General features: G+C 40.4%; 3 protein-coding genes and 1 long non-coding RNA gene across 5 annotated transcripts; 1 reads left to right on the top strand and 3 right to left on the bottom strand.

Moving 5' to 3' along the window:
- Positions 1 to 12,589: 12,589 nt before the first annotated feature.
- Positions 12,590 to 56,784, top strand: syndig1l (synapse differentiation inducing 1-like). Of its 2 annotated transcripts, XM_037751384.1 has the most exons (5): positions 12,590 to 12,722; positions 12,911 to 12,999; positions 20,508 to 21,173; positions 43,154 to 43,291; positions 53,607 to 56,784. In XM_037751384.1, the coding sequence occupies exons 3-5, from the start codon at positions 20,661 to 20,663 to the stop codon at positions 53,763 to 53,765; spliced, it is 810 nt and encodes a 269-aa protein (XP_037607312.1). In that variant the 5' UTR covers positions 12,590 to 12,722; positions 12,911 to 12,999; positions 20,508 to 20,660; the 3' UTR covers positions 53,766 to 56,784. The 2 variants fall into 2 exon arrangements, with proteins under 2 accessions (XP_037607312.1, XP_037607311.1); XM_037751383.1 differs by having other exon boundaries at positions 12,603 to 12,999.
- On the bottom strand, positions 56,128 to 78,872 carry LOC119477337. The gene is made up of 4 exons (XR_005204225.1): positions 78,862 to 78,872; positions 69,941 to 69,954; positions 66,618 to 66,622; positions 56,128 to 56,246 (listed from the first exon to the last, which is right to left on the bottom strand). It is a non-coding gene; the product is annotated as an uncharacterized LOC119477337 (long non-coding RNA).
- A 24,015-nt stretch (positions 78,873 to 102,887) lies between these two features.
- On the bottom strand, positions 102,888 to 107,333 carry vrtn (vertebrae development associated). Its single transcript, XM_037750910.1, has 3 exons — positions 107,044 to 107,333; positions 105,875 to 106,206; positions 102,888 to 105,771 (listed from the first exon to the last, which is right to left on the bottom strand). The coding sequence occupies exons 2-3, from the start codon at positions 106,184 to 106,186 to the stop codon at positions 104,011 to 104,013; spliced, it is 2,073 nt and encodes a 690-aa protein (XP_037606838.1). The 5' UTR covers positions 106,187 to 106,206; positions 107,044 to 107,333; the 3' UTR covers positions 102,888 to 104,010.
- Positions 107,334 to 110,711: 3,378 nt separating this feature from the next.
- LOC119477068 lies at positions 110,712 to 114,074 on the bottom strand. Its single transcript, XM_037750912.1, has 6 exons — positions 113,763 to 114,074; positions 113,396 to 113,662; positions 112,981 to 113,265; positions 111,680 to 111,778; positions 111,291 to 111,337; positions 110,712 to 111,202 (listed from the first exon to the last, which is right to left on the bottom strand). The coding sequence occupies exons 1-6, from the start codon at positions 113,821 to 113,823 to the stop codon at positions 111,083 to 111,085; spliced, it is 879 nt and encodes a 292-aa protein (XP_037606840.1). The 5' UTR covers positions 113,824 to 114,074; the 3' UTR covers positions 110,712 to 111,082.
- Positions 114,075 to 117,614: the final 3,540 nt, after the last annotated feature.

The following is a 117,614-nucleotide window of genomic DNA, read 5'->3' on the forward strand; positions in this document are numbered from 1 at the left end:
AAGCAGAGTTTATTTTTTTACTGTATGTTTAATATCACAATTAACTCATTGCTTTCAGTCCTTACTGAAGTTCCCCAATATATACTCAGATTTTTAAAAAATATCTAATTTGTTTAAGCCAAATTTCATGTGTATCTTATGTATTCATGCTTTTGTTTAATGCTGCATAGGGAGACTTTTTTGACCATAAATTTCAACAATCAAAATATTGATAGCCCAAACATGCATATGTGCAACCCTTTCTCATACAAAATGATGTTCCCATACAACTAAACTGCATTCTCAATTATATTTCATGGGAACCATATTTTCTCTTTGATTACGGTCGCAGTTTTAAATAGTTCTAAACACTTGGATAAGGTAAATTTAAACAAATCAAAACAAAAACGCAACAAAACTACTTGGTTAGGTTTAGTAAAAATCCTCACGGTATAGCTTAAAATGACAAAATTTGTCACGTTATTTAAGCTGCAGATGTCAACTAAAATAAGTTAATGTACACTTTTCGTTTCACACGGACATCTGTGGATTATCATTAGAAACGTATTTATGATATGTCAAAAACAAACGTAATTCACAATGTAATTTCATTGTTTGGGAAGGAGACAGGGCTGTTATGTGGTAATAGAAAGGAAAAAGAACAATCGGGGAAGTAATGCAAATGAGTAGATGACTATGAAGTATTTCCCTCTGAGTAAATAAATAAATAAATTTAAACATAAATAAAAAATAAACTATAATAACCTGGTTAACCCACGGGGTGTGTATTACATTGCAGAGGTTGTTAAAATCTTGAAAATCAAAATGTGAGCTTGAAAGCCTAAGAAAGAAGATAAGTACTAGATCCTGGAAGCAGAGACAACCGACCCCTGTGAGGGGAAAGCCAACAGATCACACAGCTCTGAGCGATCATTTGGACTAAGGCAACATACAGCTGAGTGTCATCTGCATACAAGCAGAATTTTATGCCTAAAATGTAAATGCAATCACTGAGAATTTACATGAGCATTGAGGAATACTATATCTAACAATATGGCGACTAATTGCTACTTTATTTTTTTTTTTTTAGGTAGGACTGAAATCATTAAAGTGCTGACGCTAATTTGATATTCAATTCCAAGTTAATTTAGTAAATGTTATAACTGATGGTACAAACCCTGTGCTTGGATCAAGGAGAACTAAAACTGAGGTTTCCAAGGAGTTGGTGGTGAGAAATGCATCGTCTGCTATCACTCCTCATCAAGGCCATTTCAGGCAGTTTCAGTGCGTCCATGAGTCAAATCTGACTGAAAATACTCAAAAAGGTTATTCGAAGCATGGTAATCTAGCAATTATAGCAACATTCAAAGATTTTTAGGATGAATGTTAGCTGAGAATTTGATCTGATGTTATTCATACCTGCTGAGGTTAGATTTTTTTAAAAGAAAGGTTTAATAAGAGACGTTTTAGAGGCAGAAAGCACCTTGAATTTAATAGCCAATATACTCAGGAAGAATATGTGTTATCTTCCAAAATATAGGTGCAAAGCTTGACAACCTTCATTCAGCATCTGCCTTCATTCCTTTCCATAGTGACCTGGATATAACCCTGACTACTTAATAAGACTACTGTCCTTCATGACTCCCTGTAAAGGAATGATGTTCCAAATTCTGCAAGAGCTGCAGTCTTTCCATTTTCCAACGCAAGCTAGAATATCTCTGTATGTCACTCCTGATTTGAGAAAAGAAAAGAAAAAAAAACATAAAGTCAGCAAGGTTGTTGAAGTATGTGATAAATATCGGGAGGGAATCAGTAACTACAACCATGTTATCACAGTGTTAAAATCAGTTCCAGCCACTTATGACAGAGCAGATGACATCACCACAGAGAAATATTATCTAAAAGACCGAACTGATGATTAGGATTTTCCACAGGGAGTCGCATAAAATATCAATTGTGCCCTTTTGACTGGCATTTGGACACGCTGCTCTACTGATTACCCAGGGTAGCCAGCACTGTATCCTCTGCTAATAGGGCAAAACTGACACGCTGTTCATTAGTGGGGTCTAGTAATCAAAGGTACACAGGTCCTCATTAAACAGTTGCCAATCATGTATCCAGGATCAAGTCAGAGACAGCCGCAGGAGGCTTTGCTGAGCAGCACTAGGGGACGGCAAAATTAGGCCCGGTATTCTGACAGGCACCCTTCTTGTAAGATACCATGCCAACTGAAATATGCAACTATGTGTTTGATTTGGACTCTGCTTCCATGCTGATTCTTAGAAGCAGGTTTTCCTTCCCTGAAAATAAGGATAAAAGGGATACAAATAGACTATTAAGACTCTTAATAATAGAGGCACACTCTATCCAGCTGCGCTACCATTTCAGCAATATATTTCAATTAAGATAATTCAATTTACAGTTTAATTAGTTGCCAAGGAGATTGTGCTGCCGCAGTCATTAGAATGCACGCTGAGGCGTTTGTTGGTGAGACTGAAACATCGATGGCTCAGTTTGTTGTTCAATATTCACTGGTGGGCGGGTTTGTGTGCTTGTAAAGCAGTCTCTTGGGGTTATCTGTGGTCACACATGCTGAGGTGCTGCCTGGTTGGTGGCTGAAACAGTCACAACAAACGCAGGCAGGTGGTGGAATCAAAGAGCCAGAGAGAGTGAGATGCTTAATAGGACACCCAAAGGCTGGCAGTGATGCAACAGAGATGGAGAGGGTCCTGATCAAAGAGGAGGATGAGTTGAGAGCAGCCATCCGTGGGATATAGTCCGAAAGAACTGATGTAGTGTCTTTGCAATGTATCTGGTATATGGCCTAATATGCTTAAAGCAGCAGTGGGTAGAATTTGAGCAAATATGATTAAGTTATTGCTATAAAAGGGTCACTATATCCTGACAGGAGTGCATGAGAAATCATGTGCCACTGTGTCCTCCGGTGCTCCTAATGGCATCTGCAAGATTTCACAGACCGGAGGAAAACGATCAATCAGAGCCGAGCTGGAGTCCTGCCGTCTCTGAGCAGCTGTCAATACAGTACACTACAAGATGTTTTTGAAAACATTTTACGTGAGAAATAGGCATTACAGTAACAGAATATTTATTCATATTTGATCAGCGCTGCCTAGTTTGACCATTTGGTCGGAGTTCGCAAGTGATTATCAGCTGCCTCTGTTGAATGAACAGCCAATAGGAACGCTCTCTCTGAAATTACCTGCGATTGGCCAAAGTCTTCCGTCACAGGCTAGATTTTTTAAAGCCTGAAAACAGAGACATGAGGAGGTGGAGAAGTCTAGTTTTCTCTCACAACACTTGAATTACAATATGCTGAGGGGTTATTTTTGCTCAATGATGCCAAAAACATTCTGCCTACTGTCACTTTAATGCAGGCAAAATACCATCCAGACTGATACGTACATTAACATTGTCCATTTTACACACCCAGGAAAAGAATGCAGGCTTAATGGTCAGTGCTTTGCATGCATTGACATGTATTATAGGTCTTAGATTTATGTGAAAACACACACATACACACGCACACATTGTCAGATCAAGGGTTGAGCCTTGAGCCATGCCGGGAGCTTCACAGGTTCACCTTCATGCCAACTCCGCCCTATTCTCCCTCTCTTTCTCTATCATTAAAGGGATCTCCTTCATGCCAGCACTTCATTGTATGATCATCTTGCTGAGCAGCATAATGACCGTAATTTCCCCGGCTACTTTACCCTTATCTGTCATAACGCATGAGCCTGTCCTGCCAGTTACACACTGGAAAAGGTTTATTCCATTTGTGGCTGAACTAATCTGTGATTATTTAATTCTCTTATCTTCAAAAGTATTCATTAAAACAACTGACAGTGAAAAATTACTATGCACAGTTGAACCACCAAACCATGTTCAGTTTGCTCTGACAAGAGATTTTGTGGTAAAGGATTAATCTCAGTCTGATTAGGTCTATGTGCCTGAATTAACTCTACTCCTACTTCCACTTTCATGCGGCAGAATTCATTCATCTGAACAGTTTTGAAAGAGATATGAAAATTTGAATAACTTACTTATATGTCTGTGTGGTTAACAGGAGAATATGTCCTCCATATAGGGCAATTTTAGAAGTGAAAATAAAGAAGCAATCTGAAAACTATGTTGGTATTAGCAATTAAAACTTACTTTTAATTGCACAAGTGAGTAGTTACCCTTCTTTAATGAGAACACTAAATACCCAGAGGTGTGATGGTACTCAGACTAGAGATAGTATATTGAAGAGTTATTTTTAGCAATCTAATAGACAAAAAATAAATGGACCTCTGGTGGAAAATGGAAATTGCTGCATGGTTTTTAAAGGCAATAAGTGGGCAAAATGTCACTCTCAACAAAGAGGCGAGAAACTTAAAATGAGAGGCTTCATGGATTCCAATAAAGCTCATTAGTGAAAGGCCAGTTACTATAAACAGAAAATGAGCGTAAAAACAGTTAATATCTGACATGCGGGCGGGCAAAGAAAGAAAGCATTATTGAGGACTCGCCACGAATGTACGTTAAAGACATAGCTGGAGTGGAGAGATATGTTTAGACACACTTTGTCTTGACAGCCTCAGTGCTTTTTCCAATAATCTGCTATGACTGCTCCCTTCATATTCAAATGACAACACAATTCATGAAAGACTTTCAAAGTCATCTTTTAGAGCAGTGTGTGTTCAGCACCAAGGATGGGTCCACGTCTAGCTTGATTATTTTCAGACCCTTTTTTGTTCTCTATTTCGTTTGGTGGTGAGAACACAAAGCGCCGTTTGAAAAGCCTCTGTGATCTGCTCTCATTCATTGTAGAATCCCATGAATGTACAAACAAAGTTAGAGTAACCTCTAAAAATGAATGGGTTTCCATTTAAATTATAGAGGCAAGTGTCTTGCATTCAAACGAATTTCAAGTCAAAGAAGATGAGAGAGCAATTAAAACATACTGGTTTGGTTTGTGCCAAGTTCAGAGGGACGACAATGGTGTTGTAGATAGCACGCAGGCAACAATTCTGTCTCTATTCACAGCTAGAAATTCTCTTAGAAACTGCAGCACTGGTGTGTAGGTGCTATGCTATAGAGGGCTCTTACCTACTGATCTTACCAGCAGAGAGTTTAAAGCCCACAAAATCTTTTTTTTTGTTTACCTCGAGGTGCTTGTTGTTAGTATGCTGCATACAAACCTTCAGCTCTTTCTGCAACATGAAGCGAAGGTTAGACTCTACCCACCTTGCAGCTATTACCATGAGACAACACTTTAGCCTGAGAGTTGTGAATATCTTGTGGTGAATTTAACATGAAGCATAGTCTATGCAACTTGTAGAATATTATACACATAGTTTACTTTCATATTTGAAACTTTCATTACCATAAAGTAACTTTTCTCTATTCATATATTGCAGGGCAGCTAATTGAATTAATCACAGACAAATAGCAGCTGTTGTGTATTATTGGTATAATTGTTTGTGTTTTTAGTGCTCCCCTAAGTTCTCCTTTAAAGAGATAGTTAAACATTTAGGGAAATACATTTATTTGTTTTCTTGTAGAGAGTTAGATGAGAACATTGCACTCTCATATCTGTGCAGTAAATATGTAGCTGTACAGACATACAGAAGCAGGGGGGAAGAGCTGGTCTGGAAAGGTCTAGGTAAAGATATCCTCCTAAAGCTAATTAAGCAAATTAGTACATAATATCCTTTTTGTTTAATCCGTACAAAAGACAAAAAATGACAATTATTCAATTTATGGGAGACTATTTCATGGCAGCCTGGTCTCACTCCCAGGGTGTCAAATACCAATAATTGTGCAGTGGCCCTCAGCTTCTTGATGCCGATGCACAAGACACCCTTTAGGGTCTGTTTGAGACACACCGAGCTTTCAACTAACTCCACTGTAAACCCATCCGCATCATTATTAGACACTCAGAGCAACTGACTTAGTATTAAAAGTGAGAAGTACACTAAGGGTGGTTGAGAGGGTCATGTCTAGAAGTTAGCCCCCAAGTTGCGAAACACTCGCGAGATGGTTAAGGTTTGGATTGGTCGTCAGGCAGCGAGAGTTTTTCGGACATTTTCGCAACTTGGGGGTTACCTTCTAGATACGACCGGTTGGGAGGGGAGGTTGATGGGTCAAACAAACAAAGGACTTTTACTCCGGGGGCCGACATTGTTGCCCCGTGTGAAACCAAAAGTTGAGTGATTTTTTACTGCCGACTGTACATGCATATTTTTTTTTAAGCCAAACCATGATGTTTTTCTAGCCCTAACCAAGTAGTTTTGTCCCCTAAACCTTACCGACACATCTTACTCTCGGCAAGAAAGCGAAAACATTTCCCAAACTATCGTCAAACTATTTCTAAAATGTAGTATAATATATGAAACTAAATTCCTATATATACACACCACAAAGCAACAGCCATATAACAGTCCTTATAGTAAATACAAGCACCTTAAGTTAAGAAGCATAATCAATGTTTAGGTTTAAGGGCAGATGGCGTTCCTCGCCAGTATTGCCAGCAGCACATTTCTCCTGTTGTGACTTAACTAAATTATGGCATATATAATACATCTATGATTTAATATCCTTTACCATGTGTCAACACAAATGTGTTTTGCAATGAAGAAACAAGAAAAATGAACGCAACATGTCGTATACACACATTAAAACACTTAATACATGCAATGTAAACACTGCATAATGTATGATGATATACGTTGGTGATTACCATCCAGCATCTGTAAACATCCCCATCATGTGGCTCAGCTGTATCGAAGTTAGGGCTTCTCAAAACTTTATTTTCACATTATTGCTCATTTGTATTCCCCCCCTACTCTTCCAAGTGAATGTCTGCTGAGAGGTAAGAGTGACTCTAGATGTTGTAACTCTGAGCACGACACTGTAGATGAGGCCTCTACCTTCTAAACTCATTTGGGAGAAGGCCTCTAAAGGCGACAGATGAAACCATGAGGGGAAAGCAAGAAAAAGGAAAAAGGTGGTGGGCGGGGGAGTACAGGGGGGTTTATAAAGACGAGGTGCTTCGGTTCTTAAAGAATTCTCTCCATGCGTCTGCCATTATCCCAGTGTGCCTGTCTCCTGTCGCGAAACAGACCTGTGAGCCGCTGAGCCCAGGGATATTAATTTGCAGCCCTAATGTTCTGTGGCAAAGGAATTGGAGTCATCTCAACACAAACAAATTGGATCTCGCAGCTCATCTGTAATGCAAGTCATGCTTGCAGGTATGGTGGCGAGCAGAGGAGGAGGATACGGCTAAATTCTCCGGCGTGACTGCGTGTTCAGTGGTCAAGCTGGTTCAAAATAAAAGGAGGGAAGGAAGAAAGGGAAGCTGTGTGTGATATATGTGATTGATAGGTTTCTGATGGGGTCCTGAGTGCAGCTGGCCAGTGCATCAGGATCTATTTGTCAGATATGATTGCAGTGATATTGAGTTATGGAATAAAAAAGAAGACAGTAGATGACAATATAGGAAAGAAACTGACATACTGAATGAGTGAGACAGAAATGACAGACACTGCAGGGTAAGAACAGAGGGTGGTTTTGGAAAAATGTTGAAATGGAGGTGTGATCAGTGTTTCAGAACGCTATTAAACAGCCCGTCTGAGCCACCTCCCTATGTTCTTGCCCTCGTCTTTACTCCCCTGTTGTCCATCCCTCTGGTCAAACCTCGGTGATGATCAGTGCAGTTACAAGACTATATTTGATCCTCTCACTTTCTGGCTGACGTTCAAATGCCAAACACACAATGCAATGCACTTAAAAGGAAAGGAAGTGTCAATAACGCAGATCCCTCGCCGCAAACGTAGGAGAGGTTTTCTTTAAAAGATCAACAATGCCAAGATTGTGATCAGGACTTCACTTGAAGAGCATTTAGATCCCAGATAATGATACAGGATTTCAGACCTGGTGCAATGCTACCTTTGAAGTTCATTCATTTAAATGAGCTACTTGAACTGCGCAATAACCCCGCGGAGGATGTCTTAAACTTACAATGAATGACCTTCATTTAAGAGTAGGAACATAAACCGCAGTTAAGAGTTATAGCCTATAAATCAGAAAGTATTTATATTTCTACAAATTTGAACATCTACATTAAATCAGAGCACAGCGGTGATGTCTTTTATAATCGCATCACATTTCTAAATAGAAAAACACCAGTCAAAACGACACTGCATTTATGGAGTAGAGTCCTTCGGCACAACAGAAGCAAACAGCTGCACTCTTCAGTTTTTCACAGCGTTAATAGGACTCCCCATCACTCCAAATTCTTTTGGAGATATTTGTTGAATTTTCTTCTCTTCAAATGCACTCGTGCAATAATGTCTTGCCCTTTTTTGAACTCCAAAACATGGTCAAAACATCTCTCGTGCACTAAAAAGAAGCAAACTATGTGCACACAGAACATGAAGTCGGACAGAATTTGGATTTGTCAGATCAAAAAAAATGTTTTTTTACTCACATCCTATGATGTGTGTGTTTGATTTTTGTTCTTTTTTATTAAACCAACAACAAGAAGACATTCAAGACGAGAAGACAGCTAGCCATAGGCTATAGAAAATATTGATGTGTGAGTGCATGTGTGCATTAACTCTGGAGCACGGATGGCCAAAACAATAATCTTATTAATACCGGTTAAAGGGCAGGATGATCACTTGTCAGCTCTACCTAGAGAGTTGAATATATAGTATATAATATATTTATGTTTCCAATTAAAGGACCAGTGGGTAGCAATTACGGGGATCTATTGGCAGAAATGGAAAATAATATTAATAAGTATGTTTTCTTCAGTGTATAATCACCTGAAGATAAGAATATTCTCTCCACGGAGTACGCCATGTTTCTACTGTAGTCCAGGACGGCTTGGCCCGGATCAATAAAGTTCCTCGCTCCCGTTGCTGCCACTTTCTCTCTTGCTTCACCACTCACTTCCCTCCCACACACACACTTTAAATACTGACTCTGCACCAAATGACCTATGCTACTCTTACAACAGCTCTAGAGAGGGCCCTTTGTGTTTTTGTGTCGGCCACCGTAGCTCTCCTACACACATGACACACAGGAGAAGCTTCAGTTGGTTGAAATGGAATATGATATAGCTACAGTTAATGAGAGTCAAATTTGTTTACTAGCATGTTTGGAAGTTTGAAGCTTGCTGAGATCACTGACATTGTAGGGGTGGTGTCAAGGGGACCACTCTGACCAATAACGGTGGATGGAGTTGATATGATTTGTGTCTAAAATTAGGATGCAGGGGGACAATCTATAATGGTCAGGTTGTATGGTGCAGTGTTGTCGGTTTTCATCAGTTTTTACCAATCAGGCTCTGCAGTGCTGCTAAAAGAGTGGATCTGAGGGTTAGTTTCATAGGAGATGATAGCTTTGATTTAAAGAATTCATTTGGCGGAATGATTGGTTTGGAAGGAGGGAATAGTTTTCATTTAATTGCTTAAAGTGTTCTGAATAATATGTCCAAGCCGGGTAGCTTGCCAAGTTCAACTCTGATCTTGAGTTGTGTTAGTGAATGTTGATATTGGTAGCAGATATTTAATTATGATTATTATGGTGATGATGATTATTATGTATAGTTGGTTTCATTTCTTAATTTTGTCTTGATAACATTACATATTTATGGATAAGTAAGCAATATGTCTCTAAAATAAAACATTCTTAGTTAAAATGTATTAAAGGGACAGTGTGTGGGATTTGGCGGCATCTATAGTGGTGTGGTTGCAGATTGCAACCATCTGAGTACCCCTTCGCTCACTCCTACCTTTCCAAGATGGCGGTAACGTGAGCTGCCGAGTGCAAAACCGTGGTAACGCCGTTTCGCCTCGCTCAGAGGCCGTCCTTACCATAATAACACTACTTGAGGAGCAACGGAAGTCAGATGGCGGCTGCGGCGGTACCACAGTTTTGCACTCTGCGGCTCACGTTACCGCAGTTTCACAAGCGTGTTGGAGAACTACGGTGGCCGTCAGGTAACGTAAAAACATGAGAGGCTCTCTCTAAAGCCAGTGTTTGGTTTGTCCGTTCTGGGAGCAACATGGCGGACTCTCTGAAGAGGACCTGCTCCGTATGTAGATATGAAGCGATCATTCTAAGCTATAACAAAAACACAACAATTGTTAGTTTCAGGTGATTATACACTAATGAAAACATAGTTATGAATATCATATTCCATTTCTGCTAATAGATCCCCCGAAATGTTACACACTGCTCCTTTAAGAGTTTTTACATTCAAATCTCAACTGATCTGCGTCATCAGGACTGTGTTGGTGTGGTTTGATCCAAGTCGATCCAGACAGACAGGAGGCCTGGCAACATAAGCAGACAACCTCACAACTGTCGTCAGACTTTGGATTAAAATGTTGCTGTAACCCGATTGGCGCACGGACGGTGACATCACCTTTATCAAACTCAGCCCCGCCCACTTCAAACCAGTGAGAACAACACAAAACAGGAATCAGGAGTCCTGTAAAATAAACAAAGCTGTTCTGACTTTGGCAGAAAATGTTGTGATCCAATCATGCGGGACGTCATTGCTCATAACAAAAAGCCGGTTGAGAAAATAGGTCCTCCTGGCCTTTAAAGTCTCTCCGAGGTCTATTTTAAAACCGAAGAAAGTTAAAGTGACTAATTTGAGTGCTACAAAAATGACAGAGAGTGCTTTCTCTGACATTATTGCCGTCCACTTGATCTAATCAAATCAGCTGCCCCCTGCAGACATCACTGGTCCACTCAGAGTAATTGTAGTGGCTGTTTAAGATAGGTGCTATTGTGGCTGCTATCTAGTCCTGAGAGACATGCGAGATGAAAATGCACCCAATCATATCCTGCTCAAGTGTAATGACGACTATGTGTACTTTACTATCACTTGTATAATTGAGCTTGCAGGCTTGCCATCTGCTTCTCCTACTGTTGGGTTTCTATATTAAACAGGTCTCTTCATACAAATACCTGGGAGTTATGATAGACTCCACCCTATCATGGACCCCTCACATTGAATTTACTTGTAAGAATATACAGCAGCGCATTTACTTTCTTCGCAGACTCAGATCATTTGGAGCCAGTAGCCAGATTATTTTTCTATTTTTCAGTTCAGTGATTCAGAGTGTGTCCTGAAGTACTGCATCACAGCCTGGCTCAGTAGTCTATCTGTAAAACTTAAAACTAAACTTTATAGCCAAATCAAAATCTGCGCAAAGATCATTGGCCAACCTGTGACAGCCTCGTTTCAAGCAGCTCACAACAAGAGTATGCTCAGACTTGCCAACAACATCTCTTATCTGATCCCTTACATGTTTTAAATGGGGAATATCAACTTCTGCCCTCCAAGAGCCCAATTCAGAGTCCCTACATTTAACTGCATCAGGCTAAAGAACGCTTTTGTCCATCAGCCCATCTTGTTGCTAAATAATAATTAATGTGCTGCTAAAGACATGTAAATCCAGAGGACAGATGGTCATTTTTTAATGGGTTATGTATGAATAATTGTGATGTGTTTTGTTTTTTTGTCTGATGGGTCTCACTTGTCTGTCTGTCTATGGTAACAATAGGTCTATTGTATGTGTACTTTTTCTCAAACTGAGCTGCAAAATGAATTTCAGTGCAAACTGACAATAAAGTATCGTATCGTATTTTATTTAAAGGGACTGTTTGTAACTTTTTACACGTATAAATCTACCGGGTCGGGATCCCATGCGTGCTCGCATATGCGTGCTCGCAGCATATGCGCGCTTGCGTGTGGCTGGAATCTCTGCTCCGCTGCCTGCCTGCCTTCAGTCACACACCGCGCGCTCTCTCGCTCCACCTCTAGACGTGCATGCGCGCTTACTACACACTGCAGAAGAGTTAGTTTAGCTCTGAGAATATCTAGTGAATGTGCAGTGGACATTTGTGCAGAAATAAATGCTGCAGCTCCTCCAGACCAACAGAGGTTTTCCGTGTCTTGTGAAGTGACGGGGCTCCGCAGCGAGAAACGTTATCGTCTCCGACCGGGTGCCGGTGTCTTCCCTGCTGGCGCAGTCGGGAGACGATAACGTTTCTCTTCCTGCTTCAGCCTCCGGGGCCAACACTAGGATTCAGCATCGATTCATGGAGAGACCTTCGTCTGGTCATCTAACATTACTGCCAAGCAGGTGAAATATAGAGTGATATTGTGGTTTTAGCTGACGTGTGTCGCCTCACTGTTTTGAGCGATGCTCGTTCATGTCTATGTAGAGCGAGCACAAGCGCGAACCTGACGCTGACTTTCGTTGACTTAACGGCCACAGGTGTCGCTGTTAACAAGCATTTCTGAAAGTTACAAACAGTCCCTTTAAGTTTGCAGGCTTGCCATCTGCTTCTCCTACTGTAGGGTTTCTATATTTTATTTAAATGAAAATAGCACTGTAAATATCCAGTGCTTTAATGCTGCTGTGTGGTGATGATTTACAGGAGAGAAAAAAAACATCCTCACTAAGTTAACATGAAGCTCCTTCACACACTGGAAGTACTCAGTGAAAGTAAGCTCATGCACGCAGTGAGGGTGGACGCTGTTTGCGCTCTTTACGCGCATTGCGAAGCGCGTCGGACTCTCCGCCTCTCTCCAACCGCGCCTGAACCTCCCATCTCCATCCCTCTCTCTCTCTCCTCCTCCTCTCTCTCTCTCTCTCTCTCACAGAAGGTGTTTTAACTTTCCGAAGGCGACAACATTTCAGTCGACTCTCAAGGTAAAAGGCTTTTTATTGATGGAGGGAGACCTTCATATTTATAGAGGAGAGAGATAATAACGAGGCTGTGACTGCGGTTCGTTTCGCCGAGCGGAGAAACTGTTCAAGCCCGAAATGATTGGCTATTTCTACAAATGAGAAAGTCTGAGAAATGTGTTTTTTTTTTCCTCCCTGGGCGACACCGTCAGCATCCCAGCAGCCATAATGCACGGGCGGAAACAAGCGAGTGTTCAATCGCATCCTCCAAACAATATTTGGATTGTGAAGAACTCAAAAGGTAGGAAATTAATTCATCAATTAAAGCTAAAAAAAAAAACTGCCAGAGTTTTGCTTTTTAACAGCGCGCATTGTGCTCAGTTTTAAAGCTCGAAAAGGTGCGAGGATAATTATCCAATGATGGGTATTAAATTGTTTTTACGCACAATATGTTTAGGACATTTACGCACGTGTGTGCCAATGTTTAATAGAAAGAAGTGGTGAAGTGTCGCATCAATGTGTGTTGTGATGGAGATGGAGATGGAGGATGTTGTTGTTGATGATAAATAACTCTGCACACAGTTCCCACCTGCGACTGCTGGAGCATAAAAAAAATCCCATCCTCTTGTCTTTGTGTTGTGATGTGTGATATATTATGCGTTTAACATGAAGTCATCAAGTCACTCTGTGTCTGGCTCTGAGATGTAATAGTGCCTTTTTTTTCTCTGTGTGGACATCAAGTGGTCAGAACACTTGGTCAGAGAGTGTGTTCAAGAATATTTTTCACCCCTGTTAACAAAGACAGCCAAGTAAAAAAAATAACAAAGAGCAGTGAAGAGGAGTGGTTCAGTGATATTCAGGATGTTTTCACCACTATTATTATTATAATTTTTTTTGTGCATGGAGTAAGTTGTTGACGAAGCCGGAGATAACAGTGGGATAAATGTTGCAGCCGAGATTTAGCAGCTTGGGCAAAATAAAGAGGCATGCAGCAAGGAGCTTATGCCCCCTCTCTCTCTCTAACACACACACACACACACAGACACAGACAGCCATCCATCCCCACTTTTTCCCTCTGATCTACCCCTCCTGGTGCCTGCAACAATTGGGACGCCACAAGTGATGTCAGGTCTGATCGCTGCTTGAACTGCAGTCCTAATAGATTGGAAAACCACTCACAGCTTCAAAAACAAGATGTTTCTAAAAATTAATTTCAGACTGATTGTGTAAGTGTTTTGTTTGTTAGTGTACTGAAATTAGCTTTGGAACTCTCTGTCCGTCTGTCTTGTCTGTCCACAAACAGAGGAAACAAGCACTTTCAGAAATGGATGCTGGAGACAAAACACAATCTAGATATCCCGGTGTCTCGCCGTCAGCTACTGGAGACGGTGATCACTTGGCAATGAAGACAACTTAGCCGGAGCCTGCCTCTTGCCAACAACAAGCCACTCTAGCAACAGTGTACATGGCTGCTATTGACAGCAGCTTCCCATTGAATTATTCAAACGCATGTGGCTGAGATTGCCAATGGAGGATTTACACATCAAGGAACACTTTAAATCGTCTGTCGGAGGTATGGAAAACACTAAGCCGAGTGATAAGAGTGTACACGGGAGGAGACAAAAGGTCCAGAGGAGTCCTGGGTTTACTGTTTTATCCGCTCCACAGATGGACAGTGTAGACAGAAGGGATGGACCAGCAGTGCTGCTGACACAGGAGTAGGAGTCAGATTAATTTCAAATGGATTATGACATTTTACACAGTCTCCTTTGATGATAATAGTTCATAAAAGGATCAGTCAACACGGTTTTAAGCCCGTTACTCACTGTTGCTTAATCTGTCGGTGGACTTTCATATGTGCTGAGGTGCCAGGGGGTGAGGTTCACTGACTAATGTGCTCCGGAATGCATTTGCATTTTCTGCAATGAGCTCCCATGCATTATCCCGATCATCAATAACTACCTGGCGTTACCTTATTATACACATTACACGCCAGCCATGGCTCCTGAAATTAAATTACAGAAAGATGGAGTTGTTGTTGTCGAACACAGCGAGCAGATCACGAAATCCAGAAAAAAAAAAAAAAAAAGGGCTGTGAGAGACACAGGCCGGATGAAATGGGTTGGTAAACATGGCCGACAGATAAGACACATTGGTATTCAGCTGCGTTTCGCCGCGCTGGCCTCGAGGCCTGGCTGATAATACCCGCTCTCGGCTTCAGGGTCAGAGGTCTGGGGTTGATTGGCAACAGGCTGACACAGGGAAATCGAGTGTGCTGACTGGAATCTAATGGGGTTGAAGCGCACAGGCGTATCAGCGTGGCTGGCATGTCAGCGGTGCCACGCTCTTACCCTCGCGCACCTGGATGCTTACAAGTTGTTCACTAATCTGTTAGCCCCGTTGTCAGACACCTCTGGGCTCTCTTACACTGCAGCATACAGGCCTGGGCTCGTGCCATCTCTGTCATGCTGGATTGTTTTTCCTCGCAACAGCGTTTGCTCTGCCTCATTCGCTTTCAGCTGCACCTCCCAGCTCTTTATACCTTCCAGCCGCTGCTGTCTACCAACATGCCCGAATGCACTCAGCCAGAGAATCACACATAAGTGTGATCTCTCTCTTCCTTTTCCCCTCTTCTCTCCATCTCTTTTGTCATTCTCTCTCTCTCTCTCTCTGTCTCCCACCCACTCATACACACATATATTTACTCACAGCCATCCATGCACAAAACACAAACGCCCACAAACAAATGTGCGCACACATAAACACGATTATTTCTATGACTCTCCACTGATTCAGAGGTGTCCTACATTGCTCAGCTCTCACCGAAATAGCTTATTCACACTTAAATTCTCATTTGCCGAAAAAAAAAAGAAGCCCCTTTCTGCACCAACAGCACGGCGGCGAAGTATTTGGAAGCATGACAACGCCAAAAAGATTTCTCAGAGCATCCCTAAGTAGTGACACGAACAGTAATCCGCTGTCAGCTTGTAGCCTTTAAGCAGAGCCGAAGTGTTGCAGTGGCAGAAACAGGGAAGTAATTGGAAGAGTACTTATTATGGCTATATGCACAACAGCCACTGGATCTAGTTCCACGTCAGAGCGAGTGGGTTCATTAGCATTGATCTGTTTGCAATAGCTGATGCCCTTCGCTCACTGAAGAGAAAACAAAATGGTTAGTTTTGTCTCAAGCTCCATCGTGTGCCGTTTCGAAAAACTCTGAAATCTTTAGCTCCTTTCGGAACAGCAACATCCTGTCTTGTGTTGTCATTTCCAATTTCTGTTAAAGCTGCAAAAAATTCCACCCTGAAGTCTAAACTGTGGCATATAGAAGCCAGTAGAAGTAGCTTGTCCTCTTGCAGGCTGTCTCTTTTGATTATGGTAATCACAGCGGAGCTTCAGTATTAATGCAGCGGTGATTTATTGATGTTAAAATGCTATTTGTAGCCCCTTCAACTTAAGTCGTAGTCCTCGGATTTGAAAAATATGCTTTCTGACATTCTAAAAACTCACAAGGGTGCGTTATGTAAAAGTTGTCTTTTACACTCAGTTGGAACCAATGAACAGAAAGCAGTACAAATTAAAATAAATGTAGTTCATGTCCACAAAATCTGTTTTGATTTATTTGTCATGTCCATTCAGGAGGTCACAGCAAACAAATCATCAGTACTTTAAGGACACTTCACAAGCAGCCGATTAGACTTGTCAGGTTATTAAAAAGGCATTATCAGTCACTATAAGTCCCATAGATGTGTATCAGTAGGGGCCTACTACACCCATTAGTAGGTTTTATCGTCCATTCACCTGGTACATAACTGAAAGAAGGTAAAAAAAGAACACGACAGCAACCTCTTGTGACCGTAGTAATTATGACAGGAGCATAAGTGGAAGTCAGGCACTGTCGTAAAGACAGTGTGGGACATAAGATGGGACACAAAACACAGAGGGTTTTCACCAGGAGACCGGAGTTTGCATCCCATGTGAAACCAACAACGTGTAGTTGTCTTAAACCAAAACACAATATTATTCCCTAAACTTAGTAAAGTGTTTTTTTTTGCCTAAACCTAAAATAGTTTTTTTTTTTTGCCTAAACCTAAAGAATTTTTTTTTACCTACACCTAAAGAAGTTGTAGTTTTTTCTGCGTAAACCTAAATAAGTTGTAGTTTTGTTGACTAAACCTAAAGAAGTTGTAGTTTTTTTGCCTAAACCTAAAGAAGCCTTTTTGTTTGTGTTCAAAACGTGACGTTTCATTCAGTTTTACATGTTAGACTGTCTTGTTTTTGAGTTTCACTTTCACTTTTACAATGCAGTGGGTGTAGTAGGCCCCTATTGACCCACATCTATGGTGCTTATAGTGACCGATAACGCCTATTTAATGGTCTGATAACCGTCAAATCGGGTGCCATAAGGTAGATGCCACCATGTGGCTTGAACTTGGATCAGAGCCATGCCCCAGAAAAGCAGCAGTGTGTGCAGTAATAGCATCCTAAGTAGATAGCAACCTCAGCACCTGCTCATCTTTAGTTTTTCATGAGAAGTTCTTCATAACGTAAAGTACTCACACTTTCACTCTACCGACTCAAGGACTGCATGAGTCAGTGTGCGATCCCTGGAGCTATACATGGTACCAAAGTGCACTGGTGTGGAACTACAATGTCAGCACATCCAGACGCAGGAGGTCCAACAGGGAGGAACCGTGAAAACTTTGTTGTCTGTCCGGTGCTTACTGAGCTTTAGGAAGCCTCAGAGCGCAGGGCTTGTGTTTTATTCATGGGGCAGAAAACATGAAAAGTACGGCAAACAGAAAGATCCCACGTTGGGGGAAATGGGGAAGAGAAAGAGATTTAGAGAGAATGAAAGAGCTATAACATTAATTTGTAAGGGAATCTGAGAAGCAACTGTAAACTAGAAAAGTGCACTCACTAGTGCAGATCTCCTCCAGCAGGTGTGTCTCTCTCTTCCCTCCCAAACAAAGAAGAGTTGAATTTCACTCAGGGCTGCACAACTTTAAAATAAATGTCTAATAGTGATTATTTTGATTGATATTGCAATTGCAATATGATTTGCGATATAAGAGGGAATGATAATTTTCATCAATATTCTCATTTTCATTGTAAAAACATATTACATGGATTATGGTGTGATTTTTGCTGGGATCTGTACCAAACAAAGATGTTTTCTTAAGCCTGTAGAATATGATGTGTAGGCCAGTACATCTCTTCAGCACCACAATATTTGATTCAAAATGGTATTTTGACACACATTGCGATTTTAACAAATACTGCAATTTCAAATTGCAGTAGGCCATATTGCGATTTTGATACAATTTTGCTTAATTGGGCAGCTCTAATCGAATTCACCCGCAGATGCTCCGGTTCAAAATGAGACCAAACTTTTCTATGGATGTCAGTTTTTGAGCCAAGACAAAGACCAAAACGCGGCCTGTGACAGACAAGGTTAAGGCTTGTTTTTAGCCTAGCCAATTGCCGGAAATGCCTTTTGATACTGAAGCAGTTGTTGATCACTTGCGGCCCCTACCAGCCAGTTAAGATGAGTGAGGAGTCAGCAGTCAATGATGGTATGAAATAGTCAATAAAATAGGTTTTTCAAAAATTGTGAATTACTGCAACCATGAGAATGCCTTGCACACACAGTCATGAATGAGCACAAAAAATATTAGGCGGATGGGTCCAGTAGTATGTGAGATTAGCCGTGGACAGACAGACAGGTACACATACACACACACACGACTGAGCACATGATCTCCCCACAGATTTATGCCTGGCAGGGATAATGAAGGATTAAAACAAGAGTGAAACTGTTTAATGACAGAGGATGCTGCATAAAGGAAGACTGGGAATGAGCCACACTGCAGGTTATTAGCCAGTCAGTCTCTTTCTTCTGTCCGATGGGAGACTATTTTAGAGTATAGTTCCATAACATCCAATAACATGGAGCTTAAGAAGTTGAAATAGGGAGGAGAGCTCTGTATATTTTCATTACTTGTCCTGAACCTCTCGTGGAAAGCCACCTATATTGGATGTCCGTTCTTTTCAACACAGAATGTAAAGGTTAAAATAAAGATGAATATTTTTATTGCGTAATATGAATCAGTAGAGGTTCCAGACCATGATTAACCAAAGGATAAAGAACATGTATGAATCGCCCCCGAGACAATGAATGTACAAGTCATTAACCTGTGCACCAACAAGCTATTATCCAGATCCCATCACCACAATGCTATTTGGCATTATATGTAATCTTGTTGTCTTCAATTGGAAATACCCTATCTTGAAGCATTTGGAAACAGTGCAGTAAGCCAGACATGCACGATTGGGGTCAGGACCCCAAAAAATAATCTGCTTTTGGCATTTCTATTTTAAATGCAGATTAATCAGACAAAGGTTAAGGGTGACAGCTGAGAAGCAGGGAACTCTGGGTTATTTTTTGCAGCGTGGAAAAAAGATGGTAGGGAATTAAGTTTATAAGTTTTGATTCTTGGGATAGTTAAATGCAGAGTAAATGCATCATAGGGTGCAAATATTACCATTCCGTTGTATTGTTTGCATCAGTATAATAAAGATCGATCAATGATTGCTTATTTATGCACACTTATGCTGTAACCGTCTATTTGTGTGGTTGTGCTTCTTTACATTTACATTTATGGTGAAAAGTGAGAACATCTAGGGCCCTAATCTCATCAGCTTTGTGGCAAACAGCCCCATTTCTTTTTTACTAATTTTACTTTAGAAACAGGAAAACGTTTGGAAGCAAATAATGACCATAAAGATGTGAATCCTTTCAGCAACTGAAAATGCTACTGTTGTGGAAAACTGGTACTTCTGTTCAATCTTCAACTTCAACGAATAACGGAACAAACTCGATGAGCCTCAGTTGTCCTTACTGGAATATAAATTACATTATAAGATAAAGAACATCATCAAGGTCCTCATCTGATCTTAACCTCCTCCAGACACCCAGAGCCTCCTCACATAAACTAGACACACACACACACACACACACACACTAGATAATTCTCCCATGAACATAATTTTCTACCCACAACTACTGAATACTTGATGTTGAAATTTATAGCACTGAAGTATTTCATTTTGAAAACCATTTTTCTGAACTTGTGTGGTCTGAATTTCCTTCTTTGAAATTTTCAATAGCTCGTGACCTTATTTAAGGCATCTAACTAAAAACCCATTAAAAAAAAACATTGATTTCGAGACGAGGAAACAGGAAGTGCTCAACTCAGCTAACTAATTTCCGGGTTTTAGGACTCATTCCTGCACCACTCTGTAGATATGCTCCCAATCTCGCATTTTGGACCTTTTACTCATCATTAGTGATTACAGTACAAATAACATTTATTTTAAGCCCTGCCAACTTTTTTGATGCTCATCTTCAACCTTGTGTAGAAGGCCTCAACTGATCCGTATCGGAAAGTCAGGCTGATGACACCATGATGACACCTAATAAGCAATAACCGTCCATTTGTGTTATAGTAGATGGCAACGGTTTGATGTATTGCTGTTCCTACTCTGGTATGTGTATGTGTGTTGCTTTATGTGTCTAGAGTGGGGAAGCAAATTAAACTTAATTGAATCATCTGCAGGGTGCAGCTCTTGACAGGCGGGATGCTGTAAAAGTTGTTGCCGCTGAGGGAACGACAGCTAAACTTTGATCTAATGTGAGCAAGTGTTTGGTAAACTGTTACCTGCTGGTGGATGTCAGATAAAATCACCCTTCCAGTTTTTTAAATTGAGTCTAAAGACTCTCCCTCTCTCTGTCTGGTTCCTCTCTAGATCTCAGAGTGCTGAATGCTGAATGCCATTAACATCTTTGCTGACATCGACACACGCCATTGAGGAGCACATCCTGTCTTATTTCACCTGTCACTTTCCGATCTTCTTGCAACGCCGCTGAGAAGCTCCAACCGCTTTTGATCCCCCGTTGCTATGGAGAATCTCAGCGAGCTCCAGAACCCGTTGTTGGACAAGAACAGTAAGCACATGGTCAACGGTTACGGGGGCGACTTCCCTAATAACCAGTACCAGGAAAACATTATTAATTACTTTGCCGGAGGTGGAGGTGGCGGAGAGGGAGGAGGAAAGGTGAGTAACGGCAACGTAGTGAGCGGAGGTAGTTACAATACCAACGGGAAGATGAAATCCCAGCAGCTTTTGGACGCCACCTCGCTGCATCTGGCGGTGGAGGCGTTCTACAGGCCCAACTTCATCCTGTACAAGGAGGACAGTGGCAGCATCAAGGCTAAGGAATATAAAAGCGAGTGCTGCGAGACCACATTCACGGAGAAGAAGGCGAAGGAGGCGTCCAACACGGCGGGGGCGGACACGCCGGGCACGCCGGGCACCGAGGATCCCCAGGCAAAGCTGCTGGAAGACGGAGAACACGTCAAGATACAGACCGTCTCCTACGAGGTTGAGGAGGAGGAGTACGTGGAGTACGAGGTAAGGGACAAGATGCATGAGTGGAATAAAGAATGAGCAGAATTGATTTTTTTTAGCTGTGGATAGCCAGTTTTGGTGATATTCATTCAATAAAATGTAAAGTCTGTAGCGCTTAACCTTGAGTTTTATGCTTGTGCCATCATCCAAAGCAGTGTAAAGACCATCAAGGACGCTTAAAATCTCCAAAGAGATGAATGTTATTTTAGTAAGAGATTTTAAAGCAGGTGAGGTTGCCTAGATTTCTCTGGGGGTCAGTGTGATCTTAGTGTTTTCAATGAAAGGCTCAAATCAGGCCTGTACATCCATCCAGTGCAGGCTCGGATACCTGTAGTGTTAAATGAGAGAAAGAGCGAGCGCGCTTGTATCCCCGTGGTATTTGTACACTTGTATCATCACATGATTGGGCTCCACGCCTGGATCAGACTGACATTTTACTAACCACAAATCCCATTTGATCCACTGACCTTGGCCTCAATTCCCAACTCTAGTAAAATTCACCGTCAGATAATAATAAATCACCCGTGCCTCCTGCATGCCTCACCACAGGGATATGAGGTGCTACAGTTACTACAGCATTAGCCACAGCCTTTTCACTCTCAACTGGCGCGGCCAATAAGCACAAAGCACTCCAAAGGATTTAGGGGATTGGACAGTGGGGAATAGGGTGTTGAGTTCGACCAGTGGACTGCCACACACCCGCGGGTCTCTTGGAATTAACCGGGATTGCTGTGATGAACATGTAGCTGCTGAAATGCAACGTGACATGGGTGCATATAGCTTAGGGGCTTTGCAGAGAGACATCATGAATAAAGAAAAAAAACATGGTTCTCCACTAACTTCCCTCAGAGAGAGAGAGATAGGAAATCATTGATGTGCAGATGCCAAAGAGCAAATAGCCTAAATAAATTAATAAAACAAAAGAAAATGCATTATCTGATGTGATTAAGTTCCTTCAGTTGTACTTTTTGCACTCGTAAACGTAGGTGGACGCACCAACTGGAGGATCCTCTTATCCGTTCAAAGGCTAAATTGACACCTTACCATATTGTATATATATTCCACACGCTTCCTGTTCCCAAGCGCATAAAAGAAGCACCGTCAGACCCCTCAGCCAGTGTCGACATGCAAAGAGGAAAATACACAGTGGGACTTATTACGCAGTAAACCACTGACACCACAATGGGCAGAGTGTCTCCGCTATCCTGCCCTCAGTCTGACACAATGCAAAGACCGCAGACAAGAAAGACCCTCCGCTGACGGACTAGCTAGCGCTCTAAATGTTCAGCACTGTACATTATGCAACCTGCAGTCTGAATTGCACGTTGGCAAACACAGAGCAGTTTATCTCTCAACCATTTATATTATTCAGTATTTATTTGCTCTTCTCTCCTAAGGGGTTGTACCTACCACATTGAGGGCAAATATAACATTTTGTGGGTTTGTTTTGCAATAATAATAATTAGCTTAAAGGTGCCCTGCGGAGTTTTCTTGTAAACAAACAAAGGTGATGTTAACATACACATTTTTTATATCCTTGAGCTCTAACAAATGTGTTGGATGCGTTTCCTTCCTCATAAAACATAAACAAAGATGTTCTGAATATTTCAATTTGTGCAATATTTACATTAGGGCTGTTAACGCGATAATAATGCATTAACCCAAATTGATTTTAATACCACTAATTTCTTTAATGCATTAATGCAACTTGCGATTTTTGGGCATCTTCCTTGAAGGTACATTTTGAATGCATAAAAAATGTGTGATTCATTTGCGATTAATCAGGACTATTATGGACAATCACGCGATTGATCGAGATTACTACGGACAATCCTGCAATTAATTGCGATTCAATATTTTAATCGATTGACAGCCCTAATTTACATACATTTTTGCTATTGTCGCTTTTTAGTGTTGCTCTTCACTGCCTATGCTTTGCACATTACTGCCACCAAGTGTTGATCAGCAGAACAGCGTGACCCTCGCAAGAGGAATGTGTATTGCGTTGCCCACATAATCGTGCATGCATGATACTAATAAAAGAAATTGCTCCATAGCACTCCTAGTGGTCAAAAATGCCACAGGGTTCCTTTAAAAACCCACTCCAAAATTACAGTCTGACGACAACTGTTTAAAAAACGGGTCCCCCACTGTGTGCAGAGGTACGGAGGTATTTGTTTGCTTCATTCTCAATTTTATTCTCTGAGCTTTTGATATAAGGAGGCTTTTTTCGGCAGTGCGGAAAACACGTGACAACCGTCACTACAAAACACGTGACAAATGTCATTAACGTAATTTATAAAACAATACATCGGTCTCGAATACGGGTCTCCCGGATGAAAGTCTTGTGTTTGTTGGACCCATCCATCTAATCTCCCGCCCACCATAAATGGTCTTTCTCACTTTATATACTACGTAACTAGCTTTGAAGTTAGACTTCCATCTCTACACAACACGTGACAAATGTCATGTGACAGCCGTCACTACGAAGCACTGCACCTTCATGCGGGCATGGAATATTCACGTCTCTGCGATGCAAAACTTGACAGTGACACGCTTTCTTCCGATGGACAGGCGGGTCTATTACACTGGGCTGCAATGTTATGTGATTCACATTTGGGGCACTTCTACAGCTTGGATGGGCATGAAACTCTCCCGGTCAGAACTGCATTATAAAATATCTGTTTCTTTGATAAAAAAAAGTCAGGTAAGCCTGTGTACATAAAAAAAGAATCAAAGTACACTAACTATGACTCCCAGGGTGCATGTCAGCAACAAACCTACATTGATAGCCATTTACTAAAATCACAATTTGTTCACTCTTTCACCTCTTCTCAAAGGCAGCAGCGACTGAGACATGGGTATTAGTAGTATTTAGACCCGTCCGAAGAAACAAAGTTAAAATGATTAAAACTGGCACCCATAACATAAATCTATAGGATTATTACATTGTGCAGGAGAGTCTCATGTTTCTATGTCATGCAACATTGAAGATATCGTTTAAAGAAAAAAATTGAAATGGGAATACATAACGGGGAAAAACAACAACCTCTCCCACTTCCAAAACTATTGGTTATGAATTAAATGGAGAGATTGTATGAACTGATACAGAACAGTTTATTTTTATTAAGTGACAAAGTTCACATGGACTTTTTCTGCACTGTATGACTAATTATTGTTGCTCAAGTTTTGTTTTAATTTAATTTACACCCGTTGGTTCAAGTAAAGGTGTAGTGTGGGTGTTCATTTGTCAGTGTGTTTGTGTTTAATTAATTTAACACATACCGCACATTCACCATATCAGTCTATGTGCAGTGTTTTTGACAAGCGAGTGCAGAGTACTGAATTTATCTCCTAAAAACCTTTGCTTGAAAACTCTGTGGCACAATTGAACTGAAATAGGATCCAATCTCATTTTCTCTTTATGAGGGAGGCACAAAGAAGAAGAAAGGTTTAGGTGGTGGAGGCTTTCTCTGAGGAGGGTGGGAGTGGAACATGACGCCTTTATATCCAGGCAATTTTCTGGTATAATCTAAACTGTTCAGTTCTTCGTAGTTACACAGCGGTGGTGTGTGTCTGTGTCGGTGGATGGAGGTATTTTAGGGAGCTCTCTCTTTGAGGAAAAGATGGTGGTTGCACAGCATGATTTCTTGTTTTTATTTTGATTATGGGTACAGTGTGTCGGTGAGGTGGCTTGGTGCAACATCATAAGGCCCTGACAGCTCGAGAGCAATGATACATGATGAGAGGGCAACATTTGCTACTATTATATGATGGCAGTAAAAAGAACATCTTTAAAGGTGTTCCTGATCATTATGTCCCTCGACAGGGCTGGGTTTCTCCTCAGTTGAAACTACCACACAAAAATGACGCAGTTTACAGACAGTTATGAGACAGGAGTCCACGGTAAAATATGTAGCGCCTTTTGAATAAACTGTGTGAAATTGGTCACCAAATTTATAGCTGTACTGGGCCTATAGGGACATTTTTCAGGGATTGAACCGCTGCTCCTTTTTCACGCTCCACATGTCAACTGTGTCTTTAAATCTTTTAAATCCTTCTCTATCTTGTCTGTTTCTCTTTATATGCAGCTCATCCTTAGTGAGTCATATTGATTCAATAAAGGAATCAGTCAGGTGTGATGGCTTTTGCCTGATTCAGCTCAAAAGTGCTCAGCAAGAAAAGAGTTTGTGTCCCTAAAATTATGTTTTTCACCAATCATGTTGCCTAACTGAATCTGGTTCTTGTACGATGGCTAATCCATAATCATCATAATCCTGTGGAGAGATACAGGCATTACAAATGCATTGGCATATTTCATGTTTTCTGAAAAGTTTTCGTCAGCATTTTTTAGATGAGACAAAATAGTGACAATGACGGAAAGCTGATTTACCTACTGTAGCTTTCTTTGAGATCAGTGGGCAACTCTGGGGTGAAGTCAGTGCAGAAGTGCCTTAAACTTGTATTCTTTCTAACAGCCAGCAGGGGGCGACTCCTCTGGTTGCAAAAAGAAGTCTGATTGTATAGAAGTCTATGAGAAAATGACGCTACTTCTCACTTGATTTATTACCTTAGTAAACATTGTAAACATGAGTTTATGGTCTCAATCGCTAGTTTCAAGTCTTCTTCAATACAGCATGATGTTCATTTAGTAAATTATGGTCCCATTTAGAGTCAAATAGACCTTAAAGCAGGGGATGCTTTAGGGTGTGGCTACCTTGTGATTGACAGGTCACTACCACGGCGTTGTCGGATCTGGGATTGTCTGTGTTTTCGTCTTCCAACTTTAACCCTTTCACAGTGTGTTTTCAGTTCATAAAAGTAAATTATAACCTTTTTGTCGCCTAAAAAGGTCTTATTCAGTGTTCAGCTTAGCTCCACCCTCTCGTGTCACTTCTGGTTGCAAAAGATCAACATTGCGACGGCCAAGATGCCGAAGTCAAGGCTTCGAACCAGCAGTCTAGAAACCAATGGTTGACGTCACAGTGACTACGTCCACTTCTTATATACAGTCAAAGTTTGAGATTAGATAACATTTATTATCGCAAACTAAAAACACCTCCCTCAAAGGTCGATACAGCAGCAAATATGTCAACACAGTTCAATTTGTAACCTGCTATATTAGAAGATTTACGGCGATCAGAGTTATTATTGTCAGCTTAGTTAAGAATTGAAGGAAGACTTGGCTTCAGGAAGTGACAGAAGGGTTTTAAGAGGTACAGACTGCCACTGCACACCAGGTGTTGCACACAATACGGGAAACTATGTAAAATAATAAGCTCTAAATCCTCACCAATTCATTAAAGGTCATTAACTACAGGCGGTACAAGATGTGCTCGTTCTGCTTTCCCTTTAACTTGCAGATATTAAACGCCTGCTGTTTTTAGAACCCATCCAAAAAATTAAAAAAAGGGGAAACTGCTGCAGCGGAATAGAGCATTTTATATTTAAATGGATTTATTAAACGTAGCACAAATTCTCCAATTATCAAAGTACATGAGTAAATTAGAGATAGCCTCTGAGGAGGATCAGTAAAGTAGAAGAGAAATTTCATCAAGGAGATTTAAATTTGTCTGTTTTCAAACTTGAAAATGCATTATAAGAAACTGCTGGGAGCTTTTAATGGTATGACTTAATAAATTTGCAATCCTCCCATGATTTTAACTTCTCGTTCTCAATTTACAGTCCATCTGCAGAGGGCAAACCTTTTATTCAAGCACCAAAAACACCCAATTATCGGTTCTTGGTAAGATTCACTGAAAGTGTTTCTACAAAATGTATTCTCTTTGTCAAAAACCTTTTCATGCCTCACATCTCCACATAACAATTCCCTTTATTACTTTTAAATCAAAAGAGACTTATCTGTTTGAATATCCTCAAGTAACACCACTTTCTCTTCCTCCTTTTTCCATTTATTCTTTTTGAGCAGAATATTGGAACACGATGGTGCAGTTAATAAGTTCAACGTCTGATAAACCAACGTGTCCTCATGCAACGGTTCGTATGTTAACTTACGAAAAGTTATTTTGCGTTTTTCATGTCCAGCAACACGTGTCAATTTCCGCTCGTTACATGCATACAGTCTTTTCAAAATAAACTTCCGTCTTCACAAGAAACAACTTGGTTAAACTTAGGCAACAAAAGTACATGGTTAGGTTTAGGAAAAGATTGGGTTCTGGGTTCAAATATCTATGGAAGAGGCGAAAGTTACGTGACAATTCAAAATTGACTTTTGGTTTCACATTGGACGTGAACAACGGTCTCCTGGCGAAGGTCCGGTGTTTTGGGACCCACCCATCAACCCCGACCTCCTCCCTATGTGGAGTTTGTCGCTCTTTATACTTCCTCGGTCATGATTATGTAGATTATTATTGATTTCGTGGGATGTATAGGAAATACACTGCATTACTTTTCGTAGGCATAGCTACGCAACATATCCTCATATAGCGGTTCATATGATATCTTACAAAAAGTTAGTCCTCCTTTTTTGTGCATTTTCCTATAACTGTCGAGTAACACGTGTCAGTTTCCTCTCGGTACTTGCATACAGTCTTTTCAAAATAAACTCTTCACAAGAAACAAGTTGGTTACTTACAGTGGTTAGGTTTAGGAAAAGATTGAAGCTTTGGAAGTGGCGTAACTTAAGTACGGAAGTTAAATGACAAATACATCAAGTTTACTTCTGGTTTCACACCAGTGTCCAGTGTGAAAGTCCAGTGTTTTTTGACCCGCCCTGCCCTCCTCCCTACGCGGCGTTTGGCGCTCTTTATACTGGTTTACGATTACACGGACTATACACAAAATGATTTTGTAGGATATATACGAATAACAGTGCCTTACTTTTCATGGGTATATATACGAACAGTGTATGAGAACAGCCTGATTACTTTCAGCTGCAATGTCACAGTCTAGCACTCATGCCCTCCGTGTAGAAGATTAAAGCCAAGAGAATTTTCCCTTCAGAGGCCGACAAGCGTAACACAGAGCTAAAGTCCTTCCATGTTAGAGGCTTCTGTGCCGGACAACCAGGACAATCTCATCTGTCTCCTTTTATCAGCTCCAGCCTTAACAAGTATACAGTAAGCACTGGAGGTCTGCCAAGTGAACCTCCTATATGTCTCTTCCTCCCTGTGAGTCTCATTGCTCACTGGCAGGTGAGATCATGTCCACACTCAGCCAGCTAGAAAAACCTCCGCATCTATACCCCAAAAAACACATATGACATACTATACGCCTGGCTGCTCACATCACTGCTGTAAAAAAACAAAAATAATAACTAATAATAAAAACAAATTGGATGCCAAAACAGCAGATAGAAGAAAATAGAAGAGAAGCAAACCTGTATTTATATCTAAAGCATGAAACAGGGATTTGATCGATGTTGTCAGTGCCGCAGTGCCCAAATTGCTGACAGTTAATGGGTAGCATTCATGAGCCATGGACAAATTGCAGCTTTAGTTTATACTAAACAGAATCAGAAAAATGTCAATGACAACAACTAAATTGTGTGTATTGCTTAAAAATTAAAGTGATCATGTATCGTAGGAGGCGATAGAAATGAGGTTTTGTTCTTCAAACAACATCAGTTATTCCAGAGAAGATGCTTCTAACTTTTCCCAATTTTGTGCCTCCTCATCTCCTTGCTCCTCTGGCTTGTGATCTGGAAATCAATCTCAGCGCTCCATCTTAAAGGAAGTCACAATTCCTAAAACTCATCGCGAGGAGCCTTGTTGGAAGAGCTATACGTAAGTGAGGATACACAGGTGTATCCTTTGCGGAAGTGTTTTTGGCACCTGCAACGTATAAAAGAGGCGTAACACACAGCTGCAATAATCCTAAACCATGACGGGACTCTACAAAATGTAACCGTTCCTTTTGTATTCATAAGTTGTAGTTATTTAAAGGTGCAGTGTGTAGTATCTGGTGGCATCTAGTGGTGAGGTTGCAGATTGCAACCAATTGAAACTCCTGTGTGCCAAGCATGTAGGAGAACTATGGTACGAGAATGGCCCTCTCTAGAGCCAGAGTTTGGTTTGTCCATTCTGGGATACCGTAGTAACATGGCGGCTGGCCCCCTGAAGAAGACCCACGCGCTATGTAGATATAAACGAGTCATTCTAAGGCAACGAAAACGCAACAATTCTCATTTTCAGGTGATTATACACTAAAGAAAACACACTTATTAATAATATATTATTATGTCTGCCAATAGATCCCCCTAAATGTTACACACTGTTCCTTTAATACGATCAAATGCGATCCAATTTTCTGCCATTCACCATTTGTGTAGTGCCAATAAGAACATTCTCTTGCATTCAGCACTAAATATATATATATATATATATATATATTGTATATATATATATATAGACAGGACTGTGTTTGTTTGTATATAATACGTATCATTCAATCAATGTAATATTTGTCATATGATGAAATGATGTATGACATCCGTACATTCCTGTCACATTATGCCACATTGTGAATTGAATTCAAAGTAAATATATAAGTTGTCACGAACACTGTACTGTTCATCTGACAGATCATAAAATACAGCTGTATAACAAAACAATGGACAGCTGATGCAGCTGTGCCACAAGTCATATTTAATTGATGTTGCTTTAAAATGGCAGACGGCTCCGAGGCAAGGATGTTGTATTTATGAGACATCCTTCCATTCGAGCTGTCTGCTGCCTCGACTTCTCTCTCCTCACGTCTCTTCCTCGCCTCATCCGCTTGCATGTCCCGTGACCGGGACTAAGACACGTGGAGAGGAGGCGAGGAAAGGAATCGAGGATGTACAAACTGGGAAATGAAAGCCCTGGTGTTACAGTGTTTTTAGATTTATCCGACATTGTGAGATGCAGTGACACAGTCCTGGCTGAGGTGAGACAGCATACTGTTGCTCCTTGCTAAACCCTAATATACCAGAAGGCTTGTCACTGTGGACCTGTGAGTTGTGTCAGGTAGATCTTCTATACTCTATATGTGGACACAAAGTTAGTACATGTAACAATTCCAGGGAGAATAAGGTGGTTTAACAAGACAAGCCAAGGTCTAGGCATCAGTTTAAAGCACTCATCCCTGTGAATATTGCTGGTAGCCTAAGATTGAGGAGCTGACTGGAGTTACTGAACCAGCAGGAATCGATTTACCTCGATCTTAACAGGATCCCATTGCTGCACTTCTTCCCCAGTAGTGTCTGGGTTTGCAGACCACACATTTTTCATTACCATGAAGACTTTTTTGTTATTGGTAACTCCTTTGAATCCTTAAGATTTCTGTTCTAGAAGATTTAGACAGAAGAAGAAAACACAGGGTTTTGACCCAGGAAACCGGAGTTTGCATCCTGTGGGAAACCAACAATGTGTAGTTGTCTGTGTGTTCGAAGTTATTTGAACCCAAAACACAGCGTTTTTTTTCCTTAAACTTAAGTGTTTTTTTTGCCTAAACCTAAAGAAGTTGGAGTTTTGTTGCCCAAACCTAAAGCTTTTTGTTTTGTTCAAAACGTGATGTTTCATTCAGTTTTATAACATGTTAGAATGTGTAACTTTTAAGTTTCACTTTCACAAAGCAGTAGTAAATCTATGGTGCTCATTGTGACGGATGTCTATTTAGTGGCCTGATAATCAGGTGGTACGATGATTAACGTCTTTTGTTCCCTTATGGCTGGGTTTTACAGCTCTGGATCACCGGTTACGTGATTGGTCACCGCAGCGTGACGTCGGGTTGCGTTTCTCCAAAAGTTTGATTCTGTTTCAACTTTTCGTTGAAGGCCACTGCGTTTTTTTGTTTTTTTTCAGCAGCCCCTGCCATCCCAAATTTCGCGACAATTTCTGATTTGGTGTGAATGCAGCATAAGTCCCAGAGTTCCTTTTGAAATTACACGTTTATCGATCATTTGGGGCAGGAAACATACTTTGAGCTGCTAGAAATACAACAGAAGATGAGCAACTGATGCAACTTGTGTTATTTATACTGTAAATCACTACTTGTACAGACCTGAATATGCTTCCTCTTGAAAACGACCAGATGTACTAGAATAGAAACTGTTGTATAGAGAGGTAGCTAATGAATGGAAAGACATTTAATGGCTATAGTGGAATAAATACTAGTACAGTTCTCCCCAGCTAACATGATCCTGGATTTCTTTCATCTTGCAGTAAAGCATTCGGTCCATTAAAATGGAAAATGTTTCACCTGCATAAGAAATAGCACTTGAGCCAGGGATAAGACTTGCCATTTCCATTTGTCTGCCATCTGTTACACCGTCTACAGCGCATTAAATTTGCATTTATCAGTCCATTTCATATTCCCATAATAATTTGAACATGTGGTAGTCCTGCCCCTTTGCAACATTTCAATAAAAATGGCCTCTACTCAGCTTTTCTGATTGAGCCTTTTTTTTCAGGCACCGGAGAGCTAAAATCATGGGCGTGGGTGTGAAATCAATAGATCAGTTTTAAAATAAATATATTTCTAGCTGCCCTCCGCCTCACCTCTGCAGCATGTTAAATCAGACCAGGTTCGATTAGAGGGGTTATTCGTTCTCACTAAATCTGATAGCACACGAGCGCTTTCGCCTTCATTAAATCTGAAATGTAGTCACGCTGCAGTTCAGTGCACACATATTGTTCCTATCCTGAAGGGTCCAGCACCCAATATGAGCCAGTGTCATATAATCTTTCAGAGATATCCCATTTCTCATTTAGCAGTTAATGACAAACCGATCTCTTGGATCATTTCAATTCAGCAGTCTGTCCATTGGATTTTAAAGCTTGCGCTCCTCTGCCAACTGGGGATATTTATCCCATAGTTTGGTGTGTCTCTCTCTCTCTGAGCTATAGAAACGATAAACTGCACCCTGTGACTCCAGAGAAGAAAATTGTGTCATGTCAAAGAATATAACCTTATTGCTGAATAACTTCTGTAACTGTACAGAGAAGAAATAAGTCCCTTATCCTCGTTTCCAAATCCCATAAATCCAAGGTTTTACATGGGGTCAACTCAAAAAAATCTAATAATCCCAACATTTCACTTGTACTTTTTGGTGTTTTGTCCCATACTGTCATGTCATCATTAGCTGAATAGTCAACCATCCAGTCAGGCATCTCAGAAAAATCTTGTTTTGATTCAACTCTTAGACCTTAAATCATTCAGCCTTGATGATGAATTCCACACAAAATTACATATTACTTTCTACATTTTAATTTCTGTTTGGTGCAGGATAAGAGATACAAGTTAAATAACATTTTTAAAATGTCTCTCTGCCTTTTCACATAACTTGCAGATGTGACAAGTCAAATCTCACGGTTCAACTAGTACAGAAAGAGAGCTAGGTTCAATACCTCGATGAGGTCTCTAATTATTGATAATTATGATTAAAATTACTCAAAGTGATAGAAATAAGCATTGAAGATGGAGTATGTTCATTAAAAAGGCCTCAAACCTTATATGCTGTTTGCGTACATTGTTTAGTTACACTTAAAGGTACAGTACACTGTGTAGGATTTGGTGACATGTAGCGTCGTGGTTGCAGATCGCAACCAACTGAGTACCACTCCCCTCACTCCTCCCTTTCTAAGACTGCGGTAGCGTGAGCAGAGTGCAAAACCGTGATAATGCCGTTCACCTCGCTCAGAGGTCATCCTTACCATAATAACACTACTTTAGGAACAACGGAAGTCAGACGGCAGCTGGTGGTACCACGGTTTTGCACTCTTCGGCTCACGTTACCGCAGTTTCACAAGCGTGTTGGAGAACTACGGTGGCCTTTAGGTAACTTAAAACGTGAAAGACTCTCTCTAGAGCCAGTGTTTGGGTTGAGCAACATGGTGGACTCCGTGAAGAGGACCCGCTCCCTATGTAGATATGAAGGGCTCATTCTAAGCTAACGAAAACACATTCTTAGTTTCAGGTGATTATACACTAATGAAAACATAGTTCTGAATATTATATAAGATTTTATCCATAATAAAAGGTGCACAGGACAGTTTAAGGTCCAAATTTGTGCACAGAATGACTGTGCCACATAATAAAAACAGCATAAGGGCCGGGGTGTAATCGATCAGAACTAGTTCATGAGACGTGTTGTCCAATGTCTTCAAAAAATCAGAAGAGTTAACAGTTGTTCCGATTGGCCACACTTGAGGGTGGGGTGAAAAGCCGACCATAGAGAGTTGGGAGACGTGATATTGTTGAAAATATGGGGACAACGGTGCACATTTTCAGTCGCTACGGGAAGACATTCATAGAGCAAAGAAATAGTTAAAGAGAAAAGTTCAAACCCTCGCTTGTTCTACGTTTGAACATGTTGAATAATACGTTTTGAATTTGAAATGTAAAACTGAATGCCAAAATGGCTGGTCTAACAGTAAAGAAAATAAAATGTGAGGAATGTGAGGTGGTTAGAACAGTTAAATAAAAGATTCTCCTCATTCTTTGTTTCGAATGAAGTTCCTGAAAATAAAGTAGCACGGCATTGTCTGTCTGCCAAACTTCGCTGGTGCTTCCTTAATCCTTGCCTGAACAGCAGCTCAGAGTATTAAAAAGTAAACAATGAGAGAGATGCTTCTGTAATGCAATGAGTTTTGAGTAATGTCAGCCCTTCGGGGATGATTACATGTTATAAATCTGAGCAGTTTGGTGGGGACGGTCGTGTAGTGATTGTCCATCAGTCTGATGGATTCAGATGGATTTAGATGTTTCATTCAAAAAGAAACTAAAGGGAGATGAGGCTCTTTTTGCAATGTACGATTAGACCTTGCTTTTCAGCCTTACTGTATATACACTCGCCATTACTCTGGCTGGACACCTTCTCATTGGTTGTGAATACATAATACAGCCTATTAAACGGCCATATGCTCAGGTTAATCGATTACCTCTATAGATGCTAGCTGCTTCACTCTAATGCTGCGATCTCAGTCAGAGTTGCACTTATCTCTACATGTAGTTTTAGTTATACTGTAGCTGAAATCTTTGGTTTGTTGTGTGGAAGGATGAGTGCATGTATTCACTTACAGTTTTAAAGCTAATATTTAGATGGTTTAATCCAGTCCCATCTGCAGCTTTTGGGTCAACAGTGAGAGTTTCATTTGTACATATTGTGGTTCTGCTCGTTGAAACAATATTGCTGTGTTTGCTTGTTCTTTTAGTTGCTAATGTTTCTACCTCCTATCTGAGTTTGCCTGATTATGAAAGTTTAACCCTTCTTTTTTCCCTCACATTTTGCTGTAAATAAATATTTTTTTACATGGATAGATTATCAACTATCATTAGTCTCGCTTTAGCATTTCTTATTTGTACATACAGCTATTTAGAAAGTTGCCGTTGCTGCAGCTTGATGTTTGAATTTTTTGAAATTGTTACGCCCCCTCATCCTAACCCTCTTGTTCTGCATCGCAGGTCTTCCTAGCATGCTTTGTGCAGTGAATCGCTTCCCATACTCAAAGAATGGGAGCGTATTTTGTTGCCAGTCTGGTCGCGTACAATGGGGCTGCACCGTGAGAGATACACATTAGAGAGTTGAGAGGAAATGAGAGTATAGAGAGAGGTGGAGAACAACATGCAAGAAAGGTCTCAGGCCGGACTCAAACCAGGCATGTTGCGGATCATGACAGGCACCTTAGACCTATAACGCTCAAGGGCTGTTTTTTTTTTAATAAACATGGAATATACAAGAGGCATTCTGATTTCATAGGTCAATAGTCTCTTGTTATTTTTGTCAAATTTAATCACAGAATTCTTCACAACACAACCTGTTTACAGAGCACGGTGAGAATACCAAGCGTGATGTGTAGTGTTCCCCCGTTGCAGCCTCATTACATCGTCTTAAATTGCGCACCTGTCAACAAGAGGCCACAGGGCAATGGAGAGAAAGAAATATTTTGTTCATTAATTCACCGCAGGTACACACCGACTGTGATACATGTTTGAGAGGACTGCATCATGACGAGGCTCTTATCATTGTGATCACACACATTCGGTGACTGAGTGTCCCTCTGAGGTTCCTGAGTGCGGTGGTGGTGGTGGACCTCAGAGCGCTGCTGAGCCAAGGCACTGTGTAAATCACAAGGTCCTATTAACCTCGCGGTAAAGCTTGTATTTCTTTTTACCAGCCGCCCCCCTTTTGTAGCACTCAATCACACCGCCTGATAAATTACAAGCCCTTAAGACAACACCCTAGTCACATCTGGGGGCATGGGCTCCTGCCCCGGAATAACTTAACACGGCCGTCTGGAGCCGAGTGTACGTTGCACTGATGCTGCATTAGGATGCAAAGGGTGCGACTGATTATTGTCTTGGCTAGGACTGCCTCGCCACAGACAGCGAGGTCAGATGACCTGCAGGTGACTCTCGTTATGCAAAGCGAACATGAACCATCTTTAGTAGAAGCATAATTACATGAGAGGGGACTATTAGGAGGGCACAGATCCCGATGACTGCTCCTTTTAAAAAGGGCATGTTTTCTCACGGACATAGGACACAGTTGCAATCACAAGATATCATTTTTGTGATTTCCCAAAGAATGCTTATTCTCCTTCAGGACTGTAAATGTGCTGAACATGTCATTTTTTGCCGTAGGTATTGCATCTTTAATGGCACTCGCTCATTAACTTTGCTTATGCATTCAGCCAGGTAATTGAATTCCCTTTGGTTGCGATACTTCTAGCTTAGCTGCACTGTAACACAATTAATTTTTGTAATCTCAACCGCTGTTTTTTTTGCTCCATAAAATGGTTGGAAAGGCAATATTAATTTCTGCGGGTGCTTTAATTTGATTCAATGTGCTCAGTAATTTGTGTTTGTGGTATGTGGTTTCCTTTTTTCCTCTCTTATACAGTCAGACAAGTATTGCTCAGATCCAAAGGTTGTTTCTTTTCCCAGCATAAGACCTTTAATTGTACAGTTGCTATGGACTCACTGACTGTGTTGGATGTATCATGGGAAGGGGAAATGATATTCACGTTTTTCCCTATAGAGGCCTGTGGGGTCTAATTTAAGAAGTCAGCTCTCAAAACATGAATCAGCATTCAAAAGCATATCAAAGAAAGGCAAATAGAAAGCTGTAGGGATGCACCGAACCGATACTGGAATGGATATTGGGCGTATACTGACTCAAAAATAGTTGAATCGATATCGGTGACAATGGGGCCGATCTATTCAACCCAACTCTATGTTTATATACTATATACATTATATACTGTAATTTTAGTTCCTGTTTAAGTTTTGACGAATTTGTTGCTGCATTAAAAAAGGTTTACACCTGAATTGTAATTCCTGTTAATTTTGAAGAGTTTTTTGTTGTTGATGTACAATTTATTATTTTAATAATAAAAAACAATTCACTAAATTTATGTCACATTATCTATGAATTTATTTGTTACATTTTGTTTTACAAAGTTAGGTAAGAAATGTTTGAGTCAGGCCTGATGTTGCCTTACACATAAAAGAGTGATCCCAGTCACACAGTGAGGCATACAGCTTATTAATTAAAAGCTGGTATCGGATCGGTACTAGGTATCGGCCGATATCAAAAGCTTACTGTAGGTATCGCTATCGGATCGGTGCATCCCTAGAAAGCTCTGACTGTTTGATTTTTATACATCCTCAAGGACAATAAGCTTCAGACACATTTATTATTAATATTTTATCTGAAGGAGTACATAAAAAATAATAGTGACGGGTAGGGCTGGGCAATATGACGATATATATATCGTAAAAACAATCTAAAATGTCTATCGTATATTTTTCTATATATCTTTTCTATCATGATATCGGCTTGGCCTATATTTATTTCTTTTTCTCTATAATTTCGCTTAAAACTTTTCGTTGTGTTTATTTTGCACTCATGTTGTTAAAATGAGAAAATACTCAGTCCTTTTCATTTGTCTTTCAAGTGTTTATTTCACACAGGAGTAAACAAAATACCATGTGATTATTTCATTTAGACTATTATTATTGAATTACCAAAAAAACTGCTATATCGTGATATATATCGTTATCGAGATATAAAATGACCTATATCGCTATAGAAGATTTTGGCCATATCGCCCAGCCCTAGTTACTTTTACTAAAATAGCCTAAATATGTGGTAACAAATGTAGTATAATGATGCTTTTACAGCACTCCAGCCACATTTACTGAGCTTTTTTGCAGTCACAACATGTGCACCGGGCACAAACACCGGTATTTATTTATTTATTTTGTTGTCATGAACAGGGATCATCTCCATCGTGCTTAGTTTGAATATGTGGACATGTTAGCACATCACAAATGAAAAGGAAATCAAATGAATGTGACATGCTGTGAGATGCCTTGTGCGCAGTGGAGAGGATCAATTCAAAGAGATACATTCAAATTTATGTTCACCCTCATGCTATCTTCATATGATTACCTGCCTCCCACACAGCAGCTATGCTACGAGACATTCACTTGACACCGGGACAAAAGAATAAAGGTACAAAGACAAATCTCCGGGGAGGATGGAGAGCAGGGGGTGGAAAAGAAAAAAGAAAAAAGTGGACAGGGGCAGATTTCCGGTATGTTGTGGAGGCAATTTGACAACACATAAATTACACGAGCCCTCCTCTTGGTTATGCTGTCATGGCAGAGTGGTGAAACCATCCATTAGTTCTTCATTACCTGTCAGCCTGTTGCCACATGTTGACAGGATTTACGCCCCACAAGACATATCTGAGCGCAGCAAGCAGCGCCGGCATGCATAGTCATTAGGACTTTTCTGGTGTAGGGGGGGTGGTGAACGGATGTCAACGCATGCACACACACATGCTCATTAAAAGTCAGGTGGGAAAGTGGTAAACAAAATCCTGTTTACTTTAAATCAAAACACAGCTTCTCAGTAAATCCTGGCAGTCTGACCTGTAGCTTCTGGTTTGCACAGATTTGAATTCTCCGATGAAGGGAAAATAAAAGATAGCGGTGTGATCGTACTCTAATAATTGCTCCAGCTTTGCTGAAGGATCGGTGGCCCGTTTTTTCATCTGCTTTGGATCTCCTGCAACCATTTGAAAGTTTCATGATAAATCACCTTCCTGTACATCCAGACAGGTGTGCATGTAGCTTCCTGTACAGTACATGCAGCCCTGTCTGCAGGACTGCACCGGCCGACCTCATTGTTCGCTTGCTTGACTGACTTCCTCTGCTTCTTTAACCTCTCTCTCTCTCTCTCTCACTCTTTCCCTGGGAGCCAAACAGCTAGCATCCCTGGATGATGTATGTTTTCGTTCTCCAAACAGCCAGAAGGCTGTGCAGATATTGTCAGTGAGCTCTGAGGCGCAGAGCAGAGCAGAGCAGAGCAGGGCTTGGGCTCGCTCTGGAGAGATTGCGCTATAGCGCTTGCTTAAGGCCATGAAAGCAGAATGACATTATGCAGAATGTCGGCTGCATTATGCTCATGTGTTATGACCCTTTTCTTGCCTCCGCATCGCATTATGAAGAGGATGAAAGCATGTATCGATCATCACGGCAGGAGTCTGTGTTCACAGCTTTTAACAGATTCTTGACAACACAGAGTGGCATCGTGTGAGGCTGCAGAGACAGATTAGACAAGTTTTGCTTGCTCAGTCACTTTTGGAGTTTTGTCCTCTAGGATGTCTATTTTTGGATTAAATTAGCGTGTGTGTGTGTTTTTCCTACCATCAGTGGGCAGGGCCCCCACACGTTTTAACCGCCCACCCACTAATCCCCACCATCAATCAGGCAACATGACTACAAGGGCCACGTTATTAAAACTAATTGGAAATTGTTCCACCACTCAAAGCAAAATAATTCCCAACACTCTCGCCCGGTTACAGTAATTTGACTTTTAATACAAACACCACTACACTGCACTTTTGCTTACATGTTTTTAAAATGAGTAGTGTGTTCATTAAAATTATTCATCCACAGAAATGTACCTTTGTATTAATCTGGCTCTAGTTTTTTTTTCACCCTAAAATATAGCTTTAAATTTAACAAAATAAAAGTAGAAGTAAAAGACCTGGTGCCTCCGTTCCTTTCACCTCTTAACTGTCCACTCTGGTTTTAAAGAATAACATGTCCAAAAAAACAATTCATATGCTGCTGGGATTTTAAAGCATTCACTTAACCCTGAAGAAGTCCGAAAATCCAGGAGTAAAAGGGAGTCAAGAGCCTGATGCAAGCCAGGCAAAAGTGTCTTTTAGAGCAACAACACCTGCCACAGAAAAAAAACAACAACTCTATCCAACATTGACGCAGGCAACCCCAGTCCAGGCCTGAGGCAAGCACACATCAGGGTAGACTACAGCTCAGGATGCTTGGCTTCTATATCTAAGGTATCAAAAGCCCCGTTTCCACCGCAGGAACTTTCCCCCCGGAACTAAGAGGAACTCATTGTGTATCGACCGCAGGGACCCAGTGTCTAAATTAACTTCCTAGTTTTTACCCCCCAAAAAAGGCCCTGATCGGGGGGTAGTACTTTCTGAGAGTACCAGAACTTTCATGGTAGAGTTTGCAGGGATGACCGTCGCTGATTGGTCAAACACAGCACTGCTGCTTCAACTGTACCGCTTCATTCATAAAACAAGGAAGTACCCTAGTATCGATTTAGGACCATTTTAGGACGAGGGGAGAGCATTTCTTTTTGTTTAATACCATAAAAAGTAAAGTTAGGCATTTAAAAAAGGAGAGAGACATAGCGCGGCGGTGCTGTGAATGAGAGAAAGAAAAGTTATTTTCTGATGTTTCACGGCGTTAACGTCCTAAAGCACAAATAAATAACACTCAACAGATGATTTACTGTGGAGACAGAGGCTCTTAGTTTCATTTTCCTCGGCTGTATTTCATTCATTACATTCAAAGTGCATCAGTAAATACTATGCAGCAGTAAATGTCGTCGCAGTGAGACAGAACCTAACGTGTTTTTTCCAGCATGTTTTTTAGATGAACCCAGGCGGGCAGACTGAACTGCAGGCTGCAGAGCGTGTTTACTGCTGCGACCACCAGCAGCCTTCGTCACATGTCATGTTGCTTTTTCATACTGTACGTCAACGGATTAATTTGCCTAATCTTTGCAGATCTTTAGACCGCGGTGGAAATGCAGACAACAATGAGCTAAAGGAACCTTTTAGTCCCCTGAAAGTAGTTCCAGGGACTAAAAGTCAGATAATCTGTGGTCGAGGGGGAAACACTGTAATCTTAATGTTTGAAATTAAAAAACAAATTCATTAGGTACACCACAACCACAAAAAAACACATGCAGGGATTAAGAAATATAAACCCACTGAAAATACTTACAAAAATAAGGATTACATAGCGACAACATGTCAGATTACTCAATGACAATAAAGGACAAGCATTTCCTTTGTCAGATTGCCATCTTAAACGGGATGATTTGACTGCACGTCCCCACCATTTCCCCCATCTCTGATTGAAATATTCAGCTTCATATTGAACTCAATTTCTTTGACACAACAGTATATTGTTGGCCTTGATTTCTTTCATTCATTTCCCGTGTTCCACCCTCATGCTGGATCATCCTTCAAACAGGATGATGTGTGAAGGATGCAGCTTAATGGCTCGTATAGAAACCGTGGCCTCAATCTGCAATTTCTTTTCATTACAGGCACCGTGGAAAATAAATCTCTATTCTTAGTTTTTCCTTTGTTGTGGGGGAAAAAAATACACTTTATGTGTACGTTAAAGGTTGTTTGGCCAATTGTGGTCATAAAAAACAAACTTTGAAATTGTAACTGATATTTTCTGCTGTGAATAAGGAGGACTGAGAACCCCCTCAACAGTATGCAGATGTACGAGCGTCTATTCTCTTTCTCTGAAGGCATTTCAGTTTCATGTGAGGAATGTTGCGTGGAGCGTGAAATAGTTTCATAAAGCTTTAGGGAGGAGGTGTGTTTGATTCATAACTATTTCACATTTGAAATGAAGTGTACTTTCAACCGTGGCTTTTTTTTTCAATGCCATCTGTTGTTTAGATGCCGAAATGTAGGAATCTGCATATCTCAAAACTAATGAGAAACTAATGGGCCATCACAAAAAGTCCATGAATACGAGCAGTGACATTACGCGGAAGGAAATGATCCGGCATGCAGAGGCTCGTCTATGTTTTGTTTCCCATTACACAAATGGCTTTGTTCTTTTTCAGTGAATGCAGATTCTTTTTCCTCCCAGTCGACTTAAAAATCACCTCTACCTGTGCACACATAAAGGGAAACTTTTTCTTTCATCTGTTACAGTGAAATCGGAAGTCTGTCTGCACATCTACATCACCGATGATCAAACCTTTTCAAAACTTCACAGGAAGTGGATGCACTGACCACGTTGAGATGTTGAAAGAGGGCGCTACAACTTGTTTACTTATTCTGATTGGCCCGAAGGGGTGCCGCAAATATTGTGGGGCTATGACACAGCTAGCCAGGCTCTGTCCAACGGTAACCAAATCAGCACTTCTAAAGCTTACTAATTAACATGTATCATGTTATTTAATCCACATAAAAAACAGGATTTAAAAAAAAAAAAAACGTCTTTACAGGGGATTATGTGTCGTGTGCCAAACAATTTCAGGTTGCCACTTCCGCACATAACCTCCCTGTGATACCAAAACGTGTCGTTTCCACACTTTTGTAAGGACTAAACAAACAACATATGAATATAATGTTAATTAATTAGCTTTAGAGATGCTTATAGGTGGATTTTGTCTCCTTTGAACAGCCGTTACCCCTTGTTTCAGTCTTTATGCCAAGCTAATTTAAGCTAACAGACTGCTGGCTGAAGCCCTAACGTGACATGAGTGAACTACTTCTTTAAAGGATCAGTGTGTAACATTTAGGGGGATCTATTGTGCAGAAATGGAATATAATATTAATAAGTATGTTTTCTTTAGTGTATAATCACCTGATTGATCCGTCGCCGCCGCTCTCTCTCTCTTGCTTCACCACTCGCTTCCCACATACAAATACACTCTATGCACTGGCTCTTCTCCAAATGACCTAAGCTACTCTTACAACAGCTGGCTCTAGAGACGTTTTTCGCGTCGGCCACCGCAGCTCTCAACACGCTTGGCACACGGGAGAGACTTCAGTTGGTTGCAATCTCCTCACCTCACCACTGCATACCGCCAGATCCTACACACTGGACCTTTAAGATAGTTGTATGAATGTCAGAGTTATCTGGACCCACCTGTTTGTTTACTGCTACATCACCACTCATGAATTGTAACATGCGGTGTGCAATTTGTTAGCAAATCAATACACATCACATTTAAATACATAAACAATGAATCAATCTTTTTTTCTCAATCAATACCCAGCCACTTCTGGCGGAATTACAAGCATTGTCTAGCTACATAAGGGAGCCTGGATGTTTGTATTGTTCTGATAATTGTAGCCTCCTTATAACATTGAATATAATGTGAAAGGTTAGCATACATTCTGTTTGTTTTACTGATGAGAGGAAAAAATGAGGGTCTGTTAACTCTATCTGAATGCATTTATTAGGTCTCATTTATAAAGTATTTAACATGTGTTTATGTTTTCAATAACACATGCATAAAGCAAAGTTGTGAGTTATCAAACATATATCCCTTCGAAATGCCCGGTTTACCTATTCAAGGAAATATAAAGGTGATAAGGTAATAGCGGTAAAAATGGTCAAGAATGTTCATTTACGCATAAATGATCAGCTCCGGTGGCCAAGGCGCAACCGGAACGCGGTGCAGAATCTACTAAGTTGCACAAACCTCGGTCAGATAAAGGATCAATGAGTCAGGCAGACTGGACAACGAAACAACCCCTCTGCCCTTGCACTCTCTCAGCTACTAGTGGATGGTGAGGAGGGCTGGCAGGTTAACAAAGAGGGATGCATTTTGATCATTTTGAACAACGGGGATGGCATCCCCCCCTCATATTGCCTTCTGATAACATTTGTACATGTACATGGCACAAAACGTGTGTGTGTTTTGACCCAAGTTGTTGTTCTCTGTGCAGACGGACTGCTCCAGTGACAGCGAGAGCGAGGACAACTTCATAGTCGTCCCTCCACGAGACCACCTCGGCTTGGCCATCTTCTCCATGCTCTGCTGTTTCTGGCCTCTGGGGATCGCAGCGTTTTACTTCTCACAGGGGGTGAGGTCACACACACACACACACACCCACATACACACTTATGAACACATGCATTCCATGCAGACGCCTACAAAGCTGTGGTCTGTAACACATGCTGTTGAAGGATAAGCATCTGTCTGTAGAGGTCTAAAACAGGTGCATCCTCCCACGCATACATCCTTATGAATCTGTATACATGCGAGCACACATGCTCGGCTCTATGACTCATCACCAAAGGATGAAGGCCTATCACACATAAAAAAGGACCCTCTTACTGCCAATGCAAGGGCACTTTTTTACTGGGCAATTCATCAATAACTCAAGGCCAATAATAGCCGACTTTAGGGATAAGAGTATATAAATCACTTTCAAGGCTCTATCTGTAAACTCCAGGAAATACTACGAAGAGAGACAGCCTTTGAACTTGAGGAGTGAACGTGAACCAAATTACAGGTGTGACGATAACGCATTAAACAGCCTTGTTTAAGCTGTAGTTTGGAAAGCAGTATTTGGGGGAAGAAATGCATGAAAAACGCACTAAAATACAGTTTTGTTTAGTCCTTTAGACACAAATATACCGTTTTCTGAATTATAACTGTCAAGCAATTAAATCGAAGGAGTGTCTTTACGGTTAAAATATCAGATCTTATATGCAGAGCTTGAGTGTTAAAGCAGCAGTAGGCAAGATTGAAGCAAATATGATGACCAAAAAGTTTTTTTTTTATAAAACGGTCACTATATACTGACATAGTAGTACATGAAACAAGTAATCTGAAAAAAAATCATGTGCCTCTGTGTCCTCCGGTGCTGTAAAATGAGAAAGCTTGTGACCCGGCAGTCATGTTGAGATCAGCTGAGGAAATACCAAGTACCGCCGACCAGCCGTAGCAAACTTTCTCATTTTACTGCTAAACAGTACACTACAAGATGTTTCTGAAAACATTTGAGGCGAGAAATAGGCATTACAGTAACAGAATATTGATTCAGATGTGATCAGCGCTGCCTAGTTTGACCGTTTGATCGGAGTTCGCGAGTGATTAACAGCTGTCTCTATTGATTTTTTAAAGCCTGAAAATAGAGCCATGAGGAGGTGCAGAGGTCTAGTTATCTCTCAAAACCCGATGATTTTTTCCCAATGCCAAAATCTTCCTGCCTACTGCCACTTTAAATACCTTAATGGGTAATAGATAAGACAATATTGCCTTGCCAGAGATGTTTACCTTGATGGAAAGATAAAGCCACATTATTATGAACTGTGGAGACAGCCGTGAACACGCCCGTGTGATTTTAGAGTACGACCTGTCACGATGTGACAAGGCAACACTGTTCATTTCGAAGCTTGCGCATAATGGTTGTCAAATGGATTCCAACTGGACTTCCTCCCTCTTTTCAGTTCTGTGGGAAACAGCTCCGATGATGATGATGTGTCAGTCAAACACAGAGCATAGAGGTCTCTACTTGTCTTGTCGCTAATCAATTCTGTCTCTCTTATGTGTGCACGATCGACGTTAAAAGGCCATCACACACATGCAGGCTACGTTTAAAAGCACATGTGAACACACATACCACACACACACACAGAGAAAGATGGGCTTCTCAGTAAATTGTTCTGTCTTTGACTATAAATTCTTATCAAAAGCTCGAGCATTTAGCCGACTTATCTGCGGGGGCGAGCAGTCCGAGGCAGATGAAGGCAGTAAGTGAATTATCTTGTCAGGAGCTAATTTGATTCTTCCTGGGTAATTATGGGGAAGTGATGGCTGTGTTTAGGGATGGATGGCTTTTCTGCCAATCTCCCTCCTTTAGAAGGTGCCGTCCAAGAGAGCTGTCAGGAAAAAATATGGTAGGAGTCTGGGATCGCTTCATTTTATAGCTCAATAACCCACTTCACTGGTCTTCATTTCATTCAATCGTTCAGGGAGCCCCCCCACCCGTTACTAACTAAATCAATTAACTCCGTAGGATCTAATGCGAGGATATTGCAAGTTTTTAGCAGAACATGGCCTGGAATGGGATTATCTGTGTGAACTTCTGCACCATCTGTACATCTTTAGAGGAGTGTGTAGGGATCTGTACCTGCCAACAAAGTCAGAGTGCAATATCTAGATTTTCTAAAAAGACATAGAATTAAGGTATAACACCATATCTGAACAGTTTGGCTAACTGTAATAAAAAAGTTGCTTTGACTGTTATCAGTCCATTAAATAGGCGTCATCAGTCGCTATAAGCACCATAGATGTGGGTCATTAGGGGCCTACTACTGTACGTTGTAAAAGTGAAAGCAAAACTTAAATAGGGCTCTAAATTGATTAAAATATTTAATCACAATTAATCGCATGATTGTCCATAGTTAATTGTGATTAATTGCAAATAAATCATAAATTTTTTATCTGTTCAAAATGTACCTTAAAGAGAGATTTGTCTAGTATAAGTACTCTTATCAACATGGGAGTGGGCAAATATGCTTGCTTTATGCAAATGTTTATATTTATTACAGGAAATTAATTAACAACACAAAACAATGACAAATCCAGAAACCCTCTACTGCCTGATTTGAGCATAACAAATATGCTCAAATCATAACATGGCAAACTCAAGCCCAACAGGCAACAACAGCTGTCAGTGTGTCAGTGTGCTGACTTGATGACTTGCTCCAAACTGCATGGGATTATCATAAAGTGGGCATGTCTGTAAAGGGGAGACTCGTGGGTACCCATAGAACCCATTTTCATTCACACATCTTGAGGTCAGAGGTCAAGGGAAACCTTTGAAAATGGCCATGCCAGTTTTTCCTCGACAAAACTTAGTGTAAGTTTGGAGCGTTTAGTATGACATGGTTGGTAACAATGGAATCCTTAAGTTTTTTCTAGTTTCATATGATGCAGTATCTTCTCTCTAGCGACAACCTAAAAATTGCAAGTTCCGTTAATGCGTTAAAGAAATTAGTGGCATTAAAATGAATTTGCAGTTAACGCATTATTATAACGTTAGCTTTGACAGCCCTAGTTTTGAACAAAAATAAAATGCCTTTTTTAGGCTTAGGCAACACAACTACAACTTTGTTTTGGTTTCAGTTTCGGGAAAAACATTGTGTTTTGGCTTAAAATAACTTCATTTCAGAAGTGAAAGCGAAACTTAACGCTTGTGAACACAAAGACAACTGTATGTTGTTGGTTTGACATGCGTTGCAAACCCTGCCTCCTGGGCGAAAGACCCTGTGTTTTGTTTCCCATCCGTCGCCCCCGACCTCCACCCCATATAGTGACTGACTTCCGCTTCTGCTCCGGTCATAATTACTACACTCGCTAGAGGTCGCAGTCGTGTTCCTTCAGTGATTTACCATGTAAATAGATGATAAAACCTACTATTGGGTGTAGTAGGCACCTACTGACCCAGATTTATGGTGCTTATAGTGACGATAACTCCTATTTAATGACCTGACAACAGTCCAATCTAATCTAAATGTTGTTTTTCTCAACTTTACTGTTCTTATTGTTAATGCTCTCTGCCTTCGTATAGGGCAGTGTAAGCAGATGCATTATGGGATTAGACAAGGGCAGCAGAATGAGCCGAGACGAAAAGTTTAGAATTGATAGCACATCAGCTTCGTCACTTACTCCCGAGGACATTTACAAACAAACAGCTTAGCGACTATAATAGAGTCTGTGGACAGCAGATCAATAGTGTTTTTGTCCCACTGGAAGGTCAGACCCGGTCAAACAGAGAGAGCCGCTGCATTGGGAATTTGAGTGAGGGCATTGACAAACACACAGAAACAGACGTGCATTCATATTATGCTTCATATCCTATTCGCCAACGACTACATCTTTAATTCCGTGTAAACGTCTTTATGGTTTACCGTTTCAGGATTTAGCGTTAACCGCCCACCCAACCAACTGATAATGACTAAAACGCCGTGATTATCTGCCGGGAAATTAGCTCGGAGCGTTTGATTGGGAAGCGGAATTGAGTTTCAATTATTGCCGCTAATAGGGTGAGTGTTTTGTTTGGAGTTGCTGGTGAATGTTTCTCTCCGCTCGGAGACATCTGTGCTGGAGAGTGCAGAGTTGAGGAGTCGCAGCGACTCCTTACACGATTACACAAATAAGACTCCCCTGAAGTTATCTTACAGCATACAAGTCATCATCATGGAGGAAAATGAATGAGCTAATTATGGCGAAACAGTTCATGCATTTGCATGGCCGCCTATGCGGGGGGAGGTCGAGAGACCAACAGAGAGAGGGAGAGAGAAAGAGAGGGGTTTTATGTGTTGTTTATGGAAGGAAAACCTGTTAAGGGTGCTGAATTGACTTCCGAGAGCGCGTCGCATTGCGAGTCTCCACGCGGCTAAGTCTGAGATGTTATCTTTTTTTCTATGACACCACATTTCAATCATTTTGTCAAGGTTGTGGAGATAAAGCCTTAATGCTTCTAACCGCTTTCCTCTCAAGGGGATTCAAGGAAACGTCCTCACAGCGACATACTGTATACGGTACATTATACAAGGCCGATGCTCACAGAGAAGACAGCATACACACGTTCAACCTACTTCATCCGTTTTGTCCACATTCTAGATATATTACATTTAGTCTTTCAGACTTATGTCCCTCAGGAAGAGCCACAACATGCTTTTATTACATTATTTGAGTTAGGTGGAGAAAAAGATTGATAAATCAATTACAGTGTTTAATAAATGGGATCAGTGGAGAAATGAAATAACAAGCATGTGCCCTTCAACTCCGCTTCCTGCCAGTGATGCAGACTATTAAACTGTCCACCGTCACATTATGTCTCTTTTTTAGGATTCTCTCTTCCTAAAGACCTTGCTGGGGGCGGGGGAGCGTATCATCAAAAGGAGAATGTGCTCAGTCTCATTTTGAAAGCAAACTCCATCCTAATTTCCCATAAGGCCTCCATAATAGTGCTTTTGTTTCAATAATTACAGTATTGACACGGAAGCTAAAGGCTCTGCCTTGAATACATGTCCTTTGTCTAGATTTGCTTCTTGACCTTTTCGAGGCATTTGTCTATAGAGTCTCTCACTGGCTCTCTTTGTCTTGGACTATTAGGCATTGTCTTCTAAAACCATCCTGGCACTAATGAAGCATTTGGTGCACAGTGGGAAAGACCCCATGCGTAGTGTTTTTCAGTATGTAACAACCACTGAAAATGGGAAATTTTACATTCATTATTTATTTATTATTCTGTCGTCAAAACTGCTGTGCTTAAAGATGAGAGCTGGCTGCCACAGAAAGCATTTTGGCTATAACAGACTGCCTAACCAGTCAGACAAATCTGATCCCGTTTCAATAAATGCCTCAAAAAAAGTCTCCCTACCCTAGAGACAACCCTAACATGGTGACACGCAACGTTGCATTCAGGAACTCATTCCATTAAAACAAACCACTTGAAATGAGTAAGTAGCCATTATGCAGTTAGAGAGGTATCGGTCCTTTCTGCATTTGCTTTACTTAGCAGCAGAGGTGTGGATCGCAAATTAATCACACATTTTTTTACCGGTTCAAAATGTACCTTAAATTGGAAATTTGTCAAGTATTTTATACTCGTGGGAGTGGAAAAATATGCTTGCTTTATGCAAATGTATGTATGTATTTATTATTTGAAATCAATTAACACAAAACAATGACAAATATTGTCCAGAAACCCTCACGGGTACTGCATTTAGTATAAAACATATGCTCAAATCATAACATGACAAACTCAAGCCCAACAGCTGTCAGTGTGTCAGTGTGCTGACTTGGCTATGACTTGCCCAAAACTGCATATGATTATCATACAGTGGGCATGTCTGTAAAGGGGAGACTCGTGGGTAGCCATAGAACCCATTTTCATTCACCTATCTTGAGGTCAAAGGTCAAGGGACCCCTTTGAAAATGGCCATGACATTTTTTCCTCGCCAAAATTTAGCATTAGTTTTGAGCATTATTCAGCCTCCTGCGCGACAAGCTAGTATGACACGGTTGGTACCAATGGATTCATTAGGTTTTCTAGTTTCATATGATGCCAGTATCTTCACGCTAGCTTTAGAAATGAGCCCGCTTCATCCTCCGAAAGATCGATTGTGTGAATGTGTAAAAGAAATTAGTGGCTTTAAAACGAATTTGCGTTAATGCGTTATTATTGCGTTAACTTTGACAGCCCTACTTGATACCTTCCCCCAAGCCCAAAGATCAAAAAGCATGGTATTTTAAAAGTGTCTGCACGAAGACGATCAACTACCTGGTGCCGGCAATATTATGTTCCTGCAGTAGAGGAGGCTGCAAATTTCAGGACCATATTTCTAAGACCTAAATACTGCTTTTGGTCCGCTGCAACATGATCTCACAGAAAAAGCCTACGTGTAATAACCACGACCACATTACGTATGCCACCACCATGGAAACAATTTTGGTTAAGGTAACAAAATTAGTTTGTTATAGGTTTAGGAAAGAAAAGAACGTTGCGTTGGTTACGTAACTTAACCTTTGCAAACTGTTTGTACAGCGGATGATGACAGAGCTGCTAAAGGTCTCAACGACTCCTGAGAGAGAGAGAGATGCAAGATAACCGAGTGGAAATAACATGTATTGTGGAGGTAAACAGGGGGGCAGCACAGTTTCATTGGTAAGATTATTTAAACTTAATTAAAATGGTAAAACATCGAGTATTAAACAAGCATTTACACTGTAGACAGTAGGCTTCGTGAAAAACTAGGGCCCCAGACATGTGGTACTGAAACTGCAGCCTCCTCTACAGCAGGAACATGCTACTCTGTACCCGGTTTATTTACTTTTACAGAGATCCTTATTGATTTGTTTAGGAAGAGGGGAAATAACTGAACAAACTGAACAGAGATCCTTTATTTGTTTGGGGAGAGGATTTACTCGTGGGAGGAAAAACTGAACTGAACAAATGTAATTTCTATCTTTTGTTATGTATTGCTGAATCCCTGAAAAATTGTGTTTTTTGTTGAACTCTGGACTCTTTATTTTTGGTGAATTGGGACTTGCATTTGATCATCTTACACTTGATTCACCAGATCAGCTTTGTTCGAACCAATCCGACAGCATCCAATCAAGAGAAAACCATGAAGAACTAACATTACGTTACTGAGCGCCATGTTACTCTGTTGTTAAAATGGAATTGCATTTGGTGAAGAGCGCATTATGACTTCTTTAGGACTTGAAAGTCAAAGTTTAGGACTCGAAACTCAAAGTTTAATACTTGGGACTTGAGTGCAAAGATTTGACTTATATGTGACTTGCAAAACAATGAATTGGTCCCACCTCCTCTTAGCAGTATTTTGCTGTGATACATGTGCCATCTCTGTCTTATTATTCTAATGTTGTAGGCTAAACCCAGGCCAAATCGCACTTTAAGTCAAATGTAATTTGCATCTGTCTTACTTAATTAACTTGCTACAAAAGTGCAGCCAGAAAGATCCAGACTGCCGAGCCAAACGGGGAATAGTAGAGTTTAGATGGGAGTTCACAGTCTGCGCTGCTCTGGCCCTGTCTGCATGACTGTAGTGCAAATGGGCAGAGGCTATGAATAATAGAGTATTTTTTTTATTATTCTAGGTACATTGTACAGATGAAAAGGCATCAGTAAATATTAAATATTCATAACAAATGAGAAAAAATCATCTTTATAGATAAAAAACTGGCACATGAATTAAAAAATAAATTTGACATGTAGCCTGTGTGAGCTGTTTGTTATTACTGTTTTCAAATTGGTTTAATAATGGAAGTCGTGATTTTTTTCAGAAACTATTCATCTCTCCAGCGTGTGTTACATTTACCTCAGGCTCTCCCTTCAGTTCGCCACGCAGAGCACACCTAAAAATAAAGGAGGCACCGGGTCAGGTGCCCGAACCAGCTGGCTCCTCTCAATGAGGAAAAAGCAGTGGCTCCATTCCAAAGTCCTCACTCCGTTACAAAGAGCAAGGTTAGGCATCCTGCAAAGAAACCTCATTTGAGCCACTTCTATCCGCAGTCTGCGAGCTTGTGAGCAAAAACCAAAGGTCAAAATAAGGATTTGTGTAGAGGCTTGCTTTGGTGTTTATTTTTCTATTCACTGCCATCGGCAGATACAAAATCAACACCACCTGCAGACTGCATCCAGCTAGCTGTCACAGTCCCTCTTAACCTCAGCTGTGAATAAGAAACATAACCTTGTCTTCTATTGGAGGCTCCGCTTCCAAAATAAATGGGACAGATTTTTCTAAGAGATGACTTTGGCTCACACCAGCTTAATCACACTCACTCACATCAGCTACATTATCATTAGAATGAATTCAAAGTGTTCTGGCATGGAGATGGATATACAATACAAAGTCCAAACAAAACCACTGTGTAACAATTCCCACTGTTGTCTCTGTGTGTATTTTCTGATCTACAGCTGCCCTCTATTCAGCTATATGAATGAAAACAACAAATCAAAGCAGGCGTCGCTCTTCCCTCCATTTCCCTCCTGGCAAGCGAGTTCATTCAAATAATAAGATAGCCAGAGGATACCCAGCACCAGCAGCAGTGTAAACACATCAACAATGGGCAGAATATACAAGAGAAACCACTATTCATTGTTGTATTTTCAAACACTCATATCCAGTTACATAGCTGACGTTTCCTATTTGGCTAAATAATAAAGGGCTCAGTAGTTTATTATCTCTCTCATTAACAGGGACTCCCAGTGATTTTTTTCTATTGTATTAAAGAGGACCTATTATGCTTTTGTACTTTTTCTCTTTCCTTTAGTACGTGTTTTTTTGTGCATTTAAAAGGTCTACAAAGTTACGAAGTCCAAAGTCCACGCCAAAGGGAGTTACTCTCCCCCACAGAAACACCGCTCCCGAACTGCCTGAAACGCCTGGCTTGAAGTCCCGCCTTTTTTTCGTAACGTAGTGATGTCACCAATTAACACCTTTGTATAATACCTGCCTAGCGGCTAGTTTGGCACACCTCAAACCAAGCTAGTTAGAGCAGAGCTGTAGCGGAGTCTGAACAGTTTGGTTTGGTTGACCAATCAAAACAGTGGGACAGCTGACCAATCAGAGCAGACTATGTCTTCATTAGTGTATAATCACCTGATAATAAGAATCATTTTGTTCCCTTAGAATGAGCTGTTTATATCTACATAAGGAACGGGTCCTCTCCACGGAGTACACAATGTTGCACCGCCACGTTTCTAAAGTAGCCCAGAACGGACAAACCAGACTCGGTTAACTTTCTCCTGTTTGGGCCAAAGTCGAAGCCGCTCCTGTCGCCGCCGCTTTCTCTCTCTTGCTTCACCACTCACTTCCCATGTACACACACACTCTACGTACTGGCTCTGCTCTAAATGACCTACGCTACTCTTACAACAACAGGTTCTAGAGAGGGCCATTCGCGTCGGCCACGGTAGCTCTGCAACACGCTTGGCACATGGGAGAGGCTTTAGTTAGTTGCAATCTCCTCACCTCACCACTAGATCCTACACACAGGACCTTTATATACTAAAAATATTGTTTACAAGAAAAACTCCACGGGGCACCTTTGAGTTTTTACCTTAAGTAACAAATGATTTAAAGTTGCTGCAATATATATTTTGCAATGTATCAAAAGACTATATATATAATGTGAAAGGGGACTGTGTAAAACACCTGTAATTTAAGCAGAATGGTTAACACAACACCACACAGAGGATATATGGGTTGTAAAAATGCACTATAACCTTAAGTACTTGGTAACTGGGTCATGCTGATGGGGGTTGTTGTCTGGGAAAATAGGTGGTAAAAACCATCCAAGCACACAAAGAACCTGCTTTTTAATGACCGTTTTCAAAAGATTTTACAATGTTTAGTTTTCACCTTTTAGTGCGAGGTATTGATGAAGTCCTTTCTTAATGTTTTCCCAAACAATGGCAGCGCTGTCTAAAATGTACTCTTCAGATTTTTGGTTTGCCAGAGCCTTGAAAGACGTTGTTAATCTCTGCTGCTCTTTGTCAAGGTTTTTTTTTTTTCCTTTAATTATTGAAATTATGATAAATCTGTTTTCCTCATATGTCATTTCTCATGCAGTGCTAGCAGCCGATATGACCACCACCTCCACTCCGTGACATTTTCACACTAATTGCCATTTTTTAGTCCTGCCATGCATGATGAGCTCTCCCGGGCGACGCCAAGTCGCTCGGTCAATGGGCCCATCCTCCGGTTGCATGTTTTTCTTCACACCGCCTCAGAAATAATAGACAGCTTCTGTAATTACGGCTCTTTTGAAAAATAGGTCACCCTTTCTCTTGAGGTTCCCTCCAAACTGTATCTGACTTTCTTCTTCTCTTGCATTTCCTCCTTCCCCAGACCACCAAGGCGGTGAACAAAGGTGACTTCCCACTGGCCAACATTGCCTCCAGACGTGCTTTGTTCCTCGCCGCCCTCTCCATCACTATAGGCACCGGCGTGTACGTGGGGGTGGTGGTAGCTCTCATTGCCTACCTTTCTAAACCAGGACACATATAGCAGCCGCACCTCCCGTCCGACGCACCTCCAGGGAGCCCGGGAAGAGAACGACCCCTCTCATGGGAATGGCATTGCTCCTGCAGACTTGGAGGAAAAGTTTTTTCGGGGATGTACAGTTTTTCCCCTCCGCCTTTCCAGCTTTCTCTCCCTACAGGCCCTCTGTCAGCCAAGATTAGCCACAGTGACTGGAGAGAGGTCAAGCTGGAGGGTGAGAAGAGGGGGATTTGGGGATAGACAAAGTTTTTTTTTTCATTTTGTTGAGACAGGGAGAGGATTTGAGTAATGGAAGTATTCCACGTTGGAGTCCAGTTTGCATCCCATTGACTTAAACCCCCGTTGGCTTCATCCTCTTTTTGGCTGGTTCTTAACTTCCAAGACCCCTGCAGACACATTGAGGAGGAAACACTGAGCTGCACACTTAAGCAATTATTCGAGAGTTTGAGGAGGGTTAGAAATCATCTCAAAATCACCCCTAATCCAACTCTGTGTCGCTGTTATTTGAGCTGCAGTTAAAATCGGAGCCTTTCCGCAGATTCCTGTCTCCTGTCATCTCAGTTTGCCACCCAGGACTGTCTTTAATAGACCGTGAGCTGCTCTCATCGACTCAAAAACACCACGGCTGCAATAGATGGCCATGCTCACATTTTCTTAAAATCATGACAAAGGATGGCTTTCATTTCCGGAGAAACTTCAGAAAAAAAACACCTGATTATAATTTCAATCAAAGAAGAATAAAGCTCCGAGAGGAAGAAAAAAAAGATCAAACACGATTAGAGGCTGTTTCTGTCTCATTGAACAATACACACTGGCATGAATTACAAGAATCTAAGGAGCCTCAGGCCTGTATTTTACCTCCGAGAAGGTGTCCATCCATCAAAGACATGCCCGAAATCTAACAAAATCTGTTCATACCAGATATGGTTTGCCTACGTACATGCAAATGTGCTTTGTTTTTTTTTTGTGTTTGTCTTTTTGTGTTCCCCGCTGTCTAAAAGGCACCTTGATTAATCTCGCTTTAAGGAATGTTTCATTTATAGCCTTTGAAGCAAAGCGCCGTATGCGAGGTTGGCCAGATGGTCAGAAATTCAGGGGAAACCGGTGCACAGCGTCTCCCAAAAAACACTGCATCTGTTACGGCAATGTGAAAAGAAACATCAGCCGTTCACAATGGGGCGAGGAAGTTGTAATAAATCAGGTAGATAATGTCGTTAAAAGGCAGGCCTTACGTTTCCTCCGGGGCTGCGCATACAAACAAAGCGTCGCAGCCTGACAGCTTTCGAATTTAGCTGTGATCAATTATTCTTTGCATGACTCTAGCTATGCCGGCAGTGCACCGCTACGCATGATTGATTGGATGCAGAACTTGTTTTTGTCAGGTCATAAAAAAAGCTTAAATTAAAATTGATCAGGCTGTGAAGGGGCTCATATTTTGTGCAATGCTTAAACTCACATTCCCCCAATTCAGCTATTAAAACAGAGGACATTTCATAGTGATAAAGCACTCAGACGCTTCAATGTGTTCCCTCACAATTTCAAGAATTATCACTCAAGTTGAAAAAGCAGACACGCGACAGGCAAATTCACTGATTCTCTTTGTATGAAGGGCTTATTAATGACAGTTTGTGCTTTTTATTTCGCAGGCAGATGATGGCTCAAGCCTCAAGAGGTGACATTACACACTTAGTTTCCCTGCACAGGTCTTGCATTAGTCATACCTGACATTTATGGCGCACAATTAGCTCCCCGTAATGACTTTTTCTGAAGGAATGTGTACTCTCTGGAGCATTGCCCCAAAATAGCACAACCACATTAATTTCACTAATAAGCCACTTTTGGCGTCGGCTGGTTGCTGTCAAACCCTGCAAGTAAACAATCCATTTACACATCCTCGGCTCTGTGAACATTTGAAAGTAACCGTGTAAGTCGGTTCTGCAGTGCTAATGAAGAGTGTATGTTACCCGTAGTTCTCCAGTTTCCAGTGCGCTTTGCTGAAATAAAACTGCAGCTCCAAGACTCTTCTTTGAATTTTATTCTTGGCTGCCCGTATGAATAAACGTAAAGGAAGTAAGATAATGATCGGCTGAATGCCAACTGATTTCTAGGTCTTTGTTTGGGCGCCCTAAGATTCACCTCGTTGAGTTTCTGGTCATCTGAAAAGCTGGTCATTACACACGTAAGGGATAATGTACAGTGAGCCGGTCATTGTTGTGAAATAAACCCCGGTCTTGCGTCACCCTGAAGGAGTTTATTTCACAACAATGACCCGCCAGCTGTACATTATCCTGCTTATTACACGGCTACTTACTTAAGAAATCAATAATTTGACACAAAAATGGTTCTTCAGAGTCCAACATCAGAACTGCGCCCATAGCAACAGTCTGTTATACATAGCAACGGTCTGCTATAAAGAAATAACAGACTGTAGAACGCCGTGATTGACCAATCAGAATTGAGTATTCAGAAAATGCCGTGTAATAAAGCCTTATAACCTCTGACCCCTTTCGGGCCACACGTTCCAGTGGTAACTCACGATTCCACGTCAGTGCACGCACACGTCATGACCATCACTGTAACTATACCAAAAGACTCTGTACGTCCGCTCTCATCCTTCGGAGAAAGTTTTATTGCTGATAACGATGAAGATGCTTTGTGTTATGTAGCGTGTCATTCAAAATGATGTTTTCTTATCTGGCTTCTTTGGCAACCTGGTATTGTGCAATGTGTCACAACAGCACGCGGGTTTCAATGCTGTTGTTATTTCCTTCTCATTGTGACGAGTTAATGTACACATCACCGCAACAAAGACTGAATGCATTTCCTCGATGGCCGGGTGATCTCTTTGTGTCGTGCCATTAAGCCGAATGAAAGAAGATGGCGTTTTTTTATTATGTTTTGGGGATGTTTTTGTTTGTTCCTATCATGTGTGAATGGCAACGTGTACATAGTGCAAATAAAGACATGTTCCAATGTAATGACAAATAAATCAGAAAGGAAGGATGTCCTTTCTTAAAAGCAAAAACATGTTTTTCTCTGTGGTTTATATAATCTCTGTAGTCGGATTCATATCCCCTCAACGACCTGAGAGAACCGGCCCAGTAATTGAGATGCTTGAGTTGTCCTTAAAGCGATAGCGAACACAGACTGAGTCATGGAGTGTAGGTGGTTTTGCCAGAAAGAGACGGAGGAGCAGCTCTGAAATTTGTAGCTGCAGTGTTCTCATAGCTGCGTGCGGGGAAGTACACCTCTCTCCGTGCTGTCACCATCACGGTTATTGAACATAAATGCAGAGCTGCACTCAGCTCAACATTTCACACACTGAATAAAACAGTTGCAGGACAAACTGACATTTCACACTGTGCCTTTATATTATTTTGAGAGTCACATTCATGGAGTCTAACAGAGCTTTAGTGGGTTGGGATTGTTGGGGATGTGGCGTATTATCTACAACTAACCTTTTTCATCTGACGTACCCCCCCACAGCAATATCAGATGAACTCAAGTACCCCTTCATCAACACCACCCAAATATGTTCTTATGAATGGATCATAAACTGGATGAACCATTTCAACTGTTTATCATGACTTTTAGCCGACTATTTCAAAACTGTGTCTATTTATGTTTATTATTTCAGCCCATTACTTTTAGCTATTTTAACCTTCTATCCATTACTTTTAGCTAACTACTTCAACTGTTTTCTTTTTTACTTTTATACTTCTATTTCAAAAGTTTATTCATTAATTTTAGCTAACTATTTCAGCCGCTTTGTATTGCTTAATGTCATCTAACTATTTCAACTGCATATGCCTTTTAGCTATTTCAATAGTTACGCTGTTAGCTTTATTCATTACTTTTGAGCTAACTATTTTTAAATAGTTTATCCATTATTTTAACTATTTCAACCCACTTTTAACTATATTATATTATATTTCAACCATTAATTCATTACTTTTAGCCATAGGCCGTAAAAGAAGAGGACGTAGTCTCCGTGACGTCACCCATTGGTTTGTGGATTGCTGTTTTGAAGCCTCAAAGTTGGCATTTTGTCCGTCGCCATCTTGGTATTTTGCAACCAGAAGTGACATGAGAGGGTGGCGCTAAGTACAACCGAACTCTGAATAAAACATTTTTCGGCGACCAAAAAGGTTATAATTAATTTTCATGAACTGAAAACACACTGTGAAAGGGTTAAAGTTCTACGACTAAAACACTGACAATTACCAGACCGGACAACGCCGTGGTAGCGACCTGTCAATCACAAGGTAGCTACGCCCTGAAGCTTACCTTTATGGTCTATTTGACTCTAAATGGCACCATAATTTACTAAATGAACATCATGCTGTATTGAAGAAGACTTGAAACTAGCGATCGAGACCATAAACTCATGTTTACAATGTTTACTGAGGTAATAAATCAAGTGAGAAGTAGGCTCATTTTCTCATAGACTTCTATACAATCAGACTTCTTTTTGCAACCAGAGGAGTCGCCCCCTGCTGGCTATTAGAAAGAATGCAGGTTTAAGGCACTTCAGCATTGGCTTCACTTTTAGCCCACTGCTTTTAGCAAACTATTTCAACAGCTTATCCTTTATTTTTAAAAGTTTCAGATACATTGAAATAGGTAAACATTTATTCATGAATTGTAGCTATTTAAAAACTTGGTCCAGCACATTATTCATCAGCTACTATTCAACCATTTATCCATTACTTCTAGCTATCTATTTGAGCCATTTATCCATTACTTCTATCTATTTGAGCCTTTTATCCATTCCTTTTTCAACATAGTGAAGAACTCTTCACAAAATCCTCCCATGTAGGTAGTAAACAGACCCGACGTGATACAGCTGAATCGTTCTGTCAGAGCTGATTCTGAGCTAATGTAGATTTAACATGGCTGGCCGGTGTACATGCAACAACAGTGGATATGACTGCAGCACCAGCCAGGGAACAGCTCTCATTACTCATCAGTGAATAAGGATGGAGTGAGTCACTAGCTGATGTCTTTGTCAGTGAACACGCTGCAGCACAATAGACGATGTTGAGGTGCTTGCCGAGTCATCAGGGGTGAAAAATGCTCATATAAAAACAAAACAAAGAGCACGCTCTACTTTTCTCCCCATCACCGGGATATGCTAAACAGGCTCAACACCAGACACACAGGCAGATTGAATTAATAAGCACAATAGATCAAACGAAGACTGTTGTGTTTCCCAGCGTTCAGTGACTTTGCCTGAGCAAACAAGAGCGAGCAGGAAAATATTTTGCTCGTCCTCCGGTGTTCTGTCTGATTTGTGCAAGAGGGATTTCACATGCTCTCTTTAAAAATGATTTGTGAAGATCTTCAGAAAAAGGGCCTGTTATTTTAAAGCTACAAATAGAATCATCAAAAGCTTTCAATCATTTTTTTTTTTTTTAGATTTGACTCTAAAAAGCAGTGATGATGGGCGTATGACTCCCCCGGTTCCTCTCATACAGCATGTGAGTCAGTTTTCATCATCTCAACAACCGTTTCTTAGTGGATCATGCAGAAGATTATCGTCGGAGAGAGATGAGCCTGGCTTAATTTGCTTCTCTCGTGTTTCTAACTGGAATGAGCTATGCAACGCTAAACTGCAGTCTTTTTCTGCAAGTGCAGTTCGTGAGATTAGTTATTGTATTTCAGTTAAGGATGGTGCAATAACCTGGAAACCTCCACTTTATGAGCTCTCCCACTTGCCCACACATGACAGGAACAGTTTCACGGGTGGATTAGGCAAAAGGAGTCCACACTGTGGTACAATTTGTGTTAATTACAGCTTGCATGGCACATGTCCCTCACTGATTGTTTCCAGAGTCTGATTCTTTTCTTAAAGCTACAGTGAGTAGAATTGGTAGTGAGTTTTTTTTATAAAACAGTCGCTATATCTTGACAGTAGTGCATGAGACAGGTAATCTGAAATAAAATGATGTGCCTCTGTGTCCTTGGGTGTCCTCCGTTGCTCCTAATGGCATCTGCAAGATCTCACAGACCGGAGGAAAACAACCAATCAGAGCTGAGCCGGACCATGTCGCCTGCCGCCTCTGAGCAGCTGTCAATCACTCGCGAATTCCGATCAAACGGTCAAACTAGGCAACGCTGATCAAATATGAATCAATATTCTATTACTGTAATGCCTATTTCTCACCTCAATTTTTTTCATCTTGTAGTGTACTGTTTAGCTGTAAAATGAGAAATGTTTGCTCCGGCTGGTGGGCGGTGCTTGGTATTTCCTCAACTGATCTCAACATAGCTGCCAGGTCCCAAACATTTTCATTTATTAGCGCTGCCTAGTTTGACCATTTGATTGAAGTATGCAAGTGATTGACACCTGCCTCCGTTGAACGAACAGCCAATAGGAACGCTCTCTCTCTCTGAAATGACCTGTGATTGGCCAAAGTCTCCCGTCACGGGCTAGATTTTTTTAAAGCCTGAAAAGAGAGCCATGAGGAGGAGCAGAAGTCTAGTTTTCTTTCAGAACACTTGAATTACTGAAAGGTTATTAAGGATTTTTCGCCCAATGATGCCAAAAAACGGTTTAGCTACCATTGTTTTCACTGCAGTAAACAGTAAATGTTTTTTTTCCTACAGAAGTGGAGACAGGTGGTACAGCCCTTGTAAACCAGAACACAGAGACAGGAATGGAAAGAGACTGAAGTTGATTGCAAAAGTGATAGGCAATCATATTGTTTTCCCAACCTGCCAGAGTGTAATAACCTGCACAGTAATCCAGAGGATCCAAACTCCTCTCAAATCTTTTTGAGGTTTGTTTGGGGAGATAAAGTGCCTCCAAGGCGCCTATTTCACACCAACGAGGAAGCTGAGAAAAATAAAAAGCAAGCGAGTAGCCTCCTCCCACTGAGGTCATTTCCCTACAGCTGGAAAATAAGAAACAATGCATATCATTTTTCTCATATCAACACTTGGTTAACCTACTGGATTTGGGGTGGTTCACAATGCTACATTTCATTGATTTGGCAAAAAAAAATACAGAAAAGATATGCTAATTTTAGGTTTTTAATGGAATTGCTTGGGGCATTGGAAAGGTTTTTTGGACAGATTGCAACCCTCAGATAAAGAGGCTCATTTAGCTTACGCGACTCAGGCACTTTATAAAAATAGCACAATGAACAGGTGCTGCTTTTTAACATACCTTGTGAATTTTTAATGCAAGCCTGTTAGTGGGCACTGCCTTTTTCTGCTGAGAGGAAGCTGAAAAGCCCCAAACCACACAAAAAAAAAACAAAAAAAAGGCACGCAGATGTTACGTTCTCTAAATGTTCTCATCACGGATGACAGGACTAGCCAGGCCCCGGGCTGTATCGGCTCCATTTCCATAGCGGTCCCTTCGGTGGTTACGGCTATAGATCACAAAAGCATTCTGGTCATGAAAAAAACAATCCCTTTGGTACAAACGTATTCCCGTCTCCAAACTGAACGCTGCTGTGGAGCTGCACCTATCCCTCCATATCCTGTCTCTATATTTATGCTGGGTATTCTTTGTAGGTATATTTGATTTTACTTATCTCTTTCAATAAGGAAACCTCAGCGGAGAGGAGAATATTCTGTCCCTGCTGAATAACACTGATTAGAAGACCGTGCTGTATTTGTCAACTATTCATGAGAAATAGTTGGAAATGGACGTGCATCAAAGTCCTCACAGTTTAGTCTGTCAGCAGTTAACGTTGAAGCGAATGTGGAATTAGTGCAGCTTTTTGTTCTGAAGTTAGCAAATGCTAAGATACTGTACACACACACAAAGACAAATCTAATCAACATTGGAGTCATAAAAACATAAATTACACCTGAAAGTTTGATTTCAAGCATCATAAGAAATTAGGGCTGGGAGGATTCACCTATCTCCTGATTCGATACTATCACGATATTTGGGTGCCGATTTGATATGTATTGCGATTCTACAAGTATCACGATTCAATATTATGATTTATTGCGATTTTTGTTAACTTTTTTAACACTAGACCATGGGAAAAAGTTGAATCATACACTTTCAGGGACTTTTACTTTGGAAAATATCTAAATTAATACAGTAGGAATGTTTGATTTTCAGCATGTATGTAGTCGGAAATATCCTAAGTCAAATATATCAGTAATTGTGAGGCATTATTTTTTTATTTTTTTTCCAGCAACCCAAAAATCAAAGAATACAGACCCTCACAAATTAGTGGTATTTTCTTTTTAATTTATAAGGGCCATGCAATGTTTTATACTTCTGGTGAATATAATCCAAATCAATCTTATTTCCATATATGTGTTTTGTATATACAGTTCCCTTTGTTAATCTTATTTTGAAAACCGGACGTAGTCACACGTGTATATTTCCGCTAACTTCGCCAAGTCCTCCTCTAGCTCTCCCGTCAGCTCCGTTCTCCTTATACATCCATGGTCAGCTCCATCGGGGCCATTTGGATACATTCAACATAAATGTTAGTATATGGGTGTTCTACAGTTGTAGCGTCGGTCGATTTAACCACAGAGATGAGAGTGGCGGCCGGCTTGACCGCACATTACCGCAATGCGATAACGTTTCCTGTCCATGAAAGAGTTAGCATGCAGCTTTAGCCATGATGTCTAGCTCTACTTTTCCTAGTAATGTGTGAAACCCAAAGTGTTTCCATACTTTACTGTATGTGTAGTGTTTACCATTTTTGGATTTAAAATATAAGGGTGCAGGTATCCATGCGGACCCGCCACCGTTTTCTACTTTTTCGTTTGGGCTCGCGGCGGCCGGCTGGTTTGTTTTGGTTACAGAACGTCACGTTACTCTGACTACAACAATAAAAGCGTTAACTTCCTTCTACCTCTGCATGGACTCAAATGAAGCAAATATATTGATTTTAGCATTAAAAAAAGCGATTTCAAAATCATAAAAAAATCGCGATAGGTGAATCAACTCTTTTTCCCCACCCCTATAAGAAATAATGTGGAAGTTAGTTTATTGCAAGACTGGACTTTTCTATTACAGAAATGCTTGCATAGTAATAAACTTGTGGCACTTTGAGTCAAGAAGAGGTACACATGAAAGAGCCCTAGAATTAAGTTGTGCAATTATTTGCACATGTAAACCGTCGGCGTCTCAGTACAGCATCAGGATTATTGTTTACCTTGCAGCAGCAGTTTCTTTATGCAAGCAGATATCCAGGTTCATGAAGAGCCAGTGAATAATGCAGACCTGCCTGAGAACCTCTCATACAGAGAAAAAAAAAAAAGCTCTCTCTCTCTCATCCATGACTCTGCGCACCTCTCGGAGAGTATATAGGTTGTGCGCTTCCAGGAAAGCCCATTCAAATGCAATGAAAGCGTTTTCACATAATAATGTTTTCACATAACTCGGGCTTTTATCTCGCTCCTGCACTTGTCAAGTTTGTCTGTAAGCAAAGGGGGGAAAAAAGGGGGCGAGATGGAACTAATTTTATGGATTTTGAAGCCCTCAGGACTGGAGATACCTCTGTAAAGATTTATTTATCAACTCGAAAAAGCAAGGAAGGGAGTCAGAGAGGGGGAGACGTGAGATTGTGCAGAGGAATCTATGTATGTACAGCTATTCAAAGTCGGTCAGAGGGAGCAGCTGGTCGGCTCAGGGGAGAACATATCTTTCTTTGGAGAATAAGATTAGGTAAAAAGCCAACAAAGCAGTTATCAATGCGTATATACAACACGTTATATTATTCAGCTTCACGGGCCTGCAGACTGTTAGAATGGAACAGATATGAAGCCTTTGCTTTACTTGGGTATAGTTCAACATATTGAGAAATATGCTTGCTCATTTTGAAGCTATAGCAAGCAGCCAGTTAGCTTAGCTTAGCATTAAGACTGGAGGAAACAGCTGTACTTGTACTAAACTAGGATAACCAGCTGCTGGCTGTGGCTTCGTATTAACAAGAACAAATACATCATTCAAGAAATAATAGATCAGTGATTGAGGAAGTATTCAGATCCTTTTCTTATGTAAAACTACTAATACCACACTTTAAAAATACTCTCTTACAAGTCAAAGGCCTGCATTGAAAATATTACTTAAGTAAAATACATAAATACAAAAAAAACAAACATTTAAAATAGATGTAAATAATTACAAGAAAAAGCAGCAAATCCTAACATTTGTGAAACTGGAACATTTTCTTAGTCAATTAATCACTTAGTCGATGGACTTTAAAAAGGGGAACATCACCCTTATTATGAATACAATATGTTATTTCCATGGCCGGCGAAAGTTCAATCAATATTTGTGAACATGAGCTCCTTTCTCTCAAGAAAACCAGCAAAGTAAGTCTCAAACTTGTGATGTCATGGGGTATAGAGTCTGGAGCTGCTCCATAGACAATGAATGGGAGATTGATTTTGTGGACCCACAAAATGTTTGTTTTCTCTTTTATACCCAAATGAGCTTTATTCTATTGTAGTGGTGTCAGTTGTGAAACAGAAAATGTTCCCATATACTCAGAACATTCCCCTGGGTGCTCTCAGTGTCATCTATAACATCTCTACCCATTCATTGTCTATGGAGCAGCTCCACACTTTATACCCCATGACATCACAAGTTCGAGTTTTAGTACTCTAGTTATTGGATTTAGGACAGTTGTTCATGTTTACTAATATTTTCTGGATTGTCTTAGACCATAGGAATAACATGTATGAATTTTGAAAATGCACATAGTTCCCCTTTAATCTTTTCAGCTCTACTTGTATATACTGTACTGTTGGGTAGTTTAATTTAAAACAAAGCATCATATTTCAGAAGCTCTTTGTATGTTTTGTATGCAAAATTATTAATTTGTAAAGTATTAGCTAGTAGTAGTAGCTGTTAAATAATTGTAGTGAAGTAAAAAGTACAATATTTCCCTCTGAAATGTAGTGGAGTAGAAGTAGAAACTGGCATGAGAAGAAAATACTCAAGTAAAGTACAAGCACGTCAAATTTGTATTTAACTTACTTAATGTAGTTACATTCCACCACTGTAATAGAATAAGTGTACTTCCCAAAATGTGAAACTATTCCTTTAAAAAGAGACTGAAGTACACAGTCACATGGGGCAAAAGATACACCAGTAATGACATATTTATCAATCAACATCAGTGACAGTAGCAATACGTCTGAACATGCTACAAGATAATGAGTGTAGACTTTAAACATCGTTAGATAATTCATCTGTCTCAAATAGAACTGATTAACAGTGTGACACCGCCGTTCACACACAACCAAGAAACACACGCTCAGCCATTTAAATCTGTTGCCGGTGGCAAAAAGCACATCGGTTCATGTTTTAGAAGCAGAAGTGAAAACTAATCTCTTTTTTCCCTCCATATTGGCCTTTGTGTGCGCTCAGGTTTGCCTGCCTCATAAACATTTCCAAGCAGTCGCGAGACTGTCTATGAATTTAAAAAGCTATATCTTCCTCGGGACAAAGAGGAGCAGGGCGCGGATGAAATGGACAACTCAAAAGCGACCTGCTCAGAGCGGTGCTGCGGGTGTCTGGTGACAGATGCCCGTCCTGAAGGAACTGCCTTCAAAAAAAGCACCCATTTCTCTTCCACACTGGTGATAAAAAGGACAGAAAGTAGACTTTCCCCCTCTGTTCACAAAATTAATGCTTTTCATGCCAGCGTGGAAGACAGATGGAGTCCATGTGTCACTAGTTGGATTTAAAAGCTATTTCATTAACTGAAACATTAAAAAGGAATCAGCGCAGCAGTTAGAGTGGCTCAGACCTTTCACACCGGCGGAGGTAAGGTGGAGCCGCTGCTAATCAAAACCAGCGGTTTGCCTCAAGCAGTGATACACTGCAGGGGAAATACGGGCATCCATTGCTTTTATGACCGTGTAGTGCCAATTTGCACGTGTTAATTGAGAGCAATCGAATGTCTACAAGGCAAAACTGACTTTTCGAATGTCAAGGTTGCAAAGGATACCAACTGAGGGAGGACGAGTCAATTATTTCGTCCTTTTGCCGTTCCTCCCACGACTTTTCCCGTGGATCTGCACATACATGTAGTCATGAAACGCCACCGCGAGCCAATTAGATAAACGACCAGGCTGGATAGACTCATCTCTGTCATAAAATGTAACTGGAAAGAACGATGACAAGTAAAGCTCGCAAGCAATAAATCTGTCCACTTCCTTTAACTCCAACTGTCACATTAATGATTCCTAAAAGATTACGGCATTACAAACGACATCTGGACCTCCTCGGAGTGTGCTCATGCTTGATTGAGTTCACAGCATCTCGGCGGGAGTTTTACTACAGACTATCTGCAGACTAGATGAGGCCTACAGTAGCATGCAGCTATATAGCAACATGAAATGGAAAGGGTAACACTTTGAATAATGCACCAGCCACCCACACACACACACCGACATTTGCTACTGTCATTATCTTTAACAATACACCCGGCTCGGTGGGAACACCCCCTGCAGCCGCCACTCGCAACTTCTCTTGTTCCTCTGCGCTCGACTCATAATTTCTTCTTTCAAACATAAGTCTTCCTGTAGTGTTGGCAAGATGGCCAAATCCATTATCTCAGCCTCAGCTGGTGAACCGGTACATGGGGTTTGTTAGAAACAGGTGAGATTTATCTCCTTTATTAATATGGCGGTACACTTGGTCTCCCGGTTTATAGCTCAAGAAACAAAAGATTGTTTGCAGGAGGCTGCACTTAACGCTCTTAAGTTTTCCAGCTGGAATCAACAGTGTGATTATGAGCCCGGCTAATTGCTTCAGCGCTATCGAGCCTCTTTGATTAACAGCAGCGCTCCATTCTAAACAAATTAGGACTCAAGTGACACAGAATTGAAGCATTTGCCCGATCGCGTGCAAAAGCGAACTTCATCTTCGAAAATATCCGTTTAAAGGGACTGTACTTAACTTTTTACACGTTTTTTATGTGTGAACAAGTTGTAACAAAACCTAAAAAATGAGACCTTCCGCAACTTTCTGGGGTTCCTCTATCAGCCTGTAGACTGCTTTTAATGTAAAGGATGCAGGCCCGTTTTTCCAGGAAAATCAAAGGGATGTGACATCATGCGCGCTCGCGAGTGCCTTAGCTTACATTCGTCTAGAAATGGAGTCCTCTAACGCCAACAAACGACCAGCCCCCACCACAACTCAGACTCCAACACAAACTTCACAGAAGCATAAACATCGGGGGGGGAACTAGAATCAACATCAAATCATGGAGGGACCTTATGCTAACATTATTGCCAAGCATAAGAAATATACTATAGTGATATTGTGGTTTTAGCTGTCATTGACTTAACGGCCACAGGTGTCACTGTTAACAAGCAATTTCTGTTTCTTACAGAGAGTCCCTTTAATGTCTCCAGTGCCACAACTTATCATGGACCCTCAGAAAGATCCATTCAATTTCAACAAATAGTAAAGAGATTACAGAGCAAGACTAAGACGCTGCCATACAGATGTCTACTATCGCTGCTGCGTTGAACAGAGTTGCTAAAGTTGCCATACTCTCACTTAATGCTCTCAATTTTTCCAGCTGGAATCAAGAGTCTGATTATGAGCTTCAGCGCTGTAGAGCCTCTTCGATTAGCAGCAGCGCTCCATTCTAAACAAATTGGGACTTAAGCGACACACAACATTGAAGAATCTGCTGCCTCACGTGCAAAAGCAAACTTCATTTTCTGGGAGACTGTTGATTTGTTCCAGCTGAAGCGCATAAACTGGTCTATTTGAATAGCTCTTATTGACTGTGTTTGTGCTTGTAAGCACAGACAAAAGCCAGCAACTCAATAGAGTTTACCAGGATAAATGCTGCTTCGGCGTCACGAGCGAGCTCAGATCTCGTAATGACAAGATAAAAAGGGGGGGTTATAGCTACGTACATGAGTCAATGTGTGTAACCTGGGGGATGTTAGCAAGACTGTTTGGCCTTTAAAGCAAAGCGAGACGTGAGTGGCAACAATCAGCTTGTGGCAGGGGGGAGACCTTTAAAACGGGGACCCCTCACTCAGTTGTCTTGATGCAATCGCTCCCCGGAAAAGGTCGCAAGGACGTAGGAAAATGGCGCTGTATGTATTGTAAATACCATCAGGGGTGGGGGGGGGGGGCAGCACGAGACAACACGGGAGAAAGCGAAAGAGCAGGATACTTCAGAGTGAATAAAGACGGAGAGCCGAGGGAATGAAGACGAAGCAGCGGGGCAGCCGAGGTCGCCTGACAGACAGGTAGTGATTTACTGCCTTCCTGCCGACTCTCACGTTGTTGTCTCCGTCCCTTAATTGACAGTCAATTATCTCCCGATGACAGCCACATCCAATGGCGAGCCGGTCTGCGAGAAGGCTATTGTGGACGTCCCCGGGGCACGGGCCAAGTTTACGAGTCTCGACTCCGGTGACAAATCAATTCCGCTTGTCGCCATTCTTCCTTTCTCCTGAAGAAAGGGGCCATTGTGGACGTGCGTGAGTGATGTTCAGGGACACACCCACACCGCAGGAAAAAGGTGCTAAATTTAAAAAAAGAAGAAGGCTGATTGCAGGATGGGGTGATTGTGCTTGATTATTATGTTTCACAAGAGTGGATAATGAGGATGAGGAGAATGGATGTGCTCTTAAATGTCAGGTCATGGCGTGTTTGGAGGCGGATGCGTCGAGTAAGACTCCTGGTTGGACATAATGCAAGCCAACATAGCTGTAGTGTTTCTAAATAAATATACAAACTCTTAGACCTTGTAGGCTCTGAGAGCTCTGAAATGGGCAAAAAGATACAGATGGAGATGTGCTGAAAAGCTCCCAACCCTGAGCATGATGCATTAGCAGAGCAGTCGGCTGCTAATCAATTCTTAATTATGTTGTGGGCAGAGGAACCCAGCTGTTAGGGTTATTGTAGAAAAACTCTTAACCCGGGTCAAAGGCTGCTTGTGAGGCACGGTGGCAGCCCAATCGATGTATTGATGATGTTGCAGCAGCAGGATCACAGCAGTGAAAAGCACACTAACACAACTGGAGAGATTTAGGAATGTTAGCCGAGCCTGGCATTGCTGTGCGCGCGCGTGAGTGTTGTTTTTTTATGTGCTGTGCATCTTCTTGCGATCCTTGAGACGCAGCTCAGGTCCCAAGGTTCCCTTCAATCACAGCTGTTGTTGTAGATGGCTTTTTTATGCGAGGTCTCATCTCCCATCATCGATGCGAACAGCTTGATAAGGGTGTGTACTTGGCTGGGTAATGAAAAGACGTGCTTGCGTGCTGCCAGACAAAGAGAGCGCGCTTGCAAACACCCCCACCCCCCCCCCACTCCGCCGCCCAACACCTGTCCAATCAGCCGACAAGACCCAGCCTTAAATGTTTTTCCCATCAGTGCTGCTGGTGTTCAGGAGCTCTGAGCTCACAGGGAAACGCTAGTAATTGGCTTCTGTTTGTTCCTGGCCTTATCAGTGTATTACTTTCATGGATAACTTGGAACTAATTAATCAGGGTGCGGCGGGGGGGAGGGATGGGATTTGCCTTTCGCTCTCTTTCATTTTCTTTTCATTTTCTTTCAAACACCAACTCTTCTCGCAGCGCTTGGAACAGTTGGAGCACAGATACGGGCTCGGAGAAGTGGTCGAGATAAATGCTTTGAGTATTTCCCAATTTAAGAAGCTTTGTTTTTACACGCCTAATCCTATGTTTTGTTTGAATTGTTTGAATGTTTACAATATGTGTCTGCCGGCTTCCCCGCAGCATCTCATGCTCAGTTGAATGCAAAATAACGCAATTTCATTTATAAAAAAACCCCAAAAAAAACACAGTGTGTTCAAATAATTGCTTTGATACAATCTAGGAATCTATTAATGCCTCGGGAAGTTTTATTTTTAATGGAAACTGACTTGAGTGTTGTTGAACAATGATGCTGGAATCACCTCAGAATCACATTGTTACAGATAAAGAACATGAACAATATGCACATCCTTGAAAACCGGAGATATGGTCAACCTTGGGCTTTATTATAATTCTACAAATATCAACAAGCAGAGGCGACGCTTGTTCCTCTTCAGTTTTTTCTTTTGATCAATTAAAATCAAGGGCATGTTTTTTTTTTTATGGCAATATGTGATACATTTGATGGTTAGCTGGGGCTCTGCAATAATGTCCTGTATCTGTACCTTATATTACAAGACAAAGGCCTATATAGAACATGCTCTGAGTAGAAATACATACAGTATATGATCTTACAGCCTTGGTATGTGAACAACAAAAACAAATTCTGCCACAAGTTCTCATGGATCCTCAGAAAGATCCATTCAACTTCAACAAATAGTAGGAGATTACAGGGCAAGACCAAGACGCTGCCATACAGATGTCTACTATGCTTGAACAGAGCCGCTAAAGGTCCCATACTCTTGGCAGAAAGCCGTCCCTCCTGGCTGCATGTGAAAAGCCTTCACATAGCCAGCGTAGTTGTCTTGCCCACGAGCCCCTTCATCATAAAAGACGAACAGCTGCTGTGAGCTTCTCAGGGATGCTGTACGTTCTGCATAACATGCCAAAGTACACACACAAGACAACAAGAGTGCTGCATTTCCTCCAGCATTGGTTGGACAGAAAAGGACACTGAGGAGCACAAACTCATCGCCAGACAAGAACGTCAATATTGGAGAATTCTGCACATTACATTCAATGTCAAGGTTTTTCAAATTCTCACTTTCTGCAATATCACAGCATGGCACCTAAGGTATTAGGGAACGATTTATAAACTATGGTTACAAAGTATAAAGTATGGTTTACAAAAAAAATCTTAAAGTTAGGAAAAGATTGGTTGAGGGCTAATTTAAAGGGACTGTTTGTAACTTTTTAAGCGTATAAATCTACCGGGTCGGGGTCCCATGCGCGCTCGCATATGCGCGCTCGAGTGTGGCTACGCTGTTCAGACTGCTCCTCTGCCTGCTTGCCTTCACTCACACAACGCGCGCATTCACGCTCCACCTCACGTTCATGCGCGCACACTACACACTGCAGGAGAGTTAGTAGCTCTGAGAATATCTAGTGAATGTATATTGGACGTTTTTGCAGAAATATCTGCTGCAGCTCCTCCAGACCAACAGAGATTTCCCGTGTCTTGTGAAGTGACGGCGCTCCGCAGAGAGAAACATTACCGTCTCCGACCGGCTGCCGGTGTCTTCCCTGTCTCCTCCGGCCGCGGTCGGAGACAGTAACGTCACTCGCTGCGGAGCCCCGCTGCTGGAGGTTGAAGCAGCGGGGCTGAGGCAGGAAAAGCCAACACTAGGATCAGCAGTGATTCATGGAGAGACCTTCGTCTGGTCAGCTAACATATCCTGCCAAGCAGGTGAAATATAGAGTGATTTTGTGGTTTTAGCTGACGTGTGTCACCTCACTGTTTTGAGCGATGCTCGTTCATGTCTATTTAGAGCGAGCAAGCGTGAGCCCGACGCTGACTTCTGTTGACTTAACGGCCAAAGGTGTCGCTGCTAACAAGCATTTCTGAAAGTTACAAATAGTCCCTTTAAGGTTTGTGATATAGGATGAAAACTCTGGTCTCCCGCATAAAAGTTTGACTTGCTACACACCCAACCACCACTTGGTCCTTCACAAGCTCACATTTGCTCCATAGAGGACACACTACTTCCTACAGTGAGACTGAACAATACTGTAAATCATGAGGTAAGGAATCATTCAAATTAACATGGTATGCTCTTTGTTTGTCTAATCCACCTGAATTAAAGGGAACATATCATACTCATTTTCAGGTGCATATTTGTATTTTGGGATTCTATTAGAACATGCTTTAATGTTGAATGAACACTTGAGTTTTCTCATACTGTCTGTCTGAATATACCTGCATTCACCCTCTGTCTGCAACGCTCCATTTATAGCACCTGTCTCTTTAAGAGTGGGAAACATACGTCAGCTGTGTCAGTTCCCATTGTCAGCTTGATGACCTCAGAAGCTAGCATCTGTAAGGAGTGCAGGGGGCTCTGGTAAAAGGGCTAGGTCAGCCTCCTTAGTCAAACTGATGGTAGCAAAGAATGTAGAAAAAGAGAAAGCACTTACTGGGTATTTCGTTTAAGTGGTGAACCCATTGCCCTGCAGGAAGCTCACAGACGATCCATTCACTGGAGGGAACAGAGGGAACGTGCATCATTAAGCATGAAAAACATGTGACCGGACTTTCAATATTTCAATATAAACTTCGCTTACAGGTTCATGCCAGTATTTGTGGCGCTGGCTGTACTCCATGTTGCACTGGGCCATTTAACTTCGAGGACAAATCCAATAGAAGCCGTCTCTCTCCTCTCCTCTTTGTCGAGACATTTTTGTCACGCGCATCCATGCTTGATACACCTAAAAGGTGTACAACAAGGAATGCCACTGGGAAGTCAACTGTAAATTCCACCTCATTCAAACACAAGATGACAGGTGGTCATTTCATGCAGTATATATAAACATAAGTTATACATAAGGCAGTATACGTCCAACACGTTCTCATCCAAAAACGTCACGTATTGACGCTTTGTCAGACCCCTCTGCGTCTTTTTTCGATCGCAGTAAACACATGCGTAACGACCCCTCATCATCACTTTTTGCCACAAAAACACTTATTTAGGTTTAGGAAAAAAATGGTTGGGCTTAAAATGACTATGTTTTTACAGTGCAAATGTGACTTGAGGTGAACACTGGACACAAACAAACAGCTGATTGTAACATGAAAGTGAAACTTAATGCACAGGACATGAACAGCGGTCTCCTGGATGAAAGCCCTGTGTTTGTTGGACCCATCCACCTCCCCTCTTTCGCTTTTTAAAATACACCATCACATCGCTGTGACAAAGCGTCGGTACCTGACGCCCTGGGAATGAAAACAAGCTGATTCGTCAAGTAACGAAAAGAGTAAATGCAGTGATGCTGGATACTATTTTTTTATGTGTCTAGTAGCTGTGAATCTGTAGCCATCTCCAAATAATTGCATTTGAGTATACTCTCATGCTTCATCATCAAGAGGGAATTCAAGCCTTACGGAGGTCCTGTATTATTTAAGAAACAGCAGGGATCACATTTGGGGTATGTAAAACACTTTGACACATTTCTTTGGTGATGAAATGGATCCTTATGCTTCTGCCTTGCTTCTACTTTCACTACAAATCCATCATTTGAGTAGCAGCCCATGGGAGATCCGCCTTGTCATCCCCCCATCCCCCTTCCCTCTCCTCAGCCTTAGAGTGTGGGAGGAGTGCAGAAGGGCCTCGCATTAATGCCTCGCGCTTTCAAATGGAAGCCCATCGACTGGGGATGCGTGTTCATTTCATATGCTTGATATCTAACTCGGAAGGAGGGATGGGAAGTGCGAGGATTAGCAGGCAGACAGACACACAGCGCGGAGGTCTGTCTGGCTCTGTTGACTCTGTGGGATCCCAATAGACTCTGTGCACACACACACATACACGGGGGGCCAGAGGGTATAGCAACGAGGCGGATGTTGATGTTTGAAAACGCACACATGTCGATATGTGGACAGGGCCTACACACACACACTCGCACGTAAATAAATGTTAATATGTACTTGTATATATCAACGCCTGCGAGCACATTTCATTTGGATATACTGCGGTTATAATAGGATCCCTTAATTTTAGAAGTAGCTCAATGTCACATTTTTCATGCCCTCCTGATATTAAATGGATCGGTAGCTTCAGAAAAGCAGATTGACTCCCACCTACGTGAAGCTCAGGAAAAACTCTCAGCAGCCCACTGCGTGTCAGAATTAAACACACATTATCACAGCTTTTTTTATGACAAGGAGGAAAACATCTAGATATTTAAGCTTCTGATCGCAAATGTTAATGTGTATGCTGATGCATGCATTTCTTTATTCGTCAGTCAAACCTTGATGGGCTTGTTTTAAGTCATTTTTCAAGCAAAATATCAAATATTGTACAGTTCAAGCTTCCTGATTGTGAGGACTTGCTGCCTTCCTTTATCTCATGTAAAGCGATTTGTCACGATGTTAGCCCGTTCCCTATAAGAATAGGTTGCACATTGGCCAAACACACACCAGTTGCTTTTAGGGGTGTAAGAAAATATCAAAAAAAAATCAAATATCGCCGTATTATGTTTTGTGATACTGTATCGATTATCAAAAACACTATTGATTTTTAATTAATAGTTTACATGCAAACATTAACTTTTTTATTTGCAAAGAGATGCACCTTCTCAGTGTATGCGTCCTATCAAAGTAGTGCTATGATGGTGGATGTTACAGGGACTGTGATAAATGCAAATGCAGATCCCCCGTTCTGATTGCATGAAAAAGTAAACTTTTTTACTCATATTTTAAGCATATGGTAATGTGTTCTTTATACTATGTCAGTTTTCCTAAAATTAGACAAAAAAAAAGAAGTCCCAATATATCACCTTACTTACAGTATCGCAATATATTGAATGGTAACCCCTGTATGATACGTATTGTATCACCAGATTCTTGCCAATACACAGCCCTACTTTCTGTAGTCCTATTATTTATTTAATCCTGCCAGCACAATAGATCTGTAGTCCTAGTTGTGTAGTCTAGTGATGTAACGTGCTGTGCCGAGGCGTGTCGAGTAATCCATGAGGAAGTTTTCTGTGAAACGCGTATCGAGGGTTGTATTGTTTTAGACCAATGACGTCATTGAAGAGGCCCGAAGCCGAAACACAGTTGAGAAATTACTGTTCTAGAAAAAATCTAATAAAGTCTCCCCTCTATCATTTTCCTAGAGTTACACAAGCACATTCACTGTCCTCTGCCAGGTTAAACCACTGATGCTTCCCAGTTTTAGAATACTAATATTGCCATAATTCTGCCATCAACGTGATACTATTAACTTAACTTTATTTATTATTGATTAATTTACCAGTACGCACATTTGATGCATTACAGACAAGACAATTATAGTTTATTATAGGCTACACTTAGGCTTATGTTATACAATCATAATATAGGCTACTTGCCAGAAAATACATCATATTGATATAAATGGATTAGCCTATATGGAAATTGATTTTTTTCCACTGTCAACAGTCATTATTCCCAAGCATTACTGGTGCAAAATATATTAGCCTATATCACAGATCACATGGTTGAGATCATCTGTAATATATCTGCCTGTTTTACACTCTTATAACAGGTGGTTTTGTCCAGATGAAGCCTTGTGAAATGAATCATTTCGCGAATCAATTCGCTGGAGAGCTTCAATACTTCATGAAGCTTCATCTCACCATCACTAGTGTAGCCCAGGCCTCTGAATGTGGGTATATATAAAACATAGATCATTGCTGGTCATTTCAGTGTACAAACTGTCATCATTCACTTTATTAGTGAAACAAACACTCAATTTATTTATTAACACAGTGCATTCAAGTTAATTTATTAGTCATATGTAACTTCAATTGACAAAATGTTTGTTGAATGAATGCCCATCCATCTCACCTGCTTGTCATGTGTCCAAACAAACTGCCAAACAGGAAACAGGAAGTGAGAGCTTCCATTAGATTGCATTGTAGAGGGGACTCAGACTGTACCATTCTGAGTGGAGCACAGAGGGGGGTTTCATTGTTTTAGGAAATAGTCTTTTTTTTTACACTAAACATTCTGTATTGTTAATATTTAGTGTTAGGATAATTAGTATAATCATTTAGAATTTGTTTTTTTAGTTGTTTTTACCTATAAATGCTATTTATATGTCTATTTACAGAATGTTAATATGTTTGTGCCAGTGTAGACACTGAAATAGACATTTATGTTTGTATGTATAGGTAGATTTTAAATGTCAAAGTGGAAGCTGTTATGCATTGGTCAATGATAATGCATTACATATGACTCAGCAACAAATGCAGAAATTGGAAACCCATGGATACATGTCAATATGCTTCTTCATGAGCTTCAAGGTGCCTTTGATAACATTCAACCACTAGGTATCACATTCTCCCTCACCCGTTCCATTGGATTTACTTCACAACAAGTCGTTGCCAGGCACTTACCGTCAATCTCAGCCATTTATTCTTTTTTCCACACTCACCGACGACCCAGAGTTACCACGTGATACCAACATTGTTTTACTGTTAGTTCACAAGCCTCGTTAGAAGTGGGAACCAAACGTCAGATATCTTCCACAGAGATAAACAAAACATTAATTTTGGACTAGCCAAAATTATTTAAAGATTAATTCACAATAATAATATTTATTTTTTTTTCAGGAAAAGCCATCATTTTATTCGGCACCTTTTTTTTGTTGTTTTTTTAATATTCATCTACATAAAAATTGTATCAATAAGTCCTTTCAGCATAAACATAAAGCACGTTTTCTTTTTTAAAAGCTTTGAGTGCCTCATTTAGCAGCCGTGCTGTGAATTAAATGCAGGGGAAGAAAAAGCCGTAATGCAATTTCACCACTGGTCGCCCTTTCACAGCATACCTCAATTTACATAAATGTGTGTGCTTGCATATGAGCACAGCCATGTGTGAATTTTGCACGTGTGGGCTTGTGTGTGTGTGTGTGCGAAGAGCAAAAAAGCAGCTGCGATGCTGTGTGATCCATGTGGGTGCAGGTGGCCCATATTGGCCAGCTTTGCGTGTGTGTGTGTGTGTGTGTGAGCCTGTGATCCAGAGCACAGCTGTGATATGGCAATATACTCAGCATCAAGTTCAGCTCAGGCTATTCATACATCAACCCCATAGTTGGAAGATCCTACAGTCATTTGCGAGGACGCACTCTGGTAACCAGCTCCATCTTCAGAGCCACTTGTCATCTGTGCACTCGACTCAACGCCGAGACGATTCCTCTGAGGGCCCTTTAGAATTAAAAGTGTGACGATTTTCTCCAACACTTTCAGAAAAAATCATATTTCGAATCTCTTCCTGAATCATTGTATTGGTAGCTTCTTTGTGTATAGGTGTGTCTGCATACATGCGTGACTGCGGTGCTTGATGCTGTGTATGTAAGTACGATTGTGTGGGTGGTTGTGTTTTTCAGAGCTAGATTGAAAAGCTTTTGAGATGAGAAGAACAAGCCCTTTATTATTTTCTCACAGAGATTTATGTGCAATCTTCCACTGTGGCTCAGCGGGGTCACATATTGGAAGCCAGTAATCTCAGCCATGGATTTAGTGCCAGAGTCAAAGGGTCGGCAACCTCTCCATCCGCACACAACTCTCAACATGTGATTGATAATCTAGACCGCAGCAAGACAACACAATGCTCAGCCATGTTATTTCTGAACGTCTGTACTGACAGCCGCAACATAAGCACCTTAAATGTCCACTTATGTCTCAGTTTTCGAGAGAGATTTAGACACAGGACGGCGTCACTAGTTGTCACTTGCATGTTCGTTCCTCCCACTTTCTAAAAGACATGTTTGTTGACCCACACAACAATTTTTTACTGAAAGCTATTGTGAGGATTTGTGCAGGTATGTAATTGTACTAACTTTGATATAATGAGTGATGACAGAGGTTATTTCAGAATGAGTGTTTCACATAATTAGTGGTTTGAATCAGTTTTTGGTAAATGAATACTTATTTCAGGTACACTCTTTAAAAGGCACAATGAGTAGGAATTTCCTAAAAAACAATATAGACTCAAATAATCCCTCTCATTCATCACTTATGACCCACTAAAAGAGTATGGCGGTGTCTGTAGCTGAAGAGACATTGCCCTCTGCCTGTATTTTCTCTTTTCTTTTCATTTTGCTGTGCTTGAGATGTTTCTTGGCATCAACCTCTATCGAAGCAACCAGGTGCCAGCTCAAAAATGTTGGTCACAGTGCTGAAAAAACGTAAATGTAGCAAACAAGGGTGAATCTGGGGTTGGCTTTCACCATAGACTGTATATAAGAAGTGGACGTAGTCACAATGCCATCACCCATATGGATTTGTGGACTGCCGTTTTGAAGCCTCGAGTTCTCTATTTTGGCCGTCGCCATCTTGGTTTTTGGTCTTCACCATCTTTGTGTTTTGCAACCAGATGTGACACAAGAGGGTGGAGCTAAGCACAACGCTGAATAAGACATTTATAGTCGTCCAAAATGTTAATATTAACCTCCATGAACTGAAAACACACTGTGTTTTCAGTTCATGAAGGTTAAAGTTGTAAGACAAAAACGTCACCCAAACTGGACAATGCCGTGGTGGTGACATGTCAATCACAAAGTAGCCACGCCCTAAAGCATCCCCTGCTTTATGGTCTATTTGACTCTAAATGGGACCATAATTTACTAAATGAACATCATGCTGTATTGAAGAAGACTTGAAACTAGCGATTGAGACCATAAACTCATGTTTATAATGTTTACTGAGGTAATAAATCAAGTGAGAAGTAGGCTCATTTTCTCATAGACTTCTATACAATCTGATTATTTGCAATCAGAGGAGTCGCCCCCTGCTGGCTGTTAGAAAGAATGCAAGTTTATGGCACTTCAGCATTGGCTTCACTTTTTAGGCCAGGAGTTGCCCACTGGCTTTCACCCACTGGCGAGCACAATAACCCTCGTTGAACCGGGGAGGAGGGGCCAACTTTGAATGCCGTGTTTACAAATCGCAACCGACTAATCCTACTCACTGTGCCTTTAACGGAGCCACGTTTTAGATCTCCTCAGATAATCTCCATACACAAACAAGAGACGCGTCACAGAGGAGAGTTATTTCTTGTTTATATTAACATCCCACAAGAACAGCTGTCACTGCCCGACTTGTGGTCTCTGATCTGAACAAAATGTGCCACCTATTCAAACTTTGTGAGAGCTCCTTTTAATCTGATAAAAGATAATAATATAATGAAGACTACCCCCGCTGTAAATAACTTTCTGGATTCAATTTCTCTAATCACACATTCTGATTATTCAGCACAGCTCTCCCGTCTCTCCGAACGCTCTTTCAGCCATATACTTTGAAAGCCCCTGGGACAATTACTGAGACACATTGACACGGAAATGTAATTATAATGTCATTAAATCATAATCAAAAACGCAGCCATCATAATCCCAGGAGGGCTGCTACCTCCACATAGCCAGCTCAGTGATCTTCTGTACAGGGCCTTGCAGGACCTCAGCTTATTGGTGCTAATAAGCAAATGGTAGCATGCTTAAACTTAAGATCGTTAACATGGTAAACATTATACCTGACAAACAACAGCATGTCCACATGCTGAAGTAGCATTTAGCTCACAGAGCTTCTAACATGGATGCAGACTCTCTGCAGTATGTTCAAATTTTAAGAATTAAAATGTGACTGTTGCCTATTAAGTCATGAATAACCAATTCTATAAAGAAAAATGTCAATTTAGAAACCATGTTTTCAAAGGCTTTGAAGGGGAAAAATCACCTAAATTAAGAATTCTAATATGTTTTTTCCATGATCTAGGAAAGTTCAATCAATATTTGTGAATATGTGCTCCTCTCTCTCAAAGCCAGAAACCAGAGAAGTAAGTCTCAAACTTGTGATGTCATAGGGTATAAAGGCTGTAGCTGCTCCATAGACAATGAATGGGAGACTGATTTTTTGGACCCACAGAATTTTTGGTTTTCTTTTCTATACCCTAAATTTTTTACTTTGGCCAAACAAATATTTTGATTTATATTAAATCATAATTTACAGTTTCAACCAAATCATAAATACAATTTGAAAAAATCTAATAAATTTAGCTGTAACAAATTAGAGCAATTTTTTTAAGTTGATCCAAAGTACAATTTTTTTCAGTGTAGGACCACTTGACCTGTGAGGTGACCTGGCCTAGTAAGTATTTATAGGTGTGTCTCCATTGCAATCCTTGAAGAAGAGCTAGACGCTCGAAACAATTCAATTAAATGTTCATGCAGGCAGAATCTGTGGACTCCATTTTTCGATCTTTTCCATGTTTTTCTGTCCAGCACCTAGTATTTACCGTCTGGATGCGTGTGCTTTTGCAAGTATACTTTCAGGTATAGCAAACTGTCCGTACACTACAGCACTCCTCCTCTAAAGACCTACCCCTTTGTCCAAACACTGGTATAACCTGTGCTAGCAGGCTTTTTCTATGTGCAGTGGATTGCTGTAGAAGTTGAACCTTAGATGTGTTACTTCTTTGATGAAGATGAGAGAAAACCAATTCTGTCAGGCAGGAGGCAATTCTCTCTCAATGCTTCACTCACACTGATTCTCCAGCAGCAGTTTGAAAGCTTGCCCAACAACAGGGTTGGCAGAGGTGTGGAAGCGCAGAGCGATGGAGATTTTTCAATTCAATTCGAGGATCAAGATGTTCCCGGTTTGCGTGACTCATATCTCTGGCGGCTCAGCCCAGACATTGGCTGATAATACATAATACAATGTCTGTAAACAGAGGAATATGCTTTCGTTTAATCATGCAAAAGGCTCTCATAGGTACAATATTGAAATCCTTTCTTACTGTGTTTCCCAGCCACCCCGATTTCCTTGTCTCCCCAATGACAGGTCTGTTTACCAAACAAGCCCCACATGTGTCCTTGCTAGCCAAAAGCCACCATCTCCGTGTCTCATTACTGCATTAAGTTTTACAACAGCGATGTCAGAGACAGACCATTTTGTCTCCTTGGCTCAATTAAAGACTTTTCTTGGACTCTGCGGGATGATGTGTCGACAGCCAAGCCTTGAGTTAACTGTAGAAAGTAATCCTTTCAACTCAGTTGTGAGCACATTTTTTATCTGGGTAATTGCCACAAGAGTGGGCCACACATATGAGCACTGCCGCTCAGCGAGGAGAGAAGTGTGTAGAGGATATTGGGGCGTTGTGTAGCTCAGCTGGGATTGTGCCACAACATCAAGTCACTGGCACTTACCTGCTCTATTGACTGTTAAACAACAGACCGCAATAACAGTGGACCTTGCAATGGGGAACAGCTCCTGGTCTGCCCATTTGGTAATAAACAGTATCTGGCTCATTTCACACTCTTCAGATCATTCTCCTGGCTCCTATAGCTTATAAAAACAGGTCACAACATTTAGGCACAAAAACTACACACACATGCAGACATTTCCATGTGTGATGACTTGAACACTAGGGCTGCAATTCATCGTTTGTTTTCTGTTTATTAATCTGTTGATTAAGTTTTAACAATAATCAGACTCCGAAAATGCTCATCATAATTTCCCAAAGCACAATGTGAAGTCTTTAAAGGGGACATATCATGAAAAACTTGTCCACATACATTTGGGTATCTGGAGTGCCTACCAACCCACAAACTGTGGAATAAGACAACCCAGTCATTTTTTTGTGGGCTACCTAGATCAGAAGACATGTGATTCAACAAGCCTGGCAAGCCAATTTGAGCAGACTGGGCTTTTTCAGGAAGGGGGCTTAAAGAGACAGGTGTTAAAACAGAGCATTTCAAACAGATATATTCAAACAGACAGTATGAGAAAAATAATGTGTTTTTTGAACATTAAAGCATGTAAACGTTTTCTTGTAGAAACCCAAAATACAGATATTTAACCTAGAAATTAACATAATATGTCCCCTTTAAATTGCTTGTTTTATCTGACCAACATTTTGAAGCACAAAGATGTTAAATTTACAATGGTATAAAGTAGAGAAAAGCAGCAAATCTGAGAAGCAACAGACATATGTCATTTTGCTTGATAAATGATCAAACAATCATGAAAATTGTTGTTGATTGATTGTGTAAAAAAAACAACTTATCGATTCTGGCCACTTGGGGGTAGCGGGAACAAGCTGTAAACAAATAACTGACATACTCAGTTGCTTATTTACACATCCAGCAGATACAGTATGGAGCAACATTATCATTCATTTGGATTTGTGTCTCTGGCCACTTCAATTTAAATCCATTATTCACTCTCCCCTTTAGCTCTATTTTGGACTCCACCACCTCCTGAAGGAAATGTTTGACTCTTTAGTTGCTAAATGGTATACTATGTTCAGCAGCTAGTATACAGTGAGTTTTTAGAGCTGAAAACCTTTGCCGATTGTGGCAAAAAAAACAAGGCTATGAGAGCAGTGAGAGTGTTTTAAAACAGTAAAATTGTGGGACAGAAATGACAATGCCTATGACAATTATCCAATCACATGGCTGAGATGTCCTGTGTCAACCACTGTGGCCTCCATTAAACCTTTTGTGACTGTATTTCACAGTATTTCTTTGGTTTAAGTGTCAAACCATTTCATTTGTTATGTTTATCCACAAGTTCTGGGTTTTTTTTATGGTACAAAAATGACGTAACTGATACCTGTGCTAATGCTTGCACATTAGGATGAAGAGTGTGTCCTGTAGGCTGGATTAATAAACATCGGTTTGTAGTTGGAGCCCGTTGCAGTCAATTTGGTGAACTCATGGATTATTGTGAACCACGGCGCCGCCTGTAGCAAAGATTCATAAACAAACAAAGCAAACTGAGTTCAGTCTAGATTTGAAACTACAATAGTTCATCTTGAAATACAATACAAGTGTCTATACGATTATTTGGGTTGCAGCACCTGGCAGGCACACACACACATGTAGAGATGCATAATCATGAACAGGTGGCTCTGAGTTTATCCTCCATCTCTCTTTCTTTCTCATAAAACACAATAACTTTGTCTACAGTGTCAGTAGCTGGAATTTCTCGCCTCTAAGCGTGGCCACAGAGAGCATCTTTTTCACGAACATGATGGATGTGTGGAAGAATAACTCAGGCAAATGGAAAGGTAAACAGCCGCGGGTGGCGAGGGTATTAGAGGAGATTATGCAGGTGGCGGGCTGCGGGGCTGCCCCATTAGCATCAATACCGTCCTGGCTTTAGAGCAGAGGTGGCATGCTGCTCCTAAGCTCTGCTTCTGGGGGCCCCTCACCCCACTCCAGGTGTGCGGCTACGCTAAGCTCGCCTACATCCAGCGAGGGGTGATGGAGGCTCAGCATCTCACTTTTCATGCTGGAAATGGGGGGTCGGGTGTGTTGTAGCGAGATCATAAAATTAAAGGTGTGTGTTTATCTCATATTTCAGCATGGGCCCTTGAGGGGAAATACTCATTCACTGTTGAGGCTTATAAGTATCTGGTTGAAATATAGGTGCAACTAAACTTCCAGCAGCCTTGCCTCATACCCGATTAGACTGTTATCAGGCCATTAAATAGCCGTTATCAGTCGCTTAAAGCACCATAGATGTGGATCATGAGGGGCCTGCTACGCCTAGTACATTGTTAAAGTGAAATCTAAAAGCAGTATGTTCTAACATGTTGTAAAACTGAATGAAACGTCACGTTTTGAACACAAACAAAAGGGCTTCTTTAGGTTTAGGCAACAAAACTACAACTTCTTTAGGTTAAGGCAACAAAACTACAACTTCTTTAGGTTTAGGCAACAAAACTGCAACTTCTTTAGGTTTAGGCAATGCAACTGCAACTTCTTTAGGTTTAGGCAACAAAGCTACAACTTATTTAGGTTTAGGCAGCAAATCTACAACTTATTTAGGTTTAGGCAACACAACTGCAACTTCTTTAGGTTTAGGCAATAAAACTATAACTTCCTTAGGTTTAGGCAATAAAACTACAACTTCTTTAGGTTTAGACAACAAAACTACAACTTCTTTAGTTCTTTAGTTAAGTCAAGGGAAAAACATCACGTTTTTGGTTTCAAACAGGATGCGAACTCCAGTCTCCTGGATGAAAACCATCCATCGTCCCCGACCCCCACCCCTTATGGAGTTTCACACTGTCACTACAGCGCCTGACTTATGCTTCTCGGTTGCTAGAGGTTGCTAGAGGTCGCTGTCGTGTTCTTTTATACCTTCTTTTGGTGATCTACCATGTGAATAGATGATCAAATCTACTAGTAGGTGTAGAAGGCCCCTATTAACCCACATCTATGGGGCTTATAGCGACTGATAACGGCTATTTAATAGACTGACAACAGTCTAATCGCCTGCACCTCAACCCTGTGCTTGATTTTTTGTATATCATTGTGCATAAGATGAATGCAAAATGTCACATTTGCTAGAGCATTTGACAATCTGTGTCACCGTGGCTGACAAAGTGCAGTTGTATTGACTTGTTTATGGTAAAACAATGTGACGCTAATTATTTGCCATGTTTGATAAAGTCCTCACTGCTTTTGCAGGACCACTTTTTTCCAAATACAATCACACGGAGGAGCAATGAAAGGAGGAAAAGAATGTCTCCGATTTTCAACATTTCTGTGTCTGTAGATTGATCACCAATTAGACAGGCAGACAGCACTCTCTCGGTTCAGGTTTAGGGACAGGTATTGACGCCCCAGGCCTTCTCGCTGTGCCTTTGTCTGGGATTTTTTTTTTGATAGGGTGCATTTGTGTTACCATGGGGGCATAGAAATGAACCGTTCTCCTATTTGCACTCCTCTGTTCTCTCAGAGGGAGCTGCTTTTTGAATGCTAAACAGTGTTGCTATATCTTCAAACAGCAACACTAGATTGATCCCCCTGAGCAACAGAGGACTTTTCCATCAAATTTAGGATCAATTTACCTCCGTGCCCCGCCCAGCTTCCACCATCTGAGAGTGAGAACGCGGACCTAATGTTAGATCAAGATCCAGACTCTTTGAGTGTTTACTTTTGCCCGGTTCCTTAGAGGTCAGAGACGGTCTATTCAGAACATATAAAGACATGCATATATCCGTCTTTAAGATTGCTCCACTAAACCACAATTAAAGCAGAAAATTGTTAAAGAAAATACAGATATGTCCAAGTAAAAATGGCTCACAAAACACCTGGTCCTTGGTTATATCTCAAATTTATGAAGATAGAAATAACTATTGCTATAGGAAGTTTACAGTGTGATAACAGGCAATATGAAAGAACCCAAACAACTGCAGACACAATATAAAAACTATAGAAGTAACTTATCTATCTTGAAACATTAATCAGGCACATGATATAACAAGTGTATGCAAATGCTGATTGCTACGTGAGCAGTTGATTATAATTATAATTAAATAAATGCAACAAGTATTTTTTATATTCAGATTCCAAGTTGTATTTCCCATTGTTGGTCCTCTGCCAGGCTGGACCAAAATTATTCCTCCATTAAAAGTGTTTCCAGCTGTTGGCAATCTGCATTACACACATGGCTTCATCACATCTTTAAGTGTTCCACACAGCTGGAGTTCAAAAAGTTTAGAGAGAGGGTGCTGTAGCTAGTTAATATCAGTCAATTTCTTCTGATGGGACAAGTTGAAGAGGGTTGAATATTCAAGTGTCTCTCAAATTTTGGAGCGTGCCTCTTCTCTAAGAGGTTGATGAACTATGAGAGTGGGCCTCAAGTGGGTTTTTCAGGGGCCATTGTGTCAAATAGTTGTAGCAAGTCGTCGCCAGCAATTGCTTTACAATGTGAGACTTGGGTGCATGTACCCATTGTTTACTGTATGCTTCAAGGATTTGCAAGAATGTTGTGGTGGTTGTTTGCATTTAACAGCCTCCATTGCATTCACAATGCACATCATGCATAATGGTAATCGCAGTATTCTGTACATTCAAAACTTAACTGATTGTCTTCATAAGTACCCGTACTAATGCACCTTTAGGGTAATTGGGGAGGGACAATTAGCATATGTATGCTGTCCAGCATGTACAGAAACCTGCAATTATCATATGTTTGGGCTTGAATCATGGCCCACACAATACACCAAAGTATAGCATTAGAAATACATTTCTGCAATGACATGAATGTGTAATTATTTCAAATATTGTTGAATTTGATGGGAGTGTTTTTTTAAATGTGATGGCTGTGAGATTTTTAGTTAGCACCCTGAATATTTACGACAGGTTAAATAGACGAATGTACAATAGAATTGTGTCATATTTGGGATCAGTGGGCAGCTATATTGCAGCACCTGAGAAAAAACTCCTCTTCTGGAGAAGTTAGCCCCCAAGTGCGGCCATTGACTTGGTCATGGGCAATGGCAAGAGTATTAACAGGAGTATAAACATGCAGACACAAGTGGGCTTCAAAGGCAGGACCCTTTAGCTGTAAGGCAAGAGAACTGCTATCGTATACTGTTGTATTGTATCGTAATGTATCATAATAAATTGTATCGTATCATAATGTATGAAATGCATAATATATCGTATTGTATCATAATATATTGTATCATAATGTATTATATGTATCGAATTGTATTGTAATATATCACATCATAATATATCGTATTGTACCATAATGTACCATGTGCATAATATATCATAATGTATCGTATTGTATCATATCATAATGTATCGTAAAGTTTTCTATCTTATCATAATGTATCATAATATATTATATCGTACTATAATGTGCCATATGCATATTGTATCGCATTGTATCGAAATATATCATATTGTATCATAAAGTATCGTAATGTTTTGTATCTTGTCATATCATAATGCATCATCACAATATATTGTATTGTACCATAATGTATTATATCATAATATATCGCAATATATCAAAAGATATTGCATCATAATTTATCATAATCTTTCATATTCTATTGTATTGTTTGGTACTATGTTGTATTGTATCGTAATATTGTATCATAATATATCGCAATGTATCATAATCTTTCATATTCTATCGTTTTGTTTGGTAAAATATCGCATCACGATATTTCGCAAGGTTTTGTGTCTTATCATATCATCATGTATCATAGAAGAACGTATCGTAGTGTACTGTATCATATCGTGTCATGTTATATGACCCTGCTATCAGTTCAGGCCAAGTTGTCGTCCGGGAATAGCAGAAAGCATCATTGTAATTGGAGGAAGACGGAACATGTTCAAACTCTGCCCTACGTTCTGCAACGAGAGGGACGAAGCAAGGCCTTTGTGGGGTGGACGAGGAGTGATCCTGCTCGCCTTGCACACATTCTCCTATTCCTTTTGGTTGTTTGGTTTACTCATGAGGATGCATTGTGACAGTAGCTCAGATAGTAACAATAGACTCCTTTATCTTTCGAGTGTTCCTCTGCTATTTTAATGCTCTTTGCAGCTTTATATGTACGTCTCTCCTCACCATCCTCAGTGACATTTGGAGGATGCTATTCATGGAGACTTTGCATCTCGTTGTACAGAGACACTGGAGTCGGATAGTTCTTTGAAGTTCAGACTTCGGAACAATAAAAAAATATTTTAAGACTCATTTGACAGCCAAAGTAATTAGTTTTTCCCCTTTTTTATTTGTGTCTGTCTCAAGTCATTTCTTTGTTCTTCCTCTGTGTTGCTTGGAAGACGACGATGCCTTGGTGGATACGCAGCACAAATAAATCATACGTTCTCAGGGTAAACAAAGACACTAGGTAGGCATAGTCATGAGATGGAAAACAAACCGGATGAAAGAAAACTTTACCCTGTTTTTATGTTGGGAACTCCTTAGAGCGCTTCATGGCACACTTCCCAGACTTTGACTGTTTGTTTAGTTCAACAGGTAAAAGACGTGGCGGGATAAATGTTCAATGATTTCTGTTGGGAAATCAGATTATAAATAAAGGCAACAGATGTATTACGTCTCATTAAGGATCAGATTCTAAATTTGTCAAATCTTTATTAAAAGCTGAACAAAGGGATGTTAGGAAAGACTTTTGAAAGGCAGAGAAAGGTTTACAATACGGTCGTGAATTTAAAAAAGTATTCTGCTACCAGGGAGGCTAGAAATAAAGTTGCTAACTACCAACACTGCCACATACAATAAAACAGTGTAATAGTGGTAAATGGTAAATGGACTTGCATTTATATAACACCTCTCTAGTTTTCCAACCGCTGTTGCAATAGTTTGACATTTTGGGGCTACGCTCATTCACTTTAATGCTGAGAGTTAAATGAGAAGGTCGATACCACTGCAGCTGCTTTTCTCAATTTCTCAGATCCTCGTCAGGAATTTCAACTGGAACACCTCCTGAAGACGGATTTCTTATTTGTGTCTCATTAAATCAGCCATACACACAGTACTGTCCAACTTCTATCTGTGGACATGTTGCTACGGTGTTTGTATGCGCAAAATACCGGAGTAATGCATTGTATCAACTGGAATTGCTCACAATAGCTATCAATGGCTTAACTGGCTTGAGCAAACCCCATTACGATTTATGACTTCTTGTAGCCTACTGACTGGAGCGTGGTCAACTCGGTTGGGATGTTATTCCCAACTCCGACTTCCGATTTCCAACGTAAACGGAACGCAGCACAAAATCTGCCTACGAATTTTTAAAAATGTGATTAGCCGTGATACTTAGTGAGCGTTAGAGATGCTGGCAGGGCTGCCAACTCTCACACTTTGACCGCGAGACTCACGCAATTGACACTTTTGACGCCACACTTCCATTTTCTCACAAAGTGAAAAACAAATTAACAGGAGCTGATTGCGTTGTGGCGTGAAAAGAGGACACAGACAGCGCATGGACAGACAAGATGGAGCAGCACGGTGCAACAGCAGCACTGTTAAACACTGAGGTCAAGTGAGCCATCGTTTGGATTATTGCTGTTATGGTACTAGTACATAGAGCAGCCAAAAAGGACAAAAAAAAACTTGCATTTCAGCAATAATTTCTCACATTTTATAGACGAAATAAAACCGTCCGCAAAGAAACCCGATTTTGCTAAAGTTCCCATATTAGGTTCGCTGAGAAGCGCAATGGATTTTTTGCTCTAAATGTTCCTGATTACAACCATATATAATTTGAAGTACGTTCACTGTACATTACTGCAGAGAAAGGCAGCTCAAATGATTTTGTAACACATTGAAATTGTCTTAATTTTTAAACTCTTAAATTAAATATTCTCCTTCAGAGGTTTGCTGAAATGGTCAATGCAATCCTGTTCAGGAGGACCCTGATTATGACCATGTCAGTTCTGTAGTCATTTTACCGTCTCACTGCAAACTAAATTGAAAAGTTGGCAGCCTTGGGTGCTGGTAGGCAACTTTTGTTACCTTTGGACAGAGACAGGCTAGCAAATGTCCTCAATTTCCAGTCTTTATGTCAAACTAAGCAAAGCTGGCTGTAGCTTTATGCAGACATGAGAGTGCAATATCGACCTTCTCATCCAACCCTGGACAACGTGAATAAGCATATTTCCCAAAAAGTCAAACTATTTCTTTAAGGCTGTCTTTCCTCAGAACTCAACCTATTACCTCCTGACCCGTCAATACAAAACTATTTCTTGCTGTTAAAGTATATTACATGTATAGACTTGCTTCAAGTGTTTATTATTTTTCTTCCTTAGAGCCATCTTTATTGGAATGAAGTGATAACTTGGTTTCTGAATGCTCTGAAGTTGATGTCTTCATCTTGTTGTCTCTCGCCTTCCGCCTCTAGAAGAGCAGCGGTAGGAAGAGTTGATTAAAAAGCTATAAAGCTACAGAGGGAGAGACGGACAGAGAGAGATTATTTAAGACGAGAACGACAGACAGAGAGAGATGCAGCCTATGATTGCACTGGGATCATCTCCTTGTGGCCAGACATTCCTCTTGAGTATCGCTTTTGATAGCTGACTTCATTGAGGGTGAGTTTACTAGCAAAGACACTCTTGGCTGATAATGAGTAATGCAGTCAATATTCTTCTGACAGATAAATCCCCGTTCGGATCGGACACACAGCGACGCAGCGCTGCTGCCGCCGCTTGCTCCAAATGAAGCACCTGGCCCAGGGGATCGGTTGGTCATCTGTTGCACGGCTTCCAGAGTTTGTTTCCAAAGCTAATAAATCAGGACAGATTGAAGCTCCAGCCTTCAGGGGAAATGCCATTTAATTTACAGTTAATGAAAACAAATCAACGCTCTCCTCTTCAATGTTCTCTCCTCCTCTCCTAAAGCAATAGTGACTGTATTTATATAGAAAACAAGTAATTGATTTTCAGCCCACAGAAAGGCGGTTATGATTGCTTTGGATGTGAATGCAGGTGTGCTGTAGATTACTAAAATACATTGTGGTGCAGATCCAATATAGGTTAAATATAATATTGTTTGAATTATTGGTCCTTCTTGCAAAGAGCAAAGAAAAATTGTCAACTAAAAGACATTTTCTACATGCTTTAATGGTAAATAAAAAAATGTTTTTTTACTTTTGGCCTCAAATATCAGGCGGCCAACTTTGTGTACAAAAGCCGACGTCAGCAGAAAGATAAACTGAGAATCCTCGGCTGTGACTTCCTCGGTTGCTTCAGTTGTTTCAAGATCAATCCGACAAGTCTATTTGCCCATCCCGCCCTTTGAGCTGTCTGCCATCATTCTGCATCCTGCATTAAATCCATCTCACTGTGTATGTTTGTACAAGGGCCTACAATCTGTGTGACAGTTGGGAGGATAGTTGCTGTCCATAAGCCAGGTTTCTCATCAAGAGTACAAGACCAGATGTAACATTATCACAGAAACATACTGATGCATTGTGAACAAAATTGTACAACATTGTAAACATGAGTTTATGGTCTGAATCGCTAGTTTCAAGTCTTCTTCAATACAGCATGATGTTCATTTAGTAAAATATGGTCCCATTTAGAGTCAAATAGACCATAAAGCAATTCGCAAATAAACACCATGGCGACAGCAAAATACCAAGATGGCGACGGCCAAAATGCTGGACTCGAGGCTTCAAAACGGCAGCCCACAAACCAGTGGGTGACGTCACAGTGACTACGTCCACTTCATATATACAGTCTATGGCTGTAACTAGCTTAAGCTAACATTAGCTTTATGACTTGCTTGAAAATTCCCTCTTTGGTTGACCTTTAAATGTTTCCAGCTGATTTGTTTTTAAGACAAAAACCCTATCAAACACTATTCAATATACTACACTTGGCTACATACATGATATTGTGCTAGAAGACTGGAGACTAAAGCTACATATCCCAGGCAAAATAATGAAAGTATGAGTACCTTTGCAAATTATATTAGAATAGGCAAAGACACTGTGTCCAATTGCCCTTGTTTTTTTATTTTTTTTATTTTGGAAAGGCTAAAAAAGACACAATCGATATATAAGGAGTTTTGCTTTTACAGACCCATGCACATAGCTTTACCATGTAGAGAAATCCAAAGATTAGCCTACTTGCTTGAGGCAAGGCAGTGACCACTTCCTCATTCTTTGGCATCTGGCAGCAGAAGTAGTTTGAAACCTGAGCCTGTGTGGAAAAGGAGAATATCATCAGTTTTGAGTTGAGTTAGACTACAGTAAGTCAGTGGAACTCTGCACTGATGCTGATGCAGCAAACCCTGTAAAAGTCTTTATCAGCTACATACACCGTCTATTCTTTCTCTTGCTCTCCCTCTTTGCACACATTAAAATACCATGATGAATTCACACTACCTTGATCTCTGTATAGATGAGAACCTAATGTGCACAGCACGCGTCCAAACCAACAGGAATCCTGACTTTTATCTTTTAATATTTTCAGTTGTTCAAACCGGCTCAGAGTGGGCTCTCCATTCTAACACATGTTTAATACATCAGAAGCATCAGAGGCTCTCCTAAGCACACATGCCAACCCTCCTGATTTACACGGAAGACTTCCGTGTTTTTTAACTGACCTCTCCCGGTTTCTCCCGGGGTCACAATTCACCCGCATTTCTCCCAATTTATGACAAACTTTCACTCCTTTTTTCCCTTTTCATTATCACAACTTATTACGCAGCTTTGTCGAATTCACAATTCTGATTGGTCAATTACAGCATTTGGTCCGTTATTTCTTTATAGCAGAATAACTATGCATAACGGACCGTTGCAATAGAACGCAGTCCTGATGTCCGCACACAGCGAGTGGATTATTTTTTTTAAGTAGAAGCAATAAAATAATTTTTAAATCAATAAAATACATTTTAAATCAACATTTTGTGTCAAATTATTGATTTCTTCAATAAGTAGCTGTGTAATAAGTGGTTAGCCAACTGTTTCCACCCGGACAACAATACAGCTACACCAAATGTCATTTCCTGGCATGCATGTGCCTGCACTTTTAATTACAATAAGTATTTGTAGATGGTCACACAGGGCACTAGCGTGCACAGACTCTTTCAGGGCAACCCGGTCTCACTCCCAACTCGTCCAATAGCCTCCGATTGGGCAGCAGCCCTCGGCATCGGAAACCAACATACGGAAGCACCCTTAACTAACTCTAATGTATCCGCGGCGTTATTTGACGGTCGGAGCAAGCGATGTAGTATTAATAGCTTGAGTGGTATTTGACGAGTTGGGAGTGAGGATGTGTTGCTCAGGGGCAAAAAAATGAATGAATGGAAACTGATGAATATTTTATGCCAAAGGGGCAAATTATTCTGTATTCTTACTTGAGAATCAAAAGTAAAAATAAAAGTATTTAACACAAAAATACTGTTGCAGTGTGCTTATTATTTTGTTATTGTCTTGCAGGAATGCAGGAAACAAAGTCTTTGAAACTCAAATGTCTAATTGGTTCCGAAATCCTCCCTATTTTTTGAGGTCCCGGCATTGGCAATTATGCTCCTAATTGTGGTATTATATCCATGTCTACCTGTACTATATAAAAAAGTGTTTTTTCCTCCTTAGTGATTTTGAGAAGCAATATGGTTCAATTCTCCAGATACAATCAAAGAGTTCTGCTTTTAGAGCAGGCAGATGAACAAATGCACTCAGACAGAGGATTTGGGACTCCTCTGCCTCTCTGTGAAATATTACAGACCTGATTGGAAGTGACACAGCTATAATTCAGCATGGTGAGAGGGACCAGCCCAGTGCTCATACTCTCTCTCTCTCTCTCTCCCTCTCTCTCTCTCTCCCCCTCACACACACACACACACACACACCACATGGGTACTTGGAATGTACTGCTAATTTTCTCACATTTTCATCAGTATATCGTTATGCTTATTAGAACTGAAGAATCACATCATCCATTATGCCACAGCCTGCTGGCATGGTGACAGTGCACGCAAATAAGCACTAATATACTGCTAATGTTTTAGACAAACAAAAGCACCAGATGATGTTTCCATAGATGCATGGACAAAGTTCAGTGCTGAGATAGAAGGGAATAGTTTAGACATAAAGCAGAGGCGTGTGTTTTACACTTTTAGCTCCAGATTTACTGTCTTTGTTGGTCCTATGAAATATAAGTTACATACTCTAACATCTGTGTCTTTGTGCACAAATCCTGATTTCCTATAAATTAGTAATGATTTTGGATTAAATGAGAATGTCCTCATTAAAAAGGACTTAATTACAAGCCCGGAAATGAGGCACAAAAGCAATATTTGCTAATCTTTTTGATGGGATCAATGTACCTTGCAAGTCTTCGGCATATATCCCTTTATTTGTATTATTATCAGCAATACAGATAAAGACTTTGACCTAATGTTAATGTTCTAATCTCCTTGGATCGATTATATAATAAAATGGAGCCGTTATTTCTTGGTTATGGATTATGTTGCAAGGAATATGAAATAGTATTTTTTTATGAGTATGAATAATCCATAACCTTGTATGTGTGCAAACCATAGTAGAAAGCCTCCATACACACAGCCTGGAACACTAATCACTTCAGGAATAAAGCTCTCACAAGGGCAGTTGTGGAGAATACTTTAGCCTTGTAGGTGAAATGCATTTCCCCAAGCTCACATCTAAAGATCTTCCTAGTTCCGTAAATTTCTTTAATTATTACAACCCTGCAGCGGTCTGACTGAAGCTTGAGACGTTGCATGACTAAAACAGCTGCAATAATTCAGCCTAATATACTCAGCAGAGGACTTAAATCGGCACGAGGGACGATTTGATTCAAGTCGGATTTGCAGAGTGTTTTGTTTCGCCTAAAATGCTGCTGCACAATTTAAATCCAAAATCAAATCCTTTAATTTCACTGCATAATGGTGAAATAGATCTCAGAACAGCACACATTGCTATCGATTGCCTGAAAACCAGTGGGCAACCTCTGAGTCTGAGAAGTGAAGCCAATGTGGAAGCGCCTTAAACTTGCATTCTTTCTAACAGCCAGCAGGGGGCGACTCCTCTGGTTGCAAAAATAAGTCACATTGTGTAGAAATCTATGAGAAAATGACCCTACTTCTCACTTGATTTATTACACGGCTTTGTTGAATACTCAGTTGTGATTGGTCAATCGAGGCGTTCTATGGTCTATTATTTATTTATAGCAGACCGTTGTTATGTATAACAGAGCGTTGCTATGGGCGCAATTCTGTTGTCGGTTGACCATTTTTGTGTCAAATTATTGATTTCTTCAGTAAGTAGCCATGTATAAATGGAATAATGTACAGCTAGCGGGTCATTGTTATGAAATAAACCCCTTCAGGGCGATGCAAGACCCCTGTCGGGGTTTATTTCACAACAATGACCGGCTTGCTGTGCATTATCCCTTACCTACTACCTCAGTAAACACTGTAAAGATGATGCATCGTTAACAAAACAGAACTGTAAAGTTGTCTCTCTGCACTACACTGCTACCATCAAGTGCCTTAAATTGCACTCTTTCTAATAGCCAGCAGGGGGCGACTCCCCTGATGGCAAAAGAGGTCAGATTGTGTAGAAATCTGTGAGAAAATGACCCTACTTCTCACTCGATATATCACCTTGTAAACATGAGTTTATGGTCTCAATAGCTAGTTTCAAATCTTCTTCAATACAGCATGATGTTCATTTCGTAAATTATGGTCCCATTGAGAGTAAAAATAGACCGTTATGCTTTAGGGCGTGGCTAGTACCACGGCATTGTTCGGTCTGGGAGTTGTTCGCGTTTTCATCTTATAGCTTTAACCCTTTAACAGTGTATTTTCAGCTCATGAAAGTTAATTGTAACATTTTGTTTACCTAAAAATGTCTTTCTCAGCATGTCACTCCTGGTTGCAAAAAAAAACAAGAAGGCGACAGCCAAAATGCTGAGCTCGAGGCTTCAAAACCAATGGGTGACGTCGTGGTGACTACATCCACTACAGTCTAGGTTTTGTTATGTTATTTAAAAGTTGGTTGAAATAATTAAGATAATGGATACACTATTTTTAAAAAGTTAGCTTAAAAGTAATGAACAAAAGCTAACAGCTTAACTGTTGAAATAGCTAAAAGTGATAAGCAGTTGAAACAGTTAGATATAGGCCTAATTAAAACCAAGACCTGACCTAAAAGCAAGATGACGACAGACAAAAATCAAGATGGTGACGGCCAAAATGCCGAACTCGAGGCTTCCAAGCGTCAATCCACAAACCAACGGGTGACGTCACGGTGACTATACGTCCACTTCTTATTAACAGTCTATGCTGAAAAGACATCTCCTTCTTGTCACAGGACCACTTGCTCTAATGACTCCGAGAACAATTGAGTCCTCTTTGAAGGTGGGAGCTTAAAGAGCAGAGTTGGCAAAGCTGGGTCATTTGCAGACATAATAGTAATAATTAATCATAATAATCATAATGTGCTGCTTAACCCTTTATCTAGGTCATATATAATGTTACTGTCTGGTTGTGAAGAGAGGGAGGTACAGCAAGGACAGTTCAGGACAATTAAGACTCTCATATGTCCTCTCCTGTCATAAAGAAATTAAACCTGAATTATTTCACACACTCTTCCATTAAAAGAACACAAGAGAATTAATATTAACAACTATGAGGTTGTGTAGACACTGGCAATCAAAACTGTCACAAATGCAAAAGCTCCCATTTAAAGTGTTTTGCTGGGAGCTACTATAATGCAGACAGCCAGTTATTACCCAAACTCTAATTTTCTGTCCTTACTTCATAGTTATTCCCCTGAATGTCGCTCTTCTTTTCTTGTACTGAAACTAAATCCAGCAATTAGCTCTTATCTTCTCATTTTGCAGACAGTAGCTGCAGCTGAAAGGAGTTCATGGTTCATGGTCGCGGTGCTTTTACTGTAATCACAACCCCGGACATTAGCCATCAGGGGACGCAACAGCTGTGCTTACAGCCGCCCAGCTCACAATAGAGCCCACAGGGTCATTATGGGAGGTTCATTGAGGTTACTAATAAGACTCTTATTAAAATGGGGACTCAAAAGAGGGCATTAGTGGTGGATATGGATGATATTTTGCCTGTCATTTTGACATGCGTGCTTATCAGGCCTTCAGCTTTCACCCAGGAGGACACAGTAACACTGAGCCCTGTAGGCAGCTGAGGGCATGGCGTATGATGGGCATAATTGTATTTACTCTGTTTCACAATATTAATCCATAAAATACAGCGCTCGGGTAAGAGTAAAGGAAGCTGGAATTCAGCTAAAGTTAAAGTTTGACAATTACTTATTCGCTTCCTTGCCAAGACTTAGGCTCTGTCCAAAGGTAACAAAATCCACTTACCTGTCACGTTTCATGAATTAGAGGTTTGGACGCAAACAATAAGGATTACGAAGCAGCAGGATGATTGCGGTGATTTAAAGGTGCTCTATATGATATCCAGAAAATTAATATAGCAGCAAACAACTATTTACTATGTAAATATATAGAGGAGTAATGTCTACCTGAGCAGAGAATGAAGTCACTCTCCCTCTGAGTGTGTTGTAATCCAAACTTCTGCTTTGTTGACATCACCGGTGCCAGCCATGCGTGCGTTGTATGTTCGTGCATGTGAGTGTGCCCCACTGGCTGGTCTCAAGAAATAAACTAGAAACTAAAAACACTAAGAGATAAACTAACACAAGGGAAAAACAGGTGAAACACTACTCATCAGGAGTGACGACAAACTGACAATGAGACGGGAACCACACGGACTGAATACATAGGGAGAGCAGGGTAATTAGACACAGGTGGAACAAATCAGGGCGGGGTAGACAATCACAAAGGCGGGAAAACACACAAAAAAAAAAAGGATGTAAACACCAGACATGACACATAAGGTGAGTATATCTCAAATAAAACTGGAAACACTAAACATGACTAACTGAATGAATGAAACAGGGAACATAACAGAAAACCTCGAAAACAAAATCCTCAAGACAACTGACCACAGAACTAAAAAAAGAAAGAAAAGATGAAATGCAAAAAAATCAAAGGGCCAGACTGGTACACTACCCGCACCTCTACAGCTCATTAATCATGTTAAATCTTGTTTGATAAATCCATGCAAAAAATTAAGTGTACAATTTGTGGTTTCACGGGGGTTATGTTTGGGACTATTTCTCGGTAGGGAGCAGTGACTTCCTGGAGTCTCAGCTGGCTGCCTGGCAACCTCAAGTTGTCTTCTTACTTGTCACTTATAGGCTACTTTTTGTACGAATTAAACAAATGAGCTATAGGTGTTAATTAGTGCGCTTTAGAAGTGCTGCTAGCCAGGTTTTCTTACTTGGCTATCAGTTTCCCCCCTTTTTCCAGTCTCTAACTCTTGGCATGAAAGCAAATAAGCAAATTTCCAAAAATGCCAAACTATTGAACATAGTGGACGTTGTTGTGTAACCATGTGAGGTTTCAGTGAAAACACATACAGTCGAAATGAAAACTATAGCAACCATGTAAATAATAGTGTAATACTGAAGTTTTATTTTTTACCAAAAAATAGTTTTCAACATACGGTAGGTAATTATCTCCCTCTTGTCTTAATTCCACTCAAACTGGGTTTTCCCAAGAGCTCCCTTTAAAACTTGAGATGGATGGATGAGCAGATGGATAATAGATGTTTCCTTCCGCCTTCTTATCTTTAGATCCGATTTTATATTGAACTTGGCAGTCCGGCTGTTCTGTTCTCTGACTCGCAGTCTGGATTGGTTGGTTGCATTGAGGGATCAAGCCTCTGGCTCTCACCGGCTCGCGTTGAATCCAAACTGAACAGGTTGTAGAACTGTACAAGACCACAAAACAAACATACACAAAGGATTACGTGCCCACAAACATGGATTACCCATCAAGGCCTTTATTTACCTGACCTTTAGCCCTGATTATCATCTGCCAACATGCGGTCTGGCGCTTTAGCAGCAACATGGGATCAGGGTTGCAATAACTGCTCTTGTTAATACGCTGACAATCCCTCATGTCTAAATCTCACACACACACACTCACTTTCTCTGTGTCTCCATTCAACAGCTAAAAAGGATCACAGAATTATTGATTCAGTGCAAACAAAGAGTGAAACAGTGGATGCAGGAAAAACAAACCTGGGGGTTTTTCACAAATTTCAGCAGCTGTAGTGCGAGTGTTTGTGATGAAATGGGAGGCGCTGGACGCAACAACAACAACAACAGCAAACCTACAGTAAATCACTTCAGAGTGAACGCGAGAGGAAATTGATTGGAGCAATATGAGGCAGCAGTCAGTAAATAATAGTTTCTTATTGAATTAACTAATGCTTTCCTCCTCAGGTTTGCATTTCCAAAATGCCTCCGAGGTCTGAGCATGCTCACAGGCACAACACCATGCATAATTAAGCACAAGAATTGCACGTTACTCATGGAAAATTCACAAAAAGCTTCTTGTCTCCTCGGCTGACATGAACAATTCAGAACCACAGTTCACAAGACGTGCACCTTGAGGGAAATTAATTCACACCAGCCTCATTTCTAAGTCAAATATAGAGTCACATTGTCCCTCTGTGACTGCCTGGGTTTAATCTCTCTCTTTTTCACCATAAATTCTTGAAAAACTGTGCATCTGCTTGTGCTGCTAATAAAACCCTAGATGCACTGTGTTCTGTTTTTTTTGCCAGCTAATGTGACATGATGCTGAATCACATTAAGCTGAGCCAGCTGGTAATGACGAAAATACGGATATTATTTGCGATGATTGAAACCCATCTCAGAGTCTCCGACTGAGTAATCCATCAAAGTTCAACTAGTAAAACTGCTGTTAAACTAGGAACAAAGATGTAAATGTGTCACTGTATGAGAGGACGTGCTCCTCAAACATTAGGTCGTCTGCCCATCATAGATTAATGTAGATGATTTTAATGTTTGTTTTTAGATAGAAATCAAAAAGAGAGTTTTTACTGAGTCTGAATAAACATACTGTTTGGTTCTCAACTCATTCAGATCATAAAAATATATTGATTCTGAACAGCATCTTAAGGCACAACAGCCAAAAAAAAAAACTTTTGTTTGCAAGGTGTGAAAAAGAAAACTATGTTTATGAGACATGTTTATGAGTGTACACAGGTTGGACCCATCATCTTTGTATCCAGAATCTAGCTCTCTGTGAAATCCTGGCATTTGATGCAAATTATTTTTTTTTTAGCTGGAAAAAAAAACATCTAAATACACATTTAGGTTTTTATTTTACTACTTTGTCTATTTGCGTCTGTAGATTTCTGCTAAATTCACCAAAAGGTAACATTAGATAATTTGCATATGTAAACAATGAATTTCAGAAAACTTGTAATAAAAAAAATAATTGTCTGAATGTAAGTAATCAACTGGGGAAATTTCATGGTGATATCTATTAGTGACATTTTTTAACCCTTTTCCCCTGTAGTGTCTTGCAAAATATAGTATATATCTTTAAAGGTTGTTTTTTCCTCACTCTGAGCCCAAAATCTCCTCTTCAGTAGCACTTACATACACCAAACTTTCCAATTTCATTCCTATCTATATTCTGGAGGTTTCTATAGAGGAGTTTTGTTCATATATCATTCATAGCCTGGTTTATAGAGCATTTTATCACTGAAAACATGGCGAAAATGGATGTTTTATGGCTGTTGAGTGATAAAAAAAAGAGATATCCAAAATCCCCTCTGTAAAAACCTTTGACTCTAACATGTCAACAAAATCAAATAAAAATTTTGAGCCCTTTATCCAATGTTCAGATTTCTCTTCTGGAAATGTATGAAAATAAGCGCATATATAATAAAATAATGCATAATTTGCATATTTAAATATACTTTTTCTGAAAATTTGTTGCAAAAAATAATTGTCTGAATGTAAGTAATCAACTGGGGAAGTATCATGGAGATATCTTGGTTGTATCTATTCACCTGGGGTGCCTACCCTTAAAAATAACAAACACAGGGAAAGAGCTCGGAGTGTTCTGGGACAAAATAATCCCCCAACTAGATCTCATGGATGTCTCTTCATTATTTTTCTTTGTCTTCTTCCTGTACTCTTTAATCCGTCATTAAACAATTTGTTTCCCAGACGTTATCTGGTTTATGCATTACTGGCAATGTTGGATTATGTTTATTAATGGAGTTATCACCAGAGAAATCTGCACTACACACCCTGAGCCGCACAGTAGCACATTGATTTTCTGTCCAAACTAAAGTGTGTGTGTGTGGCTGAAGTGAGCCTTTTTATAAAAGCAACCAAAACCAGGGAAACTGTTATGAAGCAAACTACTGCCACCTGATGGACAAACCGTCTAAATGCGATAGGTATGCATTTGAAGCAAAGAAACTTACTGAGGCCATGTCTTATATGAGATGTTGTTCTGAAACACATGTGGGATTGCTACACTTCTAGTAATGTAGACATGGCTCAGTTTAGAGTGAGGAGTTGTGAGTTAAAAACACATATTTCAGTCTGAAATTGCCTTCACCTTCATCACTTTACCCACACTGAGGTCAACTTTCAGAGTTCTTCTGAGTTCATATACCACAGCTCCTATCACAGGCTGATTGGCAGCAAACCGCAAACCTCACAGAGAGTCTCACAGGTCTGTTTTGTTTACGGAAAATATTTGGCATCCTTGAGATGCCTCTCTGCTTTACCGCTCTGTCTTTCTGAACCAACTGCAGTACACTAATCCTTGAAGACTTCCGCTCCCACCTGCCAACCCTCATTATTTTCATGCTATTTTTGAGACAAACAATGTAGAGTAGCTCGGTGCCAGTGAGATTTCCTCCCTTCCTACAGTAATGAAGACGGAGATGGCAAACAATAACAGGCAAATATTTGCTCATGCCAAGGTCGGTTACCTCGGTGAGTCTTAAGACACAGATTACACGAGTCTTTGATATTGAAATAAAACTTTTTTTAAGTTTAAAATGTTGTTAATTGCCTGCAAATAGTTCATATTCATTCAAGAAAAACTTCAGCAAACATATGGCTATTGAATGATCTGGTTTTATGACAAATTATGTATCCAATCTTACTTCATATATGCACTGTAGACTGTCATGTAGATTTACAGTAAAATACTGGCAGCAGGGTCAGCAGCAGTTTACTGTTAATTTTACAGCAGTCCTACTGTAATCTATTTTACAGTATATTACTGTAATAATACATGTACAGAATTACAGTACATTGCTCTATTTTATTGATTTTACAGTACTTACTATAAACTTAATTCACAGTATATTGCTGTTAAACAAAGTGCTGTATTTTATTGAATTTAGTGGCAGCAGGTATATTATATATTGTTATATTATTGTTTATATTGTTTTTTGACATTAATGGAATTTCACCATGATCCCAAATACAGTAGTCATTTTATAAGTATATTTCTGGCTGTATCGATGACATTCAATTACTACTAATTAAGCACTGCCTATACCATAACTTTTGATTGAGCAATTTTAACATGGTATTATCGAGCTCTAAACTTTACCAGAGCATTTAAAGGGTGGGTTCACATTTTTTTGTAACGTGAATGCAGTATTTCTACTGTTTACCTTGTGATGGTTGTCATAAAGATAAAATATTTATAACTTTCTAGAGTTGTAAAATCCTGTTTCAGAGTCAGAGATCAGCTTTGGCATCTGACAAGCCTTCATACTCGTGGATTTATTAACTTCCCCTTTAAACTGAAGCGACACCCACCAATGCTCCTCGCATTAGGTAAAAATGTAACCCAAAAGTTCAGCTAAAGCTAATATGATGCTTCAGCAGTCTTAGAAAGTCTTAGAGTTACACAAACAAGTGGGGATCTACCAAGCTTCTAGTCTTTTTAAGTAAAGAAAAACCTTCTTTTCCCCTCCAAAGCAGCCCAGCAAGGAAACAAAGGAGAAAATGTCACATTAAAATGGCTAAAACTTGAGAAGATATGGTTCAAGTATTGCATTTTTGGACAGGACAAGGATTTTGTCCCCCATTTCTTACACTGGAATAACATTAGGAAAGGATCTCTCCATGGCCAGGATGGACAGGAGGAATGATCACAGCCACCAAGGACTCTAAGAAGACAAACTTGAGAAATGGGAACTTATCCTTTAAACCAGACAAGGAAAAATACAACAAAAAAAAAGCTTGAAGTCAGGCCATTAAATTGTACTCTAACTGGCATTTCAAATGGGATGGTGGAACAAAAAAGAGTCTGTAGTCAAAGCTGAAGAAATACCAGTTGAGTTCAATACAGGCTAAACCGATGCATGATTTAAAAAAAGAAATACTCTGGTATTGTTATGATTTTGCACATGCTCCACAACTCTCTCTTTAGAAAAATAACTCACCTTGAAAAAATGAATTGCTTTTGGTTGATCCTCAGACTTGATGTGCCAATGTCAGGATCAAGTTTGACAAGTTTCAACTTCACATTCACTGAGCTTTTCTGTTCAAGACATGTATAATCAAACAGATCAAAACCGAGGAAAACTCTACATAAGTGACTGGTATCGCCTGATCAAAACTTTGGTTTCCCCCCTTCTTTCTCTCCACCACTCTTTCCCTCCCCCTAAACTCTTGGATGTTCTTGGCCTTATCTCCAACACCTCTATCCCCATGCATACAATTAACCCCTTCCCCCCTCTCTCTGTACTCCATCCCACCTACTCTTGATCATTACCTTCATTAACATAAGCACAATGGCTAAATAGAGAAAAAGGCATTGAGCAAAAAAAACACAAAACCGGTCTCAAAGCTCATTTCTATTCTTTAGCCGCTGGCTCGGTTTGACCTCCTTGTTTGCACGTTTGGATGCGGTTACACAAACTGATTTTGTTCCTTTTTTTTTCCTCTATCATTTGTAAAGCACACAGGCTGTCAACGTGAATTAACTAGGTAAGGCCCGGCATGTCCTTTGTGGGTCACAACGTACTGCAGACCTCTGCCGCTAATGTGTTAAACTGTCCAATTTATCCCACCAGAGAATCAAATCAAGATGCGGCCAATGGGGCAGAAGATTAGAAGTGCTTATTGGCACCACTTCAGAATTCAGAACGAGGGGCTCGCTGACTTGGAAGGAAGACCAATTGATTTGGGATAATTACAGAGATGATTTACAGTTTTAGATATTGTGAAGCATAAAACAAACTGGTGCGTTATCAATTTGTTAGGCACGGCCCGTGTTAATGAAGCAGCATTAATAAATACCTCGTGATATGAGAACTTTTCAATGGTTTATTGATATACAACCTCCTGACTGACTATAAAGCAGGCTGCCAGTATCAACAGTACCAATTTTAGACACGTAATGAATAAGAAAAAATAAATATGTACAAACGTAAACTGGAATCTATTATTCAGGGTTGTTATGAAACTCGTTTGTCTTCAATCTTACTGAAAAACAGCAGGCAAATGTAGCTTATTAAGGCAAAATAGGCAGTTTTGGAATGAAGGAAAATAAAATATCTTCATTTATATTCAGTTTTCAAGTAAATAAACCATGTAAACAAAAATAAAATTGTTGGAAAACTTAACCAAAGGGTGATTAAGGCAATACATTCAACAGCGTCATGGGAACCATATCAGTGCAAATACAGTGGGAGTGTGACTTAACTCACAGTTTATATATAATGTTCATCACCAGAAGTAAAAAATAGGCATAACACTAAGACAACCACCAAAAAAGTTGGTGTATGAAATGTTTGAACATTTAATAATCAAAGGTAGAAATATAAAAAATGGAATGGAACCCTGTTTGCAGAGGATGTTTGAACAAGGAGGAGTAAACTCAAATACTGGCTTGTCTTTACATTCAAAGAATTAAAAAAAAAACAAAAAAAAAAACATAAAATCACCAGGAATCTCACAGATCAATATCACGAGCATTGACAAAAAAAAAAAAAAAAAATCATACATTTAAACATTAACAATCTTACTACGGTTTAAAATAAAGGACCCTGAGTACAATGCTTAGCAAGGATTAAAAGGAAAATGGAGGAGAAGCGACTTCAAACAAAATGCATGAAACAACAGCTTTGAACTGCCTTTTGCCTGGAGGGAACATGCAGGGCTTAAACTGACCCACGACTCAGATTCTTTTCACACACGTGCAAATGTCCAGGAGGGAGGAATGAGCTGCTGTGGTGGTGGTGGTGGGGCAGAGGAAGGAGCATTTAGATGCTAAACCAGAGTACTTAATCTCTTAAAACATGAAAACACGAAGTCAACAACGTGTATAGGTAGTATGTTTACAGTAACCTGGTTTCTGTAGCTGAGAAGTTCTTCAACTGAGCTTTCGTGTAGCTCCTGAAAGCCCTTTTTTTACTAGATAAAAGCATTGTGCATTTATCCCTGAACCAGTGACACCCCGTGATGCAAAGCTCGCTTCCACATGTAGTACGTGGAGCGTGGGGTGAAGGGGAAGTAGGACCTGAACTCTTTGAAAGTGGGGAAGGATTTCTCCTCGAAGCGTTGCTGCAGGAATAGCTTGGCCTTGGCCTTGAAGTTGGCCAGAGCCACAACATCCATCGTAAACATCTGCTCATCTGTGGGTGCCTTGACATGAAGGGGCAGCTTTGCTGTGCTGTGTGAAATTGGGGGGTCAAAGGAGGGCATTTCTACATATTTAGGACTCTGGACAAAAGGGAGCACGTGCTGACTCTCCACCCCCCTCTCCATGATCTTGTTTTCTGTGGTGGTGTTCTGCAGATTCTCGGGGAGGTTGATCACTGCGCTCGGTGCGACGATCTTCTTCTTGCGCTTCTGACCGCTGTGCCACAGCCAGTAGAAACAAGAGGACATGGACGGGAACTTGAGCTTGAACTTCGTCAGGGACCATTTGGACTTTTGGACAAGCAGCTTTGCAGCGTCTCGGAGCTGTTTTTTACTTATGTATGCCAGCATGAAGCTTTTGTGTTTTCGCCTGCAGATTCTCGCTCTGGGCGCAAAAGGCTGGTTGGCGTTCGGCAGGACTGGCGACAGACTCTTCGGACTTTTGTCTGCATCCGAGCTGTCTTCGCTGCTGCCGACGCTGCCTTTGTAACCTCTGTCGAACAGCATGGCTTCTCTCCTCCAGTTGTAGTATGTTGATCTGGAAATCCCCGGGAAGTTTCTCTTGAAGATCCTGAAGGGGAAGGAGGTGTTTGTGGCGATGCAGCTTTGCAGACAGCGTTTGGCTTCCTGCATGTGAGCTAAATTCTGGGCCCGCTCCATATCCAGCTTGCCGAGGCCGAGGCCGAACATACCGGCCACGCTGTCATGGTTGTCCGGCTCGTCCTGCTTCGCCTCAGGCGAAGACCAAACCTCCTGCTCTGTGCTCTCCCCAGGACTTATCTCTCCTGTCGACGACGAGGTAGAGAAGTGTCCTCCGGATTTCAGGAGCTCGTGCTTCCAGTTGTAGTACGACGACCTTGAGATCTCAGGGAAGAACTCTTTGAACTGGTGCAGAGGGATGAGCTTACCTTCCAAGTAGCAGGCTTGCAGGAAATACTTTGCCTCGTACCTGGCAGCTGACTTTTTGCAATGCTCCTGCGTCTGCCTCTTCCAGCGGTAGAAGGTCCTCTTGGTGATGTTGTACTTGTCCTTCAGACCCGGGTAGGAAAGCTGCGACTCCCGGTTCAGCAGCTCCTCGCGCTCGGTCGGCAACGCCCTCCGCTCACTCTCTGGGCTCCCGGACGTGAGGTCACTTGTTCGGACTAGTGCCACAAAGTGGTTCGGCCTGAACAACGACCCGGACTGCAGCTCGCCGGACCACATGACGTGGAGGGTTAGATTCTCGCAGGTTTTGGGCCAGGTCCGCGAACGTATGATGCGGTTGAAATAGGGCCGGATCTTGAGGTTGAACATGGGGTAGATGGAGTAGATGTTGAACTGCAAGACCGATGACAGCGCGTACAGGTGCCACATGTTGGCGTAGGAGCCGGGGAAGCAGGACGCTTTGACGTCTGCGTCGAAGATGGCCTCCAAGACGGTTGCTGGTAGGTTTATCATGTCTTCGGACTCTTCGGCACAGAGGCTGAAGCGAACAGCCTGAAGCATCATTTTTGAGTCGATCATCCCAGACAGGTAGTATCTCTTCCACAGCACCATTTCCACTACGGTCCGTACCTGTGGGGGACAATATTAATGTAGTTATTATTAAAAAATTGCGCATACAAACAGCTAGAAAGGGTCCGTATGGATAAGTGCAAGAGTATGTATCACTACTCACCTGTAGCTCCAAGCTAAATCCGGTGTTGCCCACTAACAGCATGCTAACTGCGTCAAACAGCAGGTTGCCCTCTCCCTCGCAGTTCAGAGGCAGGAGGCCCAAGGGTGCATCGGGTGGGTACAGTCCACGAGCCGTGTCATCCACGTCCGGCCACTCGGGGAAATCGCGACAGGGGATCTCCGGGAGCCGGAAGGGAGCGAGGACCCGGTCCACCTCCAGGGCCACTCTGGTCAAGGCGGCGAGGCCGGAGCTCTCCGTGGCCTCCTGGAGCTCCCCAAGAACAGACAACACCACCTCCTTCCTCTGAATCATGCCTGGTGATCTGATGAGAGCTGGAGGGAAGAAGAAGGAAGAGATGGTGAACAAAAGTTCAAGATAGTGGAGGAGGAGAGGGAAACTCGGAGAAGTTTTACTGATATAAAACAATAGAGAAAAATGCTGCTGAGGAAATGTGTTTGTGCCTTTGTTACCAGTAATTATGTAGATTACTGTGGTCCTATCCACACTCAAACAACAGCTGCAGCTTAATTAAAGTGCTGCTTTGTCTCAGAAGGAAATAAACACATCTCACATGTTCCCACTTTACTGACTAGATTCATTCCTACACTATTAAGCCTCAAACTGGTCTATAAAATGTACTTAAAACAATTTCACTCACCTCTTAGACACAAATTTTTTTTTTTTTTTTTTTTTTTTTTTTTTTTAAAATGTAACACCATGGCTGTGTTTATAGGCCTTATACAAATTACATTCAAGCAAAAGCCAGTACAATTCAGTGATAGTGTGTGTGTGTGTGTTTGTGTGTGTGTGTGTGTGTGTGTGTTTTTGTCTAACTGCAACATAGCTGCAAAGTATGACTTGTTGTGGTATGAAACTAACTATGAAACTATGAAACTAAACCAAACTAATTCAGATCAAATTCAAAGTCATTACCTACAGGACCTACTTTATGCTGCCCATTCATTTTGTGTTGTTTTTAGGCTTTCAGGTGATTTATTTACCCGTTTCTGTTTTAATTTAATCACTTAACTGAACCTGTGAAGTTTAAATCAGCTCAAGTAAAGTTTATATCAGTAATCCCTTACAATTAACCACAATAACACAATAAAATGATTAAATATAACCAATTACACAGCGCAAAACCATATTAGAAACAAATATTGTCTTACCTGAAAGCCCAAAGTCTTCAAAAGTAAAAAAAAAAAAAAAAAAAAAAGAGACTCAAAGGAGGTTTTTCACAGCTGATAGTGTTGATGTCTCTCTGGGAGGTTTAGTCCATTGTGTGCGCAGCAGCTCCAGAGTGTCTCTCCTGTCCTCCGGTGAGCTGAGGAGATGTTGGGAGTGATAAGCAGCACCTCCCTTCAGGAAATTGTTAATCGTCGATTCGCTTCTTTTTTTTGTCTCTGAGTCGAAAGACACCTCCTTCCTTCCCTCCCCCTTCCCTCCTTCCCTCCTCCTCCTCCTCAAGGAGACTACAGCCAGGGTCAATTTCAATGTGAAGTGTTAACAAAAGCCAATGTGTGAGCCAGCCAGGGCCATCAGAGAGCACAGAGGTGTAGTAGCCTTGGAGGTTATCAACAGGTATCGATGCTTTTAGGTTTTCTCAACATTGTTTTGCTTTTCCTTTGTCAAAGCCAACTGCAGATGTCAACAGTTCACTTTCAAGGTTATTTGTCAAATGCACCAAAGGACAGCAGGGTTGCCTTTATGTTACTGTAAAATAACATTATTATACTGTCGCTGAATTTTACAGCTTTGTATTGTTAATGAAAAATACAGTTTGAACTGTTTATTAATTTCACAGTATTTTACAGTTAATTTACTGTTTAAAGATACATTATATAGCTGTTTTCCACCTTTCTTTTACATTATCTTACTGATTTGTTTTAATGCACTATTTAGGTTGTATTTTTTACATACATTTTAATAAACATTATTTTTTGCCTAGATGAATAGACTTAGCAGGTTACAGACATAGGAATAGTCACACTAAATACAATTAAAGGTACTTGTTAGGAAAAAGGCTATAATAGACTTGTGGACACTTTTCCCAAAATGTCTATCTATAGCTGGCTACAAGCACAGAATGCAAACCATAACAACATGTGAGTGAAGAATAAAGCTAATTCACTGATTTTACAATCATGTACAATGTACAAGCCTCACATGTGCAGATCAGGTCCCAGAATTAAAGAAATACTGCATGAAACTGTTACTGATGATACTTTAGACAGTTGATCAGCAGTAGCAAGTGCTGTTTTTTTAAGAATGCATTATAGTTCAGTTAAAAAACGGCCCATGAGCGTAATTTAACAGGTTTTCTTTTGTATTAACAGTAAAGCACTGTTTTTAGCAATAACAGGTTAATACTGTTGAAATCCTGTTGTAAATTAACAGCAATTGTTTACAGTGCAGGGGGTGATTTTGGCCTCATAAATAAACTATTCTCAAATAGATTTTGTGGTTCCTTCTCAGCCTACACTTCAAATCCTAAAAAAACAACAACAACAATATATTTAAAAATAAAACAATCACAACTTTTGCAGCAAACTTTCTTTAACAATCACCACAATTTTTTTATTTTTTTTTTGTATTTATACTTTACAGTCTGCTCTCTACAGAGAGACAGTTTGTGGATTAGAGTGGATATGTGCAGACATGGGTGTAGACATGAAGCTTCTAAGCTCCAGGTCTGCTTGTTTCTTCTCCACTGTATCACATTTAACACCTCCACTCCTGTGCCTTTTGCAGGATTTCAGTAATCAAGGCCTTTTGTTCCACACACATGCACAACAATCCCAGCGACTGTCCCTCCCAACCCCCCACTACTGTAGACCCACTCACACACACACCAGGGGACAGCAGCATTTGGCCCCCACTGACTGATCTGTCCACTCCAAGCACTTGGCAGACAAGCTGGTGCCTGAGTTCACTGGGGTTCAAGGCTTTGACCCGAAAGCTTATCAGCTAGGTGGACAAAGTGTGAGTTTGTGTGTGTGTGTGTGTGTGTGTGTGTGTGTGGAGGGGGGAGTTACAAAAGAACAGGCACAATTTCACCACTTTGGTTTGTATTTCTGACATTGTAAGCTGAGTAAATGCATATAGACACCCACTTGTTAAAAGGTATGGTAATATGTGTGTGACTGTCTTGATAAAGAGCTTCCTTCGCTTGCCGTGCTTTGACCTGAAGTGTTTTGGAAGTCACGGTCTGTGGAAATACAAGCAGCGAGATTGACGTTACCTTAAATTTACTGTAAATTTTGAAATGAGGGTGATGACATGTTTTGTAAGGAGAGGTCAAGTAAAGTGTGCGTCAAAAGAGTGAAAGCGAGGTCACACTGAAACCATCTGCATTTTAAAAGACTAGTAAATGATTTCATTGTAGCTTTTCTTTTTTTTTTTTACAATTTATTATTAATAGAGAGGACCTTGTAGAAGTGCATCGCTTTTGAAATCAACTGCCATCTCAGTATTGTACAAATATATTGAATATGCCACATTATGCCCAGATCCTCAGCTTTGAATGTGAGTTCAGGGATATTTTATGTACTTTGATATCCTTTAAAGCATTTCAAATCTTACTCATGGCTGCTGCTCTTTTACATTCCCTCTTTGCCTTCATCTTCTATTCACTTTAACGCCTAAGACCAATTTCAGAAAAAAGGCACTTTCATTCTTTGTGTCCTGTTTTCGAAGCATGAAATGATTCAGAACCATGTCATGTGATATGTAACGAGGGCCTCTAATCCTGATTTGGCCTCTCCACGTTATTCATCTCCCCCCTTCTTTCTTGTCAATGTTTGTGTCCTCACCATCTCTCCAACCCCCTCAGACTCTTGGCTGTAGCCAATCACACACCTTAGGTGTGTAGATTAGCTGTGCTGCACTGCACTGTGAACACAGTAGTGGGCTGGCTGCGAGCATTTAAAATGCAAATAGGGCAACACTGGGACCGGCTCCGGCAGTCTCTCACCTGCTGTGGCTGTGTGTGTGTGTGTGTGTGTGTGTCTCTTTGTGTGTGTGTGTGCAGGTGTGACTGTGTGTGTACTGGCAGAGGAAAGTAGAAAGAGCTGGAGACTGAAGCCAGCTCCACACTAGATTTAATTCAGCATGTTTGCACAAGCAAAGTAGCAGGTTTGTGTCCGAAACTAGGTGCTGTATTTGGCTGTGCAGCTCGGTCACCTGGATTTTTTGCACCAAATGTCAAAAACACCATCACATGCAAAAAAAAATACAAACAATACCATTCAAAAATACTCTGTGGCTGGTTGAGATTTTAAGCAACAAATCCGGTGTTCTTTGGGTTACGTGTTTCTGTTTTTTTTCAGCCACATTTCCCGCCACCACTTCTTGCAAGTTCCTCCACCTGGTTTGGACACCATTAAATAAACAGACCTGCTGTATTCAACAGCTGTCTAACCACCTTTTCCAATATTCAAAATATTATTAATTATAGATTTTGTACAGAGTTACTGCTGGCCTGAATTTATTGAAAGGGAAAATGTTCAAATTGTCATTTCATTTTGTTTTTGGCCTTGATATTGTGCAGTCAAATAATGCAGGAAAATACCATGAACAGGAACACATAGGCTACTATCCTTAAATGTAACACATGTTTATACCAACGTTAGTTTATTGGAATATATTTCTCTCTACAACTACTTTAAGGTTTTGTTTTATAAATGTAGATGTGCACATTTTGCACGTCTACATGCACATTTAATACCTCAATTATTTTTATTTAAAATCAAAACATTGCAACTTGTAATCTATCTATCTATCTATCAATCTATCTATGAAACAATTGCAGACTTAATAGCCAAGTTTGTCATCTTTTGATTTATTAAAGACCTGAATACATGTTTTGCAAAGAAACAACATGAATAACAATTAATGCTGATTCAGTGATAGAGATACAAGAAAAATACACTGATGAATGAATTGCCATATAAAAAGAGAAGTCAAACATATTGAGGTAGACTATTAAAATTCATGTAACATTTTTTTTCTAAAGTTAAAATGCAAAATGTCTGAATCAGAGGGTAAAATACCAGTTAGTAGTTAAAGTACCTCATTTCCAGCTTCAGTTACAGGACATGGGATTTGGTGTGGAGCAAATCACAGTATTAAAACACATGACAGTAGCACAGTTGGAGCACACAAACAAAGAAACAATACACTGCAGTTTATATGTTGGAAAGCGGCAGACTATTTGTATCGGACACAGGCGTATTCAGTGGACTCGCACTCAAGGACCCACACTCTGTCAGGAGGATCAACGGGAAGAATAATGTCAGCGTAGATCACATCATCGTCTGCGTTCATAACCTAAAGACACACACGTTCATTAACTTTTAAAATGACCAAAAGCACAAAAGATTTTTCTCTGTGTATTGTTGAAAGAGAGTTGCCTTACATAGTTGGTGCTGGTCGTGTAAGAAGACTCATCTGGCAGCTGACTGTCTAAAATAAATAAAGGAATGCACAAAATCATGTTTTACTACAATTGTGTTCACATAACCACTGAATGTTCAGTGCGGGTGTAGATTTCTCAAGCTTATTTATGCGACTCTACAATTGCAAAATAGTTACCATCATGTTAGGAAAGGTGAAAACAGAACAGTGATTGCCTCAATGACCACAAAGTACAGTTGTGCAAGGAGGAATGTATGTGCACATGGACACATGTTTGGAAGTGGTTGGGTATATGTATGGATTAGTGTGTGCATATGTGTGAGACAATCTTCCATGGTAGCGCTTTCAACAGACTCTTTCTATAGGTTCCGGAAGTTTAGGAGAACTTACTTGTTCTTCTTCTGTTCACAACAAACACTGCAACCAGCGCGGTCAAAGCCACACATCCAACCACCCCCACGGCGGCGCCAATCACGTCCTGGTTGCCACCTGAAAATGTAAATCGGGCCTTCAGTCATTTAACACGTCAAATAATGTTTTGTTTGGCTGAAACAAGTCCTCCAAATCATCATCCTCAACCTTAAAGGAATAGTTTAGAGAGCTATAGGCGTGAAGATTGATGTCTGTATGCTAAATATGAGGCTACAGCTGTTAGCTTAGCCTCTAAACAAGGGGAAACAGCTAGCTTGGTTCTGTCAAAAGGTGACAAAATCACCTACCAGCAACATTTAAATCTCAAGAATTGACATGTAGTATTTCAATATGTCTAAAAACTACATGTAGAAACAACAGGTTGTAGTTTTATGGGGGGTTATGTACAGTAGGCTATTTCTTAGCCGGGTGCAGTGACTTCCTGGAGTCTTATCCTGAGGTTATCCTAGTTTATGCTAAGCTAAGCTAACCGTCTCCTGGCTCCAGCTTCATATTTTTAACGGACACATATGAGAGTGGTAGCAATCTTCTCAATGAACTCTTGGAAAAACAGCGAATAAGTGTGTTTTCCAAAATATCAAATTTTATTCATTTAAATTGAAATGAACTGGAAACTATTTAGTGCCCCTTTAATATTTTGGCAACTCAATACGCAAATCGTGTAGCCTAGTGCTTTCCACAATAATCCAGATAATATAAACCCTGAATAAAAAAGTAGATTCAAAAAGTATTTGCTGGAACATTATTACAATTTTGGGCAACACTTTACAATAAGGTTCACAAAAATGTGAGTATAGTTACTGAGGAACGAATGAGGAACTAACTGCTGGTGAACCATTAGTAAATGAGTAACTCCTGATCAGATTATATAACCTAGAGTAGGTAATGTTTAATCAATGATTAGTTAATGATTCCGTAATTAAAAATTAAATGAGGATCCTCATTCGTTCCCCAGTAACTACTCACATTTTACCTTACTGTAAAATGTTACACATTTTTTGCTGTCTTTGTAGAATTACTATTTTACACAGGCTATTCAGAGATGTTTTGTAGTGATTGAACATATCTTTACAAAAAAAAGGTCAATATGAGCGACAAAGCTGAGAATAATACTATACCTTGATCGTCAGGTTCTAGTTCTATGATCAATCCTCTTCCCCTCCCTTTACGAGCTACAAAGAAAATAGCATTTGTTATTATCAATTCTTTACATTCAACACCTATAGGAGTCTATACTGGCTAGGATCAACCATACAGACCTGGGAACTCCACTGAAGTCTGGACTTGTTCACCCACAGTCGCCTGGCACCTAAACTTCCTGTTATCAGGACTTTGGAGGGGGACAGTCAGAGTTATATCACAGAGATACTCCTGTTTTATCTGGTGTTGTGAGTCCTGTTGTATCTCAGTGCCGGCTTCATCCACCCACGCCAGTCTGACCTGGTGCAGATCATCTGTATAGCAATGTCCCGCCTCTACGTAGGTGAGGAGGATACACTGCAGTGACAATGTTTTGCCAGACATGAGGTTTAACTCAGGGGAAGCTGAAAGGAAAGAAAAACCTTTGTTTTATTTCTTTGTTTACAGCAGAGATTTCTCTTTTTCAGCTTTATCAGGTGAAATAAATTGTGCATCAACCCACACAGCACTTTAATCTTGACAGTCAGTACTCACTATTAAGAGGAGAGAAGAAATCTGGCCTTTGTTGGCAGCGATGACGTCCAACATCCTCCGCTGTGAGATCTTTGATTTCCAGAGTGCACTTTGAGTTGTCGTACTCTGATGTAGCTGTCTGGATCTCTCCATTACGGACTATAGCGATGTAATCGCTGGTGCTTGTGCTGAGCTGCCATATATAAAGGCAGACTGATTCTTCCTCACATGGAACTGAGATATCAAAGCCCTGCTCAGCCAATATCAGACCGTCTTCTCCATTTACACCTGGTGAAAGAGGATAAATAGGGTCAGATTCTCTTCCAGATGTTCAAGATAAGATTATAAAACTATTAGGAGATAAGATTGTTGTTAATGTTTCACTTACCTGATGTGATCAAAGATAACAGCAGCAGCAGCCTCATCACAACGTGAACTATTCCAGCCATCCTGTGTGCAAGTCTGTTCTCTGTGAAAAGGTACACTTGAGGTTGTCACCCTGAACATTAATGGAACAGAAATGCCACTTCCTGCATTTGCCAACATCCTCAACCTGCTGATGTGGAAATCTTTAACAGCTATTGGTGTGATTGTGGCTCTGAATACAAGATTTAACATTTATACAAACAATACAAATAGAGCTATAGTTTGAAGTCAGGTTTTAGTTTTGTCATTGGTGAAAAGTAGTCACCATAAAGAGGAATATTTAGGGAATACTAACTTTTTTTTTGCTTGACTTTTTCAGAGACTATATTTCATAAGAAGAAAAAGTATTTGGGATCATTTAAACAGAGGCCCCTTTTCATAGGAGATTGCTGTAAGCCGTTATGTCCAGTAACCTTCATTAAATTGCAAATGAAAGCCTTGATTCTGCAGTTAAGACTGAAAATATACTCTAGATTGAGAGGAAATCACTGTAAAAAATTCTAAAACTCTAAATTTAGACTTTAAAGTTTCTCTTTGTAAAGCAGCGTTTAATAACACTGCTAAATAAAGTTAACACATCTAATAAAATCACAGCAATTGGACACACCATCAGCACAAAAGCCATCCAGATATTTGCTTATATGTGCTGAGCATTGTTGATTTATTAAATTATGTCTAATAAATAAAGAAAAAAAATGTTTAACCTTCAACAGTGCTGATTTGTGTTGTGTCTTGTTTTCACAAGATTTGTAAAGACATTTATTTATTCATTTATTTATTTTACTGTATTTTATTTTGAATTTAAATTTATTTTGAATACAGTTTCTCATAGGAATAATAATTTTGATTCCTTAATAACAGATTAAGAAAAAGCAAGGCAATATTGGTAATAAAATAAATACATAGATAAAAACAAATAAAAAAATATTATATGAACATAATAAAAAAATAAATATACTTAAGGCAATCACAGACGACCCAGATGTTAAGATGTTTATTGATTAGGACAGGCAGTTTTCTCTCCTGTGAGTCCTATGAGGAGAGATTATTTTTTAATAAATAGCAGATTCCAATAGCAGATGTGCAATCTTGTGTGAGATGGTAATTATAATTTTACTGGGGAAAATATAGCATTTGTAATACTAAAAGCTCTCTATATTCTAAATGTTCCTTTTGTGTTCGTCTTTTGTCTGATGGATATTTACGTCATCCTAACATAGAAAGAAAATATCAAGCAACACTTTTTTGTAAGTAAAACTATTAGATTTTCAGCATCACTTCTGCACCTTTGACTCCAATACAATAGAGGTGAACTGACAAAATAAAAAAACTGAACAGCAGACATCACTGACAAGAGATTCTCTTATTTTTCTTGTATGAACTGACCCTTTATTGTTGCCGTTACCGCTGCCCACCAGCAGATGGTGCCTGGGTAGAAACTAAAGTGACTGCTCCTTCTGTGGCAGTATTTTCCAGTGTGTTTTCTCCATGATGTGTCCTATTGCAGCTCTGTGATTCTGTCTTCCTCACTTAAACTAGAAGCTACTCTGGAGCTACACTCAAAAAGCCGTTCAAAAGACATTCAAAGGCTTTCATTGGGCAGTGTATTAGGCAATGCAATCTTCATTTCATATGAGCCAAGTGGCCCTTCAGTGTTACAATAAAGTGTTGACTGAGTTAATCTTTGCATGTAAACTATTAATTAAAATCTGTCGTTTTTTTCGACATCGAGACAGTATCACAAAATATACTGGATATTTTCTTACGCCCCTATATGTATAGACAAAGTGCATTATAATGCTGTATAATATAATGTGTAATGTACAAATACAAAACGTTTTGTTCCACTCAATGGTGTACCAGCCCCTTGTGTAGTGATCAATAACATTATAGGCCTCATCAGTTGATAGTTCATCACAGAAAAGAGATCATAAATAAAAAGTATTTTTCACAGGGAGGGGCCCATGAATGTCATTTGTTAATTATGGGAACTATTATCATAACCCAGAGGAACAATATTGATGTGGAATGCTGAGTAAATAGAGAGGGTTGGATTAAAAAATAAACAAACAGCTGCTGAATATTTTTTTATTTAGCCATTCGTACAGATCCTGACAAATCTAGACAAATAAGTTATGTATGACTATGTTACAAAAATATCATGTCTCAGTTTCTCAGTTAAAATCTCTTCAGTGTAACAGCGCAATCAAACTGATCAAATAGAGACTTTAAAAACTGCTCAAACTCAGACATTCAGGGAACCACACAACTACTTTAGACTGAAAAATATATGTTATATATATATGTATATCTCTATATATATATACATTACCACTTCAACAACATCTCACATTAATACGGTTACATCCTGTACATATTGCATCTTTCATATCAGCTGGATTACATGTTAGTTGCAGATGTAATCTACCAGTTACAGTCAGAGATAACAGTCGCTGTTCAAGAGGTGGAATTATTGATTAAACACAAGCAACTTCTACAGACGTAACAAATATCCCTTTGCACTTTCATTTCTCATCATCGCCCACCATCACACCACAATACAGAATCGAGACTTTCAAGTTTCTCAACAGCATCAAACAATTCAAACTAGTAACATTTCAATTTACCCTTCCAAGTCTTTGAGTTTCTCATACAGAACACCTGCGAGCGAATACAGGTGTGTTACATTCAACGTATGGAAGGCATAAGTGCGTCTGTGACTTCCTGCTCTCCGACAGCATTTCATAGATAGTCTTTATACTCAAATGACAACATTCTTGCTCGGTTTACAACTTCAGGCAGAGCTTGCTAAAGCATTCAGGGGAACAGGTTATCAGTCATACTTAACGATTTACTGCTCTGATGGGAACTGACACTTTAGCCACATTTAGTAGGGGGGTAATTATGATTGCTTTGCAGCAGGATATGCAACATTCAGGTATAAAATACAGAAAAACAAAACATCTGATACTGACCACACACATGCAGAAAGCAGATAATTCCCACTCCTTAATAATACCTGTACATTACCAAGCTAATACAGTAACTTACAAAAATAAATAAGTTGCATTAAAGCCCCAATCCAGATCTGGTACAGTATATCAACTATGGGTAGACATGTATCAAGTTTAAGGATACAATACAAAATCTTCCACGGGTTATAAATCAACTTTTTTCAGAGGGCATTTTTCTGCACCCTTTAAGGTACTCAATCTTTCACCTCTCACATGAGTATTTTTTTGTTTTTTGTTGAAGTGGGCCTTCTCCAACCAAAGAGCTCTAGTGTTTTTCAGTTACTCATTAATATTTGACAAGAAGTTAAATAGAGTGAAAGGAATTAAACTTTGAAGGGACCCCCCTAGCAGTAACCATAATGTGCAGCTTTTAAAGGCAATGAAAAAAAATACAACAAATGACTAAAAATATATAACTGAATTTACAAAGATAAAAATAAAATAGTGGGATAAGTGCAGCGCCACATGTAGCACCATGTTCCACGTCTGGATCAGGCCTTTAATACAGCAGTAAAAGTTACAATGATAAACACTTCACATTGTTTGGTAAAAACACAACATGCCAAACAAGATAGAAAAAACATAACACAGACACACTTTACATTCGGTCCCTGAAGAGCCCTTCAGACCAGTGGATTTCTGTTGACAGTGGGTATGGAGTAATAGTGCTTCAGTGAGGATTAGCTGCAATATGCTTTTTGGTTTGAAAGCAGACACAAGTGATAAGTTCTGCGCACTTATCAAATGCTACATTCTCTCTCTCTCTCTTGCTTGGCTCTTCAGAGGATACAGTACAGGTA

Source organism: Sebastes umbrosus, chromosome 18 (genome assembly GCF_015220745.1).
Source record: "Sebastes umbrosus isolate fSebUmb1 chromosome 18, fSebUmb1.pri, whole genome shotgun sequence".
NCBI classification, from domain to species: domain Eukaryota; kingdom Metazoa; phylum Chordata; class Actinopteri; order Perciformes; family Sebastidae; genus Sebastes; species Sebastes umbrosus.

Bases quoted from the DNA above. Each gene is read 5' to 3' on its own strand.
- syndig1l (XM_037751384.1), top strand. From the start codon at position 20,661: ATGGAGAATCTCAGCGAGCTCCAGAACCCGTTGTTGGACAAGAACAGT. The intron at 21,174-43,153 runs GTAAGGGACAAG...TTCTCTGTGCAG, and splicing joins AGGAGTACGTGGAGTACGAG to ACGGACTGCTCCAGTGACAG. The intron at 43,292-53,606 runs GTGAGGTCACAC...CTCCTTCCCCAG, and splicing joins CGTTTTACTTCTCACAGGGG to ACCACCAAGGCGGTGAACAA.
- vrtn (XM_037750910.1), bottom strand. From the start codon at position 106,186: ATGATTCAGAGGAAGGAGGTGGTGTTGTCTGTTCTTGGGGAGCTCCAG. The intron at 105,772-105,874 runs GTGAGTAGTGAT...TGTCCCCCACAG, and splicing joins GATTTAGCTTGGAGCTACAG to GTACGGACCGTAGTGGAAAT.
- LOC119477068 (XM_037750912.1), bottom strand. From the start codon at position 113,823: ATGGCTGGAATAGTTCACGTTGTGATGAGGCTGCTGCTGCTGTTATCT. The intron at 113,663-113,762 runs GTAAGTGAAACA...CTCTTTCACCAG, and splicing joins GTTATCTTTGATCACATCAG to GTGTAAATGGAGAAGACGGT. The intron at 111,338-111,679 runs GTAAGTTCTCCT...TATTTATTTTAG, and splicing joins TGTGAACAGAAGAAGAACAA to ACAGTCAGCTGCCAGATGAG.